The sequence below is a fragment of the Eulemur rufifrons genome, chromosome 9 (genome assembly GCF_041146395.1).
Source record: "Eulemur rufifrons isolate Redbay chromosome 9, OSU_ERuf_1, whole genome shotgun sequence".
NCBI classification, from domain to species: domain Eukaryota; kingdom Metazoa; phylum Chordata; class Mammalia; order Primates; family Lemuridae; genus Eulemur; species Eulemur rufifrons.
In genome coordinates this window covers 40,877,501-41,000,969 of record NC_090991.1, presented here as the reverse complement: position 1 = coordinate 41,000,969, position 123,469 = coordinate 40,877,501, and the positions used below count along the sequence as shown (strand labels likewise).

The window sequence follows — 123,469 nt, the reverse complement described above, 5'->3', positions numbered from 1 at the left end:
TGTGCCAGGTATGGTGTTGGGGCAAAACACCTACCATGTGCAGCACAGGCCAATTTCCAGAGTGATTTGCCACTCGATATCAAGCCTCATGCTCACAGCAGCCCTAGAGAAAAAAATCCATCCGTCCATCCGTCCGTCCATCCATCCATCCATCCGTCCATTCCTGTACTCATACACTTAATAAACGTGCCAGGTACCAGGAATGCAAAGCAGGCAAGGCGAGCAAGGCCTTCATGGGGTGGGGAAGAACAAACTCATAAACAAACCAGCAAGGCGGTCTGCAAGTGTGATAAGCTCTGTGTAAAACCTAGCAAATGGGTGATATTATGGGGAGAGACTGGGCCCCATCAGTCTGGGTGGTCGGGGGCTCTCTGAGAAGGTGCCATTGGAGAAGTCGCCAGCCATGGGAGGAGCACGACAGGCCCAGAGCACAGCAAGTGCAAAGGGCCGGGCATGGTGGGACAGTACCTGGGCATTGGAGGGACAGCAGGAAGGCAATGGGTGTCACTGGAGAGCTGGAACGTTCGATGGGATGAAGTGGGGAGAGGAAGGGAGGAGGTGGAAGAGGAAGCCAGCAGCCATTAGGAAAGGCTTGTCGACATTTGGATTCATCCTACGGTGAGATTCTTTTTTTTTTTTTTTCTTTCAGAGTCTCGCTCTGTCACCTGGGTTAGAGTGCCGCAGCAACAGCCCAGCTCACAGCAACCTCAAACTCCTGGGCTCAAACAATTCTCCTGTCTCAGCTTCCCAAGTAGCTGGAATTATAGGTGCAAACCACCAGGCCCGGCTAATTTTTTCTATTTTTAGTAGAGACAGGGTCTCACTCTTGCTCAGGCTGGTCTTGAACTCCTGACCTCAAGCAATCCTCCCACCTCGGCCTCCCAGAGTGCTAGGATTACAGGTGTGAGCCACTGCACCCGGCCTCTACAGTGAGATTCGAGTCCACCAAAGGGTTCTACAGAGGTGAGCCAGTGTGTCCTGGCTGACATCTCCACACCATCACTGGGCCACGCTGGGGGCAGCAGGAGATGGGAAGATCCGCATTGGCTTAAGGTCTGTGTGGGAGATAAAGCTGTTGGAACCAACTCCTGAAGCCTTGGTTTCTCTTCCAAACCTATTTCTCCCCATCTTTGCAGAAAATGGCCCCACCGCAGCACTACTGCTCCAGCCAGAAATGTCTAACTTCTGCATCCTTTCTTCCTCCCCTCCCCGCGCCCTCCCCCCGCATCCAGCTCTGTCAGTGTCCACACCAGGAGAAGGGAAGTTTCCGGGCAGTGCCAGGTTGCATTTGAGGTTAAGGTGCACCCAGGCAGCCTGGCCGTGGGAGAGTCCCAGCTACTGTCTGCTTCCCTGGTGCAGGTGGAGACAGTGGACATTCGGCTTCAGCCACAGTGAGGTTCTGCCAGGTGAAGATGACAAAGGGAGCAAGAGACAAGAGCTGGGGTTGTTGCCAGAGAAAAATCAAAATGGTAGACTATAGACTCCAAGATGGGAAAGGAGGGAGGGGACAGGGGAGACGTGGTGGCTGTGAGAGAGTGGAACTTCAGCAAGAGCTGCCCCAGAGAAAGTGAGCTGGAGGGACAAGAGGTGTGGTCAGGGTGCAAACGCAGGGACGGTGCTGTCAGCAGCGACCCTGGGGTGTGGCCGTGGGAGTGGGCAGCTGGGTGCAGGGGAGGAAGTGATGTCTGGAGGTGAGGTGGTCAGCATGCTGTCATCTGGGTATTGCAAGTGCCATGAGCCAGAGAGCCAAGGTCCCCCCAGCGAGGGGAGCAGCTAGATGTGGAGGTGGAGGTGGTGGGTGGCCAGCACTGGCTGGTGTGTGTCCAGAGGAGCCAAGGGGTGAAGGAGGAAGGATGAGGAACAGTCTGGAAGCTGCAGAGGGGAACGAGGAGGGTGCCAACCTCCACGTGCCGACCCGGAGGTGTTTCCTCTGGAAGAAGCCGCTGGGAAGTCTCCACCAGGGCTTGGAGGTGGGGGTACCCTGAGAACCCCAAGGCCCCTAGAGAGAGCCTGGACAGGGAGGTGGCCAAGCTGAGGCCACACTTGGCCTGCAGACTTTCCAATGGGCCATCGGGGTGGGTGGGGGGGTAAGAGAAGGACTGGGGAGAGGGACTTGTGGGTGGCAGAGGACACGGTGGAGAGTGGGAGGGTCCAAGGGGGTGAGAAGCTAACTAGCTTTTAGCATGAGTTAACTACCTTTTCTAGAACTGCCTAGAACCCCCAAACTGAAGCTTTCTGCCCAGCTCTTTCCAGGCCAGCAGCACTAATCTCCCCACACTGGGGCACTCGGGGCAGACCCAGGTGTGAGTGGCTGAAAGGCACAGGGGTGGGCCCCATCCCCGCAGCCCTGCTCCTCTGCGGAGAATTCTCCTGGGCAGAGGCGCCACCTAACAGCAGTGCAGGGACCGCTTTTCCACCATGAGGGGGTAGTGGGGACCCTGGGGCACTGGATTAGCCATCAGGCCCCCTGCAGTCTCTCTGCTGTGGAAAAGGCAGATGCCTCCCAGAGGGCCAAGGCTGCCTTATCCGTGCATGCAGGTGGGACCCGTGTACCTTCTCCTTTGTCCTGACAGGCTTGCCATGGGACTCCCACCTTGGGGCAGGGGATGGGAAGAAACTGGCCCTGTGGTCACCATCTTGGCTATTACAGAGCAGTGGACCTTACCGTGGGAGGGAGGGAGGCTGTGGTGTTTTGGGACAAAGTCTGATGGATGGAAGGGTGTCAGGTGACGTCAGGGGAAGCTCTGCCCAACTCAGTGCCCTCAGTGTCCACTCCGCAGCCCGGGCAGGATGGGCCTAGACCCTGGAACGCAGGGGGTAAGGCCCAGTCCCGAAACCCTGGGATTTCACAGACCGCCAAGTGATCGGTGTGCCAGAGCTGGGACTGGGGACACGCACAGGCATATGGGATCCCCAAGGAGATGCCTTGTCCGCCTGGAGGGTCACAATGCTCACAGGTTGGGAGTCTTCGTGGAGCCTGGGCCAAGAGGCACCAGGAAGCCTGAATTTGTCTTTCTGGTTGGAGGGTGCTCACCTAGTAGCCTGTGACAACTGATAAAGGTAACAGGCCCAGCAAGGCCCACTAAGTGTTAGTGACACATTAGGCATGAGCCCTAGATGTGGAGTCCACCCCTTCAAGTGACCCGCCACACCCCTGGCAGGTAGGCAGTGTCACACCCCCACTTCACAGAGGAGGGAGCTCAGCCCCCCGAAGCTGCCCTGCCCCACAGTGGTGGGCAAGCCGTCCGTCCATTTATTTATGCGGTGAGCGGTTTTCTGAGCCCCGGCTACATGCCAGGCACAGGTAGGTGCTGAGGCTGCAGCAGATTACGACAGAGACAAACATCCCTGCCTTCATGGGCTCACACTCTACATCACCGACACAGAAATAGAGGGAACACAAAGTCAGAGAGCTGGCATGGTTTACCAGCACAGACCATGCGGCTTCCAGCCCGCTGTCATGAGAGCACTCCGCCTGGGCAGGAGCCCCGAGGGAGGAAGGATGCTTGCTTAAGGGCTGGGGCAGCCTCCAGGCCCAGGGCTGTCTCGTTATTGTGAGCCCAGGTGGGAGAGGCTGTCTGGCCCCCTGAGCCCATGTGTCTCTGGAGACCAGACAACATGGAGCCAGATTTGGGCCAAGTGGAGGTCCTACCACTTGGTGAGTCCTGATCGAAGAGCTCACAGAACCCCTGATGGCATCTGTGGCTCATCCCTTCCTCTCTGAGTGCAACCTTCCCCCACCCCCCACAACTGCCTGCAATTGCTGCTGGCTGTTGGCAGGGACGCTGGCTGTTGGCAGGGACCCTGGCTGGGACTGCTCGCTGACACCTACTCATGGCCTTGCACTGTTTCCATGGCAGCTTAGAGCTCCGAAAGTGAGTGTCCCTGGAGAACTTGAAGGGAGCTGAACTGTCCTTAAGGCCGAGCTTTAGAAATCACATAACACGGCTTCTGCCACGTCCTGTTGTCACTGTCCTCTATAAGACTGGCTCAGCTTCAAGGAGCGAAGACAAAGTCTCCCGTTCTCCATGGGAGGAGTGCCAGATAACTTGCGGACATTTCGAACCGCCAGCTAGGAGAGGTAGCAGCAGAAGGTGAACGCAGGATGTCTGATGGCAGAGTCTACATTAGGCCACGGGACTCCATGTGACGCCAGGCTGCAAGGAGAGAGGAGGGCTTCACAAAGGCAGTGGGTGTGGGCCAGGGATGGGCCAGAGAGGAGTCATGCTAGGATGGTAAGAGTGCCGTCCTGTGCAGTGTGGACAATATGGAGGGTCAGGGACTGCCGGGCCAATGGGTGGTTCTGGGGCGGGAAGTGCACGTGCTCAGAGAGCCCCTTGTCTGGGGCTGGACGCCTGAATCAGTACCTCGGGCCAGGGAGAACGGAGGACAGGGGCCTACTCTCAGAGAGCCTGGCCGGGCTTTGCGAGGAGCTGGCAAGGGGCCCTGGGGGTGTCAGATCTCCATACCCAGATTGCAGCCACCACAGCCCTTGGGAAGTGAAACTGTCAAGGCCAGCTTTATCTGTTGTTTGAGGTTGGCCTTCAGTGGCCCCCCTGCTGGGAGAGGCAGACAGGGGCACAAGGGCGGGGCCTGAAACATATGGAAACTTGCCTGAGGGATGTGGGGGGGGACCCCCCAGCGGAGATTCCCAGTTTGGGGGAAGGGCCACGAACTCACAGGACCCCTCTCCTTTAACACCATGCCCAGGGGTTGGGGGAGGGACTCTGGCCTGGGTTTTGGTAGCAGCTACACCAGGAAAGATCTCTGTGACTTTCAGAAGTCACTTCCCTTCTGAGTGCTCAGTTTCCTCATCCATCAAATGTCAGGCTGATTGATCTTTAAGGACCTCTGTTTCCCTGACATCACCAGACAGAGAGTTCTCCCTAAACCCCTTCTCTTGGCCCCCCGCCCAGAGCCTGCTGGCTGGCTGAACGAGCGGCAGGTGTTCCCAAAAACGAGGATGTGGATGCAGCCCAGATCCACCATGACCTCAGGCTGGGTCTCTCCTCCACTACCCCTGCCACCTGCCAACTTGCTCCATTCACCGGGGAGATGGGGAGAGAATGTGAGCAGCTAGGGGTGGCCCAGCTCCCCCGCTGAGGACACCACTGGACTCTCCAACCCTCCTTCCCCAGGGATCAGGAGCATGTTGGCCAAGCCCTGCTCTGCCAGCACTGCTGCCCAGGCACCCACGGGGCAGGAGTCAGGGAGGAGATGGGAAAGTATGAGGCCCCCATCATAGACTCTCATTGCAGCAGGGACAACAATGATTATTAATCATTTTGGGTAACTGGTGTTTAATATTCATCTTCCTTGCCAGACTGGAAGCTCCCTGAAGGCAGGGTCGAGGTCTGGTTCACTGCTGTATCCCCAAGGGTTAGAACTGTGGCTTGTAAGTAGGAGGTGCCCAGAAAATAATTAAGTGAATGAATAAATTCTCTCGAAGCATTTTTAATCCAGTGGGGGACGATTAGGCATGTACCAATACTGTGATAAAAAGCCTGCCGTGGCATGCAACATTTATTATTAACATGCCAGCTGACATATACTGGGCATGGACTCTGAGCCAGGCTAAGGTTGTCAGATTAAGCAAATAAAGATACACGATGCCCACTTCAATTTGAAATTCAGATAAACAATGAATACTATTTTAGCCTAAGTATGTCCCATGCAATATGAGTGTCCTCTGTCTTACCTGGCAGCCCATGCCAGACCACATTCTCTAATCTTCACACCATCTCTATGACAGGGGTACGACTATCATGCCCCTTTCCAGATGAGGATACTGAGGAACTAAAGGGATAAGTAACCTGCCTAAGGTCGCACAGCTAAAAAGTGGCCAAACCAAGGGTCCGTCCTGGGTATTATAATTGGAGCCCTGAGTCGGGGCTTAATAACCGAGATCTCTTGTCACCCAACAACGGCCTATAAGTGGTGGGTGCTGGGCTGGCTCTGGGACCCAAGAAGGAAAGGTCATTTGTCAAGAAGGACAACAGCTTTGGCTAAGGTGGACTAGGAAAGCTCAGCAGAGGGACAGGAGAGGGGGTGGGACAGAGAGGGTGGGCAGAGATTTGCAGCAGCCGGGTGAGGAAGAGGGGAACTCAGGCTCAGACCCCAGCCCTTCCCAGCTGTGACTTGACCTCTCTGAGCCTTGACTCTGCTCTGTAAAATGGGTATAACACAGACCCACAGCCTCTTATTGAAAATCCTGGGGCCAGATGTGTTTTACAGCTCAGAATTTTTCAGATATTAGAAAGGAGTTTGGTGCGTGAGTTTTATGTTCTATAGCACCCCAGGGGACCTGGGACAGTACCCTGTAAGCAAACACGGACATTTCCGCAGCAAACATGCATGTTCGCTGCTAAGCAGGATAACAGTCTGCAACTTGGTCCCAGGTAAGGTCAGGTTTTGCCATCCTGTAAGTTTGGTTTCCAGGCATTTGAGGATTCCGGAACTGACGAGAAGGGAGGGCGGTTTCTTGGGAGATAAGGCCTGCGGTCCCAGCACAGAGGGGGCGCTTGGTCCCCAGGCTTCCCTGCCTCCTGCCTTTCTTCCCCGCCTTCCTTCCCCGGCCTGGGGGGGACCAGGGAGGGGACCGGCTCCTTGGAAGCGGAGGCGTCTAAGGAGTTTCCAAATGGGAAAACCGGCGGCTGCAGGCCCCAGGACGTGGCCGGGCCGGGCGAGCCGCAGCCTTATCCTGCGAGCGGGCGTTCCTGGGCTGCCTGGGCCGTGAGTCACCCAGGAATGCGGCCCGGCCAATCCGCGGGCGGCGGTGGGCGGCGGGCGGGCGAGGGCTCTGCCGGGCTGCGGCGTGACTCAGCAAGACCCCCTGCGCCGCTGCTGCCCGGGTGAGCTCGGCTGCTGCCCCACGGACTGCGGAGCAAGGGTCGGGGACCGCACCCGGTTGTCCCCAGGAGCCTCCAAAGGCGATGTGGGACGAAAGAGCACAACTTTCAGTTTTAGTTATATGTATTTCATCCTTTAAAATTTTAATTCTTTTTTTTTTCAAATAGATAGTACATTCATATGCTTTAAAAGTGTAAAAATGCAAGGATCTCGAAGAGATATTTGTACAGCTATGTTCACAGCAGGATTATTCACCACAGCCAAAAGGTGGAAGCAACCCACGTGTCCATGTGGCTTGTATATACGTACAGCGCAACATTATCCAGCCTTAAAAGGGAAGGCATTTCTGACACGTGCAACAACATGGCCAACCTTGGGGACATTATGCTCAGAGAAATCAGCCAGTCACGAAAAAAATACTGTGTGATTCCTCTGTATGAGGAATCCCGGGAAGCCTTATTCTTGGAAAACTGGTGGTTGTCAAGGGCTGAGGGAGGGGGGAATGGGGAGTTATTCTTTAATGGGTACAAAGTTTCTGTTTTTGAAGAGCTCTGGAGATGGATGGTGGTGACGGCTGCGCAGACATATTAACACCATTGAACTGTGCACTCAAAAATGGCTAAGATGGTAAACTTTATGTTATGTGTATTTACCACAATGAAAAAAAAAATGTAAAGGTACAAAAATAAATCTCACTCCTGTCCTCCAAGCCATCTATTTCCTTCACCCAAAACACCTGGTGTCACCAGTGTTTGTGTATCCTTCCAGAGACAGTCTATGCAAATCCATGTACACATGTATAGGTATAAATGCATAACTATAAATCTGTGTGAACGTATATATGCACACCGCTTTTCCTCTTTAAAAAATGCAACGGTAGCATTCTCTGCACTTTGGGTTTTCCATTTAACAATACATTGTGGAGATCCTTCTAAATTAATGCCTGGGATGCGATGGTTCAGGCCTGTAATCCCAGCACTTTGGGAGGCCAAGGCAGAAGGATGGCTTGACGCCAGGAGTACAAGGCCAGCTTGGGCAACATAGCAAGATCCACCACAACAAAAAATTAAATATATATATGGCTGGGTGTGGTGGCACATGCATATAGTCTATAGTCCTAGCTACTTAGGGGCTAAGACAGGAGGATCACTTGAGCCCAGGAATTGGACGCTTTTGCAGGGATCTATGGTTGCACCGCTGCACTCCAGCCTGAGAGACAGAGCAAGACCCGGTCTCTAAAACTAAATAAATAAGTAAATAAAACAATGCCTAACAAGTTGCTTGTTTTGTTTTTTTTAACAGCTTTATTGAGGTGTAATTTGCATAAAATGTATATCCTTTTTAAGTGTACAGTTCAACAATTTTTAGTAAATGTATGGAGTTGTGCAACTATCACTACAATCCCATTTTAGAATATTGTTCCTTTGGATTCGTTTACAGTTGATCCTCATTCCCACCCCAGCCCCAGGCCTTTTCTGGAAATTTCATATAAATGAAATCATACAAATACGTGGTCTTTTGTGTCTAGCTTCTGTCACTGAGCTAATGTTGTTGAGGTTCATCCATGTTGTAGTGTGTTTAAGTGGCTTGTTCCTTTTTATTGCTGAGTATGATTCCATTGCATGGATATTTCACATTTTGTTTATTCATTCACCAGTTGTTAGACATCTGCATGTTTATTATGAATAATGCTGCTGTGAACATTCATGCACCAGTCTTTGTGTGGGCATTTTTTTTCTCCTGGGTAGATATCTAAGAGTAGAATTACTGGGTTGTATGGTAAGTTTGTGTTTAACTTTCTAAGAAAATGCCAAACTGTTTTCCAAAGTAGCTGCATCATTTTACATTCACACCAGCAACGTGTGAGGGTTTCAATTTCTCCATATTCTTTTTCTTTTTCCTTTTTTTTTTTTTTTTTTTAGGCTAGTCAAGTGCAGTAGTGAGGAGGGGGGAAAGTAGTAGAACAAGGAGTCCAATCTGTAACTGACTGTGAACAATCAAGTGAGATAACTCACTACCTTCGGACCAGCCTCCATATTCTTTTTTATCTTTTTTTTTTTTGAGACAGAGTCTCGCTCTGCCACCTATGCTAGAGTGCCGTGGCATCAGCCTAGCTCACAGCAACCTCAGACTCCTGGGCTCAAGCAATCCTTCTGCCTCAGCCTCCTGAGTAGCTGGGACTACAGGCATGCGCCACCTTGCCCAGGTAATTTTTTCTATTTTTAGTAGAGACGTGGTCTCGATCTTGCTCAGGCTGGTCTCCAACTCCTGGCCTCAGGCTATCCTCCCACCTTGGCCTCCCAGAGTACTAGTATTGCAGGCGTGAGCCACCCCGCCTGGCCAATTTCTCTATATTCTTGAGCACACTTGTTCATTGTGTTTTTGATTATAGCCATCCTAGCTGGTATGAAGTGGTATCTAATTGTGGCTTTAATTTGCATTTCCCTAATAACAAAGACAATTGAACACTTTCATGCACTTGCTAGCCATCATATATCTTGTTTGACAAAATGTTTATTATGATCTTTTGTCCATTTAAAAATTGTCCTCTTATTGAGTTGTAAGATTTCTTTTTTAATAGCTCAGTTGTATGAGCTGAGTTGATTGTATAGATGGGATATTTAATTTGGGTAACTTGTTTCCCATTGATATCTCTTTTAAATTTTTCATTATGTATATTATATAGTAGGCATAAAATATTAGTGTAATAGTTTATATTCCTGACATAAATAAGTAAATAAATACATCTGTTGGATACAACCTCAGATTATTTTGCTGAGAGGAGATTCTGTAAGCTTGGGGACCTCTGGCTTGAGCCTTCCTCCTGTCCGCCCCTCCACGCCAGCTCCACCCCAGCCACCAGGGTCTAGTGTAGCAACCCTGAGCTTTGTAGAAACCATATTAAAATCCTGCTCCTCTGGCAGGCCCCAAAGAGCCTGACCAGGATCCCCTAACTGGTGGGGGGGAAACTGAGGCTCAGAGGTGGTCCATCCAGGGTATGGTCAGCACAATCTGACTTTCCAGGGCTTTCTGGCATGACCCAGAGCCCACTTCTCCCTTAATTTGGGGAGCTCCAGGTGGGTGACATGATGAGTATTCATGTTAGGGTTCCTTGAGTGCAGCAAGGTGAGGCAAGCTCAGAGGGCAGGAGCATGGTTTGGGCTGATGCTGCCCTTGGTCTCTGTCCTGCCTCTGCCAGCCTGGCCCGTGGCCTCACTCACGCACAAGATCAGCTCAGAGCTATCCAAGGGGAAAGACTCTGTTGATCCATTTCTTCCCTCCATCATCATCATCATTGTCACCATTTCCTGCAGACCTACCCTGTGCCTGTATATGACATGTGGGATCTATTTCATCCTCCTACCGATCCTGTGAGCTGGAGCTGATTCGTTCTCTACTGCAGAACAGGAAACTGAGGCACAGGGAGGCTACGTGACTTCTCCGTAAGGGATAGAGTTGGAATTCAAACCCACATTTGACTAACTGCGAAGCCCACACCTTTGACTGGCACACGGCCCTGCCTGCCCTTTTGGGGCTGAGAACTGGGGCAGACTCAGCTTCCAGCTGACGTTCGTCTGATTCTCGGCAGACATCTTGGAGAAACTCGCTGGTGACACCATGAGGGCGGTGTGGCTCCAGAGTCAGGGGAGGAATGTAGGGCTGAGAATTGAGGATGCCCTTTTGCCCTCAGGCCCTCTGACCCTGAGCCAGGGCCACCGCAGAGCAGGTCCTATGCAGGGCAGGGCAGGGGTGAAGGCAGGAGTGGATGCCAGAGAACCTGAGGGTCCCACAGGGCGGGTGTGCTGTCCACCCCAGCCCAGCCCCGGAATAGGCAGGAGGTCAGAGGTACCCAAGCTTCTCCACTTTGGCAGGAGAAAGCTAAGCTCTGTGATCACGCTTTGTGTTTTCACTTTCCCTCTGTTTCTGAGTAAGCATTTCTGTTGGAAAACTCCAGCCTTGTCTGAGCTGAACCCAAGGAAAAGGGATTTGTGGGCATCCGGGGCAGGACGGGGGTGGGGTGGGGAGCAGTGGTCAGGGCCCCTGTGGAGGGCAGTATCTGCTCCCAGGAGCTCAGGCCTGACGACCCCATCCTTGGCTCCGTAGCCATCCATGAATGGCTCCCAAATTCACTCCATGCCCCTTAGCTTAGTATTCAAGGGTGTCCCCTCAGCCAGCACCAGCCCTTGCTCCCCTCATCTCGGTTTTTGTTCACACCGTTCCCCCTGCGCATCCCCCTTCCCATCCCAGATCTAACACTTGAACTCTGATCATCCTTCAAGGCCCAGCCCAGATGCCTCCTCTGTGAAGCCTCCCTTGATGCCCTCAGCTGGGAATGACATCTCCCTCCTCTGACTTCCCACAGCCCTGGGCTCACAGCTCTCTGAGGGCGCATCCCATCATCCTACCAGCGGTCGGCCTTGCCTGTTACCCTGCTCAGCATCCTTCCCCTTCTGAAAGCAACACCCCAATTGTCCTTGGGAGATCACCTGTCCCCCACCTTCAGGCATGTGGTCCAGAAGCAGCTGTCTCCACCCCAGGATCCAGAGAGGGGCATGTGACCCAGGCCTCGCAGCCAGAACCTCGCATCTTTCCCCCTCCCCCTCCAGTCCCCAGCCCCCTGCTTGCTGCAGCGACTGGTTCAGGGATGGGCCTGTGACCCAGTCAGAGCCAAAATTCAATAGGGATTTTTCTGATGTGACCAGGAGATGGGCCCATTTTTTCAACTGGGACTGATACGCACAGGATACAATCCTTGTCTTTCCAAGAATGAAGCCAAAACAGAGAAAAGCAGAGCCAGGAGATAGCAAAAGACAGATTTCATAATATTATAAGGACCTGGATCCAGCCCAACCCATGAGGACAGAATATTCCCTTTTCGAGCTTGGCTCAGTATTGGATAACTCAAAGCGTGAACCTAGTGCATCAGCTAATTTAGGGGACCAATAGGGGGGAAAAAAAAAGAAAAGTTTCAGCCTTGATAAACTTATTTAGAATTTTGCAATCAGAAAATATAGAGGCAATCTTAATCTTAGCACACATACACACAAACACACATGTTTATTTTGAAAAAATAGCATTTGAATCTGAATTACCTTCAGAAGTGAAAAGCGCCCTGTCTTTTCTCTCTATAGGTCATACTCTGGCTCTGGATTTCTGTAACTTGCAAGTGCAAATCCCTGACTGATATCCTCCCCCTCTGCTCTGTTTTTCTACGACAATGTCCTGCTTGAGCCTACAAGGAATCTCCTGCAAGCCAGGTGCCAAGACCTCTTGCCTCTGTGCTCACACAGCACCAAGCAAAGGGCCACGCACACAGCGAGGCTCGGTGAGGGTTTGCAGGACTGTCTGTGTGAGGAGTGGACACTCTTGCTGTCCCGGCCCTCCCCACGCCAGCCAGGAGCCTGAGACAGCCGCCCCCCCCCCGCCGCGCCTTCTCCCTGGCCCTGACCTGGCAGTGGACAGCCCCGGCTGGAGCTTCCTGCCTGCCAGCAGCCGGCAAGTGGTGATTTCCCGGATTGCAGGATGGCAAGAACTGTGTCCCCAGGGATGCATCTGAAAGACAATGTGAGGCGTGGGGCAACTTCCAGGCACTTTGGCCAGGATCTGGGGAAGGGCCTTAGCTTCTGGAAGCTGTCTGCTGGGGGTGGAGACAGAGGGGCTGTGCCCTGTGCCAAAACTTTGGAAACCAGCAGCAGGGAGAAGCTTGCTGCAGGGCAGAGGAGGAACTGGAGCTGGGGCCAGGTCTGGTGGCTCCTGCTACCCAGGGGGCTGAGGAAGACCCTCGATATTCTCCCATCTTCTCTGGCAGCTTGTGTTTGGGACAGTCCCTCGGTCCCATCCTTACTCTGGAGCACTATACAGTTTACAAAACAAAATGTCTGAGGGACATCATATTGTCAGTAACCAATGGGGTGGAACACAGCTGTATTTGGTGACCTGTTCTGGTGCATCGGGTAGGAGAGCCTATAGTGTGCCTCAGTAACAAATTTACCTCCAAATCTCAGTGGCTTCTTAACACACACACACAAAAAGGTGTATTTCTCATTCACACAAAGCTGCTGTGGGTTGGGCAGCTCTCCAGGTCAGCTGTCCCTTGTACCATGACCCAGTGATCCAGGCTGCCTCCTGTTCGTGGCTCCACCATTTCAAGCCGTGGCCTCTGTGCTCACCACCAAAAGCAAAGAGAGAACAGGAGGGTTGGACACCAGCACTTAAATGCTTTTGTCCAGAAATGGCACGTGTCATGTCCAATCTTAGCCCCTTGTCAGAGTTCATCACATGGCCCCAGCCTGACTGCAAGGACAGCCAATGAGCTTTCAGGATGGCCACATTGACTGTCCTGGGGAGGAAGAGACAGACGCACAGAGGAAATCACAGACTTTGAGGTCAGATGCTTAGACTCAAACAGGAGCTCTTCTTTTCATGAGCTGCATGACCGTGGGAAAATTACCGAATTTTTCTGAGCCTTGTTTTTCTCCTGTGCAAAATGGGGGTAAAATAAGAGTCCCTACCTCATTAGGTTGTCGGGAAGATAAATCAGATAATGCTTATAAAAAGTGCTGCTGATGCCCAACACATGGTAAGCATTTAATAAACAGACAGTATTTGATTAGACTCAGTTTGTTTAGAAAAATTTGAAGATGTTTAACATATGATTGAAAAACACAGCTGAGACATCAGCAAAATTTGCATTAGACCTACAGCCTCCCTCTGGACAGCTGTGCTCCTGCCCAGGGTCCCCTGCTCTCCTTCCCTCCCCTCTACAAGGACCCCCAGGTGCCCACTCCCCTGTGTGTGAGAATATCTGCCCCCTCTCCCAGGAAATGTGTATCTGAAGCCTCAGTGTTGATTGTGGGGACAAAGTCTCAGTCCTCAGTTGAAGAATTCCAAACATTAGCAAGCGGAGGAGAGAGGGGCCCATCTGCCCCCAAGCATTGTTCCTTCTCACATTTCTGGCAAACAAAGTGCCCAGAGAATGGAAGACTTCCATGTGGATACTGAGATTCCTGAAAAGCTTCTTGGAGGAGGACAGATTCAGGAAAGCTTCTAAAAGGAGGAGGCCCCTGAGGGGGCTGAGTGAGGTGGAGAGGGCTGGAGAACAGCCCAAGAAACTTCAGAGCTGGAGGAGACCACGAGAAACCATGCTGGCGATGGAGTAGCAGACAACTCCTCACATCCAAGCAGCCCTGCACAGTTTAGAAAGCAAGGCCACCAGACTGGTGAAAACTCAGCAGAGCTCAGTGGCGGGGCCAGCAAAATCTGAACTCTCCTTTTCAGTGTTGAGTGTCACTGGGAAGCAGTTGCCAAGCCAGGGACCACATTTCCCAGGTCTCCTTGGCCCCATGACAGGTTCTTGCCAATGGGATGTGAGCAGAAGTAGCGTGTGTCACTTCTGGGCCAAGGCTTTTGAGAAGTGGTTATGCCTTCCCGGGGGCTCTTGCCCTTCCTACTAGGTGGGTGCAGAAGATGATGGTTAGACCAGGGATGGCAGAGCCTCAAAAATGGAAAAAACCTGGTCTCTAAGTCACTGCATGGAGGAAGGCCCCCTGCAAACCAGGAACACCTGCTAGGAACTGGTACACGAGTGAGAAATAAACACAATACATTTGGGGGTTACTGGTTGTGGCAACTAGCATCGTCTTAAAGCATGGTCAGCACGTCTTTCTTTGAAGGGGCTCTGGGAGCCCTGTGACGGGTACAGGATGGGATGCACACCCCTTTGGCACTGCCACCCCCCTCCCCCGACGGTCCTTCTGCCTGGCAACAGGGAAGCTGTTCTGCCTTGCTGCCCTGCTTCCCCATCCACACCTGTCCCAATGACAGGGACAGTACTCAGGGTGGGTGGGGTCTGGGCTTATCTAGTTTTCTGCTTCTTGAAAATCTTTCCTCAGAGCATGAGTTGGAAATTTTGGCTCTTTTGAAAGATGTAGGCAGCTGACTTTGTAATGGGGTGGAGTGACATGACAAAATGGGCTGGAGAAACCAGTGAGGGTGGCAGCCAATGGGAGAGAGAGGGAGGCCAGCCCAGGGGTTTGGCTGTGACATTTTGAGTAGAGGAAAGTCCAAGTGTTTCAGCCGCCATCTTCCTTTGCCAGCTGAGCCAGCTAAGGCTCAGAGGCCGGGTGGCTCTTCCAGGAGAGAGCAGAGCGTACCACCCACACCACTGAGGCCGGCTCACCTGTACACAGAGGGACGCGCTCATCCCAGGCTATGGTGGCAGCAGCTCCCACCTGAGGGCTGGTTGAATGATGGAGCTCAGAAGGTTCTGGGGAACAGGAGCACCATCCCAAGGCCCCTTGCTATTGCCCTCCTTCCCCTTCCAGGACAGCATTGAGGAATAATATCCCATCTTAGGAACAGGAGAGAGAAAGAAAGTCAGTTTTCCACATGGTGTCGTGCATCTGACCTCCCTCCCTTCACATAGCCACCTTCTTTTCAACCCCACAGACCTTCCATAGCTGTCTGCAAATAAGTGGCACCTCCTGCATACCTGCTTCCCTACACGTGGGATATCCAGATGAGCTGTTTTCTGTCACTGTTCTGGTGTTCAGTTCTGCTGACACTAATAGAAAACAAAATTTTAAAATTTCCATTCACAGTAGCTCTTTTAAAAACCATGAAGTACTTGGGAATAGATTTCACAAAAGATGTGTAAGACTTCTATGCCAAAGACTACAAAACATTGCTAAGAGAAATTCAAGATGACCTAAATAAATGGAGAGATATGTGCACGGATTGGAAGACTCAATATCATTGAGATGGCAGATCCCTCCAAAATGATCTTTAGATTTAACTCAATTTCAATCATAATCCTAGCAGACTCTTTTGTAGAAATTAGCACGTTGATTCTAAAATTTTTATGGAAATGCAAATGACCTAGACTATCCAAAGCATCTTGAAAAAGAAGAACAAAATTGGAGGACTTACCCTACTTGACTTCATGACTTACTATAAAGCCAAAGTAGTCAGGACATTGCAGCACTAACATAAGGATTAAAAAATAGATCAATGGAATAAAAGAGAGACTGTAGAGATAGCCCACAATTAAACCGTCATTTGCTTTTTTATAAAGTCACAAAAGCAATCCAATGGGAAAAAGAAAGTCCTTTAACAAACCGTGCCAGAACAACGGAATATCCACATGGAAAAAGTAAACTTCAACCTTTCCTCCCCACACCATTCACAAAAATTAATTTTAAATGGATCATAGAAATCAGTCAAAAGCTAAAACTATTTTTTTAAAGCTAAAACTATAAAGTTTCTAAAAGAAAACATAGGAGAATATCTTTGGACTTGGAGGGCAGGCAAAGATATATTAAGACAGATCACAGAAAGCAGTAACTATTTTTAAAACATTGATAAATTAGATTTCATCAAAATAAAAAACACTTCTGCTCATGAAAAGACACCATTAAGAAAATGATAAGCAAGCCTCAGACTCAGAGAAAGTATTTGCAAAACGTATCTGGCAAAGGACTTATATGCAGAATACATAAGGAACCCCTACAATTCAATAATATTAATAAAAAGATAACTCAATTTTTTAAATAGGCAAAATATTTAAATAGTAACTTCACAAAGGAAGATATACAGATGGGCAAGAAGCACATAAAAAAGTTCTCAACATCATTAGTCATCAGGGAAATATAAAATAAAACCATAATGAGACACTAACATACACCAATCAGAATAGGTAAAATTAATGACTGACAACATCAAATGTTGGCAAGGTTATAGAGCAACTGGAACTCTCATACATTATTGGTAAGAATGTAAATAGTACAAACACTTTGGGTAAAAGCTGGTAGTTTCTTATAAAACTAAACCTACCTATGATCTAGCAATTCCACTTCCAAGTATTTACCTAAGAGAAATGAAAGCATATGTCCACAAAAAGACCCATGAAAGAATGTTCATAGTAGCTTTATTCATAATTGCTAAAAACTAGAAACAGCTCCAGTGAGTATACACAGAAGAATGACTAATTCTTCTGGTATAATCACATAATGGACTATTACTCCACACAAAAAAGGAATTAACTACTAATGCATGCAACAACATTAATGAATCTCCCATAGCAGTGAGTGAAAGAAGCTAGACACAAAAGAGTATTTATAACATGATTTCATTGATTTATATGAAGTCCCAGAATAGGCAAAACTAATCTATGGTGAAAAAAATCACAATGGGAAGTCTCAAGGGGCTACTTTCCAGGGCAGTGGGCTTGAGTTATACAGGTACAGAAATTTGTTAAAACTCACCTAATGTATATTTAAGATCTGTGCATTTCCTGTTTGTAAATTTTACCTTAAAAAAGACAAATACTGAAGGGTAATCAATTATATGCATCCTGAAGTGTTTAGGGGGAAAATACAGCTTCTTTACCTATCTGCAACTTTCCTTGAAATGGTTCAAAAAGACGGAAGGATGGATGAATGGATGGACACAGAGAGAGAGAGGTACATTTATGGGATTGAGCAAATAGAGCAAACTGGTAATTGTAGCATCTATGTGGTAGGTATATGAATGCCCAATTTTCCAATTTTTTTGTATGTTTGAAACTTTTCATAATTAAAGGTTTTGGATAAAGGACAAAACAAATCTCCATTTTTCTGGACCATTTTTCTCCTTTTACGAGAACCCCTGCGTGTCCTTGTTCATGAAAGAAATTGCTGTTGGGCCATCACCACCCAGACCCTCATCCCAAGCTGCCCAACCCCTGTCCTCACCCTCCCCTGGGCTCTTGACCTCTTCTGGAAATTTCCGCCTACCTTCTGACCCTAAGGGAAACCTAGCTAGTCCCCAGGATACTGCCTCCTGCTCAGAGGAAACTATTTTTTTCTCATATTCTAAGACCCTCAGAGCCCTCATGTTCCTTCCAAGTCATTTCTCTTCCTTCCTCCCTCAAATACTCTCGTTCCTTTGAAGTTCACACCAACCCGCTAAACCACTCTGTACCTCTCCCCAGTTCATCCACCTGCCTCCCGACCAGCCTCCTGCTCCTCGTGTACTTGAGCTCCAGGCAGAGTTTCCACCCCACCTCCACACCCTGTCAACATTCCTGTGCCCTCACCATCCACATGAAGGACCTTCAATACTCTGGCTTCTCAGTTCCTCGACCTCCTCACCCCCAGAGACCTTTTGCTGCGCTCCAACCCAGCCACCCATGTGCATAGCACACTCTAGACCTTGTCCCACCTCTCATATCCCGATTCCCGGCATCCCACACATGGACACCATCGCCCTTCCTTCTAGCTCTCTGACTCTTGTCCCCACTGCACCAATCTTCTGAGTGTGAGGAGAGCACCAATCCCACCACCCACTCACTCTTCCTCCACGGCCTCTTCTCTCCTTCCCACTAAAATGCCCTACCTTCTTGCTTGTTTTAGTTTTCTCTGTGGCATTTACCACTTTCTAACACCAATAAAACTTACTTATGCTTTTTTTTTTGAGACAGGGTCTCACTCTGTTGCCCAGGCTAGAGTGCATTGGCATCATCATAGCTCACAGCAACCTCAAACTTCTGGGCTCAAGAGATCCTCTTGCCTCAGCCTCCTGAGTAGCTGAGACTACAGGTGTGCACCACCACACCTGGCTAATTTTTTTTTCTTTTTTTAGAGACAGGGTCTCACTATATTAGCCAGGCTGGTCTTGAACTCCTGAGCTCAAGTGATCCTCCTGCCTCAGCCTCCTAAATTGCTGGGATTACAGGCATGAGCCATCACATCCAGCTTACTCATTCATTTTATTAGTTGACTCTCTCCACCTAATAGAATGTATACTCCAGGAAGATTGATGTTCTTGTCTGTTTATTCTCTGCTGCAACCTCAGCATCTAGAGTAGTGCCATGGCATGCAGTAAGTGCTTGATAAATGCTTGTTGAAGGAATGGGGGGAGGAAGGAAAGAAGAGGAAGGAGGGAAGGAAGGAAGGAGCCCTTAGGATGGGAAATCACGGGATAGAACAAGACAGAAAGACAAAGAGCCTGCATTCCCAGTGACCCCAAGGAACTTCAGGACCAGCCCTGGACTGCCTCCTCCAGGCTTCTATTTTGTGTAAGATAAATAAGTTCTATCTTGTTAAGGCCACAGTTCTTTTGGGTTTTTCTCATATCAACTGAATAAATCCTAAATGACACTTTTATCTCTCCTACTAGGCTGCAAGCAACTTGAGGACAACGGCTGTATTTATTTTCTTCAAAGTGCTTTGCAGAACATAGATTCTAAAAACATGCTCGTTGGGATGAATGAGAGAGATCTTGAAAATTAGCCAGGAGCGTCAATATGAATCTACCCTGAGCACCAGCCTAGGGTTAGCAGCTGGGGTCCGTTGGCCGTGTCAATCAGTGTGGTCACAGGGGGTGCGGGGAAAGGCGAGGGAAAGCACACTGAGGAAGTCAGAGGAAGCAGAGGTGGCAGGTAGTGATTCCTGTTTGGGTTAGCTCTGCATGTGTGTAGGCTGACGAACTTTGTTGTCAGGGGATGCAACTGGAGTTCCCTCCCTAGGTTTCGTTTCGTTTCTTTTCTTTTCTTTTTATAACAGCTTTATTGAGACATAATTCATCCACCGTACAATTCACCCCTCTGAAGTGTACAATTCAATGGTTTTTAGTATATTCACAGAGTTGTGCAACCATCATTACAATCAATTTTAGAACATTTTCATCACCTTTTTTTTTAGAGATAGGGTCTCTCTCTGTCACCCAAGCTGGAGTGCCGTGGCTCAATCAGAGCTCACTGCAGCCTCAGACTCCTGGGCTCAAGCGACCCTCCTGCATGAGTCTCCTGAGTAGCTGGGACTGCAGGTATGTGCCACCACACCCAGCCTCATCACCTCGAAAGGAAACCCCATATCCTTTAGCAGTCGTCCAACATTCCCCCACACCCCCACCCGGTCCCAAACAACCACTAGTCTACTTTCCATCTCTATAGATTTACCTATTCTGTACATTTCATATAAATGGGATTATACAATCAGTGGCCTTTTGTGTCTGGCTTTTTTCACTTAGCATAATTTTCAAGGTTCATCCAGGTTGTAGCGTGTGTCCACACTTCATTCCTTTTATTGCTGAATAATGGTGCATTGTCTAGAAATGCCACACTTTATTTATCCATTCTTCAGTTGATGGACATTTGAGTTGTTTCCACTTTTTTTTAGCTATTCTGAATAATACTGTTATGAATATTCATGCACAAGAGCTTGTGCATATGTATGTTTTTAGTTCTCTTGGGTACACACCTAGGAGTGGAATTGCTAGATCATATGGTAACTCTATGTTTAACCTTTTGAGGAACCTGCAGACTGTTTCCCAAAGCAGCTGCCTATTTTATATTCCCATCATCAGTTTATTTCTCTGTATCTTTGTCAACAGTTGTTATTGTTTGTTTGTTTGTTTGTTTTTTATTACAGCCGTTCTAGTGGGTGTGAAGTGGTATCTCATTATGGTTTTGATTTGCATTTCCCTGATAACTAATGACGTTGAGCATCTTTTCATGTGCTTATTGACCATTTGTATATGTTCTTTGGGGAAATGTCTATTCAGATCCTTTACTCATTTTTAATCAAGTGTTTTTTTTTATTGAGTTGTCATAGTTCTTTATATATTCAAGATACTAGGCCCTTATCAGATACATGATTTGCAAATATTTTCTCCCATTCTGTGGGTGGTCTTTCACTTTCTAGACGGTGTCTTTGGAAGCACAAAAGGTTTTTATTCTGATGAAGTCCAATTTATCTATTTTGTTGTTGTGGCTTGTGCTTTTGGTGTCATATTTAAGAAACCATTGCCTAATCCAAGATCATGAAGATTTGCCCTTATGTTTTCTTTTGAGACTTTTACCGTTTTAGCACTAACATTTAGGTCTTTGATCCATTTTAAATCAATTTTTGTATATAGTATGAAGTAGGGATCTAACTTTATTTTTTTGTTTGTAGATTCAGTTGTGCCAACACTATTTGTTGAAATTCTTTCCCCCATCAAATTGTTTGGCATTCATGCCAAAAATCAACTGATCATAAATGTGAGGATATTTCTGGACTCTCAATTTTATTCCATTGATCGATATGTCTATCCTTATGCCAGTACCACACTGTCTAGATTACTGCAGCTTTGCAGTAAGTTTTGAAATTGGAAAGTGTGAGTCCTCCAACTGTGTTCTTTTTCAAGGTTGTTTTGGCTATTCTGGATCCTTTGAATTTTTATATAAATTTTATAATCAGCTTGTTGATTTCTGGAAATAGGCCAGCCGAGATTTTGATAAGGACTGTATTGATTCTATAGATAAATTTGGGGAATACTGTCATCTCAACAATATTAAGTCTTCCAATCCACAAATACGTCTTTCCATTTATTTAGATCTTCTTTAATTTCTTTCAAAAATGTTTTATAGTTTTCAAAAGTATGAAGTTTGCACTTTTCTGTTAAGTTTATTCCTAAGTATTGTGTTATTTTTGATGTTATTGTAAATGGAATAATTTTCTTAATTTTATTTTCAGATTGTTCATTATAAGTATATAGAAATACAACTGATTTTTTTATCTGGCAACCTTGCTGAAATTACTTATTAGTTCTAAAAGTTTTCTAATGGATTCCTTAGGATTTCCTATATAAAAGATTATGTCATTTGAGAATATAGACAGTTTTACTTCTTCCTTTTCTTTCATTTTCTTCCCTAATTTCCCTGGCTAGCACCTTCAGCACAATGTTGAATAGAAGCAGGAAGAGTGGGCATCCTTATCTTGTTCCTGATTTTAGGGGGATGATGTTCAGTCTTTCTCCATTAAATATGATGTTAGCTGTGGGTTTTTTGCAAATGCCCTTTCTCAAACTGAGTTCTTTACTATTCTTAGTTTGTTGAGTGTTTTTGTCATGAAGGGGTGTTGGACTTTGTCAAATGCTTTCTCTGTATGGATTGAGATGATCATATGGTATTTGTCTTTTGTTCTAATGAAATGGTGTATTATATTAAATTTTGGATGTCAAACCAATCTTGCATTTCTAGGGTAAATCCCACTTGGTCATGGTATATAATCCTTTTGATATGTTGTTAGATTTGGTTGCTGGTATTTTGTTGAGAATTTTGCATCTTCGATCATGATATATATTGATCTTTAGTTTTCTCTTTTTGTGACGTCTTTGCCTAGTTTTAGTATCAGGGTAACACTAGCCCCATAGAATGAGTTGGGAAGTGTCTAAGTTTCTTTTTGACTAAACTTTTGGTCAAATTTATCTCTTAATCTTTACAACACTCTGAGAAAAAGCCAAAATCTAGGCATATTTATCTGGGGTTCTCAACTTTAATATGCATCACAATCAACTGTGCTGTTCAAAGCAGATTCCTGGTTCCTGGGCTACAGAGACTCTTACTTCGAAAGTCTGCAGCAGGCCTAAGTACTCTCTATTTCTAACAAGCACTCCTAAGAAATTCTCAGATGAGTGTCCTTTAAGAAACACTGATAGGCCGGGTGCGGTGGCTCACACCTGTAATCCTAGCACTCTGGGAGGCCGAGGCGGGAGGATCACTTAAGGTCAGGAGTTCAAGATCAGCCTGAGCAAGAGTGAGACCCTGTCTCTACTAAAAAGAGAAAGAAATGTTTTGGACAGCTAAAAATCTATATAGAAAAAAAATAGCCAGGCATGGTGGCGCATGCCTGTAGTCCCAGCTACTCGGGAGGCTGAAGCAGGAGGATCGCTCAAGCCCAGGAGTTTGAGGTTGCTGTGAGCTGGGCTGATGCCACGGCACTCTAGCCCGGGCAACAGAGTGAGACTCTGTCTCAAAAAATAAATAAATAAATAAAAGAAAAGAAACACTGATAAACTTGCCCAAGCTGACCCAGCTGAGTAGCTAAAGAGGATGGTCTAGAAAAGTAATGTTTCTTCCAGAGTCTTTGGTATGTTCATGTCCATTATGTATATCTAAAGGGGAAGCTAGAGTATGCACTGTTTCCCAAATTTATTTGTTCACAAAATCTTTTATTTTTTGGAGGAGGACTGCACAGGATTGATGTTCCACGGTGTTCACTTTGGGAAACACTGCCCCGGAATTACTCAAATGTCCCTCCAGAAAGAATCTCAGGGGGCTTTCTTCTAAGCACTCATCCCTCTGGCTTGCAGCTGCTTTTAGATGTGTTGCCATCAGTTATAGGTTTGTTGCAGTTACATGAGTTAGGTATTTGCCTCAAGAGCAAACTTTTAGGAGGTATCAAAAACTCACTAATCAAGATAAATTATTATTTGGAGGCTGAGTCGACCAGACAGTTCATGAGGCAGCCAGTGGGATAAAGGAGGGGTACAATGGTGTAGGGGGTGCTTAAAGATCACCGTGAGTGGAAGCAAGAGCCAGGGTCTGTCTGGGTGGGGCACAGGGTAGTCAGGCAAGGCTGAGTGTCTGTCTCTCCTATGGACTGTAAACCCCTCCGGAGGAAGGGCAGGGCTTCCTCACCTCTGACCTCCCAGTCCCTGGCACAGTGCATAGAACACAGGACTATTCAATCCCCCTTAGAGAACAGAGATAATGCCAAGCTTACCTACCTTCCAACTCCTACTCAAGGATCTAGCCCAGTGCCAAGCACAAGGAGACTCAGTCAATGCATATTTTCAGGTGATTGGTTGGATTTTATCTAGAAAGCTTCCTCAGTCTTTGTGCTGGTGCCTTGCTTTGGATGTGCTCCCAAATCTGAATTGGGGGGAGGGAGGCTGGGTGCCAAAGAGTTTCTGGAAAAACTTTATCCTTTCCCAAATACCCTTCCTCTCTGTGTCCAACAGAGCTTGACCTCAAATGTGCAAGTTCTAACATTGAAAAAAGTTGGATTTGGGCCTGATTGGTCTAGTGCTAGATGTTTGTGATTTGTGCAATCTCTGTGGCCTGATTAGGCTCCACAGCTGGGAGGCCCTAGGCCATGACTCTGGGAAAAGTCAGCAAGCCAGGAGTAGTCAGTCACCCAGGGACAGCTTCCTGGGCCCACCCTTCAGGCTGCTTCCAGGACATTCCCTACCACAACACTCCTCACTCCTGCATCTAATTAAAAGTGCTTTGTAGGTCTCCCGTCTCTTTCCTTGGAATTTCCATTTCTTCTTTATTCCAAGAACCATAAAAACCTCATGGGTTGGTAACCACGGGAATCAGAACAGGGTTCGCTTTAAATAACTTGTGCAAAAAAGTTATTACAGAGGCTCCACACTGACCTGCTCAAGAGAGGAAATGTTTTCACTCTCTTAGACGACATCTCACTGCAGATAAGCCCCCAGCTGACTATAGAAGGTTTTTTTCTGTGCGATAAAAGGCGGGCCCCTGTGACCTCTACTCGTCAACACCTTATAAATTTACTTTGAGTTGCATCATAACCTCAAAAGTACAGTGATGTCTTCTGGGAATTAAATTTTTTAATGACTTGATTGTGTTAAGGCAAATAAATTTCAGAAAGCAGGGCCAGTGAGACCCCAGGGGAGCTACACAGAAGTGCAGGCTTTGGGATTGCTGCAAGCCTGGTTCTTAGGGATTGAGTCCCTAGCTGCAGGATGCTGGCTCTCAAAGGAACGTCATTTCATGGAAGGGGAGCGGAGAGGGGTGATTTGTTCACATTTACACGGTGGCAAAGCTGACAGTAGGACGTGGGTCTCCAGGCACTAGATCCTCTTTCTCTTTCTCTCTCCACTCCCAGGGCCCAGCCCCTCCGCCCTAATCCCCACCCTGCTAGGGAGACAGGAAAGAATCTGACCCACTGCCTGATGAGCACGTGTGGGAATGAGATTCAGCCATTTTCTCTCCGCGGTCGGACTCTACATTCGTCTTTGTGCTGTGTCAAATCAGTTTCAAGCGCGTGTAGGAAGAAACTGGTGAGAAGCTGGAAGCCCCTGAAGTCACACCTGGAGTGAGGCAGCAGTTCGCACCCTCAGCTGCGGTCAGAATCACCTGAGCTCACTTGAAAAGTGCTCTATGTGCGCAGCCCCATATTCCCCACAGGTGTGCAGTGAGCCAGGTGGAACGATTATGTCCCCTGTGAAGGCAGCAAACCTGAGGTCTCAGCTCGAGTGGCTTGCTAAGCTGGAATATGAACCCCGGTCTGTGTGACTTCTAAGCCCATCTTCCAGGAGATATGTGTTGAACCCATTATTGTGCAGGTTAATAATGTATGGCTCAATAAAATCATGGATTCAACAAGTATTTCCTGGGTGCCTCGTGCAGGCTGGCTGAGCTGGGTGCTGGGCACAGTGCGATGAGCAGGACAAGGTGAGGGGAGGAACTTGGAACCCAGTGGACTCACAAACTCTGTCCAAAGACTCGCACCCATAAGTGGGTCATCTGCAGGTGTGAAGGCTGGGAAGGAGGCCAGCAGGAGGCTGGAGCCGGGAGGAGCTGCGGAGCCTGCTTCAGCCAGAGTGGCTGGAAGTGAGGATGGGAGAGTGGGGGAGCCAGCCTGGTCCCAGCAGTGGGGGAAGGAGGGAGCAGGGGAGAGGAGGGAGGGCTGTGAGCAGGCTGCCCACCCCGACCTCACTGGGAGATCCATAGGATGCCCCTGAGGGTTTCGGGCTGAGAAGTGACAGGATCAGAGTTGAGTCACTGGGAGATCCTCCCGCAGCAGGAGACCCATCCTCAGTGTCAGCACCTACCCGCTGGGGTCCTGTCCTGCCCACCCCCATCCCATCCTCCTCTGCAAAGGAGGAGTTGATCCGGGAGGCCCACGGCTGACCCGGCAGAGGACCATATTTGTCATCCAACCCCAGCTCAGATTCTTAGGAAATAACGAAATAACGAGAGACCAAAGCGGCCTAACTCTGCCAGAGGAGCTGGAAGGTTTTAATCAGAAACATCACAGAAATCAAAACCTTCACTCAAATCATCCCTGCCAGATGGAAATTCAGTCTGTCCTGCGAGTTCTTTGAAAAGCGTTCTCCATGCACTACACGGTGCACAGTAGTGAGTTTCTGTGCTTTAATAGTATTAAATAAGATTCATGTGAATCCTTCTTCATCCTAAGCCTAAATCTTCTTCACTGAAATCTATCGTGAAAACCAGTTTTTCACTGTATTTCTATTTGTGAAATTAGGTATATTTGAAGATAATCAATTGTTTTCCAGTAACAACTTAAAGATGACCCTGTAGCCCTGGTGTAAAGTAGCAGATTCTCTTCGGCCGCCTTCCTTCCTCGGTTCTGCACCCAGCAGCTGCCTCGCCTACGTTGCCAGTAAGGACACGGCTAGGAAAGAGGGGGGCAGGGGTATGGGGGGGCTTCAGGGCAGCACAGCCAAGGTGTTAGCAACCAGGGCCCACCCCGGCCCCAAACAGGGCAAAGACAAAAGTCCAGATGCTGTGACCCACCCGTCAGCACATCCCAGCAAGGTCCTGAGACCTTCCAGACCCACTCCAATCCTTGTCACCTACCTTCTGGCAAGACAGTAACACACACAGGCTGGCACAAACATCTTGGGTGGTCAAATGTAACAGAGTCAACTGAGGGCAGAATCGACACATCTAAAAGCTTGTCCCAGCTCTGTCTTTTCCAGCTGTGTGACCTTGGACAAGGTCCCTTACCTCTCTGATGGTTGGTATCCTCTCCAGGACAGTGGGCTGAATAATCGCACGAGATATTCCTCACAGGGCTGCTGCGAGGTCGGATAGCATTTTGGAGCCGAGGACGTTCGTGAACTGGTCTGACACATGGTTGCCTTGGGTCTGACTGAAGCAGGGGTCCAAGAGGGACAGAGGAGGGAGGGAGAAGTCAAAGACGTGGGAACCCTGGGAATGTCCCCAATCCCAAGGCTGGGCCCGGTGCAGCCGCTGGAGTCCCTCCCAGGCTCTGAGGCTCACTTGGATCAGGCACTGGGCCAAACACTTGCCACGGGGCCTCCTCAAAGAGCATCGGGAAGCAGGTGTTCTCATGCCCCCGTTCTACAGAAGAGGAAACCAAGGCTCGGCAAGGTTCTGTTTCAGCTGAGCCAGCGTTCCCCTGTAACGGCTGCTCTCTAATCTCTGTGCTGCATGGCCATGAGGGGGACAGGAAAGCACTAGAAGCTTCCTTCCCACAGAGATGACTTCTCCCTTAGACACAGGAGGCACAGTGCCTAGGGCCCACGATACATTTGGGGGCCATAAAAATGTTTTGTTTTGTTTTGTTTGTTTTGTTTTTTGAGACAAAGTCTTGCTCTGTTGTCCTGGGTAGAGTGTAGTGGCATCATTATAGCTCACTGCAACCTCAAACACCTGGGCTCAAGTGATCCTCCCTCCTCCTGAATAGCTGACACTACAGGTGTGTACCACCAAGCCCGGCTAATTTTTTTATTTTAGTAGAGACGGGGTCTCGCTCTTGCTCAGGCTGGTCTTGACCTCCTGAGCTCAAACGATCCACCCGCCTCGGCCTCCCAGAGTGCTAGGATTACAGGCGTGAGCCACCACACGCTGGCCCATGCAAATGTTTTGATTTTAATTTATTTTAAAATCAGAAGAAAAATTGAAGAAAAGAATAATGAATATAATCACAAATCCTGCTTGGATTATATTTATACCAATGCAGTTATGTGATACACTTTTTAATATTTTTTTTTATGGAGGAAGGGACCCATGAAAGCAAAAGGCAGATGCAGCCCTGGTGCCCTGTTGACCTGTCTCACCTGGGAGAGAGAGGTCAGGAGCTCCTTCTCCACCTCCCCGCCTCCTCTCAGCCCTGGAGTGTCTCAGCAAGTCCAGCTGCCTGAGCCAAACCCCTCAGCGTGGCCCAAGCCACCTGGCTTGGTCTGTGGAGCCCCCACCCCACACCCTGTCCCATGTCCTTCTCCCAGAGCGCCCGGCTACCCCAGTCCCTCACAGCCCAGGGCTGAGGAAGGGAGTGTTCCAGTTCCTGGCAGTGCCCAGCTTCCTGTTTTTCTCCATGTGGACGAGGTCAGGCTGCCGCTGGAAAGGGACGTGGGGACCATTTATGGGCCAAGAGAGCCCAGCTGGGGAATGGACTCAGCAGCTGAGAGGGGAGGGGAGGGCAGGCTGCACCGGGCTCCGGGGTCCCCTCCTCCCCCATCCAGAGGGCCCTCTCCCCCTGGCACCCATGCAGACCCTGCAAGCCTCCTCTGTGAAACAGAGAGGGAGGTTCTGTGGTGCCTTCCACCTGCTGAGGGGACCCGAGTCAGACTGAAGTGGGAGCGGGAAGGGTTCTGTCAGCCATCCATGCAGTGACACTTGTGACAAAGAGCAGAGATGACAACAATGGTGGAAGATAAGATGCTTCACTAGTTGGTGCCACACACAACAGGGATTTATGTCAAGAGTCAGCCCATGGCCTTCAGCCCCGCCCCCCACACCGCCATCCACTCAGCACTGCTGACCGAGTGTCTGCTATGTGCCAGCTGCCTGCCCTCCCCTGGGTGCCCCAGTGGAACTTCTGCATCCTTCCCCTTCCAGGGGGTGGGGCTGGACTATTCAAGTTCAAACTCCAGCTCTGCAAGTTACAGAGATAAGGCTTCGGGCAATTTACATAACCCATTTTGCCTCTGTGGGCTCTGCAGAGTGGGGACGGTAACAGCACTGGCCTCGCAGGGATTAGGCCACTAACCAGTCAATTCATGTCAATGTCGTCATCAGCATCCTCTCCCCTCTCCCCGCTCAGCCCCTCTCGCCTGACTTGGCCTCACTCCTTTCTTCTACTCACTCTGCCTCCTCCTGTTCACCTCCCCCTCTTCCCCTCCAGGCCCTTTCCCGTGGTCCAGAGCTGCCATCCCGGAAAAGAAGGCTCAAGCATGCAAGGTTGTGGCCAAGGCAGGGTCCACACGGAGCGTGCACCCGCATGAAAGAGCCAGTTTCCATGCTGTCAGGGACCCAAGGAAAACCCTCAGCCTTCCTTCCCGCTGCGCCCTCCTGGGTCTGAGAGGAAGGGTCCATGGGTCATTCATGACTCACTCTCAGCCCAGGGACTCAGAGCCAGCAGCCAAAGATCCAAAGGGAGGACACGATGTAACTGGGCCACACAGAAGCGGCTTTTCATCCAGACGACCTTGAGCATGAACAAGAAATGGCAGGGGAGGGAGCCTCCTAGCTCTAGTGACAGCAAGCCCAGGGCAGCCTGCACATAAGCTCGAGGACCTGTGCTAGGAAAATAAAACAAGAGTTTAGAGCCTGGTCCATGAGCAGGCATTCAAGAAATACTTGTTGAATGAATAAACGACTCCACGTGGGGGCAGGGTAGAGGGTGCTGGAGGTAGGAGCAGACAAGGAGGGCCAACAGCCAATCTGCCATGCCCAGTGAGGACCAAGATGGCGGCCGCACAGGGTAATACTGCAGCCAATGCTGGCAGACCACTCTGCATGCCCCAAGCACTGTTCTAAGTGTCTTACCCATGGTGACTCATTACTTCTCCTAACAACCCTGCATAATATCTCTATCATCACCCCTGTTTTACAGACAAGGAAACTGAGGCATAGAGACATCAAAAAGCTGAGCCAGGCACCCTGGCCTGAGAGGCTGTGCCATTAACCACTGTACTCTCCTGCCTTTCAATTTTATTCTAAAGAGAGAATATCCTCAACTTTCAGCTCACGTGTTCATTTCTCAGTTCAAATACTATGTTTTTGGCTTCTCTGAAGTTTTGTCAGTGCATGTGTTCTACTCAAGTCTCCTTCATTGGTCTTGTTTTTTTTGTTTTTTTTTTTTTGTCATTGTCATCTATCTTCTCAGCAGCTCCAAGCTGTTGGCCACCTGGGTTCAAAATCAAAATAATATCAGCAGTTAGGAGAGAAATGGTGGTGTTTGCACCAAGAGGGAGGTGATGAGGATGGGGAAACTGAACAGCTGGGGCTCTGTTTTGAAAGTAACAGGGAAAGGACTTCTGATAGTTTGGATGTTGGGGGGTGAGAAGAAGAATCACACCCACAAGTTAAATGACACAGTGCATGTGAAGGGGATGATGATACAATGTGTGTGAAAGCTATCACCGGCCCTAAAAAGCAAAAGAAACAGGTGAGGGAAAGGAGAAGAGATAGCCACAAAGAGGTTGCAGGTTGAGCAAGCCCTGGGCTTGTTCCTGTTGCCAGGGGTTTCCTGCCACTCTGCATTTGTGCAGGATTCCAGCTGAAGCTCCCAGCCAGGTGCTCTTGCCGTGGGTACATGTGCCAGCCCTGGCTAATGCCTATTGTCTGGACATGATTAACAACAGTGCCCCTGCGGTGGATGCTGGGAGGTGCCACCCAAATCCCTGACGCCTTCAGCTGTCAGGCTTCTCGGGAGATTGCCTCCGCTGAAGAAAACAGCCTCGCCCAAGGTCATGCCACCTTCCAAGGGTAGCCGGTAACCAATGACTATCGACACAAAGGCATAAAGGCCAGACCTCATGGCCCCAACTGGAGATAAAGCCAAAGGGCCACCTCAGCCCTGAACACTCTGTGGGGTTGGCTGAGGCCTTCGTTGAGTCTACATTGCATCTCAACTTCTCCCTCTGCCCAATCTTGCTTTGGTCTCTTCCTTTTCACAGGTGTTGATCCCCAAAGCCTCCTAATCAAATTTCTGCACACTAATCTCCATCTGAGAATCTACTTCCTGGGGAACTCAACCTGCAATGATCACTTTTATTCTCAAAAGCATCTGACTTAGGATAATAAATTGTACAGTCACTCTAGCTCTATCAGGCCTGCCAGGTCATAGCACTTGTCGCTACTCATTGCAATTATTTATTTAATGACACTGGACTGGGAGCTCCAGGAGGCAGGAAACATGTAGGTCTCATTCCCAACCATGCAGAACACAACAGGTGCTCCACAAATATTTGCTGAATGGGTGAATAAACCACCTTATCTGAGCATTTAGAGACCAGGGCAGCTCCAGGGAGAGGAGGCAGCTCCTCTGAGCAGCTAAAATGCAGAAAGGAGCAGCAGGACAAGTGCACACACACACATCACCCCACCATCAGCTGCCTTTGCTTGTCACTCTCCTTGGGTGTCCTGTCTCCTCCCCCAATGACACCCCACCCCTGACTGCAGTACCTCCTGTTTATGTCTTCATTCACTCATTTGCTCCTTCACTCATTCATGGAATGCCTGTGGAGCCCTCCCTGCATGCCAGGCCCGGTGCAGGACACTGGAATCCAGAGGTGAGTGCGAGCCAGGCCTCCGTCTTCACAGGTTAGAAGGGGAGACAGATGTGTGAACCACTATTGTGACATAGTGTGAGAGGTGGATATAAACCAAGGCTACTGTGATTTTTATTTCAGCAAGATTGCACCTGCACTAGTGCTGCGAGGAGGGAGGAAAGGGATCCCCGGATTTGTCTGCAACCTCAGGAATGGCTCCGATCCAATTGCTCCTACGCCCTGAGAACTCCAACCCTGCCGGGGGTTCCCTGACCCCCTGCTGCTCCCGATCCCTTCCTCTCCCCCCTCCACTGAAATCCTTCAGTCCTGTGGCCCAGCCAGGCACAGTGACTTCCAAGGTGGCAACTACCTAATCATAAAAATGGCTGTGGGGCCAAGTGTTCCCTCCTAGGTAGAGATCATGTTTTAAAGGTAGCCTTCTAGAGAGAGTGGCCTTGGTTTGGTGGCCTACTCCAGACCAGGTGGCCTACTCCAGATCCAGAGAGCTGGGCGGGGAGAGAACCTGACCTGCAGACTTGCCCAGCCTCTGCACAGCAGGCAGGCAGCCACCCACCCCAGTGGGTGAGGTTCCCGGAGACCCAGCTCAGCTCCTGGAGGAAACCTGGAGCCAGTCTGGGGAGCTGGCAGTGCCCGGGAAAGCTGGCAGGCCAAGCTGCCTCTCCACCCACCCTCCTCACTTCCCATTCTCATCTCCTGTTAGTCAGAAGGGCTTTGGCTGCCACCCACAAAGCAGAATTCAAGGAACTCTGGGCTGAGCAGACTCCGGCTGCTTTCTCAGTTCCTTTTTGCTTCTTAAAGGGCTCTGGCGCTGGAGCTCAGCCCCGTGGCCTTCCAGGCAGAATCCTGGCTGTTGTCTCTGCGCGGTGCCCTCCCTCCCCCACAATTACACTTCTCCTTCTTGGGGATTCTGAGACTCCTAGAAGGTCACCGCTGGAAAGGACCGTGTAGAGAGCAAAAGAGGAAGCTGCGAGGCCCCAGCTCAGGGGCAGGGCCCCCATCTGACTGACTGCTCCCACCTGCCAGAGTCTCCAGCCTCCACAAGTGCAGCCACTAATTAGGTACCAAGTGGTGTGGGGCACTCGTCCTCAGCCCCTTTCTAAAGATGATGAAATAAAAAGGTTTAACTGTTTTAGAAAAGGGTAGCGGGGTGCTGATAATTCACATTGCCCAGGATATGAAGAGAAAAAGCAGAGCTCTCCTATCCTACCTCCAATAGCACAGGAGATGCAGAATATTCTAGAAGGATGAAGGAATAACTGGAGGGGCTACTTACCTATGCGTCTGAGTGCCAAGTAATGGGAATATCGAGTAGAGGAGACTCCAGGCAAAAAGGAGGTGATCTCTTTGCAGAATTTAGGAGGAGGCTTTTCTTAGCCTATGATTTGTTCTGTATTTATGATGAAGCGACAGCCTTCGGCAAGTGTATGTATAATAAGTGCAGTTTCAGGAGCAGGATCACTTTGCCCCTTCCCCTCCCTCATCTTCACTCTCTCCCTCCCTGGAGCCACAGAGAACGCCAGGTAGGGCGGTCTGTGTCCTGCCTGCTTGTAAAATGTCTATGCACTTATTTATTGTTCAAAGATCTGTGAACACCTGTTTAAGATCCTGATGGTACAACTGCCATCACAGTAGGTGCGATGTCTGTCCTCATGGGGTACACATTCCAATGGAGACAACCAAAGGATGCCACAATAGCATGGGAGAAAGTGCTATGTAAGCAGAAAAAAGGGAAGATGCTGGGAAAGCACAGCTGAGGGGCCATCCGTAAGACCCGAGTATGAGGGAGGAAGCTAAGTCCAACCTAACCTAGGGCATGAGAATGGGTTAACCAAATGACAATACCTCAGGCTCAGAGAGGTTAATTTTCCCCAAGATCATTCATCTAGTAAGTGATAATCATTAGCTCAATCCCCCATCTGCACCGACTGACTGGGTTTGAATTTTGACTTTGCCACATTCTACCTTAGTGCCCTTGGATAAGTCATTTAACGTCTCAGTTTTCTCATCTATAAAATGGGGATATAAAAACCTGCCTCACTGGGCTGTTTGGAAAAATTAAATGCATTAGGATAGCAGTTCTCTCAAAGGGTGGTCCTGGGACCCCCTGGAAGTCCCAAGGACTCCTTCAGGGGGTGGGGGGTGGGCCATGAGGTCAAAACTGTTTCCATAGCAATACTAAGACAATATTTACCTTTACTGCTCTTCAGTGGAGCTTTCCAGAGACTATATGATATATGACATCACAACAGATTGAATGCAGATGTCTGAATCCAGCTGTCTTTGATTCAGCTAGACATTAAAGGGATTTGCAAAAATATAAGTCACTCTTTTCACTAAACATTTTTTATCTTGCAAAATAGTTATTTTCATAAAGAATGTCATTTATATCAATATATAATGGGTTTCTTATTAGCATTTTAAATGAATGCATATTTTTTAAATTTCTCAGTTTTAATTTCTAATGCCTTAAATATCAATAAAATTCCAGTAGTGTGCAGGAGTCAGCTTGCATTGGCTTGGGAAAATTGAGGCACACATCTCTTCCCACTTCATGTTCAATGATGTCAGGTTGGTATCTTGAAATTGGCCACGGCAGAAGTATTTACACCATGATAATTGGCAAATCCTACAAATCAGGACTTTTCCAGAGACCTAGTTGCTATATCAGGTCACACCACCAGATATAATCTATATACTACATTTGATCTCAGCCAAAAGGCCGAAAAGCCATAATATATAATGTATATAAACCAAAGCTCTTTGCAGTCCTCAAAAAATTTTATGAACCAGCCAAAAAATTTGAAAAGCACTGAGTTTGTACTAATAAAATGCTTAAATCGGTGCCTGGTATATGGTAGGTCCTTAGTAATTGATTGCGAGCTCTTAATCTTCACCAGATTTCAGAGGTCAAGGATTTAACCTCTAATGGATGGTCTTAATTTTTGTCACTTATTTTCCAAGCTCCCAGCTGTTCCTCAGTTGCCTTTGGCTCCAGTTGTCCCCCCCCCCCCCACCTCACTGCTCCATTCACCCCTGGCTTCTCCTATCGCCCACCTCAAAGGTACTCTGCCCCTGGGCCCAGGGTCACCACCCACCCTCTTCCCTGTGCCCCAGAGAACACTAACAGCCGCTGCTAGAGGCTTGCTACCCCATCTTGGCACATTTGTGTAACGCCCTTGTTTACATTTCTAACCACCAAGCTAATTGTTTGTGTCTTCAGCTAACAAGCTGTGGGCGATCACAGGCCCACTGGTGGTTGTGGGCATTGTTCAGAAGGTTCTGGCTTTGAGAGCTCCTCAAAGGCCTACTTGGGCTTGGCTGTTTCATCACATTATATTTTCAGAGAATTACTGGGCAAGCCTCAGCTAGATTATGAAAATCTGACTAAGGGTGCTGCATCAAAGCCCCTGGCAGGAGCATCTCCAAATGTCCCCAGGGCCAACAACGACAAAGAGGCTGGGGCCTCTGGGGAATTTAAGGGGAAGAGATTTTCTGAGAGAAAATGCAAATCAATGACAGTTTATTTAAAAAAAAAAAAAAAAAAAAGCAAAATTTTCATGACCAGAAGCTCAATGAAATCTAAGCACACGAATTACCAAACAAATACTAATAACGATAAGCAAATGAGCTGCTGAGGAAGAAATATGGAGGCGAGAACATTTCATCAGCAGAGATGAGTGAGGATACGAAAATAAACATCCAATGCAGTGTAAAGAGCCTGACCGATCCTCCTCGCTTTGTTTAATTCAGTGATTTCCTAACCTCAGTCATTTGAATATCACCTTTGTGGGTTTTTTCCCACACATGAATTCCACCTATGTTGTTATTTACTTAACATTCTTCTCTAGGTTGACTCACCCTTTTTAAAAAATTATTTTGATTATATGTTGATTATAGGTGGAAAATCGGTATCATTTGCTATGTAAAAATAAAATAAATCTAATAACAGCCAAACATTGTTATTAAACGCTAGCCTCTGTGGCCTGGCAAACACTTTAAACCTGAAGCCAATACTCCGTCTGCAAGAAATTAGCAAGTGTCAAAGAGAAGGAGTAAAGACATATTGGCACCAAAGTGATACCTTTTTCTTGACTTATTTAGAAGAATTAAAAGAAAGCGTGACCCACTTCTGGGCATTTATCCTATGACTATTCTCCAGCATAGAATGGCAGCTCCATGAAGCAAGGACTTCGTCTGGTGTGTTCACTGCTCTGTCCCTGGTGCCTAGAGCTGAGCTGCATGTATAGTAGGTGCTCAATAAATATTTGCTGAATGCATGGATTAATTAATATGCAAAATGAAATAGGTGCAACGATACTACAACAATTTTTATAATAGGAAATGGATGGAAATAGGTAAATCTATCAACAGCGGGCCAGGTAAATTCCATACCAGTCATACAGTGGAGTAGTATGCAGTCTTTATGAAGAATAAGGCAGCTCTGTATGTACTATATGGAACTTATTGATATGTTAAGTGAAATAGCCAGGTATAGAGCAGTTGTGCATAGTATGCTTTCATTATTTCTTTTAAAAGAAGCTATATGAATGTATGTGTTTATAGATGCTGAAATATATCTGGAAAAATACACAAGGAACTGATAGGAATGGTTGCTTCAAAAGACCCTAGGGCCAGAAGTGGAAGAAGCACACTCTTTTTCTTTTTTTTTTTGAGACAGAGTCTCGCTCTGTCACCCCAGGTAGAGTGCAGTGACATCATCATAGCTCACTGCAACCTCAAACTCCTGGGCTCAAGCTATCCTCCTTGCTTCAGCCTCCCTAGTAGCTGGGACTACAGGTGCATGCCACCATACCAAGCTAATTTTTCTTTTTTTTCCCTTCTTCTTTTTTTTTTTTTTTTTTTGTAGAGACAGGGTCTCGCTCTTGCTCAGGCTGGTCATGAACTCTTGGCCTCAACCAATCCTCCCGCCTTGGCCTCCAGCCCCGCTAAGAAGCATACTCTTTTGGAATTTGTACAAAGCACTCATATCAATTATTCAAGAAATAGACAAATCTAAAAAAGAATTGGAAAGAGAATAACTAGCTCAGCATGAGATCCAATGTTTCTTAGAGCTGTGGACCACCACACATCATCCAGTGCTCCCCTGGGAAACCATGCACCCCACTTTGGGGAACTGTGCTTTGCAGTAGAGCTCTGTGTGGATGACACAGGTTGTATGAAATCATTCTTGTCTCCACAGATAGACATCTGCTCTAATCTCTGAATCTTAACACCTGGATTTTCCCTCCGCCTAATTTGGGCATCCTTTATCTTAATCAGGCAGAACGTATCTTGGTCCTGATCGGCCCTTTAGCACGAGGAGTCACGTACTCCTTGACTGATGTTTCCGGCATCCTCTCCAGTCCATGAAGTCATTCATTTTCTTCCACGGCTTTTCCCAGGTAAGGTTCCCTTTCTCAGAAAACAGGAGTGGTGATCTAAATTCACCTGGGCTGCAGACCTGTCTTGCCTCACTGTTTTCATGTGTTACACAATCCCTAGTAAGCATAAGCCTACTACATTTAAGGCTTTTGCTGTAGTGTGATTTCATCCTGGGGCTGCTTTTCACTGTTGGGAATTCTCCAGTTGGCTAAATTTTACAAATCTCACTGTTGCAGCCAGTCACAAAAACCCAGCTATAGTGGCTTAATCCTGTGCCAGAAGCTGAAGGTCAGCAGTCCCTGGAAGGTGGACAGTCCCTGGTTGCATGATGGCTCCATGAGGCTATAGGGCACTCAGAGTCTAGACTTCTGCTCTGCTATCAGAAAATGAGGTCTGCATTCTTACGCTCAAACACTGGCTGCTACACTTCCAGGCACTGGCTCCGCACTCCAGAACAAAGAAAGAGGATAAGGCAAGGGGCAAAAGGCAAAAGGGCATGTGCCAGCTGGGTCAGTCCCCTTTAGCAAGCTTTTCCAGACACCCCATCCAAAGACTTCCATGAACATCTCACTGACCACAATTGCATCACAGAGCCACCCTAGCTGCAAGGGAAGCATTTCAAATGGGAAGCAAGTCACCACTACAGATAAAACCCAGAGCTCTGATCATGAAGGAGAGACTAGATGCCTCCGTGAACAAAAGGTATTATTTTAAACTAATTATATTAGCTATTAGTATGCATAGCTTACCCATCTTGGGAGACCACATACTTCTGGAGGGCAGGGAAGATGTCTTTTATTCATTTTTATATCTTTCACACTTCCAGCATAGGGTTGAAATTGAACGTGGGACATATTTGGGGGCAGCGGTGGGGGAACAAAGTTAGATACCTTAGATGGAAGCTGGGAACAGGCTTCTAAAGTGGTTGCCAATAAGGAGACACAGCAGGTTCTTGACCTGAGGAATCATTTCTGAGCCAACTCAGTTCAACACACATTTCCTGAATACCAATTCACCACATGGTGATGGTAAGCTGCCATCAAGGTACGAGAGAGAAGGTAGAGAGCTGATAAGCAGTGGGACATGTGGTGCTTGGAGAGGAGGCATTTTATCAGGAACTTGGCGGGTGGGTGTGATGTGAGAGGCAGAGGCAGAGGGGTGCATTTCAGTCTGCAGGGCAGCCCTCGGTCTGGACACGCAAACAGGTGGTTGGAGCAATGGAAGTAGCACAGAGGGTGCCCACAGGGAAGCTGTGAAAAATAAGACCAAAAAACTTGAGATGGGGCTAGACTGGGAGGACCCTGAGAGCCAGATAACAAGTTTGTACTTCATCAGTACAAACAATGGGGAGCCACTGAAATTTTTGAGCAAGGGAGTGACAGACAGTGGAGGATTGGAATGTAAACAACAGGAAGCAAGAGGAAAGGCTGAGATATCACGAGGACATGAGCAGAAAGGGGAGAGAAAGGGAAGCCACAGACACAAAGGTATTATGGAGATAGAATCCACATGGCTTGGGACGAGACGGCAAGAGACCAGCAGTGGACACTCCTGGGGTTGGTGGTGATGCCATTAACACAGAGTGGTGGGCAAGGAACAGGTTGGGGGAGAATGTAGAGCTGGAGATGCCAGGTGGCTGGAAAATGGAAATGCCCTGTGGGCCCCTGGAAACTCTGGTTTGGAGGTCAGGATCAAGGTCAGAACTGAAGGTGTTGATTTAAAAGTCAACAGCTAAAAGAGGACAATTAGGAAGGCAGAGGCAGCTCAGACACATGGTCCCCAAAACCGTCACTCCTTCTCTTCTCCCAGAATCCTCCCTCCTCCTATGGCACCCAACCTTTGCAGCAGCACCCCAGGCTCACGCCATCCCACCCCCACGCCCTACCATATACTTATTTTCTCAATCTGAGTCTCTCCATATTTTGCGAATCTGTCCTGTTCCCCATCCTCCTGGCTGATGCCTTGGTCCAGGGTCATCTCTGACCTGGCTTATCCCAAAGCCTCCCAACTGGCCTAGGGGGGTAGCCTGCACCCCCACCCTCTCAGACTGCAACAGAGAACTCGTTCTAAAATTTCATTCTAGGCCGGGCGCGGTGGCTCACGCCTGTAATCCTAGCACTCTGGGAGGCCGAGGTGGGCGGATCGTTTGAGCTCAGGAGTTCGAGACCAGCCTGAGCAAGAGCGAGACCCCATCTCTACTAAAAAAAAAAAAAAATAGAAAGAAATTATATGGACAGCTAAAAATATATATAGAAAAAATTAGCCGGGCATGGTGGTGCATGCCTGTAGTCCCAGCTACTTGGGAGGCTGAGACAGGAGGATCCCTTGAGCTCAGGAGTTTGAGGTTGCTGTGAGCTAGGCTGATGCCACGGCACTCACTCTAGCCTGGGCAACAGAGTGAGACTCTGTCTCAAAAAAAATAAAAAAATAAAAAAATAAATAAAATTTCATTCTAGCAATGTTATTGGTCTTTTCCCCAGCCCAGCCTCCTGAGCATGGCCTGCAAGGCCCTCCACAATCCAGGTCACAGGCTGCAGGGCCAGGGCATCTCTCTCCCAGTCCCTTGCATCCCACGCCTAGTTCCCCAAACATGTCTTGATTGTCCCTTGTCTCCATGCCTTTGCATATGTTATTCCTTCTGCCAGAATGCCTTTCCCACCTCATTCACCTGGCTTACTGCTAGTGTACCTGGCAGCAACCAGTTCAAGCATCACCTCCTCCAGGAAGCCTTCTTTGATCTATTCCTTACCTGGCTCAGGGATTCTGTCTACCCTCTACATTCTATTGCAGCCACGCCCATCTCCCCTGTTGAGGGCAGGCCTCATGACTCATTCATCTCTCCCTGTCAGCAGGGCCTGGTCAAGTGCCTGGCACATAGTATGGCTCAATGAATGTTTGTTGAATGACTAAATGAAGCCAGGAGTGGATGAGAACTCCAAGGGAGAGAGTATAGAGAAGTGAGGGGCTTAGGCCTGAAACTGGAGGAGTGCCTCAATTTTTAAAAACGGGGGAAGGAAACAGAAAGCACAGTATCTCAGAAACCTCAGGAAGAGGATTGTCCAAAAATGCCAGCGATTTCTGGGAATACTTTCTTTTCCTTAATGCCCTTTGTTTTTCAGGTCACAGCTTAGTTCCTGCAGAAAGCCTTCTTTGAGCTGCCGCCACCAACTTAGTCCCCCGTGTCCTCTCCCAGCCCACACTTATGCTGGTCCTGTGTGCCCTTCCACCAGCGTTCACCCTCTCTGCTCTGTGCCACTGGTGACCGACCACTCTAAGCTCCCAGGCCAGTGAGAGGCTCTGGCAGGAAACTACAGGGTATAAGGAAAGGAGAACCAGGGATTTCTCCCCATCCCTGTTGGACTTAAGTGGTATCTGAGGAAGTGGTTATGCCTTTTGTTTCAACTTCTTCCAAGCAACCCTGGCCCCAGCCTCTGATTATGCTACCTCCGCCCAGTCCCCTCAGCCCCGGGGTAGCAGTGGATTCCTGGTTACTCCACCACTTTCTGCTGGGCTCCTCCACTCTTCCATCCCCCATGTAACCGATTCCCTGCATTCGATCCTATGTTTAAAATCTCTGGGCAGGTTCTGCTTCCTCGGATCCTGCCCAATACGATACACTCTGCCCATCCTCCCATCATCCTCGCCACCCTTGCAGTGACTGAAGTCCTCATCTGTAGTTACTTCTTCAAGGTCTGCCTACCCACTAGACCAGAAGCTCCTCAAGGGAAGGGACTGGTCTGGAGGCTCTGGGCTTCCTCCCCAGAGCCTGACGCACAGGTGCTCTGTGCCTCACATTTGTGGTTGGCTGCAGGTAAGAAGAGAGACAAGGTCACCTACTGGGAGGCACCTAGCGGGTGGGCACAGAGAGAAGGGTGTTGTGCAAAAACCAGACTGAAAGGGGTCCACTCAAGTGGGGGATGAAGCAGACACCTGGAGTACCAAGAAGTCTGGGAGTGAAGCCGGGGAAAAAGGTTGGGCTAATGTGTAGGAGAAAGCCAGGTTGGGGATGGTTTTGTTTGTTTGTTTGCTTGTTGTGTTTAGGCTATCCCCAGCTTGATCACATTTGTAGGTTGAGAAGCAGCAGCTAAAATAGGGAGATGCTGAAGGGCAGGAGATGCTGGGACATTGGGGCTAGAACAACACAACCTACATGGTCCCTTAGGAGGATTAAATCCATCAGAAATGTTGAGGCTGGTGTGCTGAGGGGACTGGAGGCAGGGAGGTAAGATCAGAGGGGGAAAACCGATCAAGAAGTGAGAATTTGAGTCAAGCCAAGGCTCCCTGAGAAGGCTCCAAAGTTGGGGGGGTGTCCCAGGAAGGTATGCGCAGCACCTGCTCTTGCAAGGTCAACTTTGCCCGAGACCCCACAGAGACCCCCACTCAGGAGGCTCCGTCCTTTGCTGAGATCAGCACTTTCCTCCCCCTTACCCACATCGCCAGGACTCCTCCTCTTCTCCAGGAGCCCCTTGGTGCATGTTGTCCCCTTCCATCTCCTGTCCCATGTGGGGCAGGATTGTGGGGGGCAGGCAGAGGCCAGAACCAGCACGCAGTGGTGTACTGTAAACGTTGAATCACCAGCTTAGGGGCCAGGTAGCCCTGGGTTTATACTGTTTGCCAATTTCCATGGTGTAAATACTCCCAACCCGTCCAGTTTCAGGCCACCAACATGAGGTCACTGATAGCAGAATAGGAAGAGAGCTCCACCACATCACTGCCTCCATCCATCCATCCTTTCCCTCTCCTACCTCCCTGAGCCCTCCACAGACCTCTAGACTGACAGCAGCAGTGGGGCAGGTCCAAGCTAGGGATGGCAGCAGCAACCCTGTGGCTGCAACCTCAGGCAGACCCCTGACGGAGAAAGGAAAACGGCTCCTCCTCCAGGAACATCCACCCCAGCCCCCAGTCATCTCTTACCTCAGCCTCACATCTGAGTTCTCAAGTGGAACTTCAGGATCTCACAGGAATTTAGAGCCTGAGATCCACAGACGCTCAGATGATTCACCAGCCACTTTCTCACTGGACACGGCTGGACACCATAAACTGAGCTGACTAAGGCAATAGAAACCAGAATATAATTTCCTCTCTTCCAAAGCAAACAGGAATGGAAAAATGATCCAAGGACGGCACTGTCTCCCCTATACGCAACATTTACTCACTCTTCATCAGTCTTCTCCAGAACTGGGGGGCACTGGGCTCCTTGAAGCCCAAAGTCTCTTTGCAGAGTCCTGCATGCAGGAGGGCAGGGACTCTAGAGTCACACCTAGTTTGAAACTTCAGTTTTCTGTTATAGCAAAGTGGACAAGTTACTTCTCTCTGAGCCTCAGTTTGCTCATCAATGAAATGGGGATAATACTGCCTACTCTATGAGGTTAGACTGCAGGGGTCCTCAACTGGGAGCAATTTTGCTCCTTTGGGGCAATCTCCAGAGACATTTTTTGTTGTCCCAAGGCGGGGGTGGGGGAGTGCTACTGGTATGTAGTGGACAGAGACAAGGGAGGCTCTTAAACATCCTACAATTCACAGGACAGCCCCTTCCAACAATGAATTGTCCAGTCCAAAATGTCTGTAGTGGCAGGTTGAGAACCCCTGGACCAGAGGGAATTTTCAGAGAGGTTATGCACATGAAGCACTTGGTAAGTGTCTGGCTTACTTTTCGTAAGCTCTCGCAAAACACAAGCTGCTATTCTTCTGGAATAGCACAGTCTTACTCTTCTATTTCCAGACCTAAAATAGATGGGATGTGAAAATCTTTGAGTTCTGAGAGCCTAGCTCACTGCTCCAGGTGTGAGTCACCCTGTAAATGTCAATTTATTTTATTTAAAGCAGAGCTGAGGTTGCACAAGTGACTCAGGGCTAGAAGCCTTCCCAGGTTGTTGTGACTTAGGCTGGGTGGAAGAAATTTTGCCCTGAAGCTCTCCTTCCAGAGGGTACAAGCACTTCAAGATGCACAGACACCATGTGCTCACTCCGGGTAGATGTTGTATTGTCTCTCACCTCACCCCACACACAGTGGGGCTTGGAAAGACCTGAGAAAAGTAGCTGGAACCGACAGGCCCTGCGTGTCCTGAATACCTTCCTTATTAGTGTATAGTGGTTTGTTCCTCCCCTGCAACCTGACATGACATTCCTTCTCCAGAGTTGCAGCTTTGGACCAACACAGTTCACTCTCTCCCACTAATACCTATTAGTGTTAGTGGATAGATTTAAAGACAGATTATCTTGATGGAGTAGGTAGGGGCATGCAGGGGACCCAGGACCAGAGAAGTGTCAAGGGAACCTGGGTAAAGTACAGGGGCACTGGGTGTACTAAAGAAGGAATGGTGAGGCCAGGTACGGGGGCTCATGCCTGTAATCCCAGCACTTTCGGAGGCTAAGGTGGGAGGATAGCTTGAGGCCAGGAGTTTGAGACTAGCCTAGGCAACACAGCAAGACCTCATCTCTACAATAGATTTAAAAATCAGCTGAGTGTGGTGGCGTGTGCCTATAGTCCCAGCTACTCAGGAAGCTGAGGCAGGAGGATTACTTGAGCCCAGCAGTTTGAGGCTGCAGTGAGGTATGATCACGCCACTGCTCTTCAGCCTAGGCAAGAGAGCAAGAGCCTGTTTCTAAAAATAAAATAAAATAGGGCCGGGCGCGGTGGCTCACGCCTGTAATCCTAGCACTCTGGGAGGCCGAGGTGGGCGGATCGTTTGAGCTCAGGAGTTCGAGACCAGCCTGAGCAAGAGCGAGACCCCATCTCTACTAAAAATAGAAAGAAATTATATGGACAGCTAAAAATATATATATAGAAAAAATTAGCCGGGCATGGTGGTGCATGCCTGTAGTCCCAGCTACTCGGGAGGCTGAGACAGGAGGATCGCTTGAGCTCAGGAGTTTGAGGTTGCTGTGAGCTAGGCTAACGCCACGGCAATCACTCTAGCCTGGGCAACAGAGTGAGACTCTGTCTCAAAAAAAATAAATAAATAAATAAAAATAAAAATAAAATAAAATAGTTAAAAAAAAAAAAAAAAGAAAGAAAGAAGAAGAAATGATGAAAGAGGGAGAAGGCAGAGGCAAGCCAGGTAGCGTGCGCTGACTCCGGAACTGTGCCCACATCTTTCCTGAGAAGTGGCGTGCCTAGAGGCAAACAGGTGGTGGGAGAGACAATAAGGGCATCCAGGATTGCTGATACCGACCTGTAGTTCAGGCCAACCTCCACCTCTCCTTGAGTCACTGAATGTGAAACGCTGGTGGTGGAAGGAGCTTTGGGGGCCACCAGTCCAGCTTCTTTCTTGCCCACCATCTCCCAGCAGGTCAGTGGCAGAGCCAGGGTATGCACCAGAGACTGGCTCTAAAGCACAGGCTCTAAGGGAGCCACAACCTCCGATGTTTCAGGGGCCAGACAGATGACATAAGGTTAAATGGTTGGATATAAAACAACAGGGGCGGGGGCTGTGAGGAACAGCAGGTTCTGCTCTAAGGTATTCAAATCTGAATTTAAAGAAACACTGCACCAGCCAAAGTAAGCATATTTCTGGCTTGGGTGAGTGGGTGAGGCCCTCGGGTTGTGAGTTTTCGACCACTACCTAAATGAATGGTCTTCCCTATCCCCCGACAGAAATGTCTGCTGGGTGCAGATCTCCAGAAAGAGGCTTTGAGCTACCAGGGACTGTCTGCAAAGCAGTCCCGAGCAGACAGTGGGCTTGGCTCAAACATTTCCAGAGATCGGGTGCTCCTTAATTTCAAGACAGCCTTGAATGGGGCTTGCCCATCCCCGCCACTAAAGCCACCCGCCACACCCACCGTGGACCTCTGATGGAGGTGGGGTGCCCAGAGTAGGAGCACCTCATTTATTATGCAAACTTAAAAAAAATTAAAGTTTGGAATTTTCTTATTACAAATAAAATACAAGCTCACTGTGGAAACACTAGAAAATACACATGAGCAAAAGTCAGAAAAGAAAAATTATCCATACCTTCCCTACTCCCTCCCTCACCTCCAGCCCCCATTCAGAAACACTTTGGTGCACATTCCAAACTCCAGATCCTTTTTTTGCTTTTGGAAGTTATCTTTCTGGCTCGGTAGCCTATAAACCCAACGAGGAGCCACTTCACGCACTGCTCGCTCCACGACACCCCTCCAGCCGTGGGAGGGGGTCGCACCACGCCCCCACACGCTTTCTTCAGACCCGGGTTTCAACACACAGGTCTGCCTGCCCTGCGTAGGCCCTTGACGCCCCACACTTCTCGAGGACAGGCACTGTAACCTTCTTACTCATCCTCAGGGACTCTACAGCGCCAGGCACACAGTAAGTGCTCAATAAAAGCGCTCCTAACCCCACCACCTCAGGCGCCACGAGAGGCAGCAGAGAGGAAGCGGAACACAACCCACGAAGGCGAGCGCCTCGCCGTCTCCAAGGCAACCGAAGTCAGAGGCTGGGAATGCCCACGCATGCGCACACTCGCCCTTCCTTCCCATAACCTCGAGGAGCACGCAACCGGTAAAGACTGCCAGAAGCCAAGCGCGCATGTGTGGTTACACCAACCAACACCCCAGGCGCCCAGCGATCTCCTCTACAAACATCGTCCGGAAATAGTGCCCATTTCTGGAAACCAGGCCTCGTTAACCGGCCAGCCAGGATGGGCAGTCTCATTGGCTAGCTTGGAGGTGTGGGCGGGGCCAAGGGTCGCGGTGCGGCCAAAGAGAGGAGGCGCGAAGCGAGACAAAGTTGCTGCTGCCAGGGCGGGGGCCGGGGGGCGTGGCTCCGGGGGCGGCCAGGAAGGCGGTGAGGGGGCGGGGCCTGGGCTGGGGCGGGGCGACCGTGGGCAGTGAGCGCCGCGGTCGGCGACTGGAGGCGGGAGATCGCACGGCAGCGGAGCGCAACACTCGCCGGGTTGGGGAGATCGGCGCTCGGCCGGTAGGTGACTGGGCGAGACCCAGGGGCCCGGATCGGGGCGCCAAGGGAACGGCGGGGGTGGGTCGCCGCTCAGCCCGGGCTGGGCAGCGGCCTGGCCCGCCGCCCCGGGATGGTGGGGATCGGCGGCGCGGCCCGGCGTCCTCGATCGGACCCACTCGCGGCCATTCGCCGGCGCGCCCTCGCAGGCGCTGCTAGCGCCACGGTCGCACGCCGTGCGCGCCCCGGGCCTCCAGGCCGCGCACCCTCGAAGGCCACACGCTCGCCCCAAGCGCGCGCAGGGACGCTTTGCTTCCCCTTCCCCAACACCCGGTGCCACAGCCAGGCCCGCCCCCTGCTCCCCGGCCTGAGTGGCATCAGGATGGAGGCTTGCCTGGGCGCGGGGTGGAAGGTGTCTCCTCCAGAAATGCGCCTCCCTCCTGCCCTGGCAGTGAAACCATTCAGGCCTTCCCTGGGAAGTTCTCAGGGTCACGCCGCAAGGCGGGGAGCAGGAGTTGAGCCTGCCTTCGGTACCCAGTGCCGCCGCGCGCAGCATCTTCCTCCTTCCCCTTACTTCGACCCTCCTCTGTAATTCTGTGCGCTCGGGACTTTATCTGTCAGTTTGGATGTAATAGTCCCATCTTGGAACCCCTTGGTGGCCCTGACAACTTGCAGCCACCGAGCACCAGACAGACCGAGGCTACTCGTACAGTCCAGTTTCTCACCTGCCCGGGAGCCTCCTTGGCGCTCTGTAACTTCAGAAAAAGTATTGCCATCCTCGTCGAGGTTAAAAAGTTGCTGTCAGCCCTAAAGGGTGGACTGGGGTGTGAATGGGTATGTGGAGGAGAGGATGAGTGGAGAAAAGATACAGAAATCAGTAGAGTAAATGGCAAAATTACTTTTCTTAACTGGAGACGATGAACACCAATGACTTGATGAAGGACTTTAAAATCAAGTGAAATTAAATGGTGAAAGTGGGACTATGACACAAAATAGCAGTCTGAAGTTTATTCCAGGAAAAATGTTGAAAACCCCATGGTCTTTCTGAAAGATTAGGAGATAATGTCTTAACATTAGCGGTGTGTTTTTACTTAGTGTCTTCATACCTGTAACCTCCTTTTTCCTTCAGATGTCTATGTGGTGAGATAGATTGTATTGGCCTGTTTTATAGGTGAGGCACCTGAGGCAGGTGTGTGTGTGTTGGGGGTGGGGGGTTATATATCTCCCCTGGTGCCTCATAGAACTAAGGCTGGGTCTTCCCCAGGCTTCTGGATTAGGAACACATTATAGAACTCAGATGCAGAAAAGAGAGAGAAGTGTTTGGTATGGTATTTATGCTCTTAATTTGAGAGGACACTTAAAAGGTGCTTGTCTTGCTTAGGATGTGTTTGGATTTACTCTTGGTGATTTTCAAGTGATGTCAAAGTCAGTTCCTTTGGAACAATGCCAGACCTCTAAGTTTTTCAGACACCTTGAGGACATCCTCATTTATTTTGAAGGGTGTGGTGCACTTCTTAGAAGATCTCAAAATAAAAGTGACTTTTAATTTTAGAAATAAGTACCCAGGTATACCTACCAGCGCTTTTGTGAAACCAGACAGCAAAAAGCTGCCAAACTTTAGGTCATCTTCTGTTTTCTGATTATAAGGAGCAGTTCTGAAGAGGGGGTTTTGCCACTGGTATTGTCTTTTAAGAATTTGTGGGAGAAGCACCACAGGGACCCTGCCAAATGAGCCTTCATCTATTAAACAAAAATGTCTGGTTGGGCTGTTTCGCCTCAACAGATGGAGGTTTGGTTCCTCATTTTGGTTCTCCTGTTGAACACAGACTCCTTTGTGATCTGCTTGGAGTGTTTATACATCATTTAATGCTGAGAAGATGGCTTGCCCTGATTGGTTGTCCAGCCCTAGGCAACTGTTGTGATTTTTTTTTTTTTTTGTGAGTGATAACAGTTCATCCCTGGCTAGGGTCTGGTGAGAGATCTGCAGAGATGTGAAAGAGGTAAAAGCATTATCCAGGGTTGTTTTCTTCGTTGTTGGCACCCTCTTAAGAGTGTTGTATCACTTTGGCCTGTGAAGTCACTTTTAATTTCCTATTTTTTTCCCTGCCTCAATGGACAGCACGTGGGCTTTCCTAACAGCCTGCCCATCTTGATGAAACACTGACAGATTCATATTGGTTGCCTTGACAGAAGTTCTCTCTAGGGGGAAAGTTCAGAAATCTTAAAACCAAATTCGGTCCTAAATAAAAAGTCTAAGTCAGCTTGATACACATACAGACAGCATATTTCTGCCAATGGCTTCCATCATCTCAGAGCTGGTTTTTTTTTTTTCCTGGCAAAAGGTTAAAATGCAACTAAAATTCTGCTTTCGTGATTAATAAGTCACTACCACAGTTGTGTCTGATGCTTCCTGTTTGCCCCATTTTAGTATTTCAGTTAAACTGGAAACATCTGAGCATTATGGGCACTTTAATGGCACCAGTGTAAAACTGGCGGGGAAGGGGACAATGCCATGTTAGTAGATTTAGGGAGCTCCAAGGATGTCAGCCCCTGTGGGCTCCACACACCAAGATCCCTAGTAAGGGAATGGAATGGGGTTGAGTGCTTTCAAGGGTGGACATTTAAAGGGATGCACGTGCGAAGGCGTTGCGTTTATTTGGTGATGCTGACTGAAATGTTGAAAGCAGGAGCTTAGAAAGGGAAGGCCAGATGTAGGGCAAATTGAGGAGAAGAACATTTCAGTTGAGTTGAGCAGGACATTGAGGTATAGGGTCCTTACTTCTGGGCCTATTATTGCCTGAGTGACAATGCAGAAAAAGTCATTTTTCTTCGGTGGCCTATGTGTTCTTCTAGTTTAAAGGATCCTTTTCCCTTCTTGCTATTTTACATCCCTTAATTCCTTAGCTCCCTGATATAAATCGCTTGAAATTTTGTGGCATGAAGAGTAATTTTATAGCCAGCCTTTGTATTTTCTCACAATACTCATATGAAGAAAGGCAGGGACAAAGATCAGAAAAGTGAAGGCCAGTAAGGAGAAATAAGGTAGATGCGATTATTCAGGAAATCGGTGTCATGTCCAGAAGCTAAACCCACTTTTCTTGACATCTAGTTCACTACTTTTTCTACCTTGCTCATGAAAGGATGAGGATTTTTTTTCCCCAAAAAACATGTCGATTTTGAACATAATTAAACCAGGGTAGCAGTTTTATTTGTTTATCTATTTATTAATTATGACAGTTAATTATTCATTGGCATCAATTGTTAAGATGAATAGCCTATTGTCTGGACAGGTCTGCTTATGCCCATTTTCCAGATGCTGAAACTAAGGCAGAGAGGTCAAGTGATTTTTTCCCGAGCAATAGAGCAAGTCCATGATGTCTCTGTGTCACCTGTGGTGGTTTAGGCTGTCAGATCAGACAGACCGGGGTCAGGTCCAGGTCTGCCACTGTCTGCCTGGGTGCCCTCAGGCAAATCACTTCACTTCTCTAAGCGTCAGGTGTCTCATCTGTAAGTGGGATCAGAAATACTTCATGGGCTGTTTTGAGTAGAAAATGAGAGGCCATATGAACTCAGTGCCCAGCACATAACAAGCCACAGAACACAGTGGCTGTAACTGTTGTTGTTGTTACTGTTGTTAGTAGAAGTAGTAAGAGCAGTAGTAGCTGCTGACTACTAACTGCATTGTGACTAAATCTGTTTTCTGTAAGATGATGTCAAGAAGGGTCAGGCTGCCTGACAGGACAAAGAGTCATTTTCTCAGCAGGACCTTCAGGGGGACATTTCTTCAGTCTAGAGGTTTTCGCTGTCAATCAAGTTCTCCCTGTCTTACACTAAATACTGCTCTCACCACACTGCCAATGAGCCTGTAAAGGCCACGCTTAGGGCCTCCCAGGACTCTGAGCCAGAGGCAGAGCGGGGCCTGTCAGGGGGCTCCCTGTGTCCCAAGTATGGTTAAGTAGGTTCCTGCATTAGCTCTGGAGGTGAGAAAAAAGAAAACACTGTATAGCATGTAAGTCCATAAGAACTTGCTCTTCTTTGTTTGGGGACTAGGGGAGAACATTTGGTTCTGTGTGGTGAGACTCCCACCACCACATGGCACCCCCAGCTCAGCACCCTTTCTGTCTTATAAATATGTCTTTGTCACCTTATCTCCCCTACCATGTCTGGGGCCCTGGATCTGCAGTTAGGGCTTGCAGATTTCCCTTTCGGTCTCACGGGAAGCCGGTCACTGTGGCACGTGCCTGTAGGCCCAGCTACTTGGGAGGCTGAGACGGGAGGATTGCTTGAGCTCGGGAGTTTGAGTTCAGCCTGGGCAACATAGCAAGACCTTATCTTTAAAAAAAAAAAAAATTATCTGGAGCCAGAATTGTTTGTAAAAAATAAAATTTAAATAGATTTTTCAAATTAAAAATCTTACAGGAAAAAAAGTTTCATATTAGATTTTACATTCTTTTCCCCCCTTAATACAAAACAAAAATATAGGCTCCCACCAGGCTGACATTCCCTTTAAATAACATTTTGTTTTCTCTTGGGGAAGCTGTCTTGATGGCCGAAGAGTCATTTCTAAAGTGAAGCTAGTTTTTAGAAAAAATAGATTACCGGATGTCAAGCCTCATGTGGAGCTCAGTTCAGATGAAAATGAAACCAGCAGGCCTAGAGCGGCAGCTCTGCACTTGACTTCAGGCTGGAGGTGAGAGGCAGAGTGTGTCTGGACCCTGCTCCATAGCTGGTTGGCCCCACAGACTGCATGCGATAGGCACCTTAGTCATTTTCTAAGCAGCTTTGCTTAGGTGAACAGAGCACTTTCTCTGGAAGGTGAGTCACCCATGCAGGGGTGTAGGTGACAGGCGATTTATTCCCCTGCACAGTTGCAGAGGAAGTCCTGAGCAGACCTTGTTGAGAAGCCCTCTGCCAAAGATCACCCTTATCCCAGCCCAAGGGCTATGGAAGCAGGGAGCAAACGGGAGGCTCCTGCCAGAGATGGACCCCCTGGCTGGGGGAACATGGGTAGGGCCCAAAGCCCAGATCAGCAGTGTGACTGACTTCTGAGTCCAGCCACCTTGAGGGTGGAAAATGGCCCACTTCCAGTGACAGTCAGCAAAGAAGCAGGAGGGGAGCTTTGGCCCCGGGGAGCTGGGAAATCCCTTGGCAGAGAGATACAAACCCTATTTTGGTGTGAAAGACCTTTTGGGGAACACTTTTCCACCTGCCTTCCTTTGAGGCACCTGAGTCGGAAGCTCTGAAGAGCTCCAGTGGTTGGAAAGAGTAGATTAAACCCTGGATTTCAGGAAGCGTTGGAATTCCGAGCCTGCAGCCACCTCAGTCATCTACACTTACAGGGCTAGAGTTCGGACTCAGAAAGAAGCAGCAGGCGAAACTCCTGAGCTGTCCCTTCCTCCCAGTTGCTGGTCACTATGGCTTCTGCTGACCCTCTTCCCACTAAAGCCATGATCAGGTTTAGTCCGTCAGTCAGAAATTTTGTTCAGACTCTGTCCTGGACTAGTGCAGTGGCGTTGAGCTTGACTGCTGATGGTCAGGGACATCTATAACCAGTTTCCAGGATCACCCGCAAGGTGGGCTTGACTTTATAGAAGCTGCAGCAGAGGAACAGTTACTCGCTTGCAAGTGATCTTGTTTCCTGTCTCCACCAGGCTGCCCCCAGCCCCTGACCCCACACCCCATCAATCTGGACTAACCAGCAGTCACTTGGGGCTGGCATGGCTAAATAACCTTAGACTTCACCTCTCTGTCAAGCAAAAGCTATTAGAATTACAAACTGGAAGTAATCATTAGCATTTTTTTGCAATGAGAAAGGGCAAAAGAGAAAATGGTGGCCCAAGAAAGCCAAATGGGTTGCCCAGGGCCACACGGCTAGTTAATGGCAGAGCCTGCACTAAAACCCAGGCTCTTTTCACTGTGCTCTGCTGCCACTGAACAAAGGAACTACTCCTGGAGCAGGAATTTTACTTTTTTAACTAGCTCCTCCCTTTCTTCCCCTACCCTGACCCTGTCACTCTCAGCTTTTCTGCAAGCTCTGCCAGGCCTGGGGAGGGCGGAGCCAGAGCAGCTGCTGCCCTGGGTCTGAGAAAAAGTAAACAGAAAGCTATTTATTTGACCCTCTCTTGTACTAAGAGGTTCGTGTAATCAAAAGGAGGTCAAGGTTGATAAGAAAATACAATTCTGGGCGGGGTTACCCGGAAGTCTCAAAGGTTGCCTGCACCTTCAGGGCACTTTCCTACCTTGCCAAGCACTGTCTCACCCACAGTGGGGACTGAGGAAGTATTAGTGATTGATCGCCAGGATGCAGCCCACTGGGCACAGAGAAGCTCTTCTGAATCTTTCTTTTGTGAAGGTGGGGCATGTTGCCCATGGCACACAGGTGCCCTGAAGAGCCAGAGCAGTTGGGGGTCATCCCAGCTGAATCAGTCTGGCTCTTCTCAGCGAGAGGTTCTTCCATACAGGCAAAGCATGATGTCATATCTGGATGGTGGGCCCCCAGGAGTGCAAAGAACTATTGTAGCCAAGATCCACCACCCACCTTCTGCTGACATTGACGGTTGCTTTTACTGGGCCAGAATTGAAAGGCAGATGCTCTGGTCGATACTAGGGATAGATGGGAGGCTTGGGAGGAAAGGGGGACTTACCCAGCCTCACGTGAGGATGTGGTTGCTGGTTAAGATTACAAATGGAGTCCTTTGGCCCAGGGAGTTAATTGGATGAACCAGCTCCTTGAGCCCATGTCCAGCAGTCTCAACTGGCCCGTGCTGTGCCGTGAGAGGCAGGGACAGCTTTACAAAGATGAATGTAAAAGATAAGAGGTTCCTGTACCACCTCCCTTCTAGCTTGTATATGCAAATCTGAGCCCAGATGGATATTGTCCAGAAGGGTCATTTTCTTAGGCAATTAGAAGTAATTGGGTCTCTAGGTCAGCATTTGGAAACAGGGAAGTCAGAGGTGGCTCAGCAGCCAGCTCGCAGGACACCTTCTTGCTGGGGTACAGTTAAAATACAGCCACCATGCTGTGACCCCTTTTGCAAGGAGATGGCTCCATCCCCTCCAGCTTACCAGGTGACTGGACAGTGTGGACACTCGTATTCCAGTCCAGGCAGGCTCTCAGAGCCTGTGGCCCTCATTTATTCCTCACGAGTGTGTCGGCCATTCTTTCACTCAGGGATGCTTGCCAAATGTGTCAAATAGAAAACTGATCACAGCTGAGGCGCTTCCCTCCAGGTGCTCACCACGGCGGGGGAAAGCAGGCGTGGAAGCCAACACATTCCAGGTCAGCCCCCGTGCTGGGCCATGAGCACAACGGTGGGAGCTGGCAGGGAGCAAGGAGGCCACCGAGGCCCAGTGGCGTTCCTTCTCCAGCGTGGGCTAGCACTGTTGGGAACAGGGCACCTCGCAGGAGAGCAGCCTAATCTGCAGGTGTCTGGACAGGAACCCCTCGGCGTTTCTCTTATCCTGGGGCCTTGTACCACTTGTCAGCTTGGAATAAGAGCTTGATGGCAATCTGGAAACTTCAGCACTCTGGGGGAAAGCGATGCATTTCAGAAATGTAGGCACGGTCCGTAGAAATGTGCTTATAGTTCAGAGCAGAAGCAGGCAGTGAATAGCCAGCTATTAAAGACGTGGCTGAACTCTCCCACCTTTCCAGGCTGGAGTGGAGAGGACAGTGACCACACTGGCAGATCCCATGGGCTTGGGGCCAACGAGACAGAATCATAGGCAGGTGGATCAAGGCCTAACCCTTGACAGTGCTTCTTTGTAGCTAGGTTCAGCATTCCAAGAAGGCCTTTCCAGGATTACAAGAGGGAAAGCTCTCGTCTGCCTTAGTCGCCATCATCTCCCCACTGGCTGGCACAGTGCCTGGAACATGGTAGCCGCTGGACAAGTATTGTTGAATGAAAGTACAAGACTCAAATCCAAACTCCTACTAGGTCCTGCTGGCCTGAGAGAGATGAGAGAGCCACAGGCTGTTTCACAATTCACCCTCCTTTACCAAGGAATCGGGCTGAGATCCTCTGAGAATATCCCCTGTCATGGCCCATGTCCCAAGCCTTCCCTCCCTTCCCAGGGGAGGGCAAGAATATGATCCCTTATTATAAAGGGACCCCTTGCCACTCATGTTCTCAAGCTGGTTCCTTGGGCCAGCTCATCAAAGAGTGCGCAGGGCAGCATCTGAAACTAGGACAGGGTCACGGTTCCCTCACCAAAGGGCCGAGCCGGACCCCGTGCTTCCCTCCATTCCCCCCATGCGTTGGAAGTCTTCTGTGGAAAGCTGACTTGTTTGGGTTTCTTGTTTATTCTGAAGTTCCTCAAACTAGTTCCTCAATTTTAGAACCCGTCACTGGTGACTACAATGAACCCGAAGCCTCCTCCCATATAGGGAGCCCTAGCCTATCTTTCTTCATTGTCTCTTGATACAGGTGTACCCTGCTTGAAGCCACTCCCACCTGTGAAAACCAGATTTCCAAACCCAGAAGGAGGCAGGTGGTTGGTATTTCAGCAGGATTGACCGTAGCCTAGGGAACTGCTCCTCGCTCCGAATCCAATCCAAAAGGTTAAATAAGGAGAGCTGTTTTTCATAACCAGCACGTTGCTTGTACAGATGACCTCAAGGCTTGGCAAGATCACAAAGTACATTTTGACTCATCAAAGAAACTGGTTGTGTTTGGCATGATTTTAGTGTCGAGGGCAGTTTATGGCATTGTAGTCTTTGCAAACTGGTCATTGTTGAGTGGTATACACTGCAGGCCCCACTTAATCAGAATATCCACTTACACAAAATACCCTAACTTACAGATTTCAATAACATTTGAAGTTTTGTGTGTGTGACATACATAAAAAAATTCTTGCTGCTTATTATATAAAATGAAGTGCACATGTGGCTGGGTTTTTTCCTTGATATTACTTCTCCCCTCATGTTCTCTTGCATTCCAATCGCATATTGGTCTCTCTGGATCAAGGATGCCCCCTGTGGCATCTTTTCTATTTGCTGTTGGCTCTCCTCATGCAAAGGATTTGAAAGTTGATTTGAAAATGCCATTGTAACATTTTTCTTTTGAAGCCTATAAAATGCCCAGTATCAGGGGACCTGGCAACACAGTACTGATCAAATTTATGAAGATAGAAGTTGATGCTTAGCCTGGGCAATAGCGAGACCCTGTCTCTACAAAAAATAGAAAAATTAGCCGGGCATGGTGGCATGTGCCTGTGGTCCCAGCTACTTGGGAGGCTGAGGCAGGAGGATCACTTGAGCCCAGGAGCTGGAGGCTGTAGAGAGCTATGATCTCATCCTGTGCTCTACCCCAGGCAACGGAGCAAGACCCTGTCTCAAAAAAGAAGAAAAAGCTTCTATAAAAGAACAGTAAATAGGCTCAAGAAGCCTGGAGCCAGACTTTATATTAATAACATGAATGGCAAATTTGAGCTTTGTCATAGAATTGGTCCTTGGGATCGCCCCAGCTATGCCGGGCATAGGTGGACTAAGGAACACAGGCCTGCCACCAGTCCAGCTCAGAGTCTTTGCTCCTCATTGTCATTTTAAAGTTGCTTTTTCCGGAACATAGGCTGGCTGTGTACATGCTTGCTAATTAAGGCGCTTCCTCCTAGGTCAGTCCCTGGGCTTCTCACTAACAAACCGTTGGCTCGTGACAGCTTCTACATTTGGGTCCCAATTTTTAAAGCTTAAATCATTTGGAGGGGATACAGTGTCATGGTTAAGACTATGGGCTTTGCCATACAAGTCCCATGTGCAAATCCTGCTGCTGCCACTTCCCTGCAGTGTGGCCTTGGGCAAATTACTTGGCCTGCTGAGCCTCAGTTTCTTCCCCCCATGAAGGAATGATAGTGGCTTGCTCACAGAGTTGCGAGGATTCAAGAAATAATGCATGCGTTACCTAATACGTACATAGCAGGCAATAATAGCAGCCATTATTATTGATTTGTATTATTATTGACAGCCAGTATGTAATTGTGTATATACAAACTCTGTCCAGAAAGTATCCAGCCATTCTTAATATAAGGAGAACGGTTACATGGCTGGATACTTTCCAGACAGCCCTCGTATAAATAGCAGTGGATTGTTGAAAACACCCAAAGATGACCACAGGACGACTAATTTCAGTTCTAGCTGCCAAGGAATTGTAGGTCCCAGTCCATCATGCACCAGCAGGTCGTTCCTCAGTCCGTTCAGAGCTACGGCACTGCCAGTGGAGATAGAACTGGGTGGAATGTGTAGAATGCTCTTTCAAGATCATCCTCACGGTGGCTCTTTTCTTGCTGACCACTCTGCCCCTCGATTCTCGGGATTCTCCTCCTCTGCCTTTGACAGTGTCTGTTCCAGACTTTCCGTCTGATACTGGTAGCCGTGGCAGGTAGGTTTCGGCTCCGCATAGGCAAGGACTTGCAAACAACCCGCACTTCCAGTCACAGCAAAGACCACTCCTAACAGCTTCCATCTCACTGGAGGTTCCACTGATGTTTACAGAGTGCCCACGGCATGCCAGGCACTGTATTGTATAATTTAAACATTGTTTCTTGCGTTTAATGGTCCTGTAAATCCTGTTACATAGGTTTGAGGATCCCTATTTTACAGATGAGACTCCTAAGTCTCAGATTAAGTGACCTGCCCATTGTCACACACCAGAGTGTTGAGAGACTAAGATTCGAACTCAGATCTTTTGACTCCACGGCCATCCTTTATGTAGCTAGGTAGCCATCCCTCGTGATTAGCAAGGGTTATGTTGGAAAATATTGCTTTCAAGGGTCCTGCTGACTTTGTGATTCCTTTATCATTTATTTTAGCCATCCATCCATTTTCTTCTCAACTAGATTGTAAGGACCTTGCAGGCGAGGATAGTATCAATCCAGCAAATAACTACTGTAATGTTTGGGAACCACCTATCTGATGCTGCCTACTTCCCTGACATGTAGAAACAGGACAAAAAAGATGGCCCACTAACAAAAGGGTCACCCAGAAATTCCAGTCCCAGGAATTTACTACCTAGAATTACTTGTACAGGTGTACAAAGATATGAATAAGGATGAGGTTTTTTTATAGTATTACTTATAAGGGAAAAATTAGAAACAAAGTCTATCCATGGAAGAATAGGTGGAGAAATGATGGTACATCTGCGCCATAATTTTATGGAACCATTAAAACGAATGACATAGATCTACATACGCTGAAATGGAACAGTATCCATGATATATCGTTAAGTGAAAGATGCAACTTGTATAATATTGTGTATGCATAATCCCATGTTTATTTTAAAAATAGTCCCGAACTATATATTTCTAAGTGTATAGTAATGGAGCTAGAAGAATTTACATGAAACTAAGTGTTTTTTACATTGAAGGGAAAAGGGGATGGTGCAGAGATTGTTGTTGTGGGTTTGTTTTTTTGGTTTTGTTTTGTTTTTCCTCTATATACTTTTGAATTGTTTACATTTTTACAATGAACAGGTATTACTCTTGTACTTAAAAAAATTTTTTTAAAGCAGGGTCAGAGATTATATATAAGGGAGATAGGAAAGGTTAACCAGGAAAACTTGCCTCCCTTGGGTTTCCCAAATTGGGGCCAGCCCTCCAATGCCACCCCCTCACAAAAGCAGCAGGGAAGGGCTGGTGCCTTTCTCTCTGGTCCAGTTCTGCTATTTTTCACTCTTTATGGGGCCACTCATGCCCACGAGCATCCCTTACCTCCAGCACAACCACCGCATGCATTTGTCATTGGTTGATTATAACCAAAAGCAGGAAGTCATAGCCATTGAAGTTGAGGACAGCTCATCGAGCCCTCTCTGAGCACCTTTCTTCTCCCTTGAGTCACAACTGATAAAACTCACAGTCCCCAGGGGAGAACAAGAAAGAGAGTAAAATGGAAACCAAAACCAGGAGGGGCGAGCTCGCCCATCTCCAGCCTTCTGTTTTAGTGGCCCAGCTGCCAGAACTCAGCCGCAGAGGTCCTGGCAAGGTTTCCAGGGTGGGGGGAAGTAGTTCATCACGTATTTATTAAGCCCCATTCTCAAATGTGGACCAAATGCCTCCTAAATTCTCATCCCATACCAAGAGATCCTTTTTTAGTTATAGCCTGTTTTTAGTATAAAAGTAATACGCCACAGAGGCTGGGCACAATGGCTCATGCCTGTAATCCTAGCACTCTGGGAGGCTGAGGTGGGAGGATTGCTTGAGCTCAGGGGTTGGAGACCAGCCTGAGCAAGAGCGAGACCCCGTCCCTACTAAGAAGAGAAAAATTAGCCGAGCATTATGGCGCGTGCCTATAGTCCCAGGTACTCAGGAGGCTGAGGCAGGAGGATCGCTTGAGCTCAGGAGTTCAAGGTTACTGCAAGTTAAGATCATGCCACTTCACTCTAGCCTGGGTGACAGAGCAATACCCTGTCCCAAAAAAAAAAAAGCCAAAACACCTCTGAATATCTTTGATTATACATCTGTTTGCTCCATACATAGATTGCAGTTCTGTGAGTTGTAGGCACAAAAAGTGGCTGTCTTCCTGTCTTCTCTCGGTTTGATGCTTTATCATCTCCAGAGTTCCCTGCATGATTTCACTGGATGAGTAAAGGGGAGTGAGGCTGTGATTAAGGGCCAGGGTGAGGAAGAGAAAAGAGATCAGGTGCTGTGAGTGGTCAGAAAAGGAGGCCATCGTCAGTGCAGTGGAGCTGCTGGGAGGGGCTTCCTGAAGGTGGGGGCTGAGCCTCACTCTGAAGGACAAGCAGGCTGTGCAGGGTGCCCACACAGCAACGTGGCACACGTGGAGACCTGTAGAGCAGAGTAGCGAGGGGGTTGTGGAGAGATCAGACTGGCCAGAGCCAAACCCTGTGTTTGGGGAAACAGTGGCCAGATAGATTATGGACCGCAGAGTTGGGACTGGGCCCATAAGCAGTGCAGAGCCAACAGATATCTTTGAGCTTGAGATTGTCTTAAGGACCTAATGTTTCAGAATTAGCTTGGCACCAGCGTGGGGTGGGCAGAGGACAGGGAGAAGCTGGAAGTGGGTACCTATGCTAATAGGCTAGATGTGAGTTCATTGCCTTAAACATCTGAAGGGGCTTTGTGTTTCTGCAGGCCTGGGGTAGCCAGCGTCGTCAGGCGTGTGGTGGGAATTGGAGGACAGTCATAAATTGTATCCCATAATTTTATTTACCCTGCAGGTTGAACTGTGGAATTGGTGGCGAGACTGAGTTTTTGTGGGCATGTCAGGTTTCTTTTTTATAATTGATCTGTAAGATTTGAATGATTAATGTACCTTCACATTTCATATCCTCCTTAATGGAAGATGTTACGCAGAAATTGCTCTCCTGGGAAGCAGGCTCCAAGCTCGCCGGTGAGGCAGGTTTTGGGATTCCTCCAGCTGAGTGTCACTCCCAGCGCCCGCGTGCAGGCCCCAGTAATGCCCCTTCCTCCTTCCTCAACATCTGTTCCTAGGTCCCAATGATCACATGCCCAGTCTGTCTCTCTGCCCAAGGGAAAGAGTTAAGCAAGCCTTCCAGAGGCCTGTAACTTGTGGTATTGTCTGTGGCCCAGGCCAGGGCAGGGCTTCTGTACCAATGGCGGGGTTTTCATCTAAGGCCTAGCAGCCACCCTCTGCCCCTACTCTGTTGGTACCTGCATCTGGAGCTCCACCCCGGAGTCTGGGAAGAGTGCAGAATTATACCCCTGTCGCTCTTCTGAAAATTTAAATTCTGGGGCGGGTGTGAGGACCAAGTGTGTTTCTATGAGCTGAACTCCATCTCCAGCCTCATCTGCGGCTACCTGACTTAAGCTTTGCCCCCCCAGCAACTTTGAACTATTTGTGATTCCTACATAGACTCACCTCTGTGTCTTGCCCTGTGCCATCCCCTCTGCTTGGAATACCCTCTCCTTTTTCTCGGGCAATTCTTGCTCACCCCTTGCAAAGACTCAGCCTCCTTTAGGAAGCCTTTCCTGACACCTCCCAGGCCGGCATCTCTCTGTGTGTTCCCATTGCATCTGCTGCGTGTCTCTCTGTCCTTGCGCTCTTCTAACTACTTGTCTGTTTCCCCCAGTAGACTGTAAGCTCCTCAGGGACTGCAGAGTCTTCCTCCGTGTGCTCCCAGTGCGCAGCACAGCGCCCAGCACGTGCCCAAGGACTGCTGCGTGTGGGCCCCTGCAGTGCTCCGCAGTTGCACAGGACGCTTTGAAGCCAGGACCTTACTCAACATAAAACCTCAAGCTGCCTCCAGTCATTGGATTTGAGGCTCTTTACTGGGTGCCTATAAGTGATCGTATCTTTTTGTCTTAAGTATTTTGTCAGATACGAATATTGCCTGTTTTTGTTTAGTGTTGGCCTGGCATATCTTTCTATCCCTTTATTTCCAACTTCCCTGTATAATTTTGTTTTGTTTCTTTTAAAAAGATCTGTCTAGCTGGATCTTTTTAAATCCTATGTGATCGTCTGCTTTTTAACCTATTCATGTGTATTGTGCTTAATGATATATTAATATTTTGACTTATTTCTGCCACCTTAACTTGTGTTTTCATTTTATATTTATTGTCCTTTTTGCTTCTCCCCCCCCCCCCCCCCCCCGTCTTTGCTTTCTGTCACAATGACAAAGTTTTCTATTTTTTCTTCTTTACCCTTCTGGTATAGAAAGCTCTGAATTGTATTTCTATTCTTATAGTAATTACTCTTAAATTTTATTATACATACTTAACTGTAATTTTTTTCTAATAAAATTTAAACATTTTCAAATGTAAATTCCACCAAAAGGCAAGGATTTTATTACTCTTTACCCATTGAACAACACACTCTATTCTTCTTCCTTATTATTGTTGTCTAGATTTTAATGTTTTAAAATACTTTAAACTAATGTTTATATTCAATTGTTAATTAAATTGACTGACGCATTGTATCCGTTCCTATGCCTACCAACTTGCATCCCACTTCTTTTCTATGATTTACTTTTCTTCTTTCCAAAGCACATCTTTCAGTGGTTCTTTCAATGAAGGTAGCACCATCCTCCCTAGAACTCTTGTTTGTATGTGTGTGTTTTGTGTGTGGATTTGATTGTTTTAAGAAAATGAAATGACCTATTAAACTAATCAAGTTAAAAATCATAACACCCAGAAGCATGCACTGGTGTAACTCAACGAGAAGTCTGACACATTTATTGTTTATTCAACCCCTAATGATGAGAACCCTCATTTTTAGTTCTTGTGCTTCCTGCCTACACAGCTAAGAAATTATTACCAACAGATGGGAAAATCCTAAAGTAAAATAGGGGTGGTAATATCAACGTGGGTAGTAATATTACTCAGTTCCTGGATGTTCCAGTTACCTCTGCCAACAAGCTTTTATTCTGGAAAGGAACTGGTGGTCCTTGGGTCCCAGGGGAATGGGCCAGAAGTGTCCTGGCTTGGGCCCTAACCCCATGTTAGATGCTCTAGTTGTATAAATTGAGCCTCATTTGTTCCTTCAAGTAACGTACCTCTCTGAGCCTTAGTTTTTTCATCTGTGAAATGGAGATAATATTACCAACCTTGCAGGGCTGCAGGGAAAGCACCTAGCGCAGTGCCCAGCACACAGAAGAAACTTATGAATGGCAGTGCTTATCACATTCCATGGCACTGAGGAGACACTTGTTGAACGCTTGTTGAGTGCCTGCAGAAGCCTACTGTAAAAGACTTCCCTGGGGAGATAGGTCTTAAAGGATAGTTGAGATCTGGACAGACATTAATAAAGGAGGAAGGCAAGAAGGCATTCCCTGTGGGAGGAACAAGGTGAGCAGAGGAAGAGGATCAGAGGTTGCTCAGTGCTGCCCGGCTCAGGCAAGTGAAGGCTTCGGTCTGGCACAGAGGCTGGGAGCGGGGGCTTGGGGAGGGCAGGCAGGGCAGAAAGCGGAGCCACGGCTGAGCCTGTGTGGGGACCTCTGGGGCTGCCTAGCCAGATGGCTGTTTTGCCAGGCCAGCTTTCTCTGCCTGGCACTTGCTGTTGGTTCCCTTCTGCACAGCCCCGCAGTTTTGATAGGCAGAGGCTTGCCCATTGTGGCCTGATGGCCAGGCGAGCTGAAGGCTTAAAAGAGGAAGTCAGGAGAAGATTGGTTTGTAACCAATATCTTACTAAGGAAGTTGAGTCATTCTACTTCTGCTCTTTATCCCCTCTGGGCATTCAGAGGAGGACAAGTTTGTACTTCCAGATGAAATAGTCGTGAGAGAGATTTGCTCTGGCCTCTCAGTGGACATTTTCAAGACGGCGCCGTAAGACAGATTTTTATTTCCCTTTCATATACAGAGAACCAAGGCTCCAAGTGTTGAATGACTTAGATAAGGCACCAAATGCCGTGACTATATGGTACTGAAACAGAGAAGTCCCATCATCTCAGTGATGGCTTTTAGTAGCTCGGTGACGGGCAGAGGAGTGAACATTCAGTTATCATGGTCTATTGGCCAGGCACACTGGCATTTCACGTACTCTTCCTCATTCAGTCCTGAAACAACCTGAAGAAGCTAAGAGAAGAATCTCAGAGAAGCGAAGTGGCCCGCTCAAGGTTTAGATGCAGGCTCAGGAGGCAGAAGCCTCCATCTTTGCAACCTGTAACTGCGTAACTTTTTTGGCATGCTATTGAACTTCTCCAAGCTATATCTTCACATCTGAAAATGAGATTTAAAATGGTAGATGCTTAGTAAATATTGACAGTTACTGTTCTGAATTGGAGTCATCCAGCCCCCAAATAATCCTGACAAATGGGCTTAGTTCTCAGAACTAAAAGAAACCTCAAAAGATTTCCTAGGCCACTGGTTTCCAAACTCTCTTCTTGGAGACCTAGGATTCTGCAGATGTCCTCGGTGGATGAAGGGAGGCTGAGTCTGTGGTGCTCTTGCCCACCTCCTGTAGCCAGAGCAGCTGTTCTGATGTGACTTACACGCCAGTTGCCTGCTTCTGTCTCTTTCAGACGTTGGAAGTTGAGGTATGATTTCATTTGACAAAAATGGCCCCACTGCTCTTTGGAAAAAAAAAAAAAAAAACTTGCCAAGGCTAGAACCCATAACTTCCTAATCTGGCATTTTTACTGTACTAGGCTTATCAAAACAGGGAACTGAAATATGATACATTTTAGAAAGGTTATCATCTTAAAGATCAACATTTAAAATGTTACTTTTCACCTTCCAATGAATCAAAATTCATTTAGTGTAAGCCCCATTCCTGTCCCAGAATCCTAGGAACAGAAATTTTGCTGTCAGAGAAAACATTGTCATAGCCTCAGACCAGCACTTTCCAATAGAACTTTCTGCAGTGATGGAAATGTTCTTTATCTGTGTTGTCCAATATGTTAGCTAGTAGAACAGAGGAAGTGATTTTTAAATTTTATTTCATTTTAATTAAATATAAATAGCCACATGTTGCTAGTGGCTACCATTTTGAACAGTGTAGCCTTAGAGTAAAGAGCAGGGGTCAAGTGACATCCTGGCCCCTTGGCATCAGAATCGTCCAGAGAACTTATATGACGAACAGATTCTGGGCCCCATGCCCAGTGACTTTGATTCAGTAGGTCTAGGAGGAGTGTGTTTTAAGAACTCATCTGGTTATTCTAACTTGCAGTCAGTTTGGAAACTGCTACATTAGAGAGCTCTCCTTGGAGTGAAAGAGTAGAGCCAGAATCAGGCATTTAGCCCCAGTCTGATCTCCTAAGGAGACTAGAGCACCCTTGTAGGGAATGGAAGACCCCTAGAGAATGTGGGGGAAGCCATAGACCAAGTCTTCCCTGGAAAAATGCAAATTGCATATAGTTTCTGGTGCTCACAGACTTCCCTGAAGCCATCCTTGACCCCAGATAAGGAACTCCTCATACAGATACGCCCACAGATGGATCTGGTACCATCTAGGTCATTCCTACGCCCAGACTTCTCCAGGAGCCATGGACACATCACAGAAGGGAGAACAGGCAGTGCATATATGTCAGGCCTAGAAGAATACTGAGTGAATTCTCTCCTTTCCTTTCCTCTTTTGTTTGCTTGGGTTTGTGGGTGAACCAAGTGGTTTGGCTGTTGCCACTGCTCACGTCCTCAGCTGCTACAGAGAGCAGAGGGCTGAGTGCATTTGGGGCAACTCCAGTGCAAATGGAGCTGGGGAGAGTGTCCGGGCTGAGGAATGGATCAGGATTTTGACTTGCCTTCAAAGACAGAGGCATTTAGTCCTCACTCCCCACTCGCTGCAGGAGAGAGAAGGGGTGAAGCTGCAGAGCTGTGAGCTGGGGTGACAAGCCAGAGGCCAAAGCCCAGGGCTGGGAAGGCCACCCACCAGCAGTCCCAGGCTGAATACAGAACCCTGATTTCTGTAGACCAGAACCCAGGTAGAAGCAGGGAAGGAGGGAGGGGCAAGCGTGCGTGTATGTGTAGGGAGCTGCTCTTGGGCCAAAGTGTCCCAAGAATAGCCTCTTAAACTTGGAGGCTGTCCGTGAAGGTCTGAGTCATGGTCATGTGGCACAGGAAAGCCAGCCACAGGAGAAGCTTTACAGCTCCCAGGCCGTGATTTGTGCCCCTGGGAGGTGAGGATCAGCCTGTTTTCCCTTTGCCCTTCACAAGTTCAGCTGCCATCTGCTGGGTCAGCTTCTCAACAGCCTCCTTGTTACTGTCTGCCTGCCAGGCCGTGGGATGAGTCACCAGGGGCCTGTAAAGGAGGCTCTGAGCATGGCTGCCTCAGCCTTAGCCCCAACTTCTCCTCCGGGGAGAGGGAGTCTGGTGCACTCGTGGAGGGAGGATTGGGGCCCTGGCCAGCTGGCCACTAAGAGGAAAAGATGGCTCCCAGGGCTGAGGGGTGCCCCGCGCCTCTCTGGAGGAGCTCTAGCTCGGGGTGAGCTATCCAGAACACTCAGCTGGGCCATGCCAGACAGACACAGGCTGTCTGGGCCCCAGTACAGCTAGGTCTCTGAGCAGCGGGGTGCCCTGGGAGCAACCCCCGCTCTACTCGGCCTCTTTGTTCTCACTCACCAGGTGGAACTCTCTTCATCCTCGGTGCTGAGGATCATCCTGTCTGTAGAGATCATGGAAAAGCACTCTTTGTCCTTCAAGTCCCTCTATTCAGCCTCTTCAGTTGTCTCATCTGTGCCCCGCCATGCTATATGCAGGAGGAGGCACCTCGTGCAAGGCCACCTCTGGCCTCAGGAGCCTCTGACTGGGGAGGACCGTGAGTGCTGCCTCCTGCCTTTGCCTGTGACCCGGGAGCAGCCCAGAGAGCCTGGGGTCTGGGGTCCGAGTCTGCTGTGCCACCCAGGGGCTGGTGATTTGGGGCAAGTTGCCACTTAATTTGTCCTCAGGTTCTTCAAGTAAAAATGAGGAGGTTAAAGCCAGGTCAAGCCCCCTGCAAACACAGCTCTACTGCTGTTAGGAGGTTTTTTGGTTTCTTAAGATCTCAGTAACCCTGATAAAGAGGGTGAGAAAGGTAGGATTGACTCGAGGCCTTAGATGAGTTCTTTATTTGGAGTGGCATAGGTTGGGGAGGTATGTGGTGGGTTGAAAGTCTATTTTTTGTAAGAAAAATGGCCTGCCTTGGAGGCCGTTTGCCTAAGGGGACATCAGAACAACCCTTAGACTTCTTCAGGTAGCAGTGAGATTGCCCGTTCAGCCTCCTCAGCATCTGGCCTTCAGAACCAAATCCAGGCCTCCAAGCGGGAAGCTGGAGTTGCTGAGTTCAAAACCAGGAAGCCCCTGAAGACAGAGATGCGACCAGCAATCCCCCACCCCAGTCAAGCTGACTCAGCCTTTCATAGCCATCTTGGTGGAAAAAGATGAGTGAGGCAGATTCAATAGGAAGAAGGCTTTGACCTGGTATTTCTCCACTTCCCACTATCTCATTTAATCTTCAGGCCTGACGGGGCAAAAGGCCAGAAGCATTAGAGGTTTGGCTTTGTGTGGTCTGCCCTTCTGCCCCAGGAACAAAAGGAGGAGTGAGCCAGGTTTCGTGGAGTTACAGCAGGGAAGACAATCTCTGTTAGTAATGGCTTCAAGACCAACCTACCACCAGGGAGCGATTATATATTCAAAAACCTGTCATGCCTTTGGTACCTCCTCAGGCTTTGTCTAAAGCAAGTCACACCCCAGAGGGGCCGTGCCCTTTAAAAAGTCCTTGTCTTTAAAAAGGTTTCCAAATGGTAACAATCTCGAATTGGTGCTGTTCTCTTTTACGACGATTCTAATCTGCAGGCTGTTTGTACAGATTGTTGGCAGCTCTGGGCTGCTCGCCCTTGCAGCTTCCTTGGTGATGTGCAGGGCTGGGCAGGACAGGACCCAGAGGGAGGTGAGGTCTTGTGCTCTGTCCTCGTATTTCTAGAGGTATAGGTTGGTGTTAGGGCCCTCAATGTCAATTCCACCACTCATGTTGCCTGAAAGAAAAATGACACCTAGAAGTTTCCAGCCAATGAGTTTGGGCATTAGAGGAGGAAGCATGTCAGTTCCTTCTGGAGAGCCACACACAGATGCATCTTGGGAGGGGAGCCAAGTGCTGAGCGCCATTTGCATGCTGAGTTTTAGACTTCGCAAGATAGACGCGCGCGCACACACATCTGCCTCCTGCTAGGAAACAGAATAAAACCTTAATTCTTTCCACTTGGAGAAGAGCCACTGTGGATATCTTAGGTGGACGTGTCCTCTAAAAAGGCAAGGCATATGTGGGATCAGTGAGGTGATCGTTTTGGAGGATGGGATTCACCACCCTGTCCTAGGGAAGCAGTTTGCCGTAAAACAAACAACAGAGAAAGATTCAGCCATCATAAAGGCAAGAAAGAACCAACCCAAATATCTGTGCCACTGCTGTCCTAGGGGGAGTGGGCTGGTATCCTCCTTTTTGGGCACAGTAGGGGAGTTTTTACATTGGGGTGCTGGTGGGGTCGGGGGCCTATGCCACATGAAACGTGCAGATGTTGAGAGCTTGACTCTGTTCCCACTGGGGATGTTTGGAGGATAAACACGTGTGGCATAAAGAGGCAGAGGCCCTTTGCCCTGCCTTTCTCCTCCAACTCCAGCCTGGCCTGTGCCCCCTGGGCTCTGGGATCATCAGTGACCTGCTCCCTGTTGCTCTCTCTTAGGGTAAGCGTGAGCCTGGGAGATGGCAGTGATGGAAATGGCCTGCCCAGGCGCCCCGGGCTCGGCAGTCGGGCAGCAGAAGAAGCTCACCAAAGCCAAGGAGAAGACACAGCCGATGGGCAAGAAACAGAGCTCCGTCTACAAGCGTGAGGCTGTGGAGAAGAGCCCCGTGTTCTGCGGGAAGTGGGAAATCCTGAACGACGTGATCACCAAGGGCACAGCCAAGGAAGGCTCCGAGGGAGGGCCGGCCGCCATCTCCATCATCGCCCAGGCCGAGTGTAAGGGCTGGAGTTGCCGTGGGCACAGGGGCAGATGGTGGCACTGCAGGTGGGTGGCTGGGCACAGGGATCCCTGTGGAGGAGAGAGGTCAGGGTGACCACTAGATAAGATATTCACAAGACACAACTGCGAGTGTAAGCCAAGAATCAGCATGAAGTGGGAGCTGTCAAGGTGCTGGGATGGGACACAGGCGGGAGACTTGGCAAGAGGAGGCTGTACCCATCGTGACCAGAGTGCGGGGAGAGGGGTGAGAGGCCAGAATGCTTGGGGCTCTTTGCAGGACTGTCAAGCAGGCCAGCAACCTTCTGCTGTGACCTTGAGCAGCCGGAGCGTCTAGAGAGGCCCAGACAGGAAAGGCCAGGTCTCCCGGAAAGCCCCGCCGAGGCCTATAGGCCCTTCACCACCTTCCACCTAGAAGTGGCCCCACCCCAGAGAATGAACGCCCTGCTCTTAGGCCTGCTGGGCCAGTCTAGGGACAGCAGGGTGAGGCCTGGTCCAGTCCTTTCTGCTTCTGCTCACAATACTTCAAGATGTAATGGCGGCGCCCCCAGAGACAGAAACTCCCAGGAGAGCTGGGTAGGGCCAGGGGTCCTCTCCCCAGCACCTACACTCCAACCCCGGAGACTTCTCGAGGTGGCACCTGGAGAGCCTGACAGCTCTCGATGGCATTTCCCCACACACACACCTCCTTCCCCTCCTCCTACTTCCTTCTGGTTCGTTTTTGAGGAGGGATGAGAGAATAAAAATTAAAAAGGAGTGAGTGACAAAATAGTGGTTTTATATACTCACACACACATACATATAATATATGCACTTATATGTACATAGCAGCTTCTATTTATTGAGCCTTACTCTGTGCCAGGCACCGTGCTGAGTGTTTTATGTAGATTATCTTGCCTCAGCGTCACAGTGAGTGAGGTGCGGTGGGCACCCTGTGATCCCATATTGTAGTCACGGCTTTGTGACAGAGGGTGGCTGCGGCTGTGGTCTGCCCTTAGCCGTCATGCTGGGAAGGAGGGGCGAGACAGGCCTGCGAGGAGGGGATGTTGGTGGGGGAGTGAGCCAACACGCGGGGCTGGTCTGGGAAGGAGAGGCCTAAGAGGGGATCTCTGGAAAGTGTCTCTCCCCTGAGTTTTGAATTCCTGTTCCTTCTCTTCTTTCTGCTAATCCAAGTCCTCTTCTTTTATTTAAAAGGCGAGAATAGCCAAGAGTTCAGCCCTACCTTTTCAGAACGAATTTTCATCGCCGGGTCGAAGCAGTACAGGTAAGAAGCCCGGCTAGGGTGGGAGGCAGGTCTGAGGGTGGCGTCCCCTGTCCCCCGCCCCCCGCCGCTCACCTCAGCTCCTCCAGCACCTGTGTTTCAGCTCCTGGAACTCGCCCAGGCTTTCCTGGCCCAGCAGCTCTCTGAGCCAAATAAGCTTTTCAAAAGCTTTTCACGGCTTGTGGATGACTGCCTCTGGGTCACATCAGCTTGACGTTTTATTTTTATTCTCCCAGAGTCCTTGATGCAGCCCCTGGTTTCCCATAACAGGGAGGGTGCTGGGAACGGGAGCTGGAGCGTGGCCGGAACACAGGCCACAGGGGCCCTTTCGCTGTGCTCCTGGGGAGACCCCCCCCCCCCCCCCCCCGCTGTCTTTCTCCTGTGAGGCACACCTGCGTAGGGCTGAGGGGTGTGGAAACAGCAGGGAACAGACTCAGCCTGCCCAAAGCCAGGAAGCCGGTGCGAGGCTGTCTGTTCCCAGGCCCCCTGCTCCCCCAAAGATGATTTTTGGAAACTGACGATTCAGCCTGGAAACAGTTCCCTCCTCTACCACCAGGCGGACTTTTGTATCATTGGAATTTGGAACCTGCTAGTGATAAAAAGCTTTGGGGGAGGCCTGCTGCCCTGGAACCTCGAAATGCTCAGTGTGCTCGAATTCTTCATGCCGCCCTAGATGCCTTTGGTCCAGGGTAGGGGCTTCTGGTGCACGCTTCTTTCAGCTGCCTGAGAGAAGCCTGTAGGCCTCTGGCGGGCCCCAGGACTGGTGGGTGGCCTCCTTCGTGGGGCAGAGGAGGAGGCCGGGAAGAGGGGCTGCAGCCGTGGTCTGCTCACAGCTGTGTGCGGCAGCCCTTTCAGAAACTGCCTGCCGCCAGCTCCTTGAACACCTGGCAAGGATACCAGCCGGTCAGAGCCACATGGTGGATGGGCCCTGAGGCCAGCAGAGAGGGGCAGGCTCCCCTGTACCCAGCACCCGCCCAGGGAGGCCGTCCGTCCTTATGCAGCTCCTCACTTTCTGACAGCAACCAGGGACCCCCAGGAACCTGTAGGGGTAGAGGCGACCAGCCTCAACTGTCCCCTCTTCCAGAGGCAACAGAAACAAGCTCTGGTCAGTCAGGGCTGAGCATGCCTGCCCTGAGTGTGGGCCACCCCCTTGGAAAGCAGTGTGAGCGCTGTGTGGCTGCTACCACCATCCTCCCCAAGAAGGGCCGAGCGAGTGCCCTGTCACCGTAGTAGTCAGCATGGCTTATGGGCGAGTGCTTTAGGGCCAGGCACCGAGGTAGGCTTTTAAAATGAACTATATTGTTTAAGCCCCATCTCTACCCTGCGTGGCAGAAAATACCATACCCATTTCATAAATGATAAAACTGAGGTTCCTTGGGCTTTGGAACTTTTCCACATTCATGCAGGTAATGACAAAGCTGGGATTTGACCTCAGGGCTGCGTGACTCCAGGCACAGTTATCTGAACCATTCCCTCTTCCTGCCTCCACGTGCTCAACATGCTGATCTGTCCCTCTTTCGACAGCCAGTCTGAGAGTCTTGATCAAATCCCCAACAATGTGGCCCACGCAACCGAGGGCAAAATGTCCCGTGTGTGTTGGAAGGGGAAACGTCACAGCAAAGCCCGGAAGAAACGGAAGAAGAGCTCGAAGTCCCTGGCTCACACGGGAGTGGCCTTGGCCAAACCCCTCCCCAGAACCCCCGAGCAGGAGAGCTGCACCATCCCAGTACAGGTGAGACCCGCCCCCCGAGCTCGGGGGCCCTTGGGAACGGGGCCTGTACCTTGGCCCCAGCCCTACGTCCTCACACCTGCGTTTTCCCCCACAGGAGGATGAGTCTCCGCTAGGCGCCCCATATGTTAGAAACACTCCCCAGTTCACCAAGCCTCTGAAGGAACCAGGCCTTGGCCAGCTCAGTTTTAAGCAGTTTGGCGAGGGCCTCCGGCCAGCACTGCCTCGATCGGAACTTCACAAACTGATCAGCCCCTTGCAATGTCTGAACCATGTGTGGAAACTCCACCACCCCCAGGACGGAGGCCCCCTGCCCCAGCCCGCTCACCCCTTCCCCTACAGCAGACTGCCCCACCCCTTCCCATTCCACCCTCTCCAGCCCTGGAAACCTCACCCCCTAGAGTCCTTCCTCCTGGGCAAACTGGCCTGTGTAGACAGCCAGCAGCCCCTGCCTGGCCCACACCTGAGCAAACTGGCCTGCATAGACAGTCAGAAGCCCCTGCCCAGCCCACACCTGAGCAAACTGGCCTGTGTAGACAGTCAGAAGCCCCTGCCTGACCCACACCCGGAGCCCAGCTGCCCATCCCGTGGTGCCCGTGAGAAGTTTTCCGTGGAAGAGTACCTGGTGCACGCTCTGCAGGGCAGCGTGAGCTCGGGCCGCGCCCACAGCCTGGCCAGCCTGGCCAAGACCTGGTCAGCAGGGGGCTCCAGGCCGCGGGGGCCCAGCCCCGAAACCGAGGACAGCGAGGGAGTCCTGCTTACTGAGGTAACTAATCCCCCAAACACCCGTCCACATCCCTCCCCCAGCACCTCCAGTGCGGGAGCTGCAGCTGGGACTCAGGGAGGAGCGGTGTCCCTTGCAACCCAGCAGACCTTGGGGGGATGCTTTTCTGTCTTTATCAGGTCGCTCAGGCCTATGGTGACAAATGAAATAGTAGGGCAGTGCTCATCATGGATGAAAAGCAGTCGTCTCTCGCTCCACCCCAGCCTCACTCTCACAGCCTTTTTAGCTATTTCTGTTCTCGGTTTCTCTGGTCGGTCAGCTCACGACTGCGATCGTGTGTACCGTGTGAATAACACGGCCGCTGGGAAACAGGAGCGAGCCCACGGCAGCTTGACACAGGAGATGGGGATTGTGTCCATCTTCACCTCGCCCTTCCTCCCCTTTCCCTCTGGTTCTCTTCCAGATAACTTTGCAACCTTAAATGATGTTACTAAAGTTTAATTTCTGGGTGTTATTCCATCTACTGGTAACATCATCCCTTGACCCGCCCCGCCCCCCAGCCCCTGTCCACTGTTCCTCTCTTTCTTCTACCTTCTAGCTGGGGTTATAGTTTTTCATCATCAGGTTTGTTGGCAATTCCATTTCTGTCCCACGATCACAAGTGTGAGAGAAGGCTTTTCATCACATGGATGAGCTGGCCTCAGGCAGCCCCTGAACCTGTCCTTTACCTCCATTGGATTCTTGTAAGCCCATCTGTGGTCCTGCCCCGCTCAGAGCCCTGCCTTAGATCCAGTGGCATCTGGTCACGAGGGCTCGGCTCAGCTCAGCAGCCCTGGCAAGGACCGCCAGCTGGAGAGCCTTCGTCCCTCCTGCTGCTGCCCTGGCCACTAAAACTGGCCTCTCTTGCCTGCCAACCCCAGAAACTCAAGCCAGTGGATTACGAGTACCGAGAAGAGGTCCACTGGGCCACGCACCAGCCCCGCCTGGGCAGAGGCTCCTTTGGAGAGGTACACAGGATGGAGGACAAGCAGACTGGCTTCCAGTGTGCTGTCAAAAAGGTAGGCCAGGGGTCAGGGGCTGAAGAGGGAAGCGAGACAGAGTCCCTGGTGCATGTCCTCTGCTTTCTGTAAAGGACAACCACAGGGTGGCCGTGGGTCTGACTTGTTAACAGAGTGTGGCTGTCACTAGCTGCCCTGGGTTGGCTGGAAGTGGAAGGGAGCAGCCTGTCACATGTCCTGGCCTGGTCACTGCCCTTGGTGTGCTCGTGTGTGAGCGGCAGTGTGAGAGGGGGCACACAGCCATGGTGTCTGGGTGCAGCCTAGGCCACTGCTGATACAGCCACAGCCCTTAGGGGCAAGTCAAGACCTGGAAGATGGTTGGACCATAATGAAATTCATGCTGAGCTAAAACCCCTGGACCAAAAGGTAATGAGAGCAGTAGCCCCCACCTATCGGGCCTTTTGGGGAGGCTGCACACTTCGGGAGTTAGACAGATCTGCTTTGAGCTCTCCCTCCTGTTGGCCAGGTATAGTACAGTCCTGTGAGGCGGGCCTCATGAGGAAATGAAACTGAGCAAGAGATTGAGTAACTGGCCTAGTGGCAGAACCAGAATTCAGACCCAGGTTTGTCTCACCCTAGAGTTTGGCTTTGAACCACTCTTCAGAAAGAGGCAGAAGAAGAGGTTGACTTGTGGTCCTAGAGTTTTGATTACGGGCAGAAGACATGGCCCACCTCTCCCACCCCTCCATCTCAGTTAGAACTGGAGACCAGAGAGGATGCTGTGACTTGCCCAAGGCCACGTCACTGGGCCTGGAGCCAAGGCCTCCTCCCGTGATATCGCACTGTCCAGGCCAGGGTGAGAAGCGATGGCAGGAGACCCACAGGTTCACTGGCAGCACTCTGCCCCCATTGGCATCTTTTCCCTCCCCTGACTTTCACCTCCCCATTAAAGGAAGCCACCTTGTCCCCAGCCCAAAGTCTCCCCAATGCCCCTTGAGCATTTCAGATTCCCAGATTAGGGATGCTCAACTGGTAAGTGTAATGCAAACATTCCAAACTTGGAAAAAATCTGAAATCCAAAACTCTCCTAGTCCCAAGCATATCGGATAAGGAGTACTCAACCCACAGCCAGACCAGACAGGCCCAGCACACTTGGGCCCCATGCAAAATGGACATGGCCACCGCTGTCATGGGTGCCTGTGGCCTTACGGGGTGAGGCTAAACTGTGATGTGAATAAACACGGCTTCCCAGGTTTGAACTTGGGCCAGGGTGCTGGGACGAGGGAGGGGACTACCTGTAGGTATTACCGCAAACTTCAGACGCACCGTGTCAAGTGAGCAAGCTCCACCCCCCCCCCACTGGCGGAAACATGTGCTGAGTTCGCTGAGTTCTTGCCAGCGTGGATCTTCATCTACCACTTGCACGCCAAGGCCACGTGCCTGCCCCCGCTCAGCTGCGGTTCCCCTCCCCAGGCTACCGGAGAAGGCTCAGCTGTCCCTTCTGAGAGGTGGTGGGAGGAGGGTGAGAGAGTGTGAAGTGTCCTAGAGACGGGCACCCAGTGCTGGGAGCTTAGTCACTGGGCTTCTCAGCTGTTCCCCTACTGAGGTCCTCAGAGCCGGGCAACAAGATAAACAACCCTAATATAGTGGAAGAGGACAAATACTCCATTTCTCACCCTCCCCTGCCAAGGCAGTTGGGAAAGCTTCAAGCGTAAGGCGTGGACTTCCCAGCACCAGGGCTGCTACTCAAGCCCACCAGAACCGGCCACTGTCAGAACTGCCTCCCTTCTACCTAGGGCCTCCGGGTGGAGACGGTGCTCTGCAGCCCACCCAGCTGCTGTTGGTTGGGCCAACGGCCCCTCCGTTCTCTCAAGGCAGTGGTAGCCTTTAGGGTTTTCAGCTGGAGGATCGCTTGAGCAATGGCTTCCTGATTAAGGGGTAGGGACTGGGAGGTGGGCCAGGGACCAGAGGCCCGGCTGCACAGGGTCAGAACAAGTCCATGCCCTCCAGTGCTCCCTGGGGAGAATCGGACGTGTGGTATCACACGGTCATGCCAGCACTCCCTTGGTCCTCCTTCTAGAACACCCTTGGCCAGATACTGATGGGCCATGGGTCCAGGGTTTTTATTTGTTTTGTTTAATCTTACTTCTAATTGCAAACAAATACAGATTCATTATAAAAGCATTCAAATGATACCCAAAAAAGCTAAAGTTTCCCTGTTCCCCAATCCTATTCTCAGAGGTAACTCCCCTTTGACATAAATCTTTTTTAGACATTTTGTGCATATATAAACATGTAGTTGTTTCTTTATAAAGATGAGATCCTATTTGAGATTATCCTGTACCATGTTTTTTTCATATAATGGCGTATACTGGACAGATTTCCTTGTTGGTACATATACAACTCTCTTATGCTTTTCAGCAGCTAATATAGAAGTTCTTATCCTAGTCAGTGGAGGGATTCCGTGAATTCCAGGAACTTTATTCAAAAGAGTGTGTGTGTGTGTGTGTGTGTGTGTGGACACGTCCACATTTTTGATGGAGAAGGGTCCATATCATTTACCAGATTCTCAAAGGGGTCTGTGGCCCACGGAGGGTTAAGAATGGTTCATTTTAGAACATTTGGCTCAAGCGTGGAGTTCTGGGAGCCTCTTTTTGGCTCTGCCACTGATCTGGAATAGTGTGGCCAAGTCAACCCAGCTGTCACCAAGTACCTACCTGCTCTGTGCCAGAGACTGTGCAGAGCCTGGAGACAGAGATGTGGCATCCACAGGTGTGGCCTGAAGGAGCTCGAGTTGTAACGGGGGACAGGGACAGATGTTTGTACGGGGAAAAGGTGAGCAGCCTCCAGCTCTGGATGCACATTCAGATTGAAAATGGAGCAAGGGCCGGGTGCGGTGGCTCACACCTGTAATCCTAGCACTCTGGGAGGCCGAGGTGGGCAGATCATTTGAGCTCAGGAGTTCGAGACCAGCCTGAGCAAGAGTGAGACCCCATCTCTACTAAAAAAAAAAAAATAGAAAGAAATTATATGGACAGCTAAATATATATATAGAAAAAATTAGCCGGGCATGGTGGCGCATGCCTGTAGTCCCAGCTACTCGGGAGGCTGAGGCAGGAGGATTGCTTGAGCCCAGGAGTTTGAGGTTGCTGTGAGCTAGGCTGACGCCACGGCACTCACTCTAGCCTGGGCAACAGAGTGAGACTCTGTCTCAAAAAAAAAAAAAAAAAGAAAGAAAATGGAGCAAGGGGCGAATACCTCGATGGTGATGCGAAAACAAGGGGGACCCTCTGATATTTCCTGCACATCTGTGTGCCCAGTACTGTGTCGGTTCCTTTCTCATGGTTTACATTCCTGCAGTCTTCAAAAGAACTTGGAGGATTGCCATTAGCCCCCTTTTAACTGATGGAATAAAGCAGATAAGAATACTAAAAACAACAAGAGGGGAGAGTTCATGCAGGAAAGAGCCGTGCCAGCGTCAAGCATGCAGCCAGCTCGGGGCAGGGAAGCGGCTCCTGGATTTGGCCGTGCTCCTGCCTGGGGCTGCGCCGCGTGTGGGTACAACGGGCAGCACGTACGGGCTACGCCTGGAAAGGGGTGCGGGAGGTCTGGCGGCCGGCAGCTCTGGAGTCCAGCGTCGTAAAGATCTGTCATCAAAAGGAACAGCGTGACCTCATGCCGCAGCTGAGCTGTGTCTAGCTAGTAGTTGACATGGTGTGAGCGTGGCTGTTCCCTCAAATGTGAAATATTCATCTGGTGTCCTCCTGAGTTCTCTGTGGTGTCCCAGGGTGCTTTAACTCAGTCTGGGCGTGGCACCGTTAAAGACATTGGCCAACACCAGTCCTGTTGGTGAATTAGTTCCTACCGAGGTTCACAGGCCTTTTAGAGCTGGAAACGCTGACAAAGAGTCAAAGTTCATGGGAGGTTACTAACCAAGCCAGATATTAAGTAACAGCAGAAAGGCATTTTCCACTGATAGGCAAAGGTCCAAAACCCCCGCGTTGTCAGAGCTCCCATTTGCGGAGTCAGCAAGTCTCAACACTCTAGCAGAGTGTCCCTGATAGGTCTCTTCCAGGCTGCTGCTGCCACTGGCGCCCCCTGGCGATGCCACTTAAGGCTTGCACGAGAACCGGCAGCAGCCAAGAAGGACAAGCGTGTTCATGAAGTCTAAGTGTTTAATCCGCTGCTCAGATTCGAGCTGGAGGAAGTGGGGAGCCAGCTCTTCCTGGGCTCCCACCCGCGCTCCTTCCAAATCTTCACCCTACCCAAGAGCAGACACCACTGTCCCCCGGTTCACACTGGGAAATACACGTTGATGGGAAGTGTGCTGCCTCGTTTTAAATGGCTGAACCAGGACCTGAGCCCAAGATGTTTGTATCTAAGGCCTATTTCTTCCTGCGAAGCTGCTGGTCCCTGCAGAAAGGAGTGAATGATCCCAGACCTGCCTGGGCCAAACCCCTCCCCAGAAGCCTCTTCCTGTGCCCAGATGCTGGGGAAGCAGCTGCAAGCACAACAAACGTAAACACTGCCCTGCCTGCTTACAGTTTAGTCCTCTGGGAGAGAGACAGCTCGTTAGAGCAGGAGTTAAATACTGGGAGGGGTGCTGAGGACTCAGAGACACCTGTCAGAAACCCAGCTTCTCAGGGTAGATGTGGATGGTGTTAAAAGGCCCCATGTCCTAGAAAGTGTCAGACATTTGGGCTGGGGAAAAAAATGTTCTATGTCTGGCAGATTTCAGGGTGGGCAGCATGCCAGGAGCCCGGGTAAGGAATGTGGGTTTTGTGTGACTGTGTTTTTGCACATGCTCAGCACTGCAGAACTTTAATTAAGGACAAGAACTTGCCCCTGACACCAGGGGTGTGGGGTGCACCGTTTAGTCTCTGAGGGTCCGGCAGGTCCCCTCACCGCGACTCACAGCTGCCTCTGGGCACTTTCAGGTGCGGGTCGAAGTGTTTCGGGCAGAGGAGTTGATGGCATGTGCGGGGTTGACCTCGCCCAGAATTGTCCCTTTGTATGGCGCTGTGCGGGAAGGGCCTTGGGTCAACATCTTCATGGAGCTGCTGGAAGGTAAGGAGCCAGGCCGCACTCTCCCTCCGAATTCAGGGCCAAGAGCTCCCCTGACTTGCCCAAGCTGACTGGTAGCCAGTCAGTCCATTTTTAACCTCCTGACCCTGTGACATCTGCGGGACAGGCCTGCTTTCCCATCAGCTGCCCTTCGCTCTTGCCCTTGGCTGGCCCAGAGGCCTGGGAAAGCCCCATGTAAAGCCTGGCCCGTGGTCTCCTAGGTGGCTCGCTGGGCCAGCTCATAAAGCAACAGGGCCGCCTGCCGGAGGACCGGGCGCTCTACTACCTGGGCCAGGCCCTGGAGGGGCTGCAGTACCTCCACACGCGCAGGATCCTGCACGGAGATGTCAAAGGTGAGGCTCAGGCCCACACGGCCCTGGTCCCCAGTGGGTTCGTCCCTCATGCCATGCTGCCTGGTTTCCCCCCATTCTTCTGACGCCTGCCCTGTCATCTCTGGTGGCAGGGCCCGAGACAGGCTGACAGAGCTGTGCCCAGTAGGAAGGGGAATGTTCTCCAAGCCCTCGGCTGGGCACCGTAGTTTCCAATAGATGGTACCCACAGAGAACCCTGGCAGAGGGCTGGGGCAGCACCCCAGGGAGTAAACCCTGCTCCTGTCCCCTCACCTCAGAGATCCTGCCTGCTGCCTGCTTCCAGCCTCAGCCCATTCCTTCCTCCCTTCTTCCGTGACTAATGAAACTAATCAGAAGCAGCAGCTGCCGGGTAGGGACAGCCAGAAAGTTGCCTCACTGGAGGCCAGGCCAAGCCGAGCCAGGGTGGGCTGGGGCCCGACGTGACTCACCTGTTCCTCTTCCTCCCCGGTGTCTGCATGACAGCTGACAACGTGCTCCTGTCCAGTGATGGGAGCCATGCGGCCCTCTGCGACTTTGGCCATGCTGTGTGCCTTCAACCTGACGGCCTGGGGAAGTCCTTGCTCACAGGTAAGGCCCCCCACTGCCCCTCCTCAGGGCGCACTAGCCACATGCCTTCCGCGCTGTCCACAGTGGAATTAGGAGATGCCAGCGCTTTATGTCTGCTGATGCGTTTAAGCCCTGCAACCACCCTGGGTGATTATCAGGCTTTTGTTGTTATGTGTAAATGTGATAATGGATGTCAGGTGCTTGTTTTTGTTTTTGTTTTTGAGACAGGGTCTTGCTTTGTCACCCAGGCTGGCGTGCAGTGTCCCAATCATAACTCATTGCAACCTCCAACTCCTGGGCTCAAACGATCCTCCTGCCTCACCCTCCTGAGTAGCTGTGACTACAGGCACTTGCCACCATGCCTGGCTAATTTTTTTATCTTTGGTGGAGACGGTGTCTCACTCTTGCTGAGGCTGGTCTGAACTCCCAGCCTCAAACGATCCTCCTGCCTCAGCCTCCCAGAGTGCTAGGATCACAGGCCTGAGCCATCACGTCTGGCCCAGGTGCTCATTTCTGTTGCTCTTCTCACAAGGAAGAGAACAGAAAGATTGGGTGACTCTCCCTAGGTTCCAGGCCTTCTGCCTTGGAGCCTCTATGCTCCTCATGCCCTATTTTGTGTGGCCTTTTTGGGGGTGCTGTGTTGCCAGTCTGGGACCCCAGCTCTCCCACCCCTCTGACCGTAGCTGGCTAGAAGCACAGTGGGCAGACTGACCAAGAAGCCTTGGCTCCACAGCTAATGAAACATATATTTTTAACTTTTCTTTTTTTGCCTATTAAAATAATCCATGCCCAATGTGAAATATTTGGCTAGAACAGAGGTAAGCATATAAAAGAGGAGGAAAAAAAGAATTCTCACCATTCCTCTTGCTCAGAGAGATAATCATGAATATTTTAGATAATTCCTTTCAAGTTTTTTTTCCTGTGCCTAGTTAAGGCCATTATAACACAATTCTTGTGCCCTACTTTTTTCATTTATGGCATTAAGCATAAAATGATTTCATTTTGACCAAAGGGAAAACAGTCTTTTAGAAGAATCTGATTGTGTATTGTTTAAAGGATTGTGTTGGTTAATTCTGAAGCCGTAAATTGAACATAGACACCTGACCTCCACCTTAAAATAATGTTAGTAGGGGTTTTTTCTTATTACAAAAATAATACCTTTTCTAACATTCTTTGAAGTAGAGCTAAGCAAAAATTTTAAATATAAACCACCAGGGAGAAAAACACTGTTACCATCTACTGTCAAGCCTTCCAGTCTTCTAGGCATAAAGGTTTTCTATTATTGGGGTTTTTTTCACTTACTAATATTTCAGGAATATCATACCAATAATTTATCTTCTACAACTTAATTTTCATTGTCCAGCCCCTTTCTGATTTTTAAAAAGCGCTTTAGGCTGGGTGGGGTGGCTCATGCCTGTAATCCTAGCCCTAGGAGGATGGCTTGAGCGCAGGAGCTGGAGGTTGCAGTGAGCTATGATGATGCCACTGTACTCTAGCCTGGGTGACAGAGCAAGACCCTGTCTCAAAAAAAAAAAAAAAAAAAAAGCACTTTGAGGATTTGGTTCAAAGGGCAGAGCCCATGTCGTGAATGATCTTTGTACGGGTCCCCAGCAGGGTCCCTGGCTTAGCTCCTCCCCAGCAAGGTTGACTTGGAGGCTTTGTTTCTGCATTTAAAGTTCTTTAACAGAGACACATCCAGGGTACACCAATAATTAGCTGGGGGTGGGCCTTGCCCAGGCTCTTGCCCATCAGAGTTCACAGGTGACTTTCCGTCTCACCTGCCTTCTCAGGGGACTACATCCCCGGCACGGAGACCCACATGGCTCCAGAGGTGGTGCTGGGCAAGCCCTGCGACGCCAAGGTGGACGTCTGGAGCAGCTGCTGCATGATGCTGCACATGCTCAACGGCTGCCACCCTTGGACGCAGTACTTCCGGGGGCCGCTCTGCCTCAAGGTCAGTGACAGGCCTGGGGCGGCCAGGAGGGGAATCCCGTTTGGGCTGCTGTTCAGGGGCACACATGAGCAGGGGAGGCCTCGTCATAAATATGGGATTCTGATTAAAATACGTGCCACCCAAAACTGGGGGCCAAGGAGAGATCCCAGCTGAGGGACTCATTGGGTTCATGGCAGGGGAGAGCTCCCTCTGGCCACAGCCCGGGCCACCTCCACCTGCCTCCTGACGGGCCGGGCCTGGAGGCCATGGCGTCCTGCTGCCTGGCTCTGGCCTGTCTTATCTGGATCCTTTTTTTCCTTTTGTAGGAAAAGTGCCAGCCCTCGCTCTAGCCCAGACTCTCCATTCCTTGTGACAGAGCCCAGCACAGCCTCGGGCAGTGGGGGCGAGGGGCGGAAAGCAAGACCAGAAAGCTGGCACAGGGAACTGGGGGTGGCAGTCCTCACCTATTGCCTTTCGCCCCCCCCACCCCAGATTGCCAGCGAGCCTCCGCCTGTGAGGGAGATTCCACCCTCCTGTGCCCCCCTCACGGCCCAGGCCATCGAAGAAGGGCTGCGGAAGGAGCCCAGCCACCGAGCGTCTGCGGCGGAGCTGGGGGGCAAGGTCAGCCAGGCGCTGCAGCAAGGTGAGAGCCCTGCGCTGGAGGGCGCTCCCCCCCCCCCCCCCCGCGCCCCCGGCGGGCGGACAGCCACAGCCCAGAGAGGCGGCAGGGTGGGCACTGGTCCGGAGCAAGTCATTCTCTCTCTCCGAGCCTCGGTTTCCCCATCTAGAGCACAGGGATGCCAGCAGCCTGGGCTTATTGGGGAGACTGTGATGATGTGAGTGCAAGGCTTAGTGCCGGGCCCCTGGAAGAGGGTTAGAACGTGTAAAGGGCTCTAACTCATTAGGAATCAGAGATTACAGAATAAAGGCAGGTACCACCCGCCAGCCATCTGAACGGGAAAGAGCAGAAAGCTGGTAGCACCAAAGTTGGTGGGGATGTGGGGCAGTCGGAGCCTGGAGGCACCACTGGAGGGCGCCCGGACAAGGCCACAGCCACTCTGGAGGACACCTGGCCACACTGAGGCCCTCGTCGTCTGCATACTGGGACCCAGCCCCTCCACTTCTGGGTGTGCTGCCAAAGGAATTCTGCAGATCCATGAAGGGGCGCACCTGAGGGCGTGCCCTGCAGCTTCATTTGTGGGAGGGGAGCTGGGTGCCATCGGGGGTCCCTCCCCGGGAGAGTGGAGAGGCAGAGGGTGGGGGTACCTGGGGAGCACCCAGCAGCAGTTCACGGACGGATCTTAAAGCCACAGCGCTGAGTGGGCAGAGGAACCAACAGAATAGGACCTAGAACGTTACGTCTTCCTTGTAAATTAAAAATTGATAAAAACAACACACATTTTGCAGGAATACAATCAATTCAAAAGTGCTACATCGAACATGATAGAATGTCACCTGGGGGACAGCAGGGAAGGAACGGTGGTAGAATGCAAGGAAATAAATAAAACAAGAGAGACCTTGCACAGCCCATCACCAAAGCCAGGTGGCAGTGATGCAATGACAAGGATGGCCCTGGGGCTGAGCCGCCCCCAGGCCAGAGAAACAGTGCCCTCGGGAAGCACCGACTGTGGGGCAGGAGAGGGGCCGGTCAGGGCAGCCAGTTTTCCTGGAAACTCTTGAGTGGATGTTGCCTGGGGCTCATTTTAAGTCTCCTCTTTCCTATTAACAAAGTCCTTCTCTGGAGCTGTTGCTGTAGTTTTGGAATTTGCTCCTGATCCCTAGAAGGACAATGGAGTAAAAGAAAGAAATGCAGTCCTGTCCCTATTATGTGTGACCATCTTACTGAAGAGGCCTCCTCCAGAGGCCACCACACTGCCCTCCTCAGTGGGTCTCCCATAGTGGCCCCAGCTGGATGCCCCTCTGGGAAAAGCCGTTCCTGGCTGTGCTGGTCAGAGGCCAGCACGTGTCCAGCTCACTGTGTCCAGCTCACCGCTGTGCTCTCTCTTACAGTGGGGGGCCTGAAGAGCCCGTGGAGGGGAGAATATACAGAACCAAGACATCCTCCGCCAACGCAACCCAGCTGCCACCAGACTCTGCACACCCAGCCAAGGGAGCTCTCACCAGGGGACCCCGGGCCCCAGCCAGCCGAGGACACGATAGCCGAGGCCCCTCAGCTTCAGCCTCCTCTGCCACCGGAGCCCCCAGAGCCAAACAAGTCTCCACCCCTGACCTCGAGCAAGGAGGAGTCTGGGACATGGGAACCCTTGCCTCTGTCCTCCCTGGACCCGGCTCCTGCCAGAAACCCCTGCTCACCGGAGCGGAGAGCCACGTTCCCCGAGCAGGAGCTGCAGCAGCTAGAAATAGGTGCGGGCGGCTGCAGCGGTGGCCTCAGGCCGGGCCGCCCACCGGGGCTGTGCTTCTCCCTCCCCTCCACACGGCCCTCTCGGCCCCTTCCCCACCAGGACGGCCCCTGACAACACAGCCATCTTCCACTCTTCCCGCAGAATTATTCCTGAACAGCCTGTCCCAGCCGTTCTCTCTGGAGGAGCAGGAGCAGATTCTCTCATGCCTCAGCATCGACAGCCTGTCCCTGTCAGACGACAGTGAGAAGGTGAGTCGGCCATGGCTCCGGGGATGTGGTTCTCCTGGCCCTGACACCGAGCATGTGGCTTTGTGGCCAGCTGGTGATGGGCTGTGGGCAAGCAGTGGGTAAAGGGAGGGAGGCAGGGGTCACCCCTTCCTTCTGGGACGGGTCATGGTTTCCCATCTTCAACAGTCCTGGGGATTAGGTACTAGGGACAGTGTTGGGTAGGCCTTGGTCCCCCACAGAAGTACTCCTTACCCCGCTCCAGCATGGGCCGTGAGCATCTCGTCACCCCAGGAGAGAGCCCAGGGCCCCCCTGCCCCGTGAGACCAAGACCAGGATGGCTCCCTGAGCCCAGGGGCCTGAGTCTGTGCCCCACTTGTTGTTTCAGAACCCATCAAAGGCCTCGCAGAGCTCGAGGGACACCCTGAGCTCCGGTGTGCACTCGTGGAGCAGCCAGGCAGAGGCTCGAAGCTCCAGCTGGAACATGGTGCTGGCCCGGGGGCGGCCCACTGACACCCCAAGCTACTTCAACGGTACAGTCCCCAGGGCAGCTGATCTGCAGGGACTAGGGAGTGGTTGAGGGGTTCCTGTCTCCCTTCCCCGGGCACTGCGGGGGGGAAAGGGAGATGAAAGGACCTGGCTCCCCCGATGGGGCACTGAAGAGCCATTGGCCCTTCACTGGCTGCTGAGGGAGTCCCAGAAAGCCCCCGAGCTTGGGGAGGAGAGCAGGCTGTCTCCCTGGAGTAAGAAACTGAGCAGTTAATCTCTTCTGGGAAGGGAAAAAAGAAGGAACGGGACCCATGAGCATTTTAATCGAGAACTTGGCAACACGTTTGTCGGAATCTTCCTCTGCTATTTGAGGTCAAAAGATGAGAAAGACAACATAGAATTTCTTAATTTCCAAGCTTGGTTGCGTAGGTCATGTTGTGATTTTGCTGGAACAAGGGCGTCATCAGCTCACGTATTCCTGAGGGCCAGTGTGACTTACGGCATTGGGCCTCCGTGGCCTGGCCAAAGGCTGCTTCAGCTCAGGGAACAATCACAGTTGCCCATAATCTCATTTAAGAGGCTTTGCGTTCGGTTCCTTCCTGTTTGCATCCAGGTTGGAATACTACTTCCCCCGGAGCCGACCTCGGCTCGCGGCAACGCAGCTGCCATGCAGGTATTAATGGTCAGGAAGAGCTAGCAGGTGTAGGATGTTAGGGCTACTCTAACCTACCTTTCATCTCTGCCACTTCGTCCCAGTTAGACCTGCTCCCCTCTAAAAAGAGCAGAGTGACTTAAAGGACAGGTTCCCCAGCCCCTGCCAGGACCCGGCTCCTTGGGGAGCAGCAGCTGCTCTCCTGACCGTCACCTTGCCTGCCTCCTAGGTGTGAAAGTCCAAATACAGTCTCTCAATGGCGAACACCTGCACATCCGAGAGTTCCACCGGGTCAAGGTGGGAGACATCGCAACTGGCATCAGCAGCCAGGTAAGGGGGCAGATATACACTTAGAGGCAGAGTCCCCAGAAGCCATTGCACCTGGCACTGCCCTCCAGGAAGATGGCTTTTGAATGGGAGAAATGGCACTCCAGGGACCAGTTGGACATGGCCTTAGATGCCTCCCAGGGTCTCAGGGCAAGACCGGCATTGGTGACTGAGGGGTTCTCAGACCCACACTTGGGCCAGGTGGGATTCTCCAGGTCCTCAGAATGACAGCACACAGTGCCTTCAGGCCTGCCCGTTTGGCTGGGGTGAGATGTCTGCACTTCCAGGTAGCTTCTGAGCCCCACGTCCCTCCCTCAGCCCACTGGTTTGCTCCGTCCCCAGATCCCAGCCGCAGCCTTCAGCTTGGTGACCAAAGACGGGCAGCCTGTTCGCTATGACATGGAGGTGCCAGACTCGGGCATCGACCTGCAGTGCACACTGGCCCCTGATGGCAGCTTCGCCTGGAGCTGGAGAGTGAAGCACGGCCAGCTTGAGAACAGGCCCTAGCCCCGCCTCCCCCGCGGCTCCGCTCTGCCGAGCGGCCTGCTTTCTCGGTGCCGCCCTGAGACAAGGCTCAGCCTGGGACCAGGGGCCTGCAGCAGCCAAGTCGGGGCAAGCAACACCTCCCACGACTTCCCACCTGAGTCCTGCCCCACTGGCCAAGGGAACGCTCCGCCATGAGAGGAGACAGGAGGAAGGCAGGACTCCCTCGGGAATGAAGACGATCTTCTCTGCCCTGCTCCAGTGCAGTTGGCCTGACCCGTTTGGATCAGTGACCACTTGCTGGCAGTCAGGGAGAGCAGCTTCCGGCCTGGATCAGGAGGGGTTGGCGAGCCCCTCGGCCCCTTGGCCCCCAGGCAGGTGTGAGGGTGTCACGTGTCGAAGGGCCCATACCCAGGTCTGGTCCAGGACCAGGGCAGCAGGTGTGCCTGTCCTTGGGTTAATGGGAGGGCCTCTGACCCCCTGGCCTGGCCTTTCCTAGCCACCGAACTCCTTTGAATCTAGGAGGAAGGAATGCCCAACCCTGGGAAGTCTCCTTGGTAGAACACACCACACTTCTCAGGTTGTCGCAACACAGGTCCTGAGTTGAACTCCGCTTCAGCCAAGGACCAAAGGAGATGTTTCACTGGAGTGGTTCTCAGTCCCCAGCACGTGTCCCTGTGCTGCTGGCCCAGCACTGCCACTGACTGGCACTCACCTCCCTCATCCATAAAGGTGAAGGGTGACACAAGACCCACGTGACAGGAAGGGTCTGTGGATGAAGCATGATAGTTGCTAAAGAAAGCAGCGGATGTAAGCGCCCCTGTGCCCCAGGCCCCACTGTCAACACCCCAGGAGCGCAGCTGGGTGTCACACTCGCACCCCCTGCCCTGCCCTGCCCCCACTGTAGGGCACCGCCAGCAACACTTTGCACTCTGATGACCTCAAAGCACTTTCACAGCCGCCCTCCAGGAGGGTGGGTCCGTGGCTCTGCGTGAGCCCAGCAGACCAGGAGACGGGGTGAACACACTCAGTCTTGACCTGCCCCCATGCTTGTGACCCCTCTACCCTCTTCCAGATTTCTCTAAGATGAGCACCCCCTTCCCCACTGCCCCCGCCCAGCCTCTCCTCTGGGGGGAGCTGCTCAGGACTCATGTAGCATTAAATCAACTGTGAATCATTGGGGGCGGGGGACGCCGGAACTCCTAGGAAGAAGCTCGTCCCCAGTCTTGCTAAGGTAGCCTCTGTCCAGCTGTTCACACGGAGCCAGACTGCTCCCAGGGAGAGACCCCCGGCCCAGCACGCGAAGAGCTGCAGCCTTGGTACTGCAGAGTGTGGGTTGTAGAGAACTCTTCGTAAGCAATAAAGTTTGAGGTGTCGACAAGTTTCTAGGCCATGGGTGTCTCCACTCTTGCCTGCTGCTTGCTGAATGACGCTAACAGCTGCCTGCCTTGGCCTTCCTGGTGGGGCCTTTTCAGTGTCCTTGTGTTGGGCAAGGACTGTCTCAACCCTTGAGTGAGGCTGCTCTCCCCCCTCCTCTCAGTGGATGCTGTCCACTCAGACCAGGACGCCCTGCCAGTGACAGCAGGGAAGTCCCTGGCCAAACAATGCCAGGCAGAGAGGAGGGGGGAGAGGATGGGGAAGAGGACGCCAAAGCCTGCACACACTGTGCCATTGTCCAAGTCGGGCAGCCCAGTACCACCAGAAGGGACATAAGGGATGGGGCACTGGGCACTGGCCAGGCGTGGATGCGGGGTGCACAGCGCCTGCCCCACCCCCTGCTCCTGCTCCTGAGGCCTGGCTTCCAGAGAACTGTGCTGGGTGTGGGCCTGGACTCCTGCCCCTCCCAGCTGCCTGCTGAGTGCCTGCGTGGGATCAGGGATGACTTTCTGGGAATGAATTCCTGGGTCAGGACAGGGACACACAGGACGCCTTGTCTAATCTAGCTCCACACGGCAGCCTAAGCTGTGCACAAGAGCCTGTGTGTGCGCACGCACCTTGGGTTGATCCAGCAGGTAGGTCCTTGGAGGGCTCCTGGGCCCACGGAAAGGTCAGTGGCCTTGTGTCTGGTGCGGGCAGAGCAGGCGCCAGGCTTACCGGTGGCTGCGCTCCCCGCCGCTCTGGGCCTGCTGCTGGAGGCGAGAGCCCTGAGGTCTTCACAGAGGGGTTCTGGCTTCGGGCAGACAGCCCTTGGACTCCCTCAGCGCCGCCACTGAGCGCGGTTCCCTGACTGCGAGATCGCGGCAGGGACGTCACAGAGGTGGCAACATCACAGGCGGCGCCCCCGGCATCTCCGGCGCCCCCCATCCCCCAGCCAAAGGGCGCACTGGAGGTGGAGGGGCAGCAGCCACCAGCCTGCTCCCCGCCTCCCCGACAGAGCCTCGGTCAGCATGGGGCTGACAGGTGGGAGCGGGCGGGGCGCGACCCAGCGGGGGCGGGGGCTGGGGGCGGAGGCGGACGGGGAAAGTGAAAGTGAGGGGGGCGGGGTGCAGAGGGGGCGGCCAGGAATCGGCCCGAGGCCCCTTCCCTTGCTCTCAAAGCCCCCAAACTCCCAACCCCCGCCTGAAAGGAAGGTCGACCCCAGCCAAACCCATCCCGGTACCCCTGACTGTTGCTCGCAGCCTCAGCCCCGCGCCATGCACACGCGCATGCGCACGGGCACCATGCACGCTTTGGGGTAAAGGCCGCAAATTCAGCGGGTTCTTGGAGGGGTTCTGGGCCCACCGAGGGAGCAGTGGCCTTGTGCACAGGAAACGACTCATGAATTACCTCAAACTGCAGATGATCCAAAAAATCGCGTCCAGTTGTCCCAGGTTGATGCTTGTAACTTTGCAGGGAGGAGCAGTCTGCAAAAAATTATGTTGAGCCTCCTTGGTGCATGTTCTCTTCTCTGTGCCAGTGAGCTAAAGATGTTTGCCCCTCGGTGCTTTGGGTCTCCCCTTCCCCTCACTGAAATGGAGCTTTCTTTTTGGGACCATCTCTCCCAGGGCATGGACTAGCATTAAAAATGGGTCAGAAATCAACAACCAGAGAGTAGCTTCTCCCCTTTCTGAAATTCATGGAGGAAGAAATTTGCACAGACACCTTAATCGCTCCTGCAATTACTGACTGCACCCTTTTCAGGACTTACTGTTGTGCTAGGCCCTGAGTCTGATGGGTTAACTAAAGTTAAAAATGTAGGTTGGACAGCTAGGTTTGTCACATTGAAGATGACACTGGTGATTTGAATTGGGCTTTCAGACATGAGTAGGATTTTGCCAGAAGAGGGCTTTCTCAGTATAAGAAATAGCATGTGCAAAGGCACAGAGGCACAAAAGGGTTTGTTGTGTTCTAGGGTGGCTTGAGCTGGGGGCAAGGGATAGAGAGTTGGATGCCAAGAAATGAAAAACAATGGCAGACGTCAGACCGGGCTGGATCTTTGAGGCCGTACTAGAGTCTGGGCGTGACCAGAGGCAGGTGTGATGTAGGAGGCTCACTCAGGGGTCACTGAGAAGCCTAGTTGGAGGCCTAAAGAGATTTAAGACAGCACAGTGAGAAGCATCACGGGGTTTGAAGCCAGGCACACCTGCGTGTGCTGCTCTCAATAGCTGTGGACCTTACGCACGTTTCCTCCTCTGTGAGAGGAGAGAGGTGGCTGCCTGTGCACCGGGTAGCTGTGAGGATTAAACGTGTGCAAAGCACTCGGCTCCAAGTGCCAGTGGGCAGGAAGTTCTAGGTACGTGTTGGCTCTGGTGCCGGGAGATGAGGAGGAAGGCAGTCAGGGTGGAAGAGGGACATGTATAAGGTCGGCAGCAGAAGTGGGGAGGTCGGGAGCTGTGGACGTGAGGGGGAGTCGCCGTGACCTGGGTTTCTAAGTTTGGTGAGAGGATGGAGGGGGAATCGGGATGAGGGGTGGGGGGATCGCGAGATGAGAGATGGGAAAGAAAGACAAGAGTCAGGCAGAGCTGTGCTGGCCATGCTAGACTCTAGACCACCAGGGCATGAACTCAAGGTAAGACATGGAGGATAAACTGCAGGGTCGGGTGGGGTGCCAGACATAAGGAATTTATTTCTTTGCAAAGACATTTGCTGAGCAGCCACCTTGTGCCAGATTCAGAATGATGGGGTGGGGTCTGAAAGGTGTCCAGGGATTGGTGAGCCCTACGGGCCAGAGGAAACACCGGCCAGTCCAGAGAGAGGTGCGAGCTCCTGCTCCAGCAAGGGATGCGTAATGTTTTGAACAAGGTGAATTTGAATTCCCTTTAGGGAAAAATGTGCAATCAACGACTGAAGTTTGGGTCTAGAGCTCAGGAGAAATGTGAGTAAGAAATAGAGATTCGAGAGTCTCCCGTGGTCACTGCCCAAGGCTTGAAAGCAAGATGGCGCAGGGATGTGTGTGTTCCTCACGGTGTCCTCAGCCCCCAGCACAATGCCGGGCCTATAGCTGGGCCTCAGCATTTTCTTTTAACTTTATCAAAGAAATATATGCAGGTGGTTAAATAGTACTGGTGAAAAGCAAAAGTCCTCCTCACCACGTCCCTAGTCTCACTCCTCAGAGCAACCTCGGCTAGGTCATTTGAACTATTTTTCTGCCCAGCTACCTTCTTAACCTCTTCAGCTCACAGGCTGGCTCTTGGCTTATGAATTCTAGATATTACCACCTTCCTGCTCTAAAGGTACCACCCTCCGCCATCTCCCAACATCACTTGTTTTTAGATCTGCTGATAACTTTGTAAACTTAATATACTTATATTTTTTTCATGAACTTTAGACAGTACCTTTTGACACCCCACAAAGATAACATTTTTAGTGCCCTCCCCTTCCATCCTTCCCTTCAACTTTCCTCCCTGCCTTCTACCTCCCTGAAATGCTAACCTGTATTTTTGTTTTTTAAATATCAAGATCAGTAACATTTATATTGTCCCATACCACAATCATGCTTTTCAAATTTTGTCTATATGTTCATTCTAAAAATTGGAAACTAATAACCAATTTACATTATTGTGACTACATAACTGTTAGTCACTGCAGAGGCTGAAAGAGTACCACAATTACCTTTTCTTTCCTATATGGCCTTTTGTTTTTCCTGCAGTTTCTGGTTGCCTTTTTCTTATACTCTTTGGTTTTATCATAGTCTTAGTTTCCTTCAACCTCTATATCTAGTCAACCATTCTATCAGGTTTTCAGACCTACTACACAGGACCCTCTGTCTTCCTCCACCAATCTTTTTTTTTTTTTTTTTTAAAGAGACAGAGTCTCTCTCTGTGACCCAGTGGTACAATCATAGCTCACTGTAACCTCAAACTCCTGGGCTCAAGGGATCCTCCTGCCTCTGCCACCAGAGTAGCTGGCACTATCAGCATGTGCCACTGTGCCTAGCTAATTTTTTTATTTTTTATAAAGACAGGGTCTTAATATGGCCAGGCTGGTCTTGAACTCCTGGCCTCCAGTGATCCTCCTGCCTCAGCCTCCCAAAGTGCTGGGATTATAGGCGTGAGCTGCGGTGCCCAGCCTTGTACGAATCTTAGCTGGTTGTAGGCCTCTGTACAGTTAACATCTGGGACTTAGCTGCTTCCTTGGGGTGTACACACTATTTCCCTCCTGGCTCTCTTGTTCCATGCCTTCATTTAGCTCCAGCACATCCTCAAATAACATAACTTCCTTTAAAAAAGAAGGTAGCCAGGCACAGTGACGTGTGCCTGTAGTCTGTAGTCCCAGCTACACAAGAGAATCTCTTGAGCCCAGAAGTTGGAGGCTACATGGGGCTATGATTGCACCTGTGAATAGCCACCGCACTCCAGCCTGAGCAACATAGCGAGACCCTGTCTCTAAAAAAGAGAGAGAGAGAGAGAGTAAATTTTCTGAGTGTTTCCATGTCTGAAATGATAGTTTGGCTAGATACAAAATTCTAGGTTAAACACCCTTTTCCTCAGGATTTTTACAGGCAATCAGTGTTGCTAACTCTACTGCCAGTATAATTTTCCTTCCCTTGCCGGTGACTGGTTTTTCCACTTTAGAAACATTTGGGAGTTCTTTGTTCCTGGTGTAATGAATGTTCACAGCAAGGATCTTTTGACATAAGTGGTGCTGGGAATTCAGTGAGCCCTTTGAAGCCAATGACATCCTTCAGCTCAGAGAAATTTTGATTTCTCTTTTCTTCTCCATGTTCTCTGTTCTTTCTGGATCTCCTTTCTAGAATTCAGACTCGGACCTCCTGATGGATCCTTTTCTCTCACACTGTCTTGATATTTTGGTGCCACTTTCTGGGATGATTCTCTTTGTTTTATTTTCCAATTCTATTTGCCAAAAGTTCCTTCCTTCTCTAACTCTTTTTTCATAGCATTCCTGAATCTCTGAAGACAATTAGAGTTTTTCTCCAAGCTCCCTTCTATTTCTCAAGTTACCTCTGCTACTCTGGGGTCTTCTTTTCTCTTGGTCTGTCACTTGCATGCGGACAAGTTGGCAGTTTCCTCAAATGCTTAACGATGTTTAGGGTGAAATCATAAAAAAACAGATTGGGAGCCCTACGACTGCAGGACTTACTGCCTGGCAGGTGTCACTTTAGGGTGGTCAGGCAGGAACCAGACATATCTCTGGGGATTCCTTGATGCCAGAATGTGGAAGTCTCCCCGTGTCTTACTTGGGTAGTGGCCACCTGAATGCCATGAGTACTGCACTCGGTGACTCCCTGTCTGTCAGGCCCAGCAGCTCTGAGTTGGCCCCTCTGGGACTCACCTGGACAGATTAGCTGACCTTCTTCCTACTGACCCCCTCTCCCTCCCAGCTGCAGTTGCTTCTGAATCCACTTCTTCAGTGGGTACCACTCCTCTGCTTTCTGTATCCTAGAAATGTGAAGAATTCTCTTATGGACTGTTGGTCTCCCTTGCTTATGTCATCACTGGGATTTTATTTATACCTTCTCTGTCATTTTTGTAAGGTTTATTTCAAATACCAGGCCAGGAGGGGAAAATGAAGGTATACTGTTTAGGCTTCTTACCCTGTATGAAAAGTAGTACAATATTATTTGAGGGTAGACACTGACAAGTTAAAGATGTATATTATAAATCCTAAAGCAACTAAAAAATAACAGTTGTAGCTAATAAAAGCCAACATAAAAGATAAAATCGGCAGGGCATGGTGGCTTCACTCTATTATCTTAGCACTTTGGGAAGCCAGGGTGGGAAGATCACTTAAAGCTGAGAGTTCAAGACCAGCCTAAGCAATGTAGCAAGACCCCAACTTTACCAAAAAATTCAAAAATTAGCCAGATGTGATGGTGCATGCTTATAGTCCCACCTACTCAGTAGGTTGAGGTGGGAGGATAGCTTGAGCCCAGACGTTCTAGATTACAGTGAGCTATGATTGTGCCACTGCACTTCAGCCAGGGCAACAGAGCAAGACCCAGTCTTTAAAAAAAAAGAAAAAGATAGAATGGAGTCATAAAAATACACAATCCAAAAGGCATCATTAAAAAAGGAAAAGAGAAAAAAGAACAGATGGGAAAAGTAGAAAACAAATAGCAAGATGGTAGATTTAGAACCAAAAATAATATTTAACATAATAGGCAAAGATTAGCACAGTGGATTAAGAAAGCAAGACTCAAATATATACTGCCTATTAGGAATCCACTTTAAATATAGACACAAAGAAGTTTAAAAAAAGGAAATAAAAGGTTTCCCTTGCTAGCACTAATCATAAGAAAGCTGAAGTGACTATATTAATTTCACTCAAAGTAGGTTTTGGATCAAAGAATATTACCAGAGATTAAAGGAGGTCATTTCCTAATGATAAAGGTGTCAGTTCATCATAAACATTAACATTAACATTAACTATCGTAAATGTTTATGCACCTCATATTGAGCTTCAAAATACATGAAGCAGGCTGGGCCTAGTGGCTCACACCTATTTATATCAGTGCTTTGTGAGGCCAAGGTGGGAGGATTGCTTAAGGCCAGGAGTTCAAGACCAGCCTGGACAAAATAGTGAGATCCCATCTCTACCAAAAATAAAAAATTTAGCCAGGCATGGTGACATTTGCCTATAGTCCTAGCTATTCAGGAGGCTGAAGCAGGAGGATCAATTGAGCCCAAGAGTTCAAGACTACAGTGGGCAGTAATCATGCCACTGCGCTCTAGCCTGGGTGACAAAGTGACATCCTGTCTCAAAAAAAAAATAAAAAATGCATGAAGCAAAACCTGATAGAACTGCCAGGAGAAATAGATAAATCCACAGTTATAGTTAGAGATGTCAACATTCCACTGTCAATAAATAAAATAAGAAGACATAAAGTCAGCAAGGATAAGGAAGACTTGAACAATACTCCCTACTAACACGACCCAATTGACAATTTATAGCACAGTCAGTCCACCCAAAAACCGCATAATATTCTTTTCAAGTTTACGAAATAGATCATATTCTGGGCCATAAGAAAAGTCTCACCAAATTTAAAAGAATTCAAGTCATACTTCCTATGTTCTCTGACCGCAATGGAATTAAATTAAAAATCAATAACAGAGAGTTAAACCCAATCTTTTTCCCCCACTGCAAGACCCCATTGCAGTGGTCCCTATACCTATCTCGGTGGTCCTGAAAAAAGCCTTCCTCACCATGCCTTTAAAAAAATAAACAAGTAACTGGAAAATCCCCAAATATTTGGAAAATAATACACTTCCAAATAACTCATGTATCAAAGAAGGAATCAAAGTGGAAATCAGGAAGTACTGCGAACTGAATGAAAATGAAAGCACATCGCTGTTTGTGGCATGCAGCTAAAATTACAGAAATAAACTCCTATATTAGAAAAGAAGAAAGGTCTCAAATCAATTACCTCAGCTTCCACCTTAAGAAACTAGGAGGGCCAGGTGCAGTGGCTCACGCCTGTCATCCCAACACTTTGGGAAGATCACTTCAGCCCAGGAGTTTGAGGCTGCAGTGAGCTATGATGACACCACTGCACTCCAGGCTGAGTGACAGAGCAAGACCCTGTCTCCAAAAAAAAGAAAAAAGGAAGAAAGAAAACTAGGGGGAAGAAAAGCAAATGAAACCCAAAGTAAACAAAAGAAAAAATAGGAAAGGTCTGAGTGACGATCAATGAAAAGAAAGTAGATAAACAATAAAGAAAACAAATGGAACCAAAGGCTGCATCTTTGAGATCAACAAAATGGGTAAATCTCTAGCCAAATGGAGCAAGAAAAAGAGAAAGAGGACACAAATGATCAGGAGTGAAAGAGATGCTATTACTGTAGATTCTACACATATGAAAAGGATAACAAGGGAATATTGTAAACAACTTATGCCAATGAATTTGACAACTTAGATGAAATGGACAAATTCCTTAAGAGCTGCAAACTCCAGCAGCTCAATCAAGAAGAAACAGGCACTCAGGAAATGGAGAATGGCAATGGTTGCACAACAGTGTGGATGTACTTAAAGCCGCTGAACTGTGTACTTAAAAATGGTTAAAATGGTCAATTTTATGTTATGTATATTTTGCCACAACAAGAAAGAAGAAATAGATAGGCTAAATAGCCCTGTATCCATCTTTTTTTTTTTGAGACAGAGTCTTGCTTTGTTGCCCGGGCTAGAGTGAGTGTGACAGCCTAGCTCACAGCAACCTCAAACTCCTGGGCTTAAGTGATCCTACTGCCTCAGCCTCCCGAGTAGCTAGGACTACAGGCATGTGCCACCATGCCCGGCTAAGTTTTTCTATATATTTTTTAGTTGACCAGATAATTTCTTTCTATTTTTAGTAGAGACGGGGGTCTCGCTCTTGCTCAGGCTGGTTTCGAACTCCTGACCTTGAGCGATCCACCCGCCTCGGCCTCCCAGAGTGCTAGGATTACAGGCGTGAGCCACCGCGCTGGGCCCCTGTATCTGTCTTTTAAAGTTAAATTTGTAATTAACAATCTTCCCACAAGGACACTCCAGGCCCAAGTTCATAAGCTTCACTTATGAATTCTACCAGACATTAAGAAATGATACCAATTTTACACAAACTCTTGCAGAAACTCAAAGAGAGAATACTTTTTAACTCATGCTATGAGGCTGGCATTACTATCAACAAGAAAAGAAAATTATACACCAGTACACCTACCTCATCCATATATACGTGAAAATTCTATTCTAAAAAAGTTAGCTGATCAGATTCAACAATATATGAAAAAGGATAATGTATTATAACCAAATGAGGTTTATCCCAGTAATATAAATTGGTCTAACATCTTTATTTGTATTTTTGGAGACAAAGTCTTATTCTATAGCTTGGGCTAGAGTACAGTGGTGTCATTATAGCTCACAGCAACCTCAAACTCCTAGGCTCAAGTGATCCTCCTATCTCACCCTCATGAGTAGCTGGGACTACAGGCACATGCTGCCATGCCCACTTAATTTTTCTATTTTTTTCTTTTTTGGTAGAGATAGGGTCTGGCTATGTTGCTCAGGCTGGTCTCAAACTCCTGGCCTCAAGCAATCCTCCCATCTTGGCCTCCCAAAGTGCTAGGATTACAGGCATGAACCACCACATCCAGCCTTATTTAACGTTTAAAAATCAATTTATTTCACCATAAACAGAATGTAAAAGAATTAACAGAATAATATAACATTACTCATATGTTAATGTATTATGAATATAACATGTTATACGTAGCATATAATATATTAACAATATAAAAGAAAAGCCATATGATCATCTCAATAAGTAAAGAAAAAGCATTAGACAAAATCCAACATCTATTCCTAATTAAAACCTAAGCAAACTAGGAAAGGAAAGGGAACTCCCTCAACGTGAGGTCAGAAGCCTGGGCAACGGCAGGGCTCGGAGCAGAGAGGTTGGAGATGGGGCAGAGAGACCTGTGAGGAAGCCAGGGGAGCATGGCGGTCAAGGAGGTGGAGGGTTCTCAAGAGACCACTGAGCTGGCCTCGGGGAGCTGTGCATGGTGGTGACCTGGAAGCCCTGCCACTCAGCAGACCCAAGATCCCCCAGGACCAGGCTGAAGCATGGACATGCCCAAATCCCAATCCCAGGGCCAGCCATGCAAGGACGCCTCTCCCCAGCCGCTGCAGCTCTGGGAAGAGCCACGACACATTCTCATCCTTCCCATATAATCCTGGGAGCCATTCTTCTCAGCCAGAGCCAGAGCTGTCACTTCCTGCCACACCCCAGACTCATGGGGAGCCCCCTGGCATGATGGCAGGATTGCCATGATGGCCCCTCCATCCACGGCCCTGGAGAGCAGAGAATGGCACAGCCTGGGGCTCCCCACCTCCAGAGGATGAAGCGGCAGCTTCTGCAGGAAAAGATTCAAACCTCCAGGGAAGGGGGGACCACCCCCAGGAGTCAGTCTCCTCTGCAGAGGGTGATCCAAGCTCATAAATCACCAGGCAGGTGCAAGCACCACCTCAGATCAAACACCTGGGACGAGGGCCTTGGCCTGGGGTCAGGGCTGGATGGCCCAGAGGGAGTGGAGACAGCTGGGCAGAGAAGCAGGCATGGGGGAGAGGAGGCAGGTTCACCTGGGTGTGATGGATCCCACACAGTTCCCAGTTCCTGGGCAGGGGAGCTCAGGGGAGGTTCTTGAGTCAAACCTGCTCAAGCCCTCACTTCAGCAATGATCAGACCTGAAGCAAATGACCTTCTAATTTCTTGTGTTGAATCAATGAGATAAAGGCGTAACGTGCCTGGGCTGCAGCAGCGCTCCGTCAAGGGGCGGGACGCTTTTGGCATTTGCCTTACGGAGGCTGGAGATGGGGCCGGGCAAAGACCACGGAGGGGAGGACTGGTGACTGGAGAGGGACAGGGTGGGTGAGGAGAGAGGGAAGGGTGGAAGGAGGAGGCGGCTGGAGCAGCACCGCAGCCCTGGCTCCGGTTCCCTCAGGGACTGTGCCCCCCCTGCAGCTCCCAGCCCCCACCTCCTTCTCCCTGCCAGGTGCCAACGGATTTCCCTGCTGTGACCAGAAGTCTGTGGAGATTGTGGACATGCGGTGAGAACTGCTCTGCCGTCATCGCAGGGCCTCCCCCCAGCCCCCAGGACTCTAGCCTTTCCCCTGACACCACATAGGAGCCCCCAGCCCCGGTCTCCCTCCATTTCACCCATTCCCAACACCTGCCCGGGACAGCATCCAGGCTAAAAGGCTGGGGAGGGGGGAGGGGGAAGGGTGTCTACCCCCACTTCTGTTTCTGCCGTACAAGCCCTGACATTGGGCAAGGACTTGGGGGGTGGTTGGGTACACCCAGGGACAAGGATGGCACCTGACCCCTTAGAACTGCCTTACCTGATAAGGACAGAGCTGTCCAAGGGGTGGGAGGACATTGCCCTGGGCTTTCCCCTCCATAGGGAGCCACTTTCTGGGCGCCAATTCTCAAAGTGAGCTACATCGGCTCACCTGTAACGCTTGACAAGGGCACATTCCTGGGCCTGACCTCCAACCAACTGGATCCATCTTTGCGGGTGGGGGACGAGCTGGCAAGTTTGAGGATACCACTCCAGACTTCTTGGTGGGAGTGGGGACAGCCAGGGGAGTAGATGAGCTGGGGCAGGGGCAGCTCGCCAACCCCTGTACAAGGCAGGGAGCGTTGAGGGCCCCAGAGACCTCCTTCCGCCTGAAGCTACTCACCAACCCCACAGATCTCTATCCCCTACTCTGTCTCCTTTTGTCTTAGGGATGACTTAAACCAATACCCGTTTTACAATCCCCGGATGGTACAAGAGGAAGAAGAAAAGATAGAGGTGAGAATGGAAGGGTCACCTCTTACGGGGTGGTGGAAGGCAAGGGTCCCTAAGCCCCAACCAGCCCCTACCCTTGACAACACTGGGACCCTAGTTCCAGGCCAGTGTGGGCACTCACACGCCACCCTCACAGGCAGGTGTCTGAGAGGAGGCAGGTGTGGCGGGGAGAGAGCAGGAGCCGGCTAGGGGCAGGACAGGGGCCTGGGGCCAGGGAGGACCTCAGGGGCAGGGACCTCCAGCTCTTACCTCCTCAGCTTTGAGTTGAAACCTTTCAGCTGGAGGAGGAATTGCTAGACCAGGAGCCCCCACCCAAAGCAAACCTGGACCTGGACCTGGAGCTGGACCCAGACCCGGACCCAGAACTGGAGCTCATGGCTTTGCTGAAGTCAGAGCTGCAGCCACCACCCACGCCTGAAGCTGAGAGGGACAAGTGGAAGGTGACCAATGGCAACGAAGACCTTGGGACGCAGGGGTACAGGATAGAGTCCGTCCACCCCTACATAGAAGGGCTGCCAATGCTACACAACTTCAGACCGTGGAGCGCGGGTTCAAACACCAGTTACCTGAGCTCCCTGGAGGAGAGACCTGTGCCCACTGAATATCGCTCCATCCCCGTGCAGACCTCCAAGCACCTCTTCTGGGCGAACAAGTTCACCCAGGCCTCAGAACACAGCCTGCAGCAGATCAACAAGCAGCTCCACAAGAGCAGTATGGACAAGACCACCAGCCACCAGCATTTCGTCCCCACCAACACTCTGTGCTCCAAGAAGCACTTCCATACCTCCACTGCCCACACAGCTCTTCCAGCCACAAGCTCCCAGCCGCCACCAAGCGCCCACCTGTCCTCCTCCGGTCTCTCGCCAGCCATCGGCCTGGCAGAGCTAATCCACTTTGCATCTTCCCTGGCCATGGCCTCCTCCAGCAAGACAGACTTGCCCAGTTTGGAGCACAGGATCAAAGCTAAACTCCAGAAGCCCGTGGAGCCTTTCACAGAGCCCATCCGGCCCGCTACAAGCAAGCAAGAGCTGGAAAAGCACAAGGAGACACTGCCAAAGAAACCACCCGAAGCCAGGGAGCCGCAGAAAACTTGGAATCAGGAAGGCAAGAGTTTCTCTCACCCTTACCTTGACTTCAGCAAGCTGGGGAACAAGAGGACCACTATTGAAGGGGAAGTGAAGCTTCTCCAGTCTCCAGCCACGTCCCCCGACCAGCTGCAGGGAGCCAAGGAAAAGTAAGTGAGGTCAGCCACTCAGCTCTCCCCAGTGAGGGGGCTGGGCTGGGATGTGGGGGGCCCGCTCCTCACACGCCAGGTAGGGGTGGGAGACAGTGGAATGAGGGGCCGGGCAGGGGTGTGGCGGACTGTGATGCCTCAACCTTGGTGACCTCATAAAGGCTGCTGGAAACAAGGTTCCGGTGGGCTACAGTGCAGTGCCAAGGCCAGGGCCACAGGAGGCCTGGGGACCATGGAGGGTGAGCACTCCAGGGCAAGGGCAGGGCCCTGGATTCCGACGGGAAGGGCCATGCTGGCTTTAGGAAGCTTCCCACCCAGGGAGCAATGCCTCCCCACGTGGGAAATGCTCAGGCTAGTGTCTGCCCTACTGAGAGCCTGCTGGCCCCAGCCCTGGGGGCCAGGACGCCCTGTGGAGGGCAGAATGAGGGAGCTCTCCAGCGCCCCTTGCGTTCTGGTGACGAATGGACACAGAACAGGACAGCAGCTTGCCCCGCCACGTGCAGCAGCACAAGGCGCCCCCCACCCCACCACCTCCAGTGACCTCCTCGAGAGGCCTCTGGGCTCTCCCCTCTCCCCTGACAGCCCCCACCAGGGCCCAAGTGACGCTTTCTCTTTTGTGTTGCAGCTCAGTGCCGGGAACCAAGAAAGGGAATCCATTATTGCTGCAAATTCATTTTAAGCTGTCATCCCCCTCCACCCCAGAGCAATGACTATACAAAACCAGTAAAGCCTCCAGTGCTGGCCCTCGGCTCAGACTTTTTGTGCAAATGCTCCTGGACCAGTAAGCTCGTCTGGCTGCCGCATCCTGATCTCAATTTTTTAGGGATGCCACCCCCATTTTTCGCTGCCCCAGCCCCACCTGTCCCCAGCGGTCAACATCACCCTCTCCCAGCTGTCTGTCTCATCCCTGCCCACTCCCCAGGGGCAGTTCCACTTCACTCCCACCTAGCCAGGCCTCCAGGCCGGCAGGGAGACTGATGACTAGTCCAGGGGAGGCCTCAGTGCCCTCTCATGAAATGGGGATTCCTCTTGGCCTGAAGCCAGGGATCACCGTGTTGGGATCATCCGAGGCGATGCTGGGCATGGGACTGGGCAGGCAAGAAGGCGTGTCTGAGTGGGGTTCCTCCGGGAAGGGCGGCATGGGAAGGGATGGTGTCCTGGGGCTGGAAGGAGGGGAAAAATGAGGCCAAAGGACTGGTCCTGCAGGAGGCTGCAGCCTGGAGCTGGAGGTACCTCAAGATGTAGGGGACAGCCACCCACAATCCAGACGTGCACACGCACACACCACAGACAGCACCAGCTGCCCAGTACATCACACATGCAGTCACGTGACACACACACACACACACACACACACACACAGCACACTCCACGCACGCCCATGCACGTGTGTGCCTTGTGACGCAGTCACACATCCAAAATATGCAGACAAACGCACTCGCACGTCTGGGGTTTGGCCTTGGAGGCCCAGAGGATGGGCAATGTGAGCAAGCTCCTGGCAGAGGAGAGACGGCAACAAAGGAGGGAAGGGAATTCCGAGTGGGGGTCTGGGCACGGGCGTGGCCAGGGAAGCTGGGAGAAGGAGCCCTAGAGTCCGTGCTGTGGCCGGGGCCCTAGTCGGTCCCCTCCTCCTCACTCTGGGCCTCAGGCTCCCTGCCCAGTGAAATCTCGGCCTTGCAGATCTTCAAGAGCTGGCCCAGCCTAGGAAGGAGCTGAGGAGGGAGGTGCCCAGGGCCTGGAGAGTGGGATTAGGAAGGAGGGAGCAGATAAGACTGCATGTGGATGACAATCATGTCATCTTCAAACAAAGTTTCATTTCCTCCTTTCCAATATGTATTCCTTTTATTTCCTTGTCTCATTGAATTTCTTATTGCATAGGACTTCTAGTACAATGTTAAAGAACAGTTGTGAGAGGGGACATCTTTGCCTTGTTTCTGATCTTAGCAGGAAAGCTGCAAGTTTCTCGCCATTAGGTAAAATGTTAGCTGTAGGTTTTTTGTAGATGTTCTTTATCAAGTTGAGGAAGTTCTCCTCTATTTGCTAAAAGTTTTTACTACGAATGTGTGTTGGATTTTGTCAAATGCTTTTTCTGCATTTATTTATATGATCATGTGGTTTTTCTTTAACTAGTTGATGTGATAGATTATATTAATTGATTTTCAGAAGTTGAATCAGCTTTGTGTTCCTGAGATAAATCCCACTTGGTTGTGATGTATAATTCTTTTTATACATTGTTGGATTCAATTTGCTAATATTTTGTTGAATATGTTTGCATCAATGTTCATGAGAGATACTGGTCTGTAGTTTTCTGATAATGTATTTTTCTGGTTTTGGTGTTAGGGTAATGCTGGCCTCAAAGAATGAATCAGGACATATTTCTTTGGCTTCTATCATCTGGAAGAAATTATAGAGAATTGGTATAATTTCTGCCTTACATGTTTGGTAGAATTCACCAATGAACCCATCTGGGCCTGATGCTTTCTGTTTTGGAAGGTTGTTCGTCATTAATTTAATTTCTTAATAGATACAGGCTTATTCATATTGTCTATTTCTTTGTGTGTGAGCTTTGGCAGATTGTGTCTTTTGAAGAATTGGTCCATTTCATCTAGCATCTAGGTTGTCAAATTTGTGGGCATAGAGTGATTCATGATATTCCTTTATTATCCTTTGCATGTCCATGAGATCTGTAGTGATGTTCCCTCTTTCATTTCTGATATTAGTAATTTGTGTCTTTTCTCCTTATTTTTTAGTTAACCTAGCTAGAATCTTATTGATTTTATTGATCTTTTCAAAGAACTAGCTTTTGGTTTTGCTGATTTTCTCTATTGATTTCCTGCTTTCAATTTCATTGATTTCTGCTTTAGTTTTTATTATTTTAATTCTGCTTCCTTTGGATTAAATTTGCTCTTCTTTTTCTAATTTCCTGAGGTAGAAGCTTAAATTATTGATTTCAGGTCAGGTGCAGCAGCTCATGCCTGTAATCCCAGCATTTTGGGCAGCTGAGGCAGGAGAATCACTTGAGCTCAGGAGTTCAAGATTACAGTGAGCTATGATCTTGCCACTGCCCTCCAGCCTGGGCAACAGAGCAAGACTCTGTCTCTTAAAAAAAAAAAAATTATTGATTTTAGATCTTTCTCCTTTTCTAAAATATGTATTCAATGGTATAAATTTCCCTCTAAGCACAGCTTTCACTGCATCCCACAAATTTTGAACAAGTTGTATTTTCATCTTCATTTAATTCAAAATATTTTTAAATTTCTCTAGAGATTTCTTCTTTGCCCCATGTATTATTCGGAAGTGCTTAATTTCCAAGTATTCTGGAATTTTCCAGCCGTCTTTATGTCATTGATTTCTAGTTTAATTCCATTGTGATCTGAGAGCAGACATTGTATGATTTCTATTCTTTTAAGATTGTTAAGGTTTCCTGGAGTAGTATTTTAAATGTGATAGGCGATGCTGGGTGCAGTGGCATGTGCCTGTAGTCCCAGCTACCTGGGAGGCTGAGGTAGGAGGATCACTTGAGCCCAGGAGTTTGAGACCAGCCTGGGCAAGACAATGAGATCCCCATCTCTAAAAAATAAAATGTGGTAGGTTGGACTCTGCCCTTCTATCCCCTGGCTTTGGGACTGTGGGGCCTACTTCTCCCTCTGGGCCTCTGCCATCCCGACTTAGCAGCCAAAGTGGAGTCACAAATTCAGATGCCTTAAGGGAGGCAGGATCTCAAAAGAATAAAGCAATAGGTGCCCCGGCAGGGAGAAGTGGGACCATGGTTAGGGGGAGAGTGTTCCTCCTGGCAAAAGATGTTACAATCCGCCACAAAGGCAGTCTGGGGCACCGACCAGCCTAAGAGCCTGTGACTCTGCCTTTCAGGCAGCAGAAGGCAGAAAACCAAGAGATCCCCGTCGACACAGAGAACTTACAGGTGATCAGGGCTGGGGAAGGGTCCCTTTCCCTCATCTGGGGTGGGGGAAATTACTGCTCCAGCCCTGCCCCCAGAATACTCTAGACAGAGGGCTGCAAGTACAGTCTCTCGAGCAGGATCCTGGGAGGAAGTGGAACTGCATGCCCACAGGCCTGATCCCAGGTCCCCTGGAGTCTGAGCACTCAAATGGGCTGGGCCCCTCTGTCCTGTTCTCTCCCTGCCTCTAAGGCCTCCACAGAAGCCTCGAAGGTTGCTCACACGAGATCTAGAAGAGGAACAGGTCGGTCGGATGCAGAAAGGGAGGCTGCGGCTGCATACCACCCAGCTGACCCCCATGGAGCCAGCAGCAGCCGTGGCCAGGAAGGCTGAGCAGGCCACACGGAGGGCAAGGGAATTCAAGGGCCCAGTAGCTACCCCTTCAGCACAGTCAGGCCCAGATGCCAGGTCTCAGAGGTGAGCGCAGGGACTGGAGGCCAAGCCTGGGGTGCTGGGTTTGGGGTAAGGCCTGCGTGGCCCTGGCATCTCTCTGCAGCAGGAGCACTGGCCTTTCCAACCTCTCCCTCCTGCGGCAGCTCGACAGATGAGAACCTGATGCCCCTGACATCCCAGCAGCTGGCAGGTGAGGACCCCAGGGCTGGGAGTAGGGAAGAAAATTAGGAGGTACTCAGGGCAGAACTGAGGGGTTTCCGGCCCTGAGGTCACTATAAAAAGCCAGTGTTTGTAACCTTCCTTCCATGCTTGTCTAATCCATCTCTACAACCCCTAGGGCTCACAAATGTGCATGATCCCAGAGATGTGTGTGTGTATGTGTGTGCGTGTATGTATGTAAAGGAGGGAGGGAAGGAAAAGAAAACTAAATGGATCAGTGGACAGGTGAATGAAGGTATTTAGGATGGATAGATGGATGAATGGATGGAAAGGAGGTAGGGGGAAGGAGAAAAAAAATCTGAGTTCCCCTATCCCAATGGGATCTGGAGCTGTCAGCAGTAAGGACAAAAGAAACCACTGTCCCAATGCTCCCCAAAGATCATGTCCTGGTATTGGCAGGGGTCCCTCAAAGCAGAATCATTTATTCCTCATCAACAATTTTCAGTGCCTTCTACATGCAAGGCACCAGCAGGGCTCCAGAGCACTGTAGTTTCGGAGCCAGACTGCCAGGCGTGACCCTGGACATGAGCTTTGAATGTTTTTCATACAAACATGAGTTCTGGACATAAGGATTGAACAGGCACTGAACATGTACCCACACGGCAGCCACTGCTACTCTTTATATTAAAAGTTATGATACTCAGGGGGTTGGAATGACCCAAGTCATCAGTCCCTCCTGAGCTACAGTGGGCAGCTCACCTCACTGCCTGACCCCCCTCTCTGCCCTCAGCCTTCCAGGATATCTTCAAACTGTTCAGCTCCAGCCCGACAGGCACTGTGGACATGCGCAGCATGAAAGTCGCCCTGCGCAGTGCGGGCATCCACTTGAGTCCACAGGAGATGTGTGAGGCTCTGCAGCAGGCAGACCTGGACGGTGGGTGCCCCATCCCTGCCCTCTTGTCCCCTCCCACCTCTGGGCATTCTCCTAAAAAATGCCACCCCACCCACAAAATCCCTGGCCTGGTCCTCCTCTAAAGTTCCCTCCTCCAGGCAGTCCGCCCTGATCAACATACCTATCCCACGGTCTGTAAACATGGCTTCTGTATTAATCCTCATCCTGACTTGGAGCTCCCTCAGGGCAAGGGCTATATCTCCCCCACTCAAACTGGGGTCTACCCTTGGCTAGGGGCATATCTGGATTTGCTGGCAAGTTCAGCATGTGCAGGGCAGGCCTTCTCCAGGAGCAGGCACCCATAGTAGCCCCACCTCTCTCTTCCCAGGTGATGGAATTGTGAGTTTCAAAGACTTCCTGGGTGTGCTCACTGACAACCACCGCTTGGCTCAGTGCATGGGTGAGAGGCGAGGCTGGTGGGGCAGTGGTGGGGCCTGGCCTGGGCGATGCCCCACCTCACTCTCCCCCATGTTTCCTGTCCCCAGGCCAGGTGAGGAACAGCTGCGTCAGTGACCCCCAGGGCCTGCAGACCCTGTTCTTTGAGATGCTGTTCAAGCTGCTGCGCCAGGGCTTTGTGCCCTCCAAGTCGGTGCAGGAGTTGAAGAGGTGGGCACAACTTACCCTGCTCCTGGGCTCAGGATGGGAGGGGCAGACCCGCCCCATGCAGGAAGCCCCTGATGTTCCTGCCCCAGGGAGATGAGTTCTGAATTCTGAGTCAGTTTCCTGGGCCCCAACCGGCCCCGCGCCAAAACAAATGGCTCCCTGTCCTGCTTTGGTTTTGCCCACTCTTGAGATGGAGAGGACGGGGGCGGCTCTGTCTGAGGCGGCCGCCCCACCTTTCTCCTCCCAGCTACTACTCCAAGAAGCAGCAGGCTCTGCAGCTGGACCCAGGCTGGAGGGGACGGTCCCGCGGCCATGGCTGCCCTGCGCACGCCCACGTGGGCCTCACCTTCTTCTGCCAGGCCGTGCGTCTCGGTGGGCTTTCCAGCTCCGAGCTGGCGCGCTCGCTGCACAGGCTGTACAAAGCGGGTGCGCCCCGGGCTGGGGGACATTGGAGCAGGGACCCACGGCGGGAGAGCTCCCCTAGTCACACACAACCGACCCCCGCCCCCGGCTCCCCAGGACCGGCTCTCAGGACCACCTGCTCCTCCGCCTCCTCCCGGGTGCCCGCCCCACTTGCGCGCAGCCCCTACGCTCAGATACCGAACCTGGAGGCGCGGAGGCCGCCGGAACACAGGATGTGGAGCCGAGCCTCGGGCCCCAGCGTCCGACTCCCCAAGCCCTACCGGCCTGGCCGCCCCAAGCTGCCACCCAACTCCGGGCGGCTCAGCCAAGGTGACAGCTGGAGGGTGGGATATGTAGATGAGAGGCGAGGTGGGGTGGGGTGGGGTGGGGAACAGTGGGGGCAAGACTGAAAGAAATGGGGACGTGGAGGTGGGACGCACTGAGATGTAAGCCTAGAGCGTTCCGGTGTGATTGGGATTGGGTGGGACGAAAGGACAAGGGATGAGGTACCTGGGTTAGGAGGCGGGACTGGCGCACGGGGTGGCAGCAGGGAGGCGGACCGAGGCGGAGCTCACCCGCCGCCCCTGCAGGGTCCGTGCGCCCCTGGAAGCTGGCTCCCTCCCCCACCACTCTCGTGCAGAAGCAGCCCTTCTCCCCTTCGCCAACCTGTCTGCAGAGACCCGCCGTGAAGAGCGTGAACTAGTAAAGTGTTTGCTGAGCCAAACAGGCTGCGCGTGGTGGGGGCGGGCGCGGAGCGGACGCGGATCTTTTGCAAACATCTTTATTAATCTCGTATAAAAATAAGGTCCTTGGAGAGTCCTCGGGGTTGAGGGGACGAGGTGCACTTTATAAGTTACAGGCCAGGCTCCTGCTGAGGCTAAGTATGGCTATTTAGAGGGGAAGGGAGTTGCTGCAAGCAACAGGTGGGGGAAGGGGCCAGTGATGCTGCCTTCTGGCAAGAGAAGGATGCACCAACCATTTGAGGCTGGCCCGGGCGGGAGACAGTGGAGGGGGCTGCCCCGCCCAGCCGAGCTGAGGACCACCTTCCTTGAGCCCTAGCCTGCCCAGGGCCCCACCCCCTGCAGAATCCACCTGCAGATTTGGCGGCTACAGCGAGAGGTCAGAGGTGACCTGCAGCGGGGGAACTGGGGGACGCCGGCGGGCACTGCGGCGGCCTGTGTCTGCGCGGATGTAGGGCTGGTTCCGCAGATCTGGCAGCCAAAGGAGACATTTGCCCTTCAGGAGTCTGCCCAGAGCTGGGATGCAGCTCCAGGGCACAGGCTCACTCGTCTAAGGACCCAGCTTGTGTGCACGAGGGGGCACCGTCTGTTTGCCAGACTCCTGGAAACACATCCCAGCCATGCACTGGCCCAGGAGAAGGCAGCATGACCCAGGGTCCCCAAGGGTCCCCAGGGCTGGGATCAGAGGCCAGGCCATCCAGGTACCTGGGGGGCTAGAGGGGCATCTCCTCTCCCAGGCTGGCCTCACAGAGGAGCCGGGATGTCCGCTTGCCAGTGCGGGCCGTGAAGGGCACCGTCTTGAGCACTGAGGGTGGGGGCAGGTAGGCGGGGTAGAGAAAGGAAAAAGGAAAGAAAAACAGAAAAGGTAGCAATAGATAATAAGACAGCCAGACCCCCAGGAGGTTCAGACAGAGGACAGCACAGAAGGACAGACTGAGGACAAAACCAAGGCCTGGCCAAGCCCTCACCCGTGATGATGTCTTCAATGGCCCCGTCACGATCACTCTCGTAGATGAGTGGCTCCTTCTGCTGCTTCCGTTTTAGCTCAGAGATGAGGTCCATCTGTTGTCGCCGGGCCTTGGGTGGGGACTGAGGGGGATGAATAGCTCCAGCTCTGGGATCCCCCCAACCCCACCAAACCCTAGAACATCAGCCTGGTCCCCCACAGCAAGGACAGCTGGCTTGAGGAGAAGGAACCCATTCCCATCCCAGGCTCCTGGAGCGCCGTCCCTGCCTTGGGCAGGGTCTGTCTCCAACAGCCAGGGTGTGGGGCGGTGCCAAAGGGCAAGGAGGATACCATGCATCCCTGCATCCCAGGACCAAGGCTGGGGCAGCTGCCTACCTTGGGTGCTGGGGACTCCCCTCTGCCCGGGGCGTCGGCGCCTGCCTCCTGGGCAGCTGCTTCTTTCTTCCACTGTTCCACCTCCTGCTCTGCTTTCTGAGGGCGAGGCAGTCTCCATGAGGGCAGCCCTCCCTACTTCCCCATCCTGCCCCCTAGACAGAAGCAACTCCCACCCCTCCACTGCCCCGTGAAGAGGCTTCAATGACCTGCAGAGTTCCCAGCCCACTCCCAGACACACAGACCTTGTAGGCCTTGATGAAGCGGCTAAAGAGGGAAAAGAAGAGGCTCGGGGATGTGGTCTTGGGGTTCTCTCCGAAGTACTCCACCACAGACTCGTAGGCCTCCTGCAGACACAGCCTGTCAGCCCCACAGCACAGACCCTTGCAGCCTGTACCCCTCAAGACACTGGCCACCCCACCTCTGCTCCTCCAGAGTGGCCCCTCGCTCCTGCTCCATCCCCCCAAGGAGTCTGAGCAGTGGCCACACCCCTCCAAGTTTGGCTACACACCACCACCTGGTCCTCCAGTGGCAAGTACTTCCCCCAGCCCAGCCTCCCCACCTCCAGGGCCGGCCAGCTCCAGCCCACCTGAGCGGTCTTGCTGTCTGCTAGCAGCTTGTCCATGGTGGGCGAGTTAGCCCTCAGGAATTCCTTGAGCACCACGCAGTCATCCTGCCGCACAAACTCCCGCTGTGTCAACTCCAGGCCTCGCTGCAGAGAGCGCACATCCCCCAGGACACTGTCCAGGGACACTGGGTGGGGGTGGGGCAATACAGAGTCAGAGAACCGGAGAGGCAGAACTCCCACCCAGTTACATCTTGTGGTCCCTTTGCTCTTCCCGAAACCACACCAGCCCAGTCCTGAATCCCTCCCCCCAAGACCCCCCTCAAGGACCTAGATGCCCCGTACCTGAGCCTGCCTTGTCCAGGAAGTGCAGGTCACTGTGGAAGCCTGTGAGCTGCGGGTACTTCTCAGCAATGACCTTCACCAGGTAGTGCAGCAGCGTTTGCTTGCGGTCAGTCGACTTCATCTCCAACAGCTGCACAAGGACCCGTTGTAAGCCACAGGCCACCAGCCAGCCCTCAGCCCCCAGGCCAGGGGCCCCTCCTCACCGCATCCAGACTCTGGAGCCGGAAGCCATAGGCTGCTCCACGCTTGCCGCTGTTCATGTAGTTGCCGAAGGCCAGGACGATCTGGGAGAGGCCAGGGAGAGAGACTCAGCAGCGTGCTAGGGCTGGGAAACCCCTGCAGTATATATTGCACAAGGAGAAAATGTGCCAAAAAGCAAGCCCCACACACTCAGCCCCCACTATACTCCTGCATGGACCCCTCAGGTCTGTAACACACACATATGTGCGTGTACACGTCTCACATATATGCACAGTTAACACCATGGGCACGCCCAATTTTGTCCTCTGTTAGTCTAACCCCAAACTCTGTTGCCAGCATCCCCTCCTAGGCTGTGGGGTCATCGCCTTTCTAACAGCTATTTCCATTGATTCCCAAATGCGCCACTGAGCAGGTGTGGTTGCTCTGCCGCTCACAGAACAAGCCCCAGCCTTCGGGCAGGGTCTCAGGTGAGCTGTTACAGATAGGGCTGCAGGAGCCCATCCCAACCCCCACCTTAGCTTTGTCTTTCTGAGCATGTGCGTGAGAAGCAGGAACATTATCTTTGCTGCACTGTAGGTGGGCAGGACCTGGGTCTCCCTCTCACACTACCCAAAACAGGCAAGGGGGCCCCCCCTCCTGGCAGCTTGCCCTGGCTCTCACCTCCAGGATCTGGCGGAGTTTGTCCGAGGACTTGATGGACATTGAGGCTGCAATGATGGCATTCAGTTGCTGGGGAAATGGAAGAGGTAAGGTAAATTGGAGCCTCTCCAATCAGGAGGCTCAAGTACTTCCAGGTGCTGGGTTGGAGCCCAGGCTGCTGCCTCCCCAGCCCCAGCCCAGGCCACAAGGCCCTGCCCACCCCGCCCACACCGGCATGAGCAGCTGGACTGTGTCCGGGAAGTTGCCCAGGAAGGTGAGTGTGGCCATGCGCTCAGGCAGGCGCGGTATGTGGCTGAAGCGCAGCATGAAGCGGTCCTCCTCCGACAGCTCCTCCATCGGCCGCTGCTCCCGCTCGAAGCGGGCAATGAGGCTGCGCTCGTACTCCGTGGGCAGGAAGCGAGTCAGCAGCTCCAGGAAGTCCAGGCCTAGCGCCTGCAAGTCGTACCTGTGTGGGGGAGGGGAGGGGAGAGTGGGTCTCACGCATACCCACCAGTCCCTGAAAGCAGGACTTCCCCCAACCCCGACTGAATAAATGAACTTCAATATTTTCTATTTGTGAACAACATTAGAGAACAAGAGGTAGGGAATCAAGGGAAATTGGGAGCTGAGAAGCCTGGGTCTCCCATATATCAGTAGCTGATGCCCAGCTGTATAAATCCCTCAGCCTGAGTGCCCACAGCTGAGCAAAGAGGCAGGGGGTGTGTGAAGACATCCCAGCTGGGGCATGGACTTAGAATATGGCCTCAGTTTTCTTGGCCTCAAAATGGGGACAAGGTTCCCTGGCCAGGGTTGGTATGAAGCTTGATGAAGACAGTCCACGGTTGGGGTTCCTGTACTAGGATCTGCCTGAAAACCCAAACCTAGCAGAGGGGCTGGGCTGCCCACAAGCTCTGGGCAGGGATACTCACGCCTCGATGGCCTGGCAGATGCGGTCAGCCCCCAGGTTGCCCTTGCGCAGGGTGATGGCCAGGTTCTTGGCCCGGTTGGCCTCGATGAGTGTTGCCTTGGTGGGGGCCTTCTGTGCTGCCTTACCCTTCAGGGCACTGAGGTCTAGGCTGGGGCCTTGGGACTTGGTCTTGAACTGCTCCTCAAAGTCACTCATGTCCAGCTCCTAAAGATCCCAGGAGAGGAGGTGGGGCTGGGTTGGGCCAAGGTCTGGCACACTCCTGGCTAAGCACTGTGCTCTGGGTCTAGAGCCACCAATCTGGCCCTGACCAAGCCACCAGGAGAGAAATAAACCAGTGACCCAGCTGGACCACAGGGTCAAGATGCAGGGGAAGCACAGGGAGCACGGAGGAGGAGGAGGACAACCACCACCACCGCCCAACCCAGGAGACCCACACTTGGGGCTACTAACGCTGAAGGAAATGCTGAACCTGCCAGACATGAAAAAGAGAAAGGAAAGAGCACTGCAAGCAGAGGGAACAGTGTGAGCCAGGAAAACGGAAAGTGCAGTCAGGAGGGGTGAGGCCCTGGTGGTCTGCACCCCTCTGCAAGGATCGGGGAAGGCCTCCACGGAATCAGGAAACTGCCTGCTAGACGCAGGAATCCCGTTTGGCTTAATGCCCAGCTCTGGGCCTCCAGGCCTCATCTATGAAATGGGGAGGAGGAGATGACCACCCCCAGTGCCCAGCATGATCAGGCAAGTCCCCTCTCCCGTGGTGCCCACATGGGCAGCAAGGTAGGGCCACACTCACCTGCAGCACCTTCTCATCATTGAGCTCTGTGAAGACGGTGCCCGTGATCTGGTTGGGTTTCAGGGCCACCCAGTTCAAGAGTGGCATTCGGAACTTGGTCTGGATGGGTTTCTTGGCCTTCACTCCTGGACAGAGAGGGAGTGGTGAGCACTAGGGACGTGATGGGACCAGACTCCAAGCAAGCATGACAGGGCTGGCAGGTGGCAAGAGGAGGCCCCCAAACAAACGGTCCCAGAGGACACTAAGGCTGGTGCCTCTCCCTCCATCTCCCCCCAGCCCTGGGCCTCAGGCGGTCCACTCCACTCACCTGGGCCCAATTCTTGCGCCGGCCCTCCAAGGGCATCAGAGGGACCTCCCGGAGGCGGTGGGGGCGGCGGAGGCACCGGACCCTCAGAGCCAGGCGGCGGCGGCGGTGGGGGCGGTGGGGGCGGCACGTCTCCTGGCAGTGGCGGCGCGGGCGGGGGCTCGGGGCTGCCTGGGAGGGGTGGAGCCAGTGGGGGCGCCAGGGGCGTGGCTTCCTGCTGGGAGGGGATGCCGGGCAGTGGGGGAGGCGGAGGTGGAGGTGGAGGTGGAGGTGGCGGTGCGGCTCCGGTTCCAGCTCCAGGGACCAGCTCTATTGCAGGTGGGAGACATGAGCCCAGCCAGGGTTGGGTGGAGGAGGGGTGTGTCAATTTCATGGCTTGGGTGGTCTTTCTCCGCCCCCCCCCCCGCCCTACGCATGCGCCCCTACCTGAGCCACGCCCACAACCCAAACCTGCCTCTCGGAACTCAGACGCCCCCTGGCTGCCCCTCCAGACCCTGGTCCCCGCCCCCCAGCTGGACGCTCCGGCGCACCTGGGCTGGGGGAACCAGTGGGCACCCCCGGAGTTGAAGCATCACTGCCGCTCGGAGTTGCCACGGCGACCGGCAGGATTTCGATGGAGACAGCATCCCCGGGCCCCCGCAGGATACGGATTAACCCCTTCTCCTCTAGCTCTTCCACCTTCAGCTCTAGAGCCGAGGGCCGCGCCGGGGCCGGGAGAGGCACTTTCTCAGGCTCGTGGGCACGTCTGGAGGCACCCATGGCGGTGGATTCGCTGAAGCGCTCCTGAGAGCCCCAGGGGAGGGGTCAGTGCCTACCAGCAGGCTCCCTGGCACAGGGCCCCCATCCTCTTCCCGGGGTGGAGAGAGACGTCAAGCCTAGAAGCCCCTGCTGGCCTGTTTTTGGGTCTTGGGAGCCCCTCCCCTCCCCCACCCCATCCCCGGCCAACCCTCTCCCCCAGCCGCCTCACCCGCAGGGTCTCCAACTCCTTGCGAGCCTGGCTTAGCTGTTTTTCCAGTTCTGCGATCTTGGCCATGGATTCGTTCTCCGCGTCCCGAAGCCGCTCTGTCAGCTGTGGCACCAGCACATGGTGAGCTACCACCCGCGGCCGGGCACTGGCACCGCAGGTGAGGGGGCGGCATCAGGCTGTCTGCCTGGAGGACTGGAGGAGGCTCCCACATCCGCTCAGCCCAGGGTGCCAAGGGTGGGCCGAGCCGGCGCTCGAACCCAAGCAAATGAGGAGAGGAAACCTAGGCACCGCTGATGAGGGAGGTGGGTGGAGGGGAGGAGACTAAGCTGGGAGGGGCCCCTGGCTCCCAGTTCGCCCATGTTAAGGGCCTGGGGCTCGAGCCTCGGTACGAGGGGGCCTGCCTTCCTCCTAGGTCCCCCACAATGAAAGAGGTCACTGAGAAGGACACAAAGCATTCAGAATCTGGATTCAGACCAAACTCAGGGGCCAGGCAGACAGCCAGCCACCTCCAACTCACAGGCAGAACAGTGTCTGTAGCCAGTGCCTGATGCCAGTGACTGTCCTGTGGGCCTAGTCTGTGCGGGGCTGGGTTCAGGACCAGCTCTCACCAGCGCCACCTGCTCCTGCAGCTCCTCCATGTGCTCCAGCACAGCATTCTTGGTCTCTGTGTCCTCCAGCAGTGCTCCCACATCAAAAACGTTATCCAGATAGGCCTGAATCTGCACCTGCAGCTTGTCACTCTCCGTCAGCCGAAGCCTCTGTCCGCCAGAAGGAAGGAGCAGGGTGATGCCCAGGGTGGGGGTGGGGGTCTTTCCAACCCACCCCCCCACTGGGACCCAGAGGAAGGGGCCTAAGCCCTGACCTGCTTTTTTTATTTTTCATTGAAATATAATTCATATACCACAAAATTCACTGTTATAAAGTATACAATTCTGTAGGTTGTGCAACCATCGCTACTAATTTCAGAACATTTTTATCACCCCAAAGGAAACCCCATACCCATTAGCAGGCATTGCCCATTCTCTCCTCCCCCAGTCCCTGACGACCACTAATCTACTTTCTGTCTCCATGGATTTACTCATGGGCATTTCATTTCAAGGAATCATATAATATGTGATTATATGTTTCACTTAGCATAACGTCTTCAGGGCTCATCCATGTCGTAGCATGTATCAGTACTTCATTCCTTTTTTATGGTTCAATAATATTTCACCGTGTGGATATAGCACCCTGGTCTGCTCTCCACCCTTTATTAGCCCTGTCTTTCAAATATCCAATCCCAAAGGCCCCGCTCCTCCAGGAAACCTCCCAGAGGAATCTGGCAAGGAGCTGCAGTTTCTCTGCTCAGGCTGGGCCAGGAAGCACCAAGCTGCTCTGCCCACCTTCCCTAGGGCAGGGAATCCTCCATGACCTGGACGCATTCACCGTGAGCCAGCACCTACTTCCACCCAGTGTCCCTGGGCTCCCATTATGTGCTGGAGTCAGAGCACCTGTCTGAGGCTGGCGCTCCCACAGCCAGACCCAAGGGCCACCTTGAGCCTGTTACGGTGCCTGCAAAAACAACTCCATGGACTGTTACGTGCCAGGCACTGCTCTATACATTTACAGTCACTTATTATTGATATCTTCTGTGATTCTCCTATTTGACAGATCATAAAACTGAGACTCGGAGAGAAGAGACCTATCCAAGGTCACATGGCTAGGAAGTGGCAGAGCCTGGATTTGAACCCAGGTCTGCCTGACCCCAACACCTATGCTGCTAGCCACGCAGCCGTACTCTGCAGTGGGCATGTGGTTATGTCTGGGGCAATGCGGGGCTCACCTCCAAGTACAGGTCCAGGCCCAGGTGGGTGAACTCATATTGCAGGAAGACACGGAAGTTCATGTTCTCCACTGAGTGTACCACAATGTTGATGAATTGCATGCAGGCCACCTGGGGGCCAGGGACACAAGCAGGCCTATGATCCTCTAGGTGGGGGGTGCCTTCCACCCGTTTACGCCCAAGTCTCTCTCCCTTTCCACAGTTCTCACTCCACTAACCCAGCTTTCTTCCCACCAGTATTTCACCTCCACAGCTGCCCCTGACATCTGCCCTCTCCCCACTGATCACTCGGTCCTCACACTTTGCCGGGGCAGAGTCCAGAGCCTAGACACCTGGGCCCCCAACTGCTCCCTGCACCCAAGACAGGCTGGCCCAGGCCTCAGCCCGCTGGGCTCCCGAGCTCACCATGAAGTCGATGTTGCTGTCCTCATTCCGGAAATATTCCATCAGCTTTTCAAAGCGGTGCTGCTCCCCACACACCTGGGTAGGGGGCAATGGCTCTCACCGAGGCCCCAGTGACACACCTCCTAAGATATCTTCTGGCTGCCACCCTTGTGCCTCTCAATGGGCTCCTCTCCAGTTAAATCTAAGTCAGGCCGTATCACTCTTCTGCTGAACATCTCCACTCCCTCTCGTCCCCTCCCTCACTCCACTGTCGCCACCCTGGCATGCTGGCATGCTCCCACCTCCGGGCCTTTGCACCTGCTGTTCCAACTTCCTGGCATGTGCTCACTCCCACACCAAGTCCCTCACCTCCCTCACAGCTTTACTCAAATCTCACCTGCTCAATGCAGCCTTCCTGACCACCCTGCAACCAGTTCCCCCTCCCCTAGAGTGTCCCTGACTTCTTTTCCCATAGCATTTTTCATTTCCTAACACACTGTGTAATTTGCTCACTTATTGTATTATTTTGTCTTTCCCTGCCTTCTTTGTTTCTTTTGTTCACAGCTGTGTCCCAAGTGCCCAGTCCTGTGCCCGTAGTAGGCACTCAATAAATATTCATTAAAGGAATGAATGAACATCTCCTGTCTTATGCATCATATTCCCACACATTACTGCTTCAAGCCTGCTAACCAGAGTCAGCAGCCCCAGGATGTGTAGGTCAAGTCCATCTGGATCTGGCAAGGCTGAAAGTCAGAGTTTCAGCAGATCCCTGCAGTCATCCGTGTCGCCCCAGGCAGTGCCCCTATCTGACCCTGCACCTTCCTTTCAGAACCTCCCCATCCCAGGTTGTCCTCTGGTCTCCCCAAAAGCCCACTGAATGTCCCCAGCTGCCTCCAGCAGAGGCCACTACTGCCAGCAACAGGATTCCAAGCAACACCATAGGGACAAGTATGGGTTTGGGTGAGGAGCTCCAGTACCTCCTTGAAGTTGTCAAAGGCCGAGAGGATGATGTCATGTCCTCCCCGCACCAAGCACACAGCCGCCAACAGTTCCAGCACCAGAGCCTTGGTTCTGGGGAGAGAAGGAGCAGGTATCTTGAGAACAGGCAGGCTCCACAGCAAGAGTGGTGCGGGCCTAGCTAGGAGGAGGACAAGGGAGCTGACAGTGGGGGTGGAATGAGCCTGGGCAGTAGTCCTGAGGATTAGGGGACAGAGTAGACAAGGGTTAAGTAGGAGAAAGGTCTAGATGTCAAAAAAGGTTAGGGGTGTGGACCTCACCTGGGGTTCTTGTTGTTGAGGCTCAGAGCAATCTCGTTGACACAGGCTGGGTGGTTCATGACAAGGCTGAAGCCAGACTGAAGAGAGAGGAGAGGTCAGTGCCTCCAGGCAGGCCCCCAAGGCTGCCAGCATGTCCAGCGTAGTCAGTGCCATGCCATTCTGGTCTCTAACTGCCCTTAAGTTTAGGAAGTTCTTCATCTCCAACCACAACCTCTTCTGTGGCAGCCAAAGCCTAGCCATGTCCCTCTTTTTAAATATCTTTGTTTTTTTCAAAAGCCAGCATCAGGTACCTTGGACCCAGTGAGTCCTTAAAGGCTGGCTAAGACAGGGAGGACCCAGCTTCACCACGCAGCCCTCCAAACAAAATAACCCAGAGGCTGTTCTCTCGTGGCCTCGCTATCCAGCCTTTCTTGGTAGGTGTGTCTAAGTCCCCATGTGAGGCACATCCACGCCCCAGCTGTGTCCAGGGGTACTAAAGGGGACCTGACAAGGAGGTAACAATAATATGGGCTTCCCCCCAAGACTCATCAGCCTCAACAGCCTGAGCTCTTGGTGCTCCCCAGTGGGGCCAGGGTGGAAAGATCGTTGGTCGCAGAACCTCAGCAGCTTGTGTAGTCCCCCTCAGTGAGGACAGGCCCCATCCCTGGGTCCCCCAATCCCACACCCACTGGCTAACCTGGTAATTCATGATGGCCCGCAAGCACATGATGCAGACGTGGACATCGTCCTTCTGGCTGACGATGCGGGAATTCCGCAAGGCTTTCCTGCTGTGGGCTGGGGTCAGTCTGGGTGGGGCGGTGGAGGAGGCAGCAGGGGTCAGCGTGCCAAGCCCCAGCTCCCCATTTCCCCCACCACTCAGATGGCCTCTGGGGTAAAGGGGCACATCTGGGACTTTAGGCCACTGCTTCCCGTCTACATGACCAAAGAGGCCAGCTGAGGGCAGGCGGGATTTCTCGGTCCCTAAGCCTGAGGTCTGGCATGCTGCGGGAGGTGGGGAGGAGGATCACAGAAATAAAGACCCTAAACAGCAACTGGGTGGGGTGAAGAGCCTATGGCCAGAAAAGAGCCAAAGCTTGGAAACAGCCGTGGAAAGGACCTCCACCAGGTGGCGCTCGTGGCCACGTGGGCCCACTTTCGTGTGCGAGGCGGATTCTGGATTCAGACTGCGTGATGCAAGAACATCCCAGCTGGCCACTTACTAGATGCGTTACTCAATCTCCCTGTGACTCACTTTCCTCATTTGTAAAATAGGAATGGTAATAACAGTATCTTCCTGTTAGGGTTGTTGGGGCTATGAAGTGAGCTTAGAACAGTGCCTGGCACGTAGTATGTGCCCTATGAGTGTGCTCCGTTATTCTTTGCCAAAAAAACGTGTGATGTTTTCATTGTTGCAGAATTGTCAACCGTGACTTCCGCATGTCAGTCCTCTTGACAGTTCTATCACAGTTCCAACAACACTGGGAGGCCCCGCCTCCCCCCGCCCAGTCCTCCCCTCCACCTGCCACCTCACTCTTTCTCATCTTTGCACAAATATGCCGGAGTCTTTGCTCATGTCGTTCCTGCTGCCTGGAATGCCCTTCGCTGCCCCCATTGCTGCCTAAAGCCTGTATCCATCTGTAAGATACAGTTCCAGGGTCACGTTTTCTGGGAAGCCTTCCTGATGCCCCAGGCAGTGGCCACCTCCGTTCCCAGAGCTCCCAGTCACACCTCCGTGACAGCCTGTCACACTAAATTGTCCCCCACTAGACTGTAGGCCCCCAAGGTCAGGGCAATCTATCTCCTGGGAACCTGCCACACACCTAATACACAGTAAGTGCTAAAAAAAAAAAAAAAAGTTTGTTGAAGGAATAAATGCATGAATGAACATATAAACATCTTGTGAGAGTCTGGGGCTTAATATGCAATTGGTCTCCGAGACCCAAAGTGGGAAGCTGGGTCCACATGATGCTCTAGAGTCATCTACTTCCTTCTCCCTGCCTCCCAGCAGGAGCCCTACTCTAGGATGGGGGGACCTATCCACAGCAGCTGAACCCAGGGGCGTCAGTTAAACACCTCATCCCACCCCACCACCACCCCAGGGAGCCAGCCAGACATGCACCTGCCCCCAGGTGGCTACGTACCGGGGAGAAGGGGGGCATCTGGAGGCCGCATGGGAGAAAACAGGGGATTAGATGGGTAAAAGAGGGGTCCCACCGACCCAGAAACCCCCTCCTTATCCCAGACCCACCCAGATTCTAGCCTGTAGGTGCCCACCCCTGAAGGCTCCTTAACATGTCATTGTCCCGAGCCTTGTGTGAGGCCCTTACTGATCCCCAATGCCTGGCTACCTCCCCCAACCCCACAGGCCGTGGGTAGGCTGACTAGATGCCACAGTGTGGGGGCTGAATTCTCCATTCTCCCACCACCCCACCTTGGGACCCACATACTTGATGGTCAGGTGGCGACTTTTGGGCATGGATGCAGGCGGACCCTTGCTGAGATCCTCCACCGACTGCTCCAGGGGCTTGTTCTTCTCCGGGTTGGAAGCCCCATTGTCTGTGCTCTCCATGTCATACCTGGGATGGGATGCAATGAGCTGGAGGCCAACACTGCAGGGGGCACTTAGAAGGGGACAGAGGAAACTGCAGGGAGAGAGATCTGCAAGAGAGACTAAGAAGAGGGAAAAGGAGGCTGTGTTCTCGGCATGGAGCTGAGCACAGTAGCAGGAGCGGGGATGCCCCTCCCCGTCCAGGGCAGGCCTTCAGGAAGGGGCATCGCTCAGGGCCAAGTGCAGGGGTCCAGGGTGGGCTTGGGCTGCGCTGCTTGGAATTGGCCAGAGGGGTAGGCGAGGCACAGGGAGGCAGGGGACAAGGCTCTGAGGAGCAGCCTGAGGGCTGGGGGCAGGGGGCTTACGTGACAGAGCACTGGGCGAAGGCCAGGTACTCGAGGAGCACGTCCAAGCCACGGTTCTCCTCGTTGAGGAACTCCTGCACCCACCTGTGGGGCACAGGGCTCCCTGAGTTCCAGCCAGGAAGGAGGTGCCACCCTGAGTGGGCACAGAACAGGCACACAAGGGCCCCTGGGGTGTCCTTCCAACCCCAGAAGACCCAGTGATGCTAGAGGATGCCAGGGGACTCAGGCAGGACCCACCACCCAGTCATGCTACAAGGTGCTGGCCAGAGGATGGGCCAGAGAGGGGGAGGGGTAGCTGTCTGGGACATTCCCAGGAGGTGGCCCACAGGCACAGTCCTGTGTCGGTGGCAGGGGCAGAAGGAAGGGGAAGCCACAAGGGCTGCCTGGAGGAGGCAGAGCCTTCCTAGGCCCAGAGAGGAAGCTCACCCGATGTGGTTTGTCCTCAGGGAGGTCTCCAACTCCCGCAGCACCTGCGTGGACTCCTGAACTCGCCTCTTAAACTGGGGGCCGGGAACAGGGAAGTCTGGTGGGCGGGAGCCTGGCCTCCCACAGGAACAGGCCTGCCAAGTCCTGAGACAGCAGGCAGCAGCGTCCCCACCCCCCCACTGACACATGTGGCCTTTCACGTCCAGCCTCCCCCACCACCTCCACACACCTGTCCAGCAGAATAAGCGCTCACGGCTACGTGTGCTCCCGTTACACAGACACACAGGGTACACACACACCCCCAAACATGGGCACACAAGGCAGACACACACACACACACACACGTCCACACACAAGCACGCAGGGTACATACACACTCAAACATGAACATCCTGGGTGTACACACACACACACACACACACAACCATACACAAGCACCCCGGGTACACACACCCATACGTGGACACACGGGGTGCACACATGTACACACACGCAAGTATGTCCCTGTAGCACATGCAGGATATATAGAGGAACCTGTAACACTGCACACTGGGGCACTCTCGGGCCCCTATAAACACACACACACACGCACCTACGCAAGCCCACAGAAAAGTTTATACACACAGTTACTCCAGCAGCTCAGACCTTGGAAGGCACAGGGGGAAAGAGACAGATTAGAGAGGGGAGACATATACCCCCAGGTTGGACATCCAATCAGCTGCTACCTTTCGGCTGACCCCCCCGGTATCCAGGTAGCTCTTCAGCTTCTGGATGTAGGCTGCGGGGGGGTTCTTGACTTGAAACCGCTCCTGGGGAGAGGGAATGAGGTGTACAGGGGACTGGCCAGAGCTATCCCAGGACAAGTGACCAGCCCTCCTCCCACTCAGCTCTGACCTGGGGTCCCAGGCTGTCCTAAGACACCTCTGAAGTACCAAGAGCATAAACCCAAACAATCCAGCAAAACGCTTAAAAGACCCCAGCCCTGGGCTCAGCCTGCCCTTCCCAGCCCTGGCACAGCCTTGGGGTGGAGGACGGTACCACCCTGCAGGCACCTGTGAGAGGGGGGCCCAGCTCCTCCTGGCAGGCTGAGGCTCCCCCCCCCCCCCGGGACTCCACCCCAGCTCGGCTTCTCCCCTGTCGGTGAGTGCCCTGTGAGTGTGCTCCTCTCCTGTGCTCACGGAGCAACGCCCAACTCCCTGCCCCACCCACTCACAGGCAGAGGCAGGGACCACAGCAGAGGGCTCTACCCAGAGGGGCTCCCCTGTTCCCAATCCAGACCCCTCAGATGCACCTGGCCACCTCCTCAGACTTTCACTTCTCCCAGGCCTCTGAGCCCCCAGCCTCAGAGATGCCAGGCCAGGCCCCTTCAGCAGGGACCCCTACCACAGCCCCAGAGCATCTGGGGGTGGCTCCCCACCCTCTTCCACGGCCTAACACCCCCACCCCACCCCACCCCCACCCCTGCCCCAACCCCCCACTGCCCAGCCAGCTCCTGCCATGCTGCTCCATTAGTAGGAGGCGAAGGCCCAGCCCTGGCTCCCAGGGGAGGCTCCCAGCTCCCCAACCCCCAGCCCCAGCCTCCACAGCCTCAGCCTCAAAGGCAGGTCCCGCCTCCCTCCTTCCCTGAATCCTGCAGCAGCCAGGCCCCACCCGTCCTGGGAGTGGGTCCTCTTGTTGCCTTGCGCAGACCGCCGCAGCCCTAGCAGGTGGCAGGGCAGGGGCAGCCACGTGAGCCACGGAGGCCGTGAGCCCAGGCCCCGCATGGAGCACCAAGAGCCAGGGGCTGAACCTGTGGCCATGGTTGCTAACTGACCACAGCTCCTCTGGACCCAAGATAAAAGGAGGACAGGGATTCCTGCCCCTTCCTCCCCACCTCCCAGGGGGTCAAAGATGTCCACCCCCAGGGTCACCTCCTCTCTTGCCCAGCACAGGGCTGGAGGGGTCCAGAGAGGCTGCTGAGGAAGCCCAGCAGCAGGGTGGCAATGTGACCCCAGTGGCCCTGGGCCCTGCCAGCTCTTCAGAGGGCAGAGCCAGCCCTGCTCGTGACTCACAAGGCCTCTGGGGTGCCCATATCCAAGAGAGGGGGACTCCAAAGTCCAGCCAATGGCCCAGCACCCTCCCCAGGTGCTGCACTGGCCTCTGGGCAGGGTCTCAGTCCCATGGGCAGCACAGCAGTGTCCCTCTCGTGCCAGCCCCAGCCTCTTCAAGGCTGGGCACCCAGATGGCAGGAGGAAAGGGGTGGCTGAGCCATCCTGGTACCCACCTGGTCACAGATGAGCTCCCACTTCTTCTCATTGTCATACTGGCTCAGCAGCTGGACCTTGTCCGGGGGCAAGTTCATGCAGTTCTGGGGAGGGGAAGGTCAAAGTAAAGACCCCTGTGCCTGGGACTCCAGCGTGAAGTGGAGGGGAGAATGGGTGTTTTCAGGGAACCCACTAAGCTCCCTAGCAGGCGTGCCACCCTGTCACCCCAGGAGGTCAGTATCGTCATCCAGTGAGAAAACCAAGGCCCAGAGAGGTGGTGCATATTTCCCAGGGCCAAACAGCTAGAAAGTGACACTAGGATATGAATCCAAGTCTTCCTGAGCTCTGCCACCCCCAACACCGCCTCCCTGGCCCACCAGGCGTGGAGGCAGTCACGTGGGTTCTCAGCCTAACTCCCTGGGGAGCTCAGACACTTCTAGGCTCTGTCTGCAATACGGGGGCATCATTCGGGTGGGAGGCCAATAGGGGAGCCATCTCCAGCCAGACCCACGTGTGGCCACCTGGCCAGCAGACAGTGTTCCATTCCCACATGGCACCAGATGCCACATATACGCAGACCAGGCCCGGGGCACCAGTGCCTCACGAACACCAGAAAACCTCTTGCAAGGAGGGCAGACGGCAGCCACCTTCTCTGTCCCTCCCCTGTCCCCTCCCACCTGGGGAGAAAGCTGAGGAAGGAAGGAGATGGCTGAGGGAGCTGGGGCCAGCCATGTCAGCCAGGCAGGGAGCTTTGAGCAGGTGTGTCACCGCTGTAGGGGCGGGGGACTTGGGGGCAGGTCACTTGCTGAAGACACTAGTCTGTGGTGCTGACAGCGCAGCTGGGACTCCCCTCAGGAGCTAAGAAAGGTCAGCAGACCTCTGCCTGGGCCCTCCCCAGCCACAGACAACAAGGGTGTGGTGTCCCTGTCACCACAGGGCAGGTGGAGGGCCAAGCCCAGGGCTGCAGGATCAAGCAGATGTCGACAGTACCGGGGCTTTCTGGACTTCAGAACTTGGAATTTCTCCCTAATAGACCCAAAAGATGAGGCCAGTCCCCCCACTTTAGTAGACCTACTATATGTCAGGGCCTCAGGGAGCTCTGAGTTTAGCCAGGGTCTCTGAGGGGGATGTGGGAGCCCCCAGGGAACCCCAGCCCAGAGCTGGGGAGGCTCCTGTCACCAGCCCTGGTGGTTCAGATGACAAACACTCAGTCCTGTGGCTCCGAAGTGAAGCTACAGCTGGAGCAGAGAAGGAGCCACACCTACCCAAGACTCCTCAGCCAGCTTCCTCTCTGGGGTGCTTGGCCTAGTTCTGGGGCTCTGGTCAGACCTCACCCCCAAAATCACTGCCTTGGGTCAGCCCCAGACAACAGGAAGCTGGGTGCTCTCGCCCCCGTTGCCCAAGCTTTCCGGCCAGGACCCGCTTGAGAGGTGAAGCTGCCCATCTGCCAGGCCCCCGCCCGCTGGCGGCTGGGGTCGGGTACGTCATCCCTCTCCCCATTGCGACAGCGAGCCTGGATGGAGGAAACCACCGCTGTCTCATCAGGCGCCCTCCCCCACCCCGCAAGGGCCAGGCCAGCTCCTGCCCCACACGGGCAGAGAGGAGGCCAGGCCGTGCTCGTCTCCTCTGTCTGTCTGCCTGTCTCTCCCTGCCCCATCTGTCCGATGGACCTCTCTGAATCATCCCCACCCCACGGAGACAAAGGGTGGGGCCAGCGAGGTAGGGGAACAGGCTGAGGAGAAAGGAGGAAGCAGGAGATGAGGCCGCAACGCCAGGGACACCAGAGCCGTGGCCAGCACAGTGGAGGGAGGTGGTGGCGGTGCGGGGGAGGGTAGTGTGGGGCGTGGAGAGGGGGTTGGGAGGTTTGGGGCGAGCATCTGGGCCTCAGAGGGGATTCCTGGCCCTTGCCCACCCTGGGGACCTGTTTGGTTCTGGAATGGCACCAATGGCACTTCTAGAGGCAGTAACTATTCGTAACAATGACCCCAACAGTCACGGTAGCCAACTCTCCGCCAGAACGCACGCCACGCAGGGCACTGCTCCGAGCCATCATCACTGGCGCCGTTATCATTCCCATCTCACAGGTGCAAGCACAGATTAGTTTAGTGACCTGCCCAAGGTTAGGAAGCCAGTAAGAGGGGAGCTGGGCTGGCTTGGAGCCTAGAGCTGACTCCGAGCCACCGCCCTTGCTCCCCCAGGACAGCCCCACGGTCATTACTGGGAGGGGAGTCCTCTGCTGGGGTCTGGGGCACCTGTCCAGACAGTGGCGGAGGGCAGGGTGCCCCATGCCCCTTCCCCACCTGGGCCTCCTCAGGCCCCCAGGCCCACGTGCCAGCCTGCCAGACAGGCTAAATTTAGGCTCAGAAATCAGAAATAGCTCTGACAGCGCTGAGCACTAATTAGCAGCTGCTCCTCAGCTGTGGCTGTGCCCACCGAGGAGACTGGCACTCCAGGGAGTAGGAGAGGGGCCAGCAGATGCCACTCACTTGGGGTAGGGTGAGGCCACCCTAAAAACAGGAACAGACCCCCAGACCCAAGGCCTTCGGCAAGGAGGCAGCACCGTGGGCTGGGGACTGGGGAGCTGGGGACAAGCGGGAGGTTGGCTGATGGTGCTCAGATGGGTTGGGAAGGGCAGGCAGTGCAGGGGGACACCTGCCTCCTGAGAGGGGCTGGCGGAGGGGCAGCTGTGCCGGGAAGCACCCCAGCTGGATTCAGAAGACCCAGGCTCTGGGCCCAACTAACCCTGCAGCTTCTTTGCCTTTTTGAGCCTCAGCTTCCACCTCCATAAAATGGACACACTCTCTCCTGCCTAACACAGACCGCCCAGGAAGCTGACTTCCGATGCAATGACACTCTTCAGTGCCCGAACACTATGAAGAGGCATTTCACAGAGGCAGGAACGGTGGGGGGAGTCCACAGAAGACCTTAAGGTGGGGGATTGTAGGGTGAACAGAAGTTTGTGAAAATATCCATAAAAACAGACCTGCCTCCAAGGCTTGGCCAAAACTAACTCACGCTTCAGCCCGCTTTCCCTGCTGCCCTTAGCACTTGGGGTCAGAAGAGGAGGGAGACAGGATTCATCTTTAGGGTGTGGCCAAGAAAAGGAGCTGATTCCCGGAATCTTTCTATTAGAACACGTGGGACCATTCTGCTTTGTCCTGCCTTGGGTGTGAGAGGAGCCCCAACCTCAGCCCCCAGAGCTGACTTCTGAGGCCGTGTCCCAGGAGACTGAAGGGGCTCAGTCCACATCTGGACACAGCCACACCCCACGGTTTCACTTTCAGTTTGAGCTGAGTTTACATCCCAACCCACCTGCCCACCTCTCCCCATGGCCCCGCCCTCAAACCCCAGGATGCCCCTGAACTTGGACACTAATCACAGCCTCAGACCAGTTCCACAGGGGTTCCTCAGCCCTATGGGCCCAGAAGCCCAGTCTGTCCCCCAGCCCCAACCTCTTCATCTCCCCCACCCCCCACCTACCTCTATATGGTCTCAACCCTTGGTTTTAGAGCTCTCAGCGAATCTCCAAAAACAATCAATTT

At 51.7% G+C, this 123,469-nt stretch overlaps 3 protein-coding genes across 4 annotated transcripts in view; 2 read left to right on the top strand and 1 right to left on the bottom strand.

The window, feature by feature from the left end:
- Positions 1–45,154: 45,154 nt before the first annotated feature.
- MAP3K14 (mitogen-activated protein kinase kinase kinase 14) lies at positions 45,155–85,013 on the top strand. The gene is made up of 16 exons (XM_069481559.1): positions 45,155–45,193; positions 66,226–66,501; positions 67,697–67,766; positions 69,288–69,495; positions 69,590–70,258; positions 71,137–71,274; positions 76,152–76,281; positions 76,500–76,631; positions 77,112–77,216; positions 78,986–79,149; positions 79,621–79,771; positions 81,139–81,492; positions 81,633–81,739; positions 82,104–82,248; positions 83,086–83,186; positions 83,526–85,013. Exons 2-16 carry the CDS (start codon positions 66,246–66,248, stop codon positions 83,688–83,690), a joined length of 2,895 nt encoding a protein of 964 aa, XP_069337660.1. The 5' UTR covers positions 45,155–45,193; positions 66,226–66,245; the 3' UTR covers positions 83,691–85,013.
- Positions 85,014–94,511: 9,498 nt separating this feature from the next.
- On the top strand, positions 94,512–98,308 carry SPATA32 (spermatogenesis associated 32). Its single transcript, XM_069483153.1, has 5 exons — positions 94,512–94,526; positions 95,536–95,621; positions 96,301–96,367; positions 96,643–97,598; positions 98,224–98,308. Exons 1-5 carry the CDS (start codon positions 94,512–94,514, stop codon positions 98,306–98,308), a joined length of 1,209 nt encoding a protein of 402 aa, XP_069339254.1.
- A 6,576-nt stretch (positions 98,309–104,884) lies between these two features.
- Positions 104,885–123,469, bottom strand: part of FMNL1 (formin like 1) — a 23,198-nt gene continuing 4,613 nt past the window's right edge. The window contains exons 2-26 of one of the 2 annotated variants that reach the window (XM_069481557.1): positions 119,948–120,031; positions 118,380–118,493; positions 117,685–117,758; positions 117,259–117,342; positions 116,793–116,921; positions 115,043–115,151; positions 114,367–114,443; positions 114,067–114,160; positions 113,111–113,185; positions 112,706–112,816; positions 111,492–111,641; positions 110,884–110,985; positions 110,447–110,699; positions 109,920–110,225; positions 109,613–109,737; positions 108,824–109,026; positions 108,126–108,360; positions 107,916–107,984; positions 107,258–107,338; positions 107,055–107,184; positions 106,734–106,897; positions 106,390–106,491; positions 106,148–106,243; positions 105,774–105,894; positions 104,885–105,276 (exon numbers count right to left, since the gene is read on the bottom strand). In XM_069481557.1, coding sequence (XP_069337658.1) covers positions 105,173–105,276; positions 105,774–105,894; positions 106,148–106,243; positions 106,390–106,491; positions 106,734–106,897; positions 107,055–107,184; positions 107,258–107,338; positions 107,916–107,984; positions 108,126–108,360; positions 108,824–109,026; positions 109,613–109,737; positions 109,920–110,225; positions 110,447–110,699; positions 110,884–110,985; positions 111,492–111,641; positions 112,706–112,816; positions 113,111–113,185; positions 114,067–114,160; positions 114,367–114,443; positions 115,043–115,151; positions 116,793–116,921; positions 117,259–117,342; positions 117,685–117,758; positions 118,380–118,493; positions 119,948–120,031 — 3,192 coding nt within the window. In that variant the 3' untranslated portion in view covers positions 104,885–105,172. Of the gene's footprint in view, positions 105,277–105,518; positions 105,611–105,773; positions 105,895–106,147; positions 106,244–106,389; positions 106,492–106,733; positions 106,898–107,054; positions 107,185–107,257; positions 107,339–107,915; positions 107,985–108,125; positions 108,361–108,823; positions 109,027–109,612; positions 109,738–109,919; positions 110,226–110,446; positions 110,700–110,883; positions 110,986–111,491; positions 111,642–112,705; positions 112,817–113,110; positions 113,186–114,066; positions 114,161–114,366; positions 114,444–115,042; positions 115,152–116,792; positions 116,922–117,258; positions 117,343–117,684; positions 117,759–118,379; positions 118,494–119,947; positions 120,032–123,469 lie in introns of those variants that run through there. The other variant, XM_069481558.1, reaches the window with a different exon arrangement.

Excerpts from the sequence above, each read along its gene's own strand:
- MAP3K14 (XM_069481559.1), top strand. The coding sequence starts at position 66,246 with ATGGCAGTGATGGAAATGGCCTGCCCAGGCGCCCCGGGCTCGGCAGTC. Across the intron at positions 81,493-81,632 it reads GCTGCAGCAGCTAGAAATAG|AATTATTCCTGAACAGCCTG; the intron begins GTGCGGGCGGCT and ends CTCTTCCCGCAG. Across the intron at positions 83,187-83,525 it reads CAACTGGCATCAGCAGCCAG|ATCCCAGCCGCAGCCTTCAG; the intron begins GTAAGGGGGCAG and ends CTCCGTCCCCAG.
- SPATA32 (XM_069483153.1), top strand. Across the intron at positions 95,622-96,300 it reads GTGGAGATTGTGGACATGCG|GGATGACTTAAACCAATACC; the intron begins GTGAGAACTGCT and ends CTTTTGTCTTAG. Across the intron at positions 97,599-98,223 it reads CTGCAGGGAGCCAAGGAAAA|CTCAGTGCCGGGAACCAAGA; the intron begins GTAAGTGAGGTC and ends TTTGTGTTGCAG.